The sequence below is a fragment of the Ruditapes philippinarum genome, unplaced genomic scaffold (assembly GCF_026571515.1).
Source record: "Ruditapes philippinarum isolate M1 unplaced genomic scaffold, ASM2657151v2 ctg1913_1_1_1_1, whole genome shotgun sequence".
In the NCBI taxonomy this organism is placed as follows: Eukaryota; Metazoa; Mollusca; class Bivalvia; order Venerida; family Veneridae; genus Ruditapes; species Ruditapes philippinarum.
The window spans coordinates 368-144546 of record NW_026860906.1 but is presented as its reverse complement, the minus strand read 5'-3'; the positions used below and the strand labels follow the sequence as shown (position 1 = coordinate 144546).

The following is a 144179-nucleotide window of genomic DNA, read 5'->3' as shown; positions in this document are numbered from 1 at the left end:
AAAACCATTAAGTATTTACAAAAACATACTGAAAACAAATGAAAAATGAAACGCCAATTCAAAATACAAACAAAAACACTACAGTCATTTCCTTTTGTCTTCACTAAACACTTTTTTTAATTATAATTACCAGAACATGTTTGACCGTCAGAATCGAGGGTGTAGCCTTGTCTGCAGGAGCATTTGAAGGATCCAACAGTATTTGAACATATTTGGTTACAATGTGAGTTGCCAACGACACATTCATCTACATCTAAACAACAGATAGATAGTATAATTTCAGCATTAGATTCCATATTATGATTTAACTGATCAAGGCATGTTTTAATAATATTCCAAGATGCCAGTACATTATATGTTTGATAAAAACACACTGGAAATTAATTCTTAAAACTCGTTCCGTAAAGAAAATCATATGTTATCGTTAATTGCCATTATTATTGTATTTGTGGTGTTTATTGTTTGTTGTTGTTTTTTGTTTCTGTTTATTCTATTCAACCTTGCATACAGTGCAATTACCCTTAGGATATATTGCATTCTTCTTATTTTTATATTTTTACGTCCGTCTATGATATGTAGGCTTCATTTACTCCAATCTTCTTCAAAATTTCATTCTTTTTAGTTTTGTCATTTGTTTTATTTTCAGCACACGTGTATTAATTTACTTGGGCAATATATGCAGCTTTTCGTAGACGAACGTTTTGCTTAAAATATGCCATGAATACATCTGCGGATGTTTCCAAATTTAACCTCAGTCTTTCAAGTTTAAGTGTTAAGTAGGTCGGTGATATACGACGCTGTCGGACAGTAGCTTGCACTTATTACTAATTACTACTAACAATGAGCAAGCTCAATCAAACCAAGCCGGCAATTTTTCTTTTAAATTTGACTTGTTGGGCGATTAAATATATTTTAAGAATTTATTTTTCCATTTTACAAATGTACTTTTGTTTGTCATCCTCATTTTTTATTTGCGCTTTGTTATCATTTAAATTGATAGAAATGGTCTTTTCATACAAAAAGAAAATAACATTACCAAAACATGAATATCCATTTGAAGAGAGCTTAAAGCCATCTTTGCATGCACATTTTGGTACACCCCTATCGACAACATAATTATGCTGGCATCTCTCTGCAAAGTCATAACATATGTAATATTATCATATAAAATGAAAGTTTTAATCTTAATTTAAATCATTTTAATATTTATTTTATTTATTTATTTTCTACCAGTTAGTGCTTATGTATCTAGAGGATCCCAATAGAATGTGTACTTACTACATCCATGTCCATAGCCTGCAGGTACGTAGTATCTCTCGCACTCTGTACATTTTATGTTGTCAGGACTTCCGCCACAGTCTTGTTTGCCATGTTTACATTGGGCAATGTTTATATGTCTGCAAGCTTCAAAAAATTATTTTGTAAAACTTTAATTGCTCTTTAAAATATTTAATTACATATAAAACTAAATTGTTTTTTATGGTCGCACATGTATTCATATTTACCGGAATGATATCAGGACATGCTGACAGTATAATTGTTATTGCAAAAAGATAAAACCATGAATGAACTCAATACAATCCTTCTTCAAATGATAATAGAGGAAACAATTTTTACATTTAAATTATCTGTATTAACAAAATGACATGAAGTGTTATGAGTTGCTAAACAGTTTCGGCGCCACTTTGAACGCATCGCGTTTGAGTAATATTACCTGAACACATTTAAATAAAGTAATTCGTTCATAGTCGTCTATTTTGCTATTATATAGGAGTAGAAAATATTTATGTTTTACTAAAAATGTTAAGAGTTAAAACTTTTTTATTCTTAAACCTATTCGTATCCAAAACGGAGGTGAAAACCTTCCTGTTAACTGCTCAGCTACAATTTTCCAAGCAAAGAGTAAGGTGCTGATAAATTATACTGCTTTGTTGTTGTTGCTTATTTATTTTTTAATATTATGAAAAAAAACCAAACTGTACAATTGAGAAGCACTTAATACATATTGTTGGAAATATTTTATTTACTTTGACAACATGATCCTGATCTCCAAGCACTGCAGTGACAATGACCCCCGTAAAAGGAGCCGCTATTGTAGCAAAATTCATTGCATGTCCTACTTTGCGTCTCGGAATGCCGTCCCCACCAAATACCACAATATCCGTAACGAGTTTGACTGCCGCCACCACATGAACGGCTGCATTGACTCCATGACTCCCAACTACAACAAACTACAAAGGAATACATTAAATCTTAGTTTGATCTATATATTTTGAATTAAGACATGAAATTATGGAATCTAATAGGGTTAAAATAGATTTATAATACCTTTGTATAATATGCCTTTGTTCAATACCAAAAAATGTGACACTGACAAGAAGTAATTTTAGACAGAATCTTTGAGCGTGTGAGATATAAAAATGCCTCCGATACGAAAGGTAATGTTTTTTACTGATATGAAAAGAATATAAATTTGAAACTAAACATATTATGAACATATTTTGAGTGGTCATAAACGATGGCAAGTAAAGGTAAATGTATGTCATTGACACACACACACGCACGCACCACCACACGCACCATCACACACACACACACACACACTCAGAAACGCTTTTAGCGGGTGGTTGTTATGAAGCAATCAAACACTTGTTGTCGCAAAAGATATAAACATTTTTACCAAAACACAGAGAAACAAAGGTTTGAGATGTTTCAAGTCAATATTGTTTTTTAGTTCTTTAGCAAATAATTACTGGTTAAAGAAGAAACGTTATGTTCCTCATCGGTGTAAATTTTATAAACCAATCCTGTTATATGCCGATGATGTTGACAAAAGTTTATTTGACCTTCAAAGTATGAGACATGATCTTCATTACTGTTAATCCACCTAACTCCAACATTCTACAATTTCTAGACCTACTCATAGATTATAAGTTAGAATACGTGATGTTACACAGTATAAATATCTTGGTATTGTATTGACCGAACATCTAGATTATTCTATTACTACTAAAATGTGGCTCAGACTGCCCAAGGAATATTAGTAATAGAAAAAGCATCGAAACACGAGACTATCTGATTTGCACGTGGGGGCGTATGGAGGGCGTTCGTTGCCAAAATTCCAGACATGTAAAGTGTTCCTTTTTAAAATGACTTTTGAAAATGCGAACTTGTATGCCTACCATTTTTATTGTACCCGTGCATAGCACATAATATGCCTCTAAATCTAATCTTTTAATTGAAAGTTCCCGCCTTTATATAACAAGTTTACATATATAAAACGACAACAAATTTACAAGTTCGTATCTTACATTGCATGCAATACATATGCATGTTTGCACACTTATAGATCTGAAATATACAAATAAAAAAAAATCTTAAATACAGAAAATAGAGTTTAAGAAAACCTGTTACCAGTTGTAGAACTACAAGAGTACGTTAACACAGTAACATGTTTAAAATGACAAAAGTAGATTCACAAAGTTAAACGATTTTAAGTCAAGCATAACGCCCCGCCCCTCTCGGAGTATTTACGAACTTCTATTTAAAACGGCGCCTCTCCCATATTTCTAAATAAAACTGAAGGACAACATACGGCATTTTTCATAACATATATTTGTTACATTTGTTACAACAGTTTTGTCACTAGCAACATCACTTGAAAATTGCTGATATTACCATTTATGATGAAGATAACTTATGCATTAACTTATTATTTAACATCGTGTTCTTATCAGTTACAAATTATTTATCATTTTAGTGATTAGCCTGTCCGTGCTCTGCCTAGTGCCCTGTCCTGTGCTTTGTTTGGGGTCCGCCTGGGCTCCTTGCCACTTGTTCTTGTTGCTGGGTCATGTGGGGTTGCGTTCATTGAAAGCCGCCTTTCCTTGTTGATCTTGTTCATCATATATTCCTGAGAAACATCGGCGATTTGGAATTTTTTTGGGGAAAATGACCAACTTCAAGGGAGTAATTTTATAATTTTTTTATTGATAATCTAAAAACCATCCAATATTTTAATTGGTATCATTGAAAAATGTATGGGCACAAATTTCATTTTCAACAAAAACTATGCAAGTATTTGCTAAAATAGGATTTTAAAGCGGCCACCGAGATTTCCTTTCCGAAATCAAGAAAATACTTATCCGTAGCATATATGTACAATCTTTAATAAGGTATTTTCAGTATGAATAAAAACTTTTTGCACTTGTTCATTATCCCTCATGTACAGAATCAATCAAACCGAGTCTGCAATTCTTATGTAATTTTGTTGTGATTAATGCTTCCGAGGGATCACTTTGTTTCAAGATTTTTTTACTTCACAGCAGCAGGTGTCAAGTGCCGTGTGGCAGCTGTAAAAAGTTGCCCCGTACTTCACTTCAGTGTTGTTATATTTTTCTGATCGATGCCAGCGCTATTAAGTGTTGAGAATTGAGTACCGTTCAATCCGGTGCTAGGGGGCGTGAGGGATGTAGCACTCGTTCATAATCCCTCATGTACAGACTCAATCAAACCGAGTCTGCAATTCTTATGTAATTTTGTTGTGATTAATGCTTCCGCCGAGGGATCACTTTGTTTCCAAATTTTTAATAAACTTGTTCAAAGCTTATGGTCTTAACTTTCATTCAATATTCATTTGCTTTTTTGAATAAAGTATCTAAAGGAAGCGACGTGATTTTTTCCCCGAATATATGAGTGTGGTTTTAAGAGAGAAAAAATTCACAACGATAAGTTTGAAACAAATTTTTTAATACTTCTACGTAATTAATTTTCATTTTTAAGGCATCAATAGAAAGTTCATAAAGAATTCTTTTACTTGAGTCTAAAATTATCAAAATTGACCAAGAAATAAAAAAGTAAGTAGGGCGCCATGTTTCTCTTACTGAATTTCAGAGTGTGTGTTGATTTTTTTACTTGGGGACCATATGCCGTTTTTCACGGTATGGCACTTACGTGTCACATTGAAGGTTCCATGATAATCGCCATATTAACACATCTGTGGATGTTTTAAAATTCAAAATTGTACCAGTTCATGTTGAATTTTACTTAAGCCGGTGCTAGGGGCGTGGACGTTAACTTGCTCTTTCCATTACCGTCCATGAACAGGCTCAATCAAACCGAGCCTGCAACATTCTCAATTTTGTCGTTTTGAGCGTTCTTTAGGGTTTATTAATTTCTCTATTTTACAGAAAGTAACAAGATGAACTTTTAAACGAAAAGTTAATTCATTTTGATTTAATTCATTTTTATTTTTAGGCATTATATAATCATATATATATCATAAAGCGTATGTAACACACTTTTATTTCAATCCAAAATTATCAAAATTGATTACGGAATAAAAAAAAGTTTGGAGGGAACGCCGTGTTTTTCTTACCAATTCGAGAGTGTTATTTTCAAGTGAAAAAATGATAAATTTTGAAACAAAAATTTCAATACATCTATTTAATTCATTTCTATTTCCGAGGCACTCATAGAAAGCTTATGGAGTAATCTTTCATTTGATACCAAAAATATTTGACTTTTTATAAAATGAAAAAAAAAGTTAGAATGGACGCCGTGTTTTCCTTCACTTTATTGAGAAATAGGAGAGTCGACGGGTATTATACCTGTCCGTGCATTTCCGTAATAGAAGATCGTAAATACTCAGAGAGGGGCGGGGCGTCATGCATGACTTAAAATCGTTTAACTTTGTGAATCTAGTTTTGTCATTTTAAACATGTTATGTGTAAACGTACTGTTGTAGTTCTACGACTGGAAATACGTTTTGTTAAATTATATTTTCTGTATTCGAGTTTTACATTTCATTTGTATTTTTCAGCTTCAGATAGATACCTACAAGTGTATAAACATGCTTATGTATTATATGCAATGTAAGATACGAACTTGTAAATATGTTGTTGTTCTCATTGTTAGGTCAGTTGTTAAGATTTACATGTAAACTTGTTATTTAAAAGCGGGTGCCTTCAATTAAAAGATTAGATTAAGAGGCATATCATTTGCTGTGCACGAATACAATAAAAAATGCTAGACATACATGTTCGCATTTTCAAAAGTAGTTTTCAAAAGGAACACATTACATGTCTGGAATTTTGGCAACGATCGCCCTCCATAGGGGCGTAGCCCCCGAGTATAAATCAGATTGCCGAGTGTTTTGATGTTCTTTCTCCTTTGTATCATAGTCAAACATACAAACACGTTCCCTGATACCACAATATGAAACCCCACAAAAAATAACCAATGAACGAACATCTGAATATGAAATTTCTGTCGCTTTCCCTTTCTCTTCCGTCACAATAAGTAAGCCCCAGCAAAAATGAACCAATCAACGGGCATGCTCTGGAGTGCGGGTAACTAATACCTGCACTCCAGTTAACGCACTGTGCATGTAAATGTATACGATTTAACTCTGACACATTTTCATCAGAAAGGTCCCCAAACTATGATACAAGTAATGTTTATTGATAAAACTAAAGCATATGGGTGTATCTTTCATTAAGTATATAGCGGATATTGAATGAGTGTAAGTTCAATACTGAATTTATTGCACGCGCCTCTGGCGAGCATAATATTATTCATTCAACGAGTGCAATAAATTTAGTAATGAACCTACACGAATTTAATATTCTATTTATCACATGCCCAAAATAAAGACCATTTAAAGTGAAATAAGAGTCATTTTTCATTGACGCGCCTATAGTATAACGCTAACATTTAGCGCGTCTGTATAACGCTAATGACGTCACGTCAAAATATATGCACGGCCGTGCAATACCATATTTACGGAGTCGCAAAATCGGCACGGGTGTGTGATAAATATAAACACGTATGAATCAACTATAATACCAGATATCACATGTGCACAATCTGACTTAAGTTGCCCACCGTATATGTTTCGCCTTCTTTGTAATTCGGATTACCCGATAAAGCTATTTTAGCCATGCAATCAAACCGGTTTCTACAGATAGGCATTAGAAGAAGTATCAAAATACTGTTATCAATGGAAGTTAAAAAAAATTGTTGACTTTTTGTTAGAAAATAAATGTTTTAAATATTTTTAACAAATTTACTTGAAATAATAAATTCAATTTTTATTGGGCAAAATTGCTTTGCTAGTTTACCTGTCGGCTATATGGACAACGTTATGTTTGTTCTAGAAATGGTGGAAATTACCAACTCAGTATTGGTATTTCAAGGGTTAAATTAGGGTTTCGCATCGCTACCAAAATTATGAATGTTCGCCAGTGATTGGTTGTTTGAAAGACCACGAGAAGGTGACTGCCTAGAGGTGGAAGTAAGATCCAAAAGCGCAGCGTTTTTTAGGCGCTGATTTTAATCAGATTGCACATAATAATAATAATTATATGCATTATCTGAATGTTGTTGTGATACATTGTCTTGTATTATCAATGCTGTGTAGAATAGAGATGCGCAATATATTTTTAATGTAAGGATATATACACCAAATGCTTGTTTATGGCGATATTGGTTGGATATATATTTTGCTGGATATCTTTGAAATTTAAAAATATTGTAAAATAGTATTAAAAAAGTCAGATAGGGGTATTTTGGCAACAGTCCGTATGACACGGTTACAGTTATCCGCAATGGTATGCCAGTTGAACAAAGATTGTGTGGCTATTATCAAACCGTGGTGGAAGATGAAAATCATGTTATTGTAAATATACTATTCAATACGTTACAACTGTATTGTCTAAACCTCCTCAGACATTGATAAAGTACGATATATTTGCACTATTGCAGATATTGTGTTTTAACTGCCAAATTAAGTTTAACATACAGAACAGAATATGATTACATTCACACAATACACATTTGTCTCAAATGACTATTTTGTGTTTAAGATATACAAATAGGAAAATGCATGTGCAAAAAAATTGAACCTGATTTGATGAAATGTGACTTGATTCTATGATTATTTTATTGAAATTTTAAGATCCCTTGATACCCTATGCTTTTAATTTACTTATAGATATTTATATAAGTAGATTCCTTTTAACAAGGGTTTGCATGTCAAGTTCCAATTAGCAAGGATATCTAAGATTTGATAGGTAACTAGAAGTTAAACTTTTTAGTCCCATATTAATCTTAAAAAATTGCAATGTACATTGACTGATTTATTTTATATGTATTTAACTGTGTACATTGGTGAGACTAATAAATTGATATATTTCATAATTTGTCAGGAACAGTCTGAATCAAACAAAATCTTCATTGCTCTCAGATTTCTATACTTCTATTTCTATTATTTTCAAATTACGAATTTAAAAACTTTTTCTATGTGGTTTAAGTGCTACATGTATCTCTTTATAAAATGAATAATCATAAAATACAACTTACATGCCGTGGTCACAATCAATGCTAGTCCGAGGAGCTGCAACATCCTTATGTGGTCCTCTCCTCGAGACCGGGCGGCTTTATAAAAGATATACGAAATTTGCGTTCATTTCATTTTTTTAATTCAAAAACCTTGACATAGTTTTATTTGGTCGCCTTAGAAGAATTTATCAATATTGACATCCGTGCTTGTGTACTTAGATAAAAATAATAGACTACTCTTTTTTATCAGCCATATTTTGAAAAATCTAAAATTTAATGCTTAAACATGCTAAAGTGTTGAATAGAAAAAATGTTTCTACGATAACAGATAGCATGCGATTGGTTAGACATTCTGAATAATTTCCCCACGTACAGATATATATATATTCTTTATCTGTATTAACGTATAATCTCTTGGACTGTGCCAGTTACCTGTCATGTGCTTGTAAACGCTGCGTTAAATAGATATTATATATAAACCTTTTAAACAGAAAAAGCCATTTATCTCAATCTTCTTATCTAACACTATTTGATAAATATTTTATTTACCATTTTGTTGACATATACAGGTTATTTAAAGACTTTTTATCTACTTTTAGAGCGTTTTCCAATATCATTATATTTTTAAAACAGGTTATCCCCTTATAATTTGCTACAAAGTCGTATATGCATTATGAGAGTTCATAAAAGTACGAAATATTTTGGGATACTAATTGCATATTAACTCATCATAACAAGAATTAGGGGAAAGGTGGCCTAGTGGTTAAGGTGTCTGCCTCTCAGCCCGCTGATCATGGGTTCAAGCTCTAATAGTGTTCCGACCATGTTTGACACCAGCACTGGTTGGTTCCAGAAGAAAACACAGGACACAATCAGGAAACTGGGCTTCGAAGTACTCGAGCAACCGGCCTTGAGCTCCGACCTCGTAACTTGCAATTTCTTTCTGTTCCCGACACTGAAGATCATTCTGCGGGAAGAGCATATCGATGACGTAAACGAGTTATTATTATTATAAAAAATCATTATAATGATTGTAAAAGGGAAATAGTTTGATCCAAATATGTTTACAAATAATGTGTTAAGGTAAATAACTTTAAATGCCAAGGTCATTCGAGTATATAGTAGTAAATTTAATTTCGTCCAATTATGCCTCAAAATACTATCATTCTTATTTCACAAAAGCTTTGTTTTTTGGTATCTTGTTACAGTTTTCAAAATATACATATTTATAACAATGATGTAACAAGTATGTTACAACCTTGTTATATCTGTGTTACAGTATCAATTCCAGTTTTTGCCCATTTTAAAGGGCTACGCTGTAACACTTGTAACAACCTGTAACATTTGTAACATTTTTGTGTGAAATTATCATTTTATTCTCAACTCTTGGAACATTTGTAACAATGCTGTAACAACTATGTAAAAACCTTGTAACATCTATGTAACCGTATCAATTCCGATTTCTGTCCATTTTAAAGGGCTACGCTGTAACGCTTATAACAACCTGTAACATTTTTGTGGGAATTTTTCCTATCATTTTCAACTCTCTTAACATTTGTAACAATGCTGTTACAACTATGTAACAATCTTGTAACATCTATGTAACCTTATTCATTCCGATATCTGTCCATAATTAAGGCTTATCCTGTAGCACTTAAACAACCTATAACACTTGAAAAAATTACGAGTGAAACTATCATTTCAATCTCATTTGTAACAAATGTATCAACTATGCAACAATCTTGTAACATCTATATAATCCTATAAATTCCGATTTCTGTCCATTTTGAAGGCAAATGCTGTAATGCTAATAGAATTAACTTCTGCTATAAAACTGAAATATTAATGCATTAAGAAGTCTTATAATTTCACGAAATACCACGATGAAGTGGACAAAATAATACAAAAACACAGGTAGTTTTTATTTGTTTGGGAAGTCAGACCAAACAAATAATGGTAGCGAAATTTCAGACTCTAATGCTGTTAATTGCAAATGCTGAAAGTAGTCCACTTTTTTGAAGCGGTTACTTCCCTTTATAACGTATGTACACTTACGCCGAACAAATCAGGTGAGATCATTGCGTAAAGATGGTCAAATGACAGGCGCATTAATTTTCAAGCAAAATAATTCCCGAATGGTCGATGATTTCTAATATTGTTTTATTCTTTATAGATATACATGCTTATAGTAAGCGCCATGATTATTTACACAAGTGTTAAACAACAGTTAGTGTCGTTACAAACCCTAATTTAGAATAATATGGGTTTCTTCAGGCTGTTAACATATAAATTCACCATGGCCGAGGGGTTTGCGCGCTCGCTTAGGAAGCGAAAGGTCTGGAGTTCAAATTCCAGATAAGGCAACTCATTTTTTTTTCAAATTGTTTAAGTCAAATTAACATTGGATTGAATATCAGTGTTGCAATAAGTCTTTTAGCCAATTAACTACAATTAAAACGCTGGAAAGCATTGGTGGCACAAAAATAAATTGGTTTATAATCTCACAACCTTCACCTTTCTGACATTTGGAGACCCAAACAAATTCAGCGCCTTCTGTGCTTTGATTAACATAGTGCCCAGTCAACGTTTCCATATTCAGCGGGTAATACATAATAAATCGAACAAGTGACGACAAAAGTTATTGGTTTTTGCAATTTAATGATGATTTTTAAACAATATGTTCTGTTTATATACGATATATCAATATACGAAAGCAACTTTTATCTCCAATACTATATAAGACTTAAATATCGTCAAATTTCGTGATCTAAAAATTTCATTCATAATAGCACTTACTTTACAATGGACGATTTTATCAAATTAATCGATAGATAAGATACTTGTTTCATGCTAAACAATGGTGAGTTCATGATGTTTATTAATGATCATTTCAATGAATAATTAAATCGTTCCGAAAATATCGATATCAAGAGGGTATCGCAACAGTAGGATAGGACAAAATTTAATAACAAATAGAAACGCATGACTTACAAACGTATGCCTGTAAATATCACAATGTTGCTTTATATATATATATATATATATATATATATATATATATATATATATATATATATATATATATATATATATATATATATATATATATATATATATATTTTTTTATTTTTTTTTCTTCTTAAACTAATTCTAAATGAATTAGGAAAACATATGCATTCTTCCTAATTATGATTTAAAGCTTGATGCAAAATTTCAAAGTAAAAAGAAATCGTATGCATATTTTCTGATCAAAATTTGAAGCTTTATTTAAAATTATTAGTGGTATAGCATGCTAAGCTAGTGATTTTCAAACTTTAAGGGGTTGTTAATTAATTAATTATTTCAATAATTCTATACATATACCATTATGTTTTCTATTTTATACGTATAAATGTTGCAAAAAGAAAAGTGGCGATGTTCATAATAAAACCTTTACTTGACAAATTCACCCAGGGTAGACACAAAATTGTATGTGCGTGCATAGAGAAAATTAATAAGTCATCACGTACAAATGAAACACGCGATACTGAGCATAACAGCTAGCGAAATACTGTGGGAGTGTGTAATTGAAAAACAAAGAATATTCTTAATATCTCATGAAAAATAGAAACATAGAAAATATTGTTTCCGTATTCTTTTCTTGAAATTGTCAAAAATAACAAAAGTTATACTATATATTGATGAGGAAAAAAATAGAGAAAAATGTAAATTACGTAACTCCACAGACGAGTGCAGATGTAGCTTTAATTTATCAATTTTCATTTATTATGCAGATCTAGAGAATTTTGTCTTGTTTTTTAAAGTAGAAATTATCTTAAAAAAGTAATGTGTGCATTACTTTCTTGTAGTAGATGTTTTCGAGTGTCCTTTTTTACATGACTGAACTAGAAATAATTTCGAGATTAATGTTTCATTTGATGTAGGTACTGACTACTTGTGTGCAAACCTTCATATTATTCGCTCTCAGTCTCAATTTTTTTCCAGAATAATTATTTGTATTGTGAAAAATATGATGACAAAAGATTGAAAAGCGTTACAACGCTTTCCACTCAAACTGGACTAAGAATAACACAAAGTACGATTTTAGATTTATATCTGAGTATATTTCTTAATTATCTTTTGCATATGTACCCTTTCTGCTCTATGTACGAAATTTACATTTTATGTTTTTAAGGCTTTCGGACATCAGATGATTGTTTAAAAATCGTTTAATTTCTAAATAACAATATTAGTTTTGAGCTTATATTCCGTTTAAATTAAGTTCCGTTTTTGTATTTTTTTTTCTTGAAAAATAGAACTTTGTATGTAAGATATATTGTATGATACTCAAACCCTATTAAACATGTATAATACATTTATTACGAAAGTTTTATCCGTTTTATCAGCATATAATACCATACAATCAGAATAGATAAACAAGAGACAAAATGTTCATTTTGATTTGGAAATTATCTTAGTACATTGGTTACTGTAATTTAAAAGTCTTTGAATTCCAGCCAAAGGTAGATACTGTGAGAACAATGAATATAAAAATTGTGCAATCAGTTTTGTTGTGTCAGCCTACGACTGATAAAGAAATGTGAAATATCTTAAACGACTGACAATGTATAATCATAAACACTACATTTTTATTTGAATTCATTTTAATGTATTACAACGCTAACATGAAGTACGATGCAACGTTTTACTTCTTTTTATAAAAAGAAATCATCATATAAATATGTGGGACTTTTTTCTTGCGAGTACCACGATGAACTACATCTTCGGTAATAGAAGTTGCTTTAATCTTTGATATATAATTTAATTCTTAAGGAAATACCGCGATTTATTTGAATTGTAACGTTAACTACACTGCAAGCCTACACAGCAGTTACTAAATCGAAACATTATCACTGTAAAGGTCACAATTACGGTGCTTTTAAATGTTCGTAATGAAAACTCAGCAATTTTTATTGTGCCTTTGACACTGGATAATCAAATCGATCATTCTGTGATTCCAAGTATTGTGGGAAGCTGCCCCAATACGTTTACACATATATCTCGGAAATGTTGAAAGAATTTAAAGTTATTACCAATTAATTAGTTAATTATTTATGACAATACGGTACTTTGGGGATATTATATTTCTGCCCACGGGTATCTAGGCTCGAATCAGAAAGTTTTATACATTTGAGGCCTTGACTCGGGTGAAGGTAATTGGGATGATTGGATTTTATATCCTATGCATAAGGTTCTCATTGCCATACAAATAATACACAACATTAAAACGTCTCTTTATTTTTGTATTTTAACTCGCTTTTACAAAACAAAAACAAACGTATAAGATATGCAACGTGAAATTATAGCTGTACGTAAAATATATATATGAAAAGTGGCTATTTAAACTGGCAATTTTATAATTACAATAAAACACTAGAATAAAGGTGTTTTTTTTATCAAGAACTTTATTGTAATGTTACTCTATTTTAAACGTTGGGTGTAGATAGATGTGCTTAGCTGTCCTATTTTGTCACTTCAATCTAATCGTTCATGATATATACTGACTATCAAGATGTGTTGTTTTTTTTTTTTTTAGTTTATAAAATTATACATGTATAATATGCACTAAATATCAAGAACTAAGACTTGCACAAAATCAAGTTTTTTAATTGCCATTTTGTCGTTCGTTCTTTTATTCGTCCGTTCATTCATTCATTCATTCATTCATTCATTCTTTCATTCATTCATTCATTCATTCATTCGTTTATTCATTCAATATATACAGTCATTTGTAATCAATTTAGTTACTATTTTCATGTATTTGTTTATTTATTTATTTATTTATTTATTTATTTATTTATTTATTTATTTATTTATTTATTTATTTATTTATTTATTATCGTTTTTTTTGTTGTTTACATTTATCATGTTTAACTTAACTATCATAACGCTTAAGTAATAGCTAAACTAGCTTATCCAAAATTTCTATTTTCCGAGTAGCAAATTATTTAATATAAATATTTATGGCTGGTTAAACCATGACCTATTAGCATAATACAATACCGCAATGCATTCATGAAGTTTATTAAAAACACCTGTATAAAGTAAAACAAATCAGCGTAGCAAATTCTAATCGAGAGCTTTGTTTCGCCTCAAGTTGTGGCATCAAATGCAATAATGTCTCTCCTCTGTGATAGAAATTAAATTGACATTATATATTTTTACAGTCATCACCTTTCGGCAAATTAACAGTAATTGATTCGCCTTATGGGGGCCTCTCTACAATATAAAGTTTCCAATGGTCAATAGATTGGCTTTAAATAGAAGACCTATATCAAGATATGGAGTTGAAAATTGCATTAGGTGCTATGATTTGGCTTAAGGATATGTACTTCCACATGGTAAATAACTATATACTTATCATATTGTGATTTCGTTGTATTCCTGTTTGTGTCTCTGTAAATATAATTATATAAATTCGGATCATAGTTTAATTATTTAACTACTTAAACTTTTAAGGTGAAGGTAAAAAGCAATGTTTGACTTTCAACTTGCGTAAGTTTTGATAGTTAAATGTTTTGAAAATATGATTTTTTTACCTTCAACACAATAAAATATAAATTTGAATTTATTGTCTTTTGTTAGTACTTGTCAAAAAAAACTCATTACAACTTACTTTTATCAAGATATTTGTTGTTTTAAACTCGTTTTGGATTTAAAAAATCTTAAATTTGTTACAAAAAAGTATTGTAAAGACTTACTATACAAATCAACTATACATGTATTTAAAATGATTGTTTTTGCATATTTTTTAACTTGTTTTGAAATTAAAAACACTTAATTTTGTTACAAAGATTATTTTCTATAATTTATACTTTTACAAATCCATCATTCGTCGAATTTTTGTTATACATTTGCATAGTTTCTTCCCGATGTGTAATTGTTTTAATTGTTTGATTCATGGAAGGTCAATACATACCTATTTTAACGAAACATTATTTTTCCAATTTTATAAGAACTATTTCTCTACATCATATTTTTCACTTATTATTGCGTTCTAGAAGATTAGTTAGATAGTTAAGCCAAAGGTTAAATTTTTAAAATACATTTAGAAAAGAATCGAATTTCTAAATAAATGATAAATGAGTATTTCCCTTACAATCTGGCGCAAATTCTTTTCCAGGGAAGTGTTACACTGTATGGAATGCTGGTTGTTTGGAATATGTCCCAGATGACTGTAGCTCAACTCCGACCTTCTTCTATTTATCAAACAAGATCCAGCTTGGATTGGCCACCGGTACAGACCGAAGATAATTTCTTTATACCAATTTCCGAACGCTTCACCTCCGTTAAACACGCTCAAGATAATGGATTATTACAAAGTTTAAAGAGGGTCGAGAAAAAAATGATAGCCCAAAAGAGTAAAAATTCCTTGGTCAGTAAAAGTAAAAAATTTGGGTTTGGGGGTTAGGGGGGTCAATCCGGGTTTTTAGGGGGGTTCTGTGAAAATAAAGTTTTTTGGTTTGGTATTTTGACTGTGTACCGCAACAATATGAAATAAATGTTCTAAAGCGAACTAATATTCTTGAGGACCCTTTGGCATTTTCTTCACAGGTGACTGATGATTATGCTTTTGTTCCAATTAATGTAACAGTGAATTGCAAATGTATGAGGTCCAGATAATGTGGATGACATTTTAAAAGCTGAATTAAATGCAGCAGTAATCAAGATCGCGCGCTTTGACCTCGAGATTAAATACAACTTAAATCGATAAACAAATAATTCAAGAAATTATTTTTTTTTCAATTTTTTTAATTTTTCAAATTAGTGTTTCCTGAAAGGTGAATTTGATATATTTGATATTAGACTATGAAATAAACTGCCGAATGAAAGACGTATCTTGTATATAGATGTAAAGATTTTCAAAGATGGGAGACGACGAATAAATTTCCATGGACAATATAAAAAGTGATCTCGACTAAAAATCATTAAAAATAACCACAGGTGGATATATAGATAAATATCTTACACACCGTGCATGGAATAAAATGCATTGGATAGAGCATTTTGTACCCACTGGCATTTCTTGGAACTTAGTGAAAACGTATTTATAAATTCGAGGGATCAGAAGAAAAACAATACTGTTAACAAAGTGTATGTAAAAGTTGTGTTTTATTTTGACAAATGCGTAGAAATACTTCCTCCTGAAAAACTTCAACATGAATTTCAATATCTTCTTTCTAAAAATAATTATATATGTGTTAACGATGCAGTGGTTTTGTAGTTACATTGTTCTAGTACGTAATTCTGAATTTCTGAAATTGAAATAAAGAATTGCTATAATTAGTTCTTATTTGCATTATATATTTTTATACAATTTCTATAACATATGAAAATATTTTTCAGACATATGAAAAATAATAGCGATGCCAAAATTTTTACGAAAAGAACTTAAATGTGCATTGATTCTTTCTTTAAAATATCTCCTATCCCCATGTATAGCCTAAGTTCATAGAGCATGGCGCAATTATGAACGATGTAGGCTAATTTTTATTTAGTCTGTTCATGGACGGCAGTGATAAAGGCAATTCGTTTCCGTCACACAAATCACCAGCTTAAACAGAATGCAAGACTTTTTCACGAACAACTATAAAAGCTGGAAAGTCTTCTGGGAATCAAAGATACATGTATATTTATTTATCAAGGTTGTTTCTAGTCAATTGAAATGATGATATACGTCTTAACTACTATGGCATCTTTTTTCTCCGTTTAACATGTTCATAAAATAAACATCTGTTTATATATGTAAAATAAAGTCAATTTGCTAACAAATCAGCGATGGATATCTAAAGATCAAAAGGTAATCAATATTAATTTTAAAGATATCTAGCTTGACGGCGAAGACAGAGTTTGAAGCTTATTGCATTATTGCAACCGCTCCATAGCTCGCTGTCTAGAACCTACAGTAGCGGTGTCTTGTCAAAAAACTTGTTGTTGCGTTCGGTTTAGCTATCAACACCATGTACTAATTGTCAATTCTTTTCCTTATCAATATTTAGTGTACATTTATTGAAAATGCTGTGGTGAATACTTTAACAATAAACTTATTAACTGTTAGTAAAATATCGTTCGTGTATGTACCTATTGTCTTTCTTAAAACGGCATGTTTTGGTGATGCATTTTCTTCGATTACATATGGATAAACTGTTTTTTTTCATTCGACAAATAAAGTTAACTGTGAAGGAAATTATACTCTCTGTTATCTATCATCTATAAAAGATTTATCAGGGAAAGGCATAGTTCTATTTAAGTCGTAAAACAATATTAATGTTTGTTTTTTTGTGTGTGTTTTTTGCTTTTTGTCTCTTTTACTATAAAATTGCTATTAAACAATAATGTCTTTTACTTTTCCATCAGCATTTGCAAAAGTTTTCGAATTCGCGGACGTATATTTAATATGTTGTTAACTAGTTATCCATTGTCACCACAATTATAGTAAGATACAATTCTTCAAACAGTTTTCAAATAATAATTTCGCGTAAAAGGTCTATACATTTCCTTAAGGAACAAGTTTGATTGTTAAAAAAAACGTAAAATTTCGGAAGGAACGCTATATTGTTAATGAAACACTAAATAATCAACATAACAGTGGTGCATCGACGTCATCGTGTATACCAAAACTAAAAGTCAAATCCTAAAACTGGTCTACGTTATCATTTCATATTTTCATTTAAAGAAAGGTTATTAATAAGATAATTTGAAATGAAATGTGCTTGATTTTTTTTATTCTTGATACACACGCAGTCTTTCATTTAATATTGTCTGATTATGAGGTATTATCTGGTAAAATTTATTCACCATTCATCACAGATTGTGCGTAATTAATCATTCTTTACTTTCCACATATTCTTTCTTTATAGTATAAGTGTTATCAAACTAACGTTTTCGAATAAACCATATGACGCTGTTCCTAGCGTGATAGTTTTACATGACGTGACGAAAATACAAGTTAGATTTGACTATGCGATTGCGTGTTTTTTATTATTTCTTGACGCCCACATCCCCATAAAACAAACCTTATTGATACTAATGAAACATTTGCATAAGCGCTGATGGCAAAATGCAACAATAAAAACATTTATAATGGACAAATAAAATAATATTCTGCCAGAAATTCCCACTACAATAAATAAATCTGAAATAGGTTTAGGATTACGAATAAGAAAACGATGAATGTAAACTTTATTTTACTATAAGCCAGCAAATGGCAACATAATTTTCTCATGCGACTAGTGCAGTCCAAGATATCAGCCATCCGGCATATCCGTCTCGTTTGATCATGATCTGGACTTTCTGCTATAACCGCCTCGTGGTCGAGGGGTTAGAGTCGATGACTTCTAATCCAGTTACCTATCTGGCGTGGGTTCAATCCCCGGAAGATGCGTTGGTCGTATAGCGCGGAAGAAGGTAGTCTAGTACTGGTTTAACTCTCCAGGAACGATGGTTAGGAAGCTACGCGCCTATATGACTGAACTACTGTTGGGAAATGGCATAAAATGAAACAAACAAACAAAACAAACAAAAAAAGAAACAAACAAATTCAGTATATAAATTGAAATTCCCCTTAAAAATGTAAGGATTGAAGGTAAGAAAATTCTATTAAGAATGATTTGCGTGGTACAATGTAAGGATAAATGCGTTTACCAAAGCGACAAGAAAATTATATGAAATATATCTTGACTTTATTTTGATACAATTGATAAAAGAACGCTCCCATTTGACTTTTATCTGTTCATTAAAGACAACAAAATAATCCCCGACAATCAGTCACTTTAAACAGATCGGACACATTTGTTATTTGTAACGGCATACTTTACCTTCGAGGTAAAACATTAAATGATAACGTACATGCTGTGTGTATAGAAATAATGAAACGTTGATAATGATTGTTTTGTTTGGGCACTAAAATATTAGCAATGATTAATGGTTTATTCTGCTTAATATTATTTATAGAAGGTTTGGGGAAACTTTCAAATCATTTTAAATCACTAACCCTTAGGGTGATAACAGTTATTGTCAAACAGATAATCCATTCTCTAAAGGTCAGTTTTTTCATTATCTAATTCACTTTGTTTGATGCTATAATGTGCATTGAACTAGATGAGCAAATACTGAAGCAAAAATAATATAAAAAACTATATTTTATATGTCCATTATCGAAATATAACTTTTTAAAGAAATTATTTTAATACAACATATGTAAAGCACAGCTTTATCAGCTTTATTCCCACAATGTACTATTATACATCTTGGCGGTGGTGGTAGTAGATTCTCTTTCTTCTTCTCTTTTTCAAGTATAAAAAAACACACAAAAGAAATGCTGAACTTTGTTTAGAAATTGTGCATTTGTCATACATAGAATTGACATGCGGCAAAACTAATTAATAAATAAAACAATTAACTTGGTTTCATTCCTATTTTAGTCCCACCTGATGATTGGAAATATTTTATTGAGCTACATCATCACGCAATGTACGAGTATTGCATGTATCATCTCAAGTAAAACTGTCTCTTGTACGTTCAGACCCAATTTTTATGTAACCAGAAAGCATACTAGTTACATTTATGCATTTGCCTATTACTAGTCTGCCAAGCTGAATGTTCTTACGTAAGATAACATTGAAGAATACATAAGAAATCATTATAAATGCTGTGGAACAGGTAGGTTTACAGTCCTTACTATCAAACTGTATCAAATTTTGCAAAAAGAAATGCATCTTATAATTTGAAAGCATTCAATATTTTCATGACTCAAGATTCTATTCTTGTTTGTTTTATTGTTTTGCCATTTTTCTATAAATATTTTTCATAACAATATGTTATAAAGCTGATCAATTGTAATATTAACAGTTATGTCTGTAGAATTAACTCTTAGGCTGTTATCTAACTATGCATGCTATCCATATGTCCAATAAGTTCTAAAGTAATCAATTATTCATTAAAATGTTTATATAAATAGGCATTGTGAGATCTTCTTATGCGTGCGATATATTTATATAGTAATCTATACAATCTGTTTAGCATATTCAGGAATTGTTAATTGATGATTTAATGATATTGTTATTTTATTCCTGGCTTATAAATGAATTCCTGTCTTGAAATAGCTAACTTTATAAAAATATAATGGTTCACATAACTTAGACGTTACAAAGTATAATGCATACGCTACTTCGAATAAATGCAAATTGTTTACGAGTAATATTTAGAAAGTACAATCAAACTATGACATATATTATTGCGGACCCGGCTATTTGTGGATTCATTGTGCATTACATTAACTTTGCTACATTTTACATGTATATATGTATATAGCAAACAAAATTTTATTCTTTTCAGTCTAGATAAATTATAGAATCACTTCTACATTATGATGGAATATCTAGTTTCATCGCCTACCCGTACATATATTTTAAGGTGACGTTAATTGTTTTGCATATATACTGTAAATGCAAGTTAATTGTAAATGTTACAGTAGAAGCGACAAAAACAAAATGTTTCTTCTACAGTAAACTGTGAATCAAACAATATCATACATTGTATATAAATATATATTTATTACAAAATTAATTTAATTAAAGACAGAGGCCGGATGCTAGCAAAATATAGTTTTATTTAACTCTTTCAATCAATCTAGTATAGTACATACACTCATGAAATATCCTTTTGTTAATTGTGTCTTCACGGCCTTTATCAAGGCTTTGAACCAAATAAAACGATGAGGTATATAAATAAAGTGTCGTTAAAAGAGTTTATTGATATGTTAGTCTCATTAGCCTTCCTTCCTAGGTATCTGCGCCTCTGCACCTCGTGTGATCCTAGTCTAGCAATTCTATTCGCTAAAGTCAATGTCATGTTCCATATCAAGATAGTCATAATATTGTACGGGATACGGGGAATATAAACATGTGATACGTGTATATATAGAGGATATTTGTTAAGTTCAGTGTAAGATCGGAATATATTTCACCGAGTGAGCACCAAAAGGTATATTCCACGAGTGGCGCAGCCACGAGTGAAATATGAACTTTTGGTGTTCACGAGGTGAAATATATTTCGATCTTACACTAAACTAAACATTTTTTTTTCTTTTTATTACATGCTAAGAAACGTTTAAAAAGACATTTTATCCTAGAACTAAATGAAAAGCGCGCCAAATTCTAATACAACGTGACGTCATTTACGACGTCACGTCATTAAGCTAGTTTCCAGTACTGTGCACGCTGGTATTTCTCTGAGACAACGTAACGGGCTTAAATTCAAAACAGTGAAATTATCAAATTGATAATTTCACTGTTTCAAACAGTGAAATTACCAGTTTATAAATCACTGATATATTTCTAACATCCATCGAAAAGCATGTAATAAATTCAAAGATTCAAATGATTAATATGAGTTGCAAGTCTTATGTTAAGCAAAGGTAGTTATATTAATTCTCAGTAGTATACAAAGAGCTTTTGGAACAATCACCTCATTATAAAAACAAAACTTTTAAAGAACACACTTCTACTGTTAGATCTTATCAATATATCAAAACAAAAAAAGGAATTAAACTCTTAACTTTTTTAAAAATAAGTGTTTCAAAAGCAAAATTTGAACTCTACCTATATTTTATGATGTTTATTCTGTGTACCAATAATTATAACAATTTAATGCCTTGCTAAAATAGTATAATCATCCGTTAAGCATTGTTATTTTTGTAAAGAACGATATGCAAAACATGACTTGATATTGATCATTCCGGTAAAGCTTGGGTGAAATTTCACAAGTAGTTTCTGAGGATTAGTCATGCATATGTGCCGGACGGACAGACAGACGACGGAGAAGTGATCCCTATATGCCACTGCTACTCAGTAAAAAAGTGATCATAAAAAAAAAATTGAACTTGACCAAAAGCAATTTTAAGTCTCCACATCAAGCCTAGGGGCACCAAAAGCAATACCAAGAATTATCTCTATATACACTTGTAGGTTAAAGGCAATGCCAATCAGGGTCTTCATATTGGCTTGCTATATACCAAGTTTGATAACAATATCGCATTGCTAACTTACGTTATCATATAAAAACCATTTTTCAACAGAGACATTGATCTGATACCAGGGGGTCTGGAGACTTTAATTAATTTTTAGTTTTATTACCCATTTTAATTTTTTATGAAACACAAATAAAACCAGAAAAATTTATATCAATAAAGGTCACTCATAAACTAAAAAATTAAATTGAATGTTAAAGTTTCGACTGTATCTGTATGTTAAGAAATATGATTTAATAGGTTCGGAAGAAAATCGCCATCAATCCCAATACACAATATCATAAATGAAGAAAAACAGATAAAAGATATTTCAAATTGATACTAGTTCTTTTTTATTAAAAGCATAACAATCTACAAAGAAACCATGACATAATTATGACACAGGATACAAAGTTAACGTTATATTTTATACCTGATATTAACATTGTATTAGAAAATAAGGTGTATAAATTTATATTGCTGCATTTTGATTGATCGAAGCTCACATTGGTTCGAATCCTGGGTGGATCGAATTCTTAAATGTTAGTAAGCTACACAGCAAGCTGGCAATTGTATGTTGATTTTCCTGAAATACCGAAAGAGGGGCATATTAGATCTTCTTCCACTTACCCAAAAGCTGCAAGACTAGTCTCTATTTGAACTTTTGTATTTTGTGTCATTAAACATGAACACTAACCAGTTAATTAAATGTTATAAAGCATGGTACGAAAATTTGCGTTCTCAGCCGCATAATTTGTAATGATATATCAGTTTAATCTGATTCGTTTACCTTGACCTTTACATGCAGTATTATTCCATGAATGCTTGAATGGGCAGTTCTTATTTAAGGCAGGCGATTCCTACCACTGACCAGTTCTAAGATTAAGCATCATAAGTTAACAATTTTGTTCTAAATTACTAGTATCTTATTTATTCACATTTGTAAATAACAGAACTCCGTATCATAAGTTCTATATTTTCATATATCCTACTGATTATTTTACGCTGTTTTCACGATCGAGTCACACATTAGTGAAAACCATCACTTTCAACTTCATCAACCCGTTTACTCATGCGCATGAAAACAGCGAAAAGCACACAAGAAAACGAATTTATCTGGTTGTCATGTTTTTTACATATTTATGAAGTAATTATTTAACCGCTTACGATTGGATTGTTTGTTTATAATAAACGTTTGCTTATAAAATTATGCAGGCGTCACACTGTCCCGAAATTGACACCAGATGGGCATACGAATATGGAATTTTTAATTTCGTGCGAAGATAGCCCCGAAATTGATCGACAGTCTCTCAACAGCCGAAACAAGTACGATTCCTACAGAAGGTCACGCGATCGCATCCAAGCTACACACGAAGTCACCTCAAAGATGCAATTTTGTACCAAATAGTTTACCAGCAGGAAACGCGAAGGTCACAGGATAGGTACACGACGTCGTATTTTGAGAACGATGCCTTCGTACGTGGTTACGAAGGCGTCAAGTGACCTTCACCTTCGGGTGGTATACAACCCGAGGCCAACCGCGGCAAATTTCAGTTGCAGATAGTATTGGGAGCTAATTAAACTACGTTATAACTTTATTTTGGCTCCTCATATTACTATCAAAAACAATTCTATTCTCACAGAAATCTATGATAAAAGTGACGACTTTGATTATGGTTTAGTAAACTATCCACATTTAGATGGAGACGCACCGCATGCAACATCTGACGGGGTATATGTATTTCAGTAAATTAGATTCGCTAGAGCTTTTAGCAACGTGAAGGATTTTAACAAGCAAAATATTTTCATTACTAGCAAGCTACTCAAACAGGGCTACCGCTATTATAAATTACGTAAATATTTCATAAAATTTTACAATCGTAACTTTGATTTAATCTCAAAATTCAGTAGTGATTCAAAAATGATTTTAATGGAGATGTTATTTACAAACTTCGCAAGATCTTTCATTGTAAATTTTCTGTTGCCTTTACTAAAATTATTAAACGTTTAACCAAAAGATGTTTTTATCCTACTTTTTTAGATATACCGCATGCTTAGTGTTCAACACTTTAACAGTTGTTCCTTTCCCCTCTTTTGATTACATCTGATAGACCAAGTGGGATACTCTATGGTGGACAGTTCTTTATGCCCTTTGGGACTGAATTGCCTTAATGTTCATCTTCTGCCGTGCTTCGTCTGGCCCTTGTAGGTGATTTTATTGTTATATTGTTACTCTGTCTTCCTTTAAAATATTGAGTACTTTTGTTATGGTCATATGGGTATTCCTCTATATGTATCTACATGATCATTTCGGTGTTTTACTTATTTTACCTTTTGGAACCATAACAACTGTTATAAATTTACTTGGCAGGGATTCTTTTTATTTACACCGTCTCGTGTAAAGGAACATGGTGGGGGTAAGAGTGTGGTTTGGTGCACCATTAACCGGTTTAAACTCCCCAGTAGTACTTATGCTGCTGACCGGTCCAAGGCGGCGCCCTTCTTTGTTCCTCAGATGTATATCTTTGTTATTTTATACTGTTTTGGTGACACTTTTGTCGGTGTCCCTTGTTGTTTTCTCGTTTCGGTAAGTATTTTCCATTTTACCCCTAGTTTTATTTATTTAATAAATCTATCATTTATTTGTTTTCTTTGATTTCCTTGTCGTTTACCATTATTTCGTCTTATGTATCATTTAAGTGATAAGCCTACCCGTGCTCTACCTTGCGCCCTGTCCGATACTCTGTGGGGTCCTCTTGTGTTACTTGGTTCTTGTTGCTGGGTAGTGTGGGAGTTGCGTTCACTGAACGCTGCCTTTCCTTGTTGATCTTGTTTATCATATTTGATAAAACTTTATCATGTCACCCAAGGTAGGCATGTGGGCCTCATCATGTTTTCTAAGGTGTCTTTAAAGTAGCAATGCTGCTGCCTTCTTTTTCTCGGTTGACACATCATCAAAGCATGTAATTCTGCAGGAAATAAACTGAAAATAATTGTAAATTAATCGCAAATGAGGGGTGCTTTGATGTCTCTGTAGAGATGTGCAAGAATGACAGATGAGGAAGATGGTCTAGCCGTTCATATGTCCACCATGATAAACATGCAACGCTTGAGGCACTAAAATTGCCTTCTTCGTCCTCATCGTGGTCCCATCTCGATGACCTCGTACCAAAATACGATTGTGACACGACGGTATTGCGGGGGCCTCACGTAGTCGTGTTCCCTTTTTAAAACTATCGGGAATCTTCGTGTTTAATTCGTATTGACTTCTTGAGGCTAAGAATGCCAGATTGCACCGATGATCACACGAAGAAAAGACGAAGACTACACGATTTGACAAGATGTCTTCACGACGGCCTTACGAAGGGCAAAATTGACATACGAATTCAACACGAAAATTAACCTTCGCAATGTCTTCGGGCATTTTTTTGGCATGCCAAACATTTTGGAACCGCTCACGAAGTTGCTGCCGGAACTTGTAATATTCAGCCGGGGATCATACGATGGCAAAAGATGCCCTTACGAATGGCACAATGTTATTACGATTAGATCCGAATTTGACCATTTTCTTATTCGTGTGTCCATCTGATGCCAAATTCGGGACAGTGTGACGCCTGCATAAGTATTTTAGATAAGAAGGCTCTCTTTCGGTTCTTTTTTCGGATTTTAGGTTTCATTCGTTATTTCCAAAGGTGTTGTAAATCTGTTGATTCGGGAATTTCGTATCAACAAAACGTTGTCATTTATAAACTTTCAATTAGAATTTCGAATGGAACGAACTTCGATAACTTAAATGTTTTTCTTTGAGCTGATACGACATTAACAATAATAGAAATAAAAGAATCACACGACAGTTATAAATGAACTGAGACGAAACAAATTGAGTACGAAATAAATTGTTTTGTCTGTAGTTCATATTTACTTCTTTACTTTTAAATGATTTACTTTACATAACATTTTGTTTCTATTAAAATACTTTGTATTTGCCAACATATGCATATGATTTTAATATTTCAAAACTTTAAACGTAAAATTCAATACTAGACTCACCATCATAATTCCATGATTCTTTTTCCATGTTTATAAGATACGATATGCAAATAAACCAGTCTTAGTTCGGCCGAGTTTCTTCATGAAAGATATTTCTTGTTTAATTTCCAGGCGGATTACAATCAAACCTCCATTGAAATTAAATGTGTTAAAATTCTCAAATTGTTTAAAATAAGTTTCAATCATTCCTTTAAGAGTTACAGACTCAATATTAAAGATTCAAAATGAAAGTAACCATATGAATGTTACATAATACAATAAACACATTCAAATATAAATACATATGACAAATACAAAGAAGACATGGATGGTTGAATTTTCTGAAATAACAATTTAATTTGTACATGATTAATACAACATAAAAATATGATAAAATTATGCCCTCAACTGTTTTATAATAAGCCATATAGTTAATATCGAAATATCCGTATAACAGATATTTGATAACAAATCAAATTGTCTTGCTTAACTGAATACAACTTAATATAACAATAATCATGACTAATTAAGCTCGGACTTGTATCACCTCAGTTATTCCCCTTTAACTAGAAGGTATTAAAAAATAACTATTTACTACTATACATGTATATACAGTAATGAGAAGTAAGCCTCGTTTTATCATAATTGTGGAATATAGATTTTATCAACTAATCATATACATATTAATTAACTTATTTAAGAATAAAGTTTTTGCATAATTGTTGGCGTTTTTTGGTCGTCTCAAATGTATAGCCCAGTTTATTATATGTGAAAGGTTCTAGCAAAAATATCGGACATAATATGTTATTCCCGATTCTTTGAAGACATTAATTTATCAAATTTTTGTACAGTTGGCGATGAGAGTTGGCCTAGATATTTTGATATCATGTCTCTGTATATTGGACAATACAAAACAAGTGATACAATGTATTCATTTTCAATTAAATTTTGACAACATATTTTAAAACTACTATCAATTCTATCAAATTTGTTAAGTCTATCAGTTTCTACTTCGAGAACATGAGAGCTTAGTCGTATTTTTGCCAGAACCTTTCACATATAATAAACTTCCATGCCGGTCCGCTGTATTATTCATATTGGGGACCACTTTTCAAGCCGAATCTTCCGGAGCCTATTCCTCGCTCGTTGGCAGTTGAAGGAGACGACAACACAATCCCGGGCATCAGCTTTCCGACGGCATCTCTAACAAAAAGACCCTTGCTAGCGACCGCCCTCCCCCTCCAGAGTTAGTCACGACAGGTCAACCAATCATCTCTGGTACTTGAGACTACTTGACATTGACCTGTCGTTTGCCTTCTCCGCGACATGCACGCCTCTGGAAGGAATTGGAGGACTGACCTTGTACATAATTTTATTTATGTTTGTATTTATATCACATTTATTGTCTTTGCCATAATGGCTTGTTTGTAAATGGCCAAAGGCAAACGGTTTTCGCTGAAAGCCAATAAGATTTGAACCTTAAGTTAAGATCGCTAGATGTGAATATCTTGCCTCTCACTCTGATCATTTATGTGTATCAGCCACGAAATAATGTCTGAATCGTTTCTCAACATGGCAAAATTAACATATGATATTTTCTTCATAACATAATTAGGGAACATAGCAGGAATGGGATATTCTTTATATTCTTTACATAAAAAAGAACCTCATATCATTCACATAAAAATAAATAAAATTGCTATGTTATGTATTTATTGTCCTATTATGTAGCTGATCTCTAATTGCGGAGTCCGTCATAAACGAGCATTTCCATGAATTTCAACAAAACAATGTTGTAAAATGTAAGTAACCTTTTGCTTGTTCGGTCAGTGTCATTCAGGTGTAAAAAGCCCATTAAAGTGGCTATTGAACTATTCTTTTTATGGATGACTATCAATTTGGTTAAAGAAACTTGAACAGAGGGACGAAACGAACCTGTCAGCATCCCAAAAACTTTAAATGAAATAAACACTTCAAGTTTTGGACATCCAGGAAGAATTTTGGTTTCGGATACTGAAAACAGAAGCAATTGCAAGAAAAATCTTGCAAGATGGGAAAGGTATGTCAATTGTTGTTTTGTTATTTTTTGTTTGTTTGCTGTTGTTTTGTGGGGAGGGGTATTTTTGTTGCTGTTGTTATTTTGGGGGAGGGTTGTTTGTTGTTGTTGTTGTTTTGTTGTTTTTTTGTTGTTTTTTTTTTTTGTTTTTTTTTTGGGGGGGGGTTTGGTGTTTTTATTTGTTTTATTTTTAGGGGTTAGATATACTTGTAACAATATTTTATTTTGAATAGTGTGATAATGTAATTGCAAAACTAAAGAAATAATGCTTGACAAATCCCGGGAAGTTGAACAACTCAAAGCGAAGTAATCGCTACAATCACATTAAATAGTAATGGGATGTTATGTGAGGAGAATTTCTAATCTAATTTACTTATATAATGATCATGTACCTATATGCTTAATAACAAAATACTAACATTCTTCTGAAGAATAAACCATTCGAATACGAGAACATTGTGATGGTAGGCTTTCCTAAGTATACAAAATGAGCACTCTTCTCTTTTAGACATTTAAGTCACCTAATATAGATATACTGATAATGCATGGGTATGTTTTTGTCTAAACATGTATCATGTTAGAGCAAACTACATGTATATTTGTATTTACAATTTCTGTACAATTTCAGACAGTCGGAATTCATTCAAAAATTATAAAAATGGTCATAAATCTGTTACCTATGTGAATAAGTACATTGTTCTTTATTTTGAATACGTTCGAGTCTTGAAAGAAAAATAAAACACATGTCAACATATAGCCTTAGGTTTTTGGTTAACCCTTATTTACCTACCAAATAAATATTCACATGAGCCGTGAAAAGATCAAAACGTAATTGTCCAAAAAGAGGATCATGTCAGTGTTAAAATTTATTATTATATCAAATATTATATCAAAGATTATGTATACATTAAAATATTGTAACGTAAAAAGAAAATGAGTAACCTACTCATAGTGTTTATCTTTGTATATATCTTACCAAACATTGGTGTAAAGTGATCTCCTTTTTTTATACAAATAACCTCCGGGATGATTATTCACATATATGATGACAAAAACATAAATTAAAAATTATCAATACTGAGCGTTCAATAAAAGCCTACATAACCGGTTTCGACAGACTTGTTCCGGTACGTAGATTAATTAATGTGTTTACGTCACACATTACGGATTAATCTTATATGTAACGTGAATACTGAACATTTCTCTTTAATGGCAATATTAAATTGCAAGTGTCATAACTTTATTGTTGTGAATGTTGAGATTTTATGGGATATTAAAATATAATGCTTTTTCATTCACGGCAATCAAAAGTAATAAAATATTACACTTGAATGAGATTGAGAGATGTAACAAGAATTTGTTTTAATAATTTGTTCACTTCATTTTGTAAAAGTCCTACTAAAGTGTATATCCTTATCAAAATAAAATGAATGTTTAAAAACAACTTTAAACACTCTCTTTTTGCTCTTCATATATGTATTACATGTATACACTAAATAATTTTATTAAAATCTTTATTCTATATCGTAATGGTGATGTTATTTAGCAAATTGCTTCACAAAAAATGCTTATTTGCTATCTTGTTATTATTTATGCTTCCGAGGGATCACCCTTTTCCAGATTTTGTATACTTCACAACAGCAGGTCTAAAGTTGTAAAATGTTGCCCTATACTTCACTTCAGTGTTGTTAATTTTTTTGGGTCCCTTGGGATCATTGATTCCAGCATTATAAGTGGTGAAAATTGAGTATCGCTCAAAATAGAATTGAATAAGTGACGCGAGCGATGTTGCACTTTTTCATTTTCCCTCACGTACAGACTCAATCAGACCAAGTCTGCAATGTTTATGTAACTTTTTATGCTTCCGAAGGATCTCCCCTTTTCCTGCTTTTATATAGCTTAGCTCATGACAATGGCAGGTTTCACAGCACCATACGCTCCAGAAAATATAGACCAACTTATAGAATGGCAAAACATTACTATTTCAGTTCCTTCTCTGGGCACTTACAGCAATATTGAACGGATTAACAGACATGTAATAGCATAAAATATAAAAATATCTTTCTCTAACAGTTATATGTCTCTGAATTTTACCTATCAATAAATGGATCTTGACGAACCTACATCCAGTTTGCTCACTTCATGTTTACTTACATACTCGTTATGAATCACTTTTGATAACATGACAATTATAACATAACATAACATAAATTATATATCAATATAAACATATATTAGCTCTGTTTATTAACATAGTCTTTAGGAAACAGGTTTGATACCGAGGCAATAGATGATATCCGGAAACTCGGCAAAGTCTGGCTTACCAAGTTAATCCCCACTCCGATACAACCAAACTTTTACCGTTATAGCTTCACGGTGCACTACCGGTCACAACAGATTAGCTTATTTTCAAAGCTGCAACTGTTAAAGTGTATTTGTACCTCCGCTTTAGCTTTGAAAAACCCAACATTTTCTTTATTCCGAAGTAAGTCTATCAAATATCAATATAAGAAAATAATAAATGCTTATATATTATCATTATGATACACAAGAAATTTCACAGCGACATGCTTAAGGCGTTTGTAAAACATGATACCACATTAACTTGACAAAAAATAAATTCCCATCCTGAATCGTTGTCTTTTTGCTAATTTTTATCAAATACCATTAAAGTGACATTATGCTCATCCAAGGGTATATGTGTGAGAGAACGTGTGAAAGTCAAAACGAATAAAAAAAATTGCCAGATTTAATTTACTTGGCATAATAGATAAATAACTCTCATGTCCTCAAGGAAATTTGATGTAAATATCCATTTACCTGGAGTGTTCTATTTATATATTTAAGGCAGATTTATATTTTATCTTTTCCAATGATTTTCTTGTTGCCAGTCACCATTATAACTGTCAATCTTTTTAGATATTTAGTGAATTCAGCTCAATTTAACAATGAAAAAATGAGCATACATGTAATATAATATTACCATAAATATATGTATACATTTTTGACTTCGTGGTGGATTTCATTCCTATAGTTTTACTTATTTCCATTTCACATTTCAAAATAATGAGAAAATATTGTATATAAGTGTTTTATTCTTCCTATCACGGTACACCGTTTGCAACATGTTTAAATTGGTTTGTATTTTCAATATTTCCTGCCCTTTTTCAAGATTCAAGATCATTATAACCTCGACAAATGACTGATGCATGAGCAACACACGTAAAGGAATTTGCGAAAACGAAGAAAGTCTACACAAAAACATAGAGTTTGAAATAAGGGTAGCGTTAGTTTAAATAACATCAATAAAAGCCAAAAGATTCATGTTGTGCAAAGAAGTAAAATGAGCATTTTTCATTCAGTTTGTTTGTTTCCATCCGATTTTCGTCATATGCTGTATCACGCTTTCCAACAAGTGCAAAAAGTTCGGCAGTTTTATATTATGTTTCACTAACTATAGAAATCCCAAGACAAAAATGAAGAATCTAATTATAGTATTGATGCCCTCGCAGTAACCTCGCAATTTTAGTGTCAATAAATGCGACATAAACACACCATTTAGATTGTCATCTCCGAGGTCTCACACAACTAATGATATCGGTTCCCAGTCATAGTGTCCTGTATATAAGACACCATTAAATACAAATAAATACACCTTTTAACTGTTCAAGCTGAGATACTAGCTAGAAGGTAATTGCTTTAAGTTCCATGTTCATTTGAACTTACATCCGTATCATGGGACTGTTGAAAGTGTCTCCGTAATCTCAAGGTTGTTACATTATCCTTCCCCATCAGTAACATAGATTCCAATACTGAATTTTGGATAGTTATTTTTGCGTCCAAGAGTACGCCTTCATTTGAAATTCTTTTAAAGGCACATTATGCCTCGGAAATAAATAATTTTAATTCTTAAGAAAGGGCAAATATTAATTTTATATTGTTAAACTATTGTTTTAGAGAATGTTAGATGCTGTTATTTGAAGAAAGAAGCGAAGAGTATGAAATAATGTGTCATTAAAGCAGCAAAATGTAAACAAAAGTAGTATTTTGACTTCCATACAAAATACTAATTTACTATAACTGTACTTATTGCCAAAAAGCAACAGATAAAAACGATGGTTCATGTAATTGACAATACTAAAGCAAATCAAAAAACTTTTGAGAAATGAAAATGAATATATTCCGGAGGCATTACGGGCTTTTAAGTCTATTGTGCATAAACAGTCCTTAAACCAGTCATTTACAGGGTCTTGGAAAAAGGCTATTAGTCTTTAAAGATCTGGTAATTTGCATCCAATGAGAATGCGTTAATTTGAAAATGTTCAGGCTTTTTCTCATAAACAGTCTTTAATAGTGTATTATCTAACAATTCATTTATGTGTCGAGCGTCTATCTTCCAAGATCTGGTTTAAACATTACGTGCGCCTTAGAAGAGAAGTAAGTTAGGCGTTAATAAGGGGAAATAATTAAATGTATACAGTCGCCCCTTAAAAGCTCTTTTCTTATAAGCGTCAATCACGCAATGATTTTGTAAATCCTGCATGAAAATGTGAATTCGTACAGTTGAAATCGTGAATTCATGAAGTTGAAATCGTGAATTCGTGAAAATGAAATCGTGAATTCGTGAAGTTTAAATCGTGAAGTCCTGAAGCTGAAATCATGAATTCGTGATTTTCGTATGTTCTAAACGTGAATTCACGAAGATGAAATCGGAAATTCATGAATTCAAATTGAATGTCACCACCGGTCTTTCGTACATGAGTCATATGTACTGATTTAACTGTATTGTATCTGATTAAGTAAACGACTGAAAAGGGAATGTTACACGCTAATTAGGGGGGGGGGGGGATGTAATGTATACAGTCTCTCCCACGTCGTTCCTTTTAATTGGAAAAAAAACGAAAAAACAAAACTTTAATGTTTTTCTTATTTCTTATAAGCTACAATTGCGTAATGCTTTTGTAAGTCTTCATTTACATGTATAAAACAAAATGTGTTACAGGTTGTAAAATGATGCGAAAGATAATTGTTAATGAACGTTTATTACATGAGTCAACTGTATAGTTCGTTCAAGGTTTGCCGTTTAAGGTAGTGAGTTACATCTTTTCAGTTGTTTTAATGTCACGTATTGAAAGATTGTAAAAATTGTAGCCAAGGAGTGTTAATATATAAAAGTTAGGGGAAGAAAAAGAAATAGTATACCCATTTGACAGTCACTGAAGATAAATTAGATTATATGAACGATTTTAACATTATTCAATAGCTTTTATACCTTTTCCTAATTATTTTTTTTTATTTTATTGTTTTATTTGTTCTTTTGTGTTGCTTTGTTTGTTTGTTTGTTTGTTTGTTTGTTTTATTGCTTTTTGTTTTTTTCTTCTTCTTTTTGGAAGGATGGGTAAACTTTTATTTTTGTTATTGTTACTGCTGTTGCTAATAATTCTTTTTGATTTTTTTTAGAAATCGAATTATCTGACATTCAACTTATTTAGTTATTATACATTTACATATTGAGTATTTCTCAAGGCAAGTTACAGATAAGATCTCATATACATTTAATATATGTTTAATTACAATGATATCAATCCGCTCAGAAAGACATTCATGGAAAAATCTATAAAATTGTATGTAGGTCAAAAAGTAACACCTTTTTTCAACGTAGATTGTCAATCGGGTGGTTTCGATCACACACGGTGATATGTCCGTGGGCGGTTCTTTTCATCTTACTGATTGAAGGGTAGTGATAATTTATTGCCTCAAAATAACAGGTTTTAAACTTGATTGTGTGGCCTTGAAAATAACACTTTGCACCATCAAATTATTACCATAGATCGTGTGAAATGTATACTTTGACGACATTGCAAAGGTGTTTTTTTGACCGCCGGTTAGAGGCACATGTGAAGGTCACCTAAATGAAAGGGTAGATTTGCCTGATGATAGATGTCGAATGTTTAGCCGACATTTTGATTAGAAAAGAAAATTAATTTGAAGATATGTACTGTAATACTGTATAATGTCATTGAAATTGTATATAGATTCGTGTAATCCAAACTGTTTGAAGTCCTCTAAACCGAAATAAAAAAGTAAATAGAAAACTGAAATAAGACCTCTTTTACCTAAACATAATGCGTGTTCTTGATATATAGATTTGCAAAATAATTGTTGTAACGATTAAGCTTATTTAAGGGGATGGGGTATAAATGTATATGATGGAAGAATAAAAGAAGAAACAAATAAATAATCTAAATGGAACATTTTTAATAAAACATGAAGTGGAAAGAGATATTGTCAATCTTAACACTATGAAATATACGAGTAATATTGCTAGAAAGCGTATATTATGATCGAACATTCTTGTAAGCATTTGTAACACAAGGGCGAATTCTATTCTATTCTATTCTATTCTATTCTATTCTATTCTATTCCATTCCATTCCATTCCATTCCATTCCATTCCATTCCATTCCATTCCATTCCATTCCATTCCATTCTATTCTATTCTATTTGAGATCTATTTTTGGACATAGAAGTTGAGTTTTAATTGTTATTATTTAAATAAATAAATGAGTCTTTTTGGGCATTGATAATTTATTACAATGGGAAAGAGATGAACGTTTACGTCTTCACAGATTACAGTGAATAAGTATAAAGGTCAAAAAGGGAATAAGCAAATATGAATTATTATACCTTATCTGCTAAGTTTGAGGATAGTTTTTACGGATATTTAGGGATTTAAAGGTTAAGGCCTATATGTAAGGCCTATATTTGTAAATAAGACGCAGTAGGGGTGCTATCATTGTTTTTGTGACGATGAAGTTTGTTATGATTGATACCCTATTATTATGGTTTATGTAAATATAATATAATCACGTGACTGCTGTCTAACATATCCCATGATTCTTCTCATTCTTTTTTTCTATTTTTTGAACGCTACACATTTAAATTAACTTTAAGATAAATAAATAAATGGTATATATGTGCAATAAGTATATTATACATACTTTCTACGTAAACATAACTCGTTTAATTTCACTTACAACATAACAGAACTGAAGTTTAATCTTTCTTGTACTATGAAAAAATAATGATTTAAATTAAGAATATTTTGCACAAAGTTTCTTAACATAACACAAGACAGTGTTTCTTATAACAAAAATATTGAATTTGTATTTTAACAAAAAGATGCATTAGTAAATATTGATGAAATAAAAGAGTTTCAAGTTATGCCTCAAATGTCAGCGACGCCATTAAAAATTGTTATACACAAATACGAATTATTTCAAAATAGGAAACAAAATCACCTATAATTACTTAAATGTAACGAATTTCAAATGACTAATTTGTTTTCGGTGTTCTTTCTCAAAGATGGACAAATATCACGCTTTAATTACAGTAGGTAAATAAGAACGTAACAGGAAGGCCAAAATATAAATCATTTTACCCTTTTGATATATATGAGGATAGTCCCTAAGGATATTTGGGGAATTAAAAGATAAAGGTATTTGTAAATAAGGCGCAGTATACATGATATAATTGTTTTTGTGGATACGAAGTTTTAACGAGGTTAATTCAATGATAAATGCCCTATCATTAAAGGGATATTCAGGCAAAATAATGACAAAAATATTAAAATGATCTAATGCACTCAAATCACATTAGAATGACATTTATTAATGTTTCAGCATGAATTTCTGTTTAAATTCTATATATGTTGGGTTTAAAGCGTAAATATATCTATATATTTTGAACAAAATTTAGACGTCAATAGTATCACCGAATAGTTTGACAATAAGTCAGGTGACTTGAACAAACCCTTGAAGTTACAATAACAGACTGTGTGAATATTGTATGATTGAAAAAGTCTTAGTCATTGATTTGACATGTTTTTAAACGTTTCCAGAGTTCACTGTGGTAACTTTTGTGAACTGCTAGCGCTTTAACCTGACCCACGCGGGTCAAGTTAGAAAACCACCATTTTATTTTTTATATGGAGAAAAGTTTTGTTCCTTTGACTGTCTAATATATTCATTTTGAGGGCATTCACAGAATAATGAATTAAATATTCAAAACTAAGAAATGAAAATTTTGCAAGTGTCTCCCTTTAAGGTTTATGTAAATATTATAAATAGTCGAGCCCTTTTGTTATTTTCTGAACGCTACTGATTTATATTAGCTTTAAATTATAAATATATACGGTATGTACGTGCAATAATATGTTCGTACTTTCTACGTAAACAAAACTCAATTGTTTCACAGAATTAAAATATTTGTAAACATAATAAGATACTACATGTACGAGTACAATGTTGGTGAAATCAAACATTCTATGCTTCGAGTGTTAGCGACTCTATTGATATTGTTATACAATTGAAGACTATTTCAAAATAGAATAAATGCAACTAAAATCATGATACAACGACAGCTGTATACTGTAGATATATTTATTGCGTGTGAAAATCTGTCGATGAATTTGTCTTGAAGTCCTTCACCTTACTAACGATACCGGCTGGTCGATAGCTTTAGCCTTCACAACTTTGTCTATAATAATTATAAAGCTAGTCAAATATTTTTTTTATTAAATGGCTACACTATATTTATCATTAAATGGTACAGTTTAAGTGCGATTGTATATTCGATCAACATAGTCACTCGATTTAACCATAATAGTATGAAAACAAGCCCAATGTTATTTAGTTGTTTTTTTTTTTTGTTTTTTTTTTTTGTTTTTTTTTGCATTATTTGGAAATATCTGAATTTAGTCTATTTCGCATAAACTGCCTTCAATGCGTTCATTATATTAAATGTCGCTTCTATTGTGATAAACATTATCCATTCCTACGAAAAGTATAGTCGCTCCTTTTAAACCATTTCTAACTATAACTTTTTTAATAATTTCCAATTAAAGTTTTTGCAAAAAAAGCTTACAGCGATGCATAGTTTCTGGTTCTTTCAATATTTACACTTCATATTAAAGTGACATCATGCTCATATTTTCATAGTCAAGTTAAGTTGAATTGACTTTTATGCCAAAAGATTGACTGTTTAAATGTTGTTTGACCAACAGTTTATTTTAGAAAATTTAAAGGATTAAATTTAAAATCTGCCTAAAATATAAAAATGCTGCCGCACTCTTTTTATAAACTAAACGTTTCAGGTAAGTTCTAATTAATATTTACAGTAATTCCGTTTCAATTCGGGGGTTATTTATTGTTTATGTGAAGTAAATTATTAAATTAAACGGAATCATAGCAATATAAAAACTTATTTTGACTTTCACCTGTCCACACACTTTATACCCTTGAATGGACAAACTGTCACTTGAAAGATAACGATATATATAGTGTATAAAATTAGTTCCTGGTGCAGTGTTTTATAGGTTGAACACCTTTCAGTACACGACACGAACCCGGACACAATTAAGAAAATAGTTAATCTTTTACCTAGCTTTATACTATGTCATAACGACAATATATTATTGTCCGTACTATTATTAACAGTTTAAATGTGGCCTAAAATCATCACATGTTACTCACATTTACATGCATAGCTAACCGAGTACAACATGGTATGAGCAAATGTCAAAGGTCATTTTCATGCATATTGTTATAAATAAAAATATAAAAACGATATTGAAGTTACGCAGACATATAATGCTATCCCTATTTTCAGTTTATTCTTGTTCTGTTTTTTTTTATTGTTGTTGTTGTTTTCTTTTTTAATTTGACTTAAATCCAACAACATCACCACTTCCTCGGGACACAGGAATTAAGTTACACAAGATATTTGTGACATATGTCGAACGTTGTTGTATGTAACAATACATAGACAGTATTGTATTGTTACATTCATGACACAGAAATTATACTCACACAGAACGTTTAGTTACACAGAATTACGGTTGCACAAAATTTATGAATATACTAAAAAATTGTTACACAAAATTTACGGGAAGTTACGACTATAAAGAAATAAAGGTTGAACTGAAATAATGGTTACATAGAGCTTTTGTTGCACAAAAATTATAGTAGCAAAGAAATCACTATGCTATAACAATAACGGTTTATCGTTACACAAAAACTGTTGTTATACAGAAGTTCATGGTTACACAAAAATTATCTTTACACTGAAGTCATGGTAACGCAGACATAAAGGTTACACAAAAGACATGGTAACAGGTAAATTATCATTACACTGAAATCATGGCAAAGACATTATCATTACAGTAAAATAAATTCATTTGTTACAAAGAATTATCGCGACAGAAAAGCCGTGGTTACAAAATTATCGTTACATAAAAATCATGTTTACACAGAAATCATCTTTACACAGAAATCATGGTTACACAAAAATAATCGGTATACAGAAGTCAAAGTATCACAGAAATTATCGTTACGCAGAAGTCATGGTAAAATAGAAATTACCGTAAAAAAGAAGTCATGTTGCAATAGAAACTATCGTTACATTGAAGTCAAGGTAATACATTATTGTTACACAAAAGACATGGTTATAAAGAAATTATCGTTACACAAAAGTCATTGTTACTCAGAAATTATCGTAAAACAAAAGGCGTGGTTACAAGGAAATTATCGGGACACAAATGTCATGGTTACACAGAAATTATCGTAAAACAAAAGGCGTGGTTACAAGGAAATTATCGGGACACAAATGTCATGGTTACAAAGAAATTATTGCTATGCTGAAGTCATGGTTGCGTAGAAATTATCGTTACACAAAAGTCATTGTTACATGAAAATCATCCTTACACTGAAGTCATGGTTACACAAAAATTATCGTAAAACAAAATTCATGGTTACATAGAAACCATCGTTACACAAAAGTTATGGTTACATAAAAGTCATGGTTACACAGAAATTATCGTTCCACAAAAGTCAAAGAAATTGTGTTCAAAGCGTAATTAAGGCTATCAAAAGTTATGGTATAAGAAAAAAGTATGTTCTCAGAGAAATGATGATAACTTTTATTCCACATAAACAATACCAAGCTCTGAAATTCATGAATAATTTGGTAAAAACAACTTACAAAAATATCTGCAAAACTACAGAAGAGTCAGGATTCATACAAAAATATTGTAACAAAATTGTTACACAACAATAAGTTTGGTATTTAGATTTACAGTGTAGTGATTTTATGCTATTCTGTTCTGTTCTGTTCTGCTATTGAATGTTGTCAAAATGACATTTTACAAATCGTGAAATGTTTATGAATCAGTAAAATAATTAAAAGGATTACTGGTACGTGTAATACATTTGGTAATAAATCGGTCTGTCTCTCTTAAGAAATGGTCATGTAAGAGTAGTTACAACATGAGATGAAGGGAAAGATAAAATACCAAATTTAGTCATTGTACATAAAGCAATCGATTTATTAAAAAAAACTACAAACAACGTGGGATTTAACTTAAGAACATCACTTAAGGACTGGTTTTTACTAGCTGTATGTAGTAAGGAGTGTATTAAACCATGTCCATTAATATATTTTAACTTTAAACGTACAGAATGAAACAAAACAAATGCGCAACATCCTGTATTTTTACCTGTATGACGTCATTCAACAGGTATCGTCAATCGCATTGGTCACTGAAGGGAATCCCCCATACGAAATAATTTGCATAAATAAATAATAGCCAAAATGGGGAGCTCCAGTACGAAACAATTTGTAGACGTTTAAGCGTGCATGAACAAAACTTTAAAAAAGAAGAAATCAATATCGGATAATTCGTTGATTTTCACTTGTACCGAATGTATTAAATCAGTGGCACTATATATTAGAAAAATAAGTGCAAATATAAGGAAAAAGAAATAATAAAACATAAAATGCCGGCGTCTTATAATTTTTGGGATAAAGACAAACCTACTGAAAAGGTAAGACATGAGATGTTGTTAAAGTTACTTATTCATATATAACTGTATAAACTGATACACACTTCTGAACCGCTGCTCTGATTTTATCATCATTGTTGTTGTTCTTTTTTTTTTTAATTTTTTTAATTTTATTATTGTTATTGTTTTTATTATTATTATTATTATTATTATCATCATTATTATTATTATTATTATTATTATTATTATTATTATTATTATTGTTGTTGTTGTTGTTATTTATTTATTTTTATTTCATTTATTTATTTATCTATTATATTGTTATTGTTATTGTTATTGTTATTGTTATTATTATTATTATTATTATTATTATTATTATTATTATTATTATTATTGTAATTGTTGTTGTTATTTATTTTTTATTTATTTGTTTATTTATTTATGTTTTTATTTATTTATTTATTTATTATTTTTTATTTAATTTATTTATTTATCATATTTTTTTCCTATTTGTATAAGATTTTTCATGTATTCAATGTTTAATTGCACAATACATTTATTCGACTAGTGTGCAAGTTTAATGTTTCATAACAAATTTGGACGCTCGTATATCATTTAAATATCCCAACAAAAGCGGTTTGTAAAATTTGAAAAGAAACCTAAGAAGTGCATGATTGTTAAGACGCGCGTATCGTGTATCATACCTTATGACATAAAGATATTTTTGTAAAAAGAAAATATGTTTATTTTTTTGTATTTGTGTGTGGACGGGGTTGTCTGTAAGGTTTTGAAAGAATGTTGTATAGCAATGAAAACGTGTATGTAACATAAAAGTGACTTTTATGTGTGCCCCCGGGGATTCATTTTTGTTTTATAATTGGACTGTTATACACACGATACAGCCACATTTAAACGTTGATGTTTACTGAAAGGAAAATTCATGTTTAACTTAGCTTAAATAACATTTTAGTAATCTTTAAAGAATTGAAGTATTGTCAAACGCATTCGTAAATGACGCATTACATTAGCATTATATTAACATTAATTTTACCTTTTCTTTTGATATATTGCTCTTTAAATTACATATACTGCAAAATGTGCATAGGGTGTTGCATATTATGCCATACTTTTATACATGTAATTTGGTTTCAAGACAGTTTTCCATTTTTGTGTATTTCTTTATGCAAACTCACAGAGCATTGAATTTAAATGTATTCTTAGCTGAACTGTATGATTCATGTTAGAATAAGCTAGTATTTCTCATATATATCAATCTTGAAAAATATATACTATCACAAAAGCTCGTCAAGTCTGTATCGAGATGATACATGTACTTAATATATTCATATAGGTAAAAACTGTCTTCATTTTTTCAGTACAAGGCTAAGTTATCTTTATGCCTCATACACATAAATTACCTGTCATTTCTCTTCATTTTTGAAACAATTAATGCACTGTCATAACTGTATCTTTATATATATAAGTATATACATACGAGTCGGATGTTTTAATGTAGAGGCATAACGTCATGCAATTAAAAATGACAATTTAGATATTCAACAGGTATTTTTTTACTAAACGCGGTAACCTTTCATGTTGACAATTAAACAAATATTTGATTTTATCATGAAATAATATTTAATCTGATAAAAAATCAATGCACTGATGAAGATATTTGATAGGAAAAGTAAGTGCTTTGTAAACATTTGACAATAATTTCAATTGGGGTATTGCGGGAATAGTAATAACATAATACACAAATATCACATGCGGAAGTCCTTAAGCATTCATGCAATTTAAAAAAATGTAATTTCAAATAGTCCTACTTAATACACTCTTGAATTTGTATTGTCAGTCAATGCAGTATACCTGATCTGATCAGAAAAAAAATGATAAAATTCAAGAGCCAGCTGAAAGAGAACTTGTCGATAATTCTCATTTAATCTCGTTTAATCTCGATAATTTCAAAGGGATGTCCTCGTCAAATGCTTTAATTAGATGATAGTCAATACATTCATTTGTGATTAAGTCACGTGACACAATAGCAAATAGAACTGTCATGTTAGAAGTTCCCCTGTAAACTGTAAAGGAAGTGTTATATATAAATAGAGGAACTGTACACATGCAAAAGAAAAGCTGCCTGTTAATGATTGCCAATTCCTCAAGCAGTCTGTCTTTGACAAAAACCTCCCTATACAAGTATACTTTTCGCTTGTGCTGTTGTTAATGATGATGACGATGATGATGACGATGACGATGATGATGATGATATCTTGGTTGTGTTGGTAGTGTTCCCGATATTTTTGGGACCTTTTTATGTTTCATGGGGTACCTTTATGCTGCATACTTAAACTTTTATCATAAGGTGGTCTTTATGTATAAGAGGAAGGAATATCATTGGTTGCATGCTTAAATTGAAGGTACTATGTATTTTGATTTGATGTCATATTTAAGGAAAAATGTTCTTAAAGCCACTTTGAAAGTAAAAAGTAACTTGGTGATAACTCTGAAGTTTCTGAACCTGAAAAATAAACTGTATCAAATTTTGCCGCTAATTCAAACAATTTGTTCCAGATATCCATTGGTTAGAATTTCATCAAAGTCTTTACTTTATGAGAGGAAGGTCGGTGGTTCTACATAAGTGTCCACCATTTCCTGAAATATTAAGGGACACACGAAATCTTTCTCTACCAGTTAAACTAAAAAATGGCTAATTTAAATTTGTCAGTGTCAACAAACCCGATGTCATCATTAAAGATTTGATGTATCAAAGATGGTGATGAGTTTTTTATTAACATGATATTCGTTGGGTTTTTTTGTTCTAATAATAATATATTTTTCTTTTGTTCAATCTTAAGATTTGTCCCATCCGAATAGATTTTGCATAATCCAAAACGACTACTTTCTGGAATTAGAACTCATATTAAGCCACATGGGAAAATGAATATTGCTTGTTTCAACTGAAATAATTGTGTTAATACTTTCTCGATTTCCTTTTTATTCACGAAGAAAAAAGCCCTTTGTAGTATATACCTCAGATATTTGACTGAATAAAATCTGTAACGGTTTGATATCCACCACGTAAATTTATGATAATGTCATCAAACCGCTTTGTACAAGAATTCTTTTGTCTTGTCGGTCTGTATTATATGATGTGAATGACTGAAGTTAAAAGGAAAGACATGGTTGTGCATACGATTAAATATATAACAGACACATCCTTCAATATCTTACTCATTGTCTAAGTAATGCTGTAAAACGCTCGTATAAACATTCATCCGTGGCAGTTTTGTAAAAAAATGTTCAACCACGCGCATGGTTTATTTATGAGCATTCCGCGATTTGTAACGGGCATGCCCTTTTGCGAAATAAAAAATGGGGACAAAATGATTAACCCAAAATTTTTAAAATAAAATACGAAAAAGAAAGGGGAAATCAAATAAAATTTCTTTGCGTTTTAAGTATTTGGTGTTAAAAGAAATTAAAAAGGTTTAAAAGTACAAGGGAAATTTTTAAAGGAATAAGGACCCCAAAACTTTTCTAAATTTGGCAGATCTAACTGCCAAATTAAAATTTTGATTTTTTAAAAAAAATCTTATTTGGGGAAGATACCCCAAAAAGAGGATTCTTTTTCGTTTTTAAATTTTACTTTTTTTATGTTCATCAAATTTTTAAACAAATTTAACAGTTTTTTCTTTCTGCCCTTTCTATTTTTAAAAATCAGCAAACATTTAAAAAAAATTAACAATTTAATTCTAAATAATCAAAAATGTAAAAATTAATAATACCCTTTAAAAATTAATGTAAATTTTATTTTTTTTTTAATTTTTTTTTAACCCCAATTTTGGGTTCTTTAAGTTTTAAACCAATTTTATAGCTTAAAAAAGGGGATAAAAATAAATGTATGTAAAATTTAAACTGTTTTGTAAAGGAAAAAATTTTAAAGGGTTTTTTTTCAAGGATTAAAAATTTTTAATTGGCAAAAAAACCCAAGCCCCATTTTTTTTAAAATTTCAAAAAATTTTCTTCTAAACATTATAATTTGGTTTTGAAAATTTTTAAAATTATTTTTTAAACCCAAAATATAACATCATTAGAATAAAGTGAATATTATTTTGTTTGATCAAACTCGTTTTACATGCTCCTACGCTATAAAACAATAATTTGCATGAACATGTAGGTATATTTTATTTATTCACTCTGTGTATTAATATTTCAAAGCCTAATAAAAGGGGAGAATAAAAGATTCCTTTATGATTATGTCGCACTTGAACATTCTTTGTATACAAATGAATTTTAATCAAGCGCTGCGATTTTAAATTTAAAGCGAATGGTATGATAATACTCAACTTAAAAGGTATCATCCATCGTTCAAAGGGAAAGAGTGGTTCAATATAATTGCATTTTCACATTAAGAGAAAAGATGTTAAAGAAATTAAATGAAAGATCGTATGAGAGAATATTGGTGTAAAGTATTATTTATCAAATGATATCTTATTTCGCATTTTCAAAATAAGAAAAAATAAACGTCATATGTAACCCATGTAAGACTTATAATACGTTGCCACTTTCCCCCCTTTTCCCCGCCCCTTTTAAAAAACAAAAAAAAAAAAAAAAAAAAAGGGGAAAAACAAAGAAAAATTTAAACAAAAAAAAAAACCCAATTTTAAAAGGACCCACAGCTTTTTTTTGGGCAGGAAAATTTCTTGGTTTATTCTTTTACCTAAATCAATGGTTCCTTTGCCTTTTTTTCTTTTTAATTTCAAAAAAATTTTTTTTTAAATGATTTTTTGAAAAAAATTTTTTTCGGGTTTAAATTAGCGGCAGGGTTTTTTTTGGGGGGGCCCCAAAAATTGTTTTTAAAACTTTTTTTCAAAAAGTTTATTTTGGGCCTTTTTTTCTTATTTTAAAAAAATTAAAAATTTTAAAAATTAAAAACCAAATATTTCTAAAAAAAATTTTTTTCTGGGGACAGGGTAAAGTACAATTATAGTGACTTGGTTACTTTTACAAATAATTTCACATGCAGCACTATATTTTCTTCAGGTGATCAGCTAACAAAATCTAAAACAATTATTTAAACGTTATAAACTCATATGGGCCTTTTCTAAACAATGAAAACTTTATCAATTTCTGAGGCACACCGTTCCTTTTATTAGTAAGCAAGAAAGGGAGTCTAAAATCGATTGTTGTATAATGAATTTAAAATCGATCGACACGTAAAATTGATTATTGCAATAGATTGTTGATAAATAAATCAAAATTGGTCGAGACATAACGATAAAAATCGATTGTTGCATGGAGTATAAAGAATGAATTGCTGCATACAAGTTAAAAATCGATTGTTACGTGGAGTATAAAGAATTAATTGTTGCATACAAGTTAAAAATCGATTGTTGCGTGGAGTATAAAGAATGAATTGTTGCATACAAGTTAAAAATCGATTGTTACGTGGAGTATAAAGAATGAATTGTTGCATACAAGTTAAAAATCGATTGTTACGTGGAGTATAAAGAATAAATTGTTGCATACAAGTTAAAAATCGATTGTTACGTGGAGTATAAAGAATGAATTGCTGCATACAAGTTAAAAATCGATTGTTGCGTGGAGGATTAAGAATGAATTGTTGCATTTGTCGGACAATGACTTGTATTGATGAGAACAATTACTATGCCTTTTATGCGGCTGCACGTGGAACTCCGTGCTGTCCTGTGTTACATAATAAATAAAAAATGGATCGTCTCTACATAGTTGTTGTACAAAACTTTTTGTTTTAAAAAGTTAAAAAAACAAAAAAGGGGACTTATTTCCCCAAAAGGGCGGGGAATACATGGCTTAAAATTTAACCCCATTCAATTTTAAAAAGTTAAAAATTGCTTTAATTCAAAGGAAAATAAATTAAATTTGTCTTTAAAACATCGTTTGGGTTTAACTTGAAAAATAGGGTTTGTATTCTACTTTTTCTTTAGAAAGGGGCATTTCTGAAGAAAAAAACTTTTTTTTTCTCAAGAAAGGGATGAAAAAAATTTTAAAAAGGTTTCCCGGGAAATTTAATAAAAATTATACTATATAGCTTTTTATATAAAACCCCAATTACCCCGCTATATTTTATTTTTTCTCCCTCTTCCCCAACATTTGGTATAAAATCATCATCAAATCACCCACCCCATCATCATCATCATATCATCATCATCAACAATTTTTTTGTTATCCCTTTTACCTTTTAAGTAAAATACTTTAAAGGCGACAAAATTGTCCCAAACAAAATTTTAAGGCTCAATTTCGTGGGCCCAAATTTTAAGGGCAAAAAATTCTCTTGTAACCCCAAATTCCATTTTGCCCTTTATTGCTTTTTATTTTATTTCTCGAAACCTTTTATATTTGGTTTTAATTTTTATTCTTTCCAAAAAGTTCCCAAATTATCTTCCCAAATTTTTTCTTTTTTTTTCCCTTTTTGGCAATTAATAAAAATTTATGGGTGATAAAGTTTTTTTTAGGGAAAGTCAAAATTTTACCTTTTTTAACATTTTCCCTTTTTTTTTGACGAATAATTTCAAAAAAAAATTTTGAAATTTTCCCTTCAAAAAACAACATTTTACATGCTTTAAAACCCTTTTAATTAAAAAAATTAAATAATACTCTTTTTCTGCCCTTTCTAAAGAAGTAAAAAAATATGTTTCTGAAGCATAACGTTCCTTTAAAAGAATGTGTTAATTTGTATAGTTCTTACAGCCAAGTGCAAGGGAAGAATTAATAGTGTTATATTGTATATTGAGAATACTTCGACCATAACAAAAGAGCAGAAGCTACTTTCCCTTTAAGCATTTACATTTACCACAATATTCGCAAATCTAACCTTTACTTGTTAAAGGTTCAGAAGAATTTTAGATGATTTAGATGTTTAAGGGCTCATTATGCCTCAGAAATGTTTTTTTTTCAAAAGCTTTTAATTTTGGTGTACTTTTATAGTATCTAAAAGGTAATTCATCGGCCACTTACCGTAACCATTTAATCCATCTGTTGCCTTTTGGCAACAGGTACAGTTAAAGTGATTAAGTATTTTGTATGGAAGTCAAAATACTTCTTTGTTTACATTTTTCTACTTTTATGACATTATTTCACATTTATCGCTACTTTCTTCAGGTAACAAGCATTTAACATTCTTTGAATGCATTATTTATACATTATAAAATTCATATTGGCCCTTTCCTAAGAATTAAACAATTATATATTTCTGAGGCATAATGTGCTTTTATCATTGCTGTCGTCATATTTTTACAGAAAGATGAAACAAATGGGGGTGTGGTTTCGGTCAACAGTAGCGCGGATGATTTGGATAAGCGCGATGCGGTTGCGGAGGAGCGTGGACAATGGGGGAGCAAATGGGAATTTATTCTTTCCTGTGTGGGGCTTTCAGTGGGGCTAGGAAACGTATGGAGATTTCCTTACTTGGCGTACCAGTATGGCGGGGGTAGGTGGAGTGTTATTTCTTTAAAGTAATTGAACAGGACACAAATATTGTTTCTAAACCTATTGTAAAACAATGAATATAAATCTAAAAGGTCAATGCATATATTAAGTAGTAACAACTTCATTGAAATTAATATGATTAAACAAAAACAATGCTTCCGTGTTTTTTATATGATTCATTACAAAATTATTTGCCCTATGTTGATATATACATACAACGTTGGGCATTCACAACATTTTTATATCTACATATTCATATTTATGATCAGAGTATTAACCTCCCATATATTATTTAGTTTCTTATATGTAATATGACATGGACACAAATCTTTTGCTTTCAAGTTACCAACCCTATTACAAGTAGAGAAACTGATAGCGAACAGCATGGATCCTGATCAGACTGCGCGGATGCGCAGGCTGGTCTGGATCCATGCTGGTCGCAAACCCATTATGTTGGTTTTGTCATGACACGGCTCATTTTATTTTTTACAGCTGCTTTCCTGATCGCGTACCTAATCCTGCAGATCCTAATCGGTAAACCTATGTACATGATGGAGCTGGTAATGGGACAGTATTCCGGGAGTGGACCAACCGCAGTTTGGGCTATGAACCCGAGCGCCAAAGGTAAACACACACTTATCTGACCCCATGTTATGTCCAACTCTGTGTTATTTTTTAATGTAAAGAAACAAGGGTAACAAAATTGGTAGTCCTCAGCAGTCTCCTAAAATTAGCATGCATTTTGAAATAACTAATGAATTATTAAACAAACACTATACGTTATAAGATCAAATTAATGAAAGGGTCCTATTTTAGGCTAACAGATTTGTACAACTTATTTTTGCTGGATTTCGATTTTTTTTAATCATTTAAAAGTTAATAAAAATTTAGTGGATTTGTGAAAAAGGTATGAAATAATATGATAAAAGAGCATTCACAAATGATGATGATGATGATGATGATGATGACGACGACGACGATGATGATGATGTTGTTGTTGTTGTTGTTGATGATGATGATGATAAGGATGAAGATTATACCGATGAATATTATGATGATGATGATGATTATGTCAATGACGATGAATATTATGAAGAACATAAATGATCATGATAAATATAGAAATCAAGATAATAGTAATGATGATGAGGAGGAGGGGGGAGGAGGAGGAGGATGGCATGCAAAGATGTTGATATGATCTGTTTCTATTTTCCAGGAATTGGTATATCTATGGCATTGATTTCACTGGTTGTAGCTATTTACTACAATGTCATAATGGCGTATACATTGTATTATTTCTTCTCATCCATGCAAAAAGTGTTGCCATGGACAACGTGTAAAGATGTAAGTACATATTAAAGCTAAAAATATATTGAGCTAATGATAAATAAAAACACTGTCTTTGTTGGTCTGTAAGAAGTTTACTAACTCGCGGTTGCACTTTATACAGAAATGCACTTCTTACAGAAAGAAAAATATTCATTTTTGAGACTTAGTTTGCCTTTAACCAGCCAGACATCACATTTTAAGACAAGAAAGCGTTCAATTGTTGCCACGTGTCAATTTATCATAGGGACCGTATGCATATTGCTTTGTTTTTAAGAAAACAAACATTGTTATATATTGCAGTGGCTGAACACGTGGTTAAACCAGTTGATAGAAACAAAATACATGTTTATGAAGATTGATTTAATATTCCATAAAACATAAATAAATTGAGACAATAAATCAACAGATGATTTATTTTTGTTCGATTCCTAAAACAAACTAGTAATAAGCAATATATTTAAATATTTGCCACGTACGGGGTTTGAACCAACACGGCCAGTAGTCCTTAGATTACTACTAGTCCGTCGCGTTAACAACTCTACCACGCCGTCACATGCAATTTTGATGTTCAAACAATTTTATATGACTTTGAAACCGAAAATAAATAAGCTTTTGATAATTTGTTATCCTCAATCATTAAATTAGATAGTTATTCAATACTGTAGAATAATGATCCAAGCCCGAAATACAGGTCCATGATTAAAACATTCTTTTTAAAAAATCTTTACCTTTTTATCTTGATTCCAGTTTTTTTTTAAAAATTATCATATCTCTTTTATCATATATCATACTTTTAATTACTTAATTAATTTTTAATTTTCCAGGAATGGGCGGTGCTAGGGTGTACGCAACAAACACAGAAGAAGCTAGCGGAATGCACTGGAAATGCCACTGTTGACATACTTTCAAAATGCTTGTGTACAACAAACTATACTGTAAATTATATGCTCGAGCAAAGTAATGTCTCGTGTACGAATACAACGAACGTGGCAGTGGCGGAGTTATATTTTGAGTAAGTAGGAGTAGTTACCCTTTGACATGTTATATATATGAACAGCTGTTTAATAATGCCGTATTTCAGACAGCATCGTTAACTATTTCCATCTTAAATAAGTGATAGAAACTTACAAAGAAATAATCTTTGTATAAAGCAATACATGTATATCAAATATCCATTCAGTTCAATATCAGTTACAGTTAATTCAGATTTAACTAACATTAACACAGTAACAATCATATATATGCATGCATCTATGTTTTGTACAATTATATTTAATTAATTACATGTGCAACTGCAAGATTTCTTTAACTACGGCCTTAATTACATGTAATAATTTCAGATATAGTTATATACATATACCCTCTTTAGACAATTAATGTTGCATGCCTCCAGATGAGCCAAAATATGTCTAGAAAATCAAACTTGAGAAAAATGTATTTAGATTTTAAGAAAATTAAAAAGATTCAAGGTCTAAGTAATACTTTACATGTTATTTTGCCATTAATGGCTGATTTTGCAGTACTGATCACCATACAACATAGCAGTTAGGGCTATTTTGCATATTTTGAAATCATTTTAGTAATTTACGTTGATTGTACGTGTCGTCACCTTGGCGCAAAAAGTACCGTAACTGACATTTTTGAAATTTTACAGGAGACACAAAAAACTGATTTGTTCATTTTGAGTAAACCCTTTTAATTCCAGACAATAATGTTAAAATATCATTAATAAGTATTATTAAATTGGTTTTAAACATTACAATTATTCATTTATGGATAAAAAGTAATTAGACATTCTTCTACACTTACATGACTTTTTGCACTGAGATTTTAAACGCAAAAAGTGATGTAAGTGCACTTACCATAGTTTTTGCACTAACTTTAATTTTAAGTATTGAAGTTACTGCATTGCATAGACATTGAAAGATGTTTATTACAAACAAATTAATTGTAAGGTTTGTTTAAAATATGTCATTGTGGATTATGAACCACATTTAATACATTAAACATATGAAAGGAAGTTGAAAAACTGAATATTTCAACATTAATTTTAAACAGTAACAGTAAATCCAAAGCAGTGTATTTTTTTTAATTTCAAAGTAAATGTAAGCATTCAGGGTGTCCATTTGACCCTTAAAATGACCATTTTGACCCTTCAAATTTCCAAAAGGTCTGATTTGACCCTTTGGATTTTTAACTGAAGGGTCAAATTTTGTTAAAATCATGGGGATTTTGCCTCGTCATTCCCACTATTTAGTCAATACTGGTGGAGATGACCCTCGGGATTCCGTGACTTGTGGAAACCCTGGCATTAATCACAACAAAATTACATGAAAACTGCAGACTCACTTGATTAAGTCTGTACAATTGAGCAATAATGAAAAGTGCAACATCCCTCACGCCCCCTAGCACTGACTTAAGCTTAGTCAATTTTCAACGCTTAAAAGTGCTTACAGAGGACCAGAAAAAACATAACAACAATGAAGTGAATTACGTGACAACTTATAAATCATGTTTTTTACTGTTGCCATTTTCTAATGGTACAGTTTATTTATGTATTTGTTATAAAAAGGGGGGCATTTGGAGATGTATATATCATAATACCTATGTCTCAATAATATTCAACCATCACAGGGACATAGACTTTGAGATTTTGGATAAAACCACTAGGAATCCTGAACTTTTCTGAACATTTTGGTTGGACGTAATCGAGATTTTGGATGAACCTGCTAAGAATCCTAAACTTTTCTTGTCCAACATATCCCAGTGAGATCCTTTTATATTATATCCCATGAACAGACTTCAATTTTTATAAATAATTGTGTTTTCATTGCTTCTTCTTTTTAAAATTTTGATATATTGAATTCAAATTGTCTTATTTCCTGCCACCAAACTTTAAACATTATACGCCATATCACTATCATGGTTTAATAGCTTTGATTTTATATAAAAATTCAGATTATTTTCTGTGACATAATGTGGTTTGGGTCTTTGAAAATTGTGATTTTCTGTTAATTAAAGTGTTTAACATGCACGACATAGAGAATGAACTGAGTCATTCCAATTTTTGATAATAGACACCATTCTATATGTATGAATGCATGGGAGTTGTAGATGCACCACATTAGACTTAACATACTAGCAATTATGGTTTTGACCAATATATTATTGAAACAGATTACATGCCTTTGTCTGCCATGTTTTTATAGAAATTAAAATAGAAAAGATACACCAATGTTAGCAACTGTTTCTTTCCAGGGCTATAAACAGTGAAATTGCAGTGACATTTTTATAATACAGTTGTCCTTATATAATGCAATAAGAATGTAAATCTTTTAAGCAACTTTTATCTTTATTTTTATAATAAATAATTGAGTAAACAATTGAAAAAAAAAATTACTTAGAGCTGTCATCAATAGAAATGATATTGATGTGTATCGTTGATAATTTTGTTGATCAGTACACAGTTTAGAAAATCGATAATTTTGATTTAATAATTGAATGTCTAGAAATTATGAAAATTCAACCAAAACATAATTATGCAGAAGCATATTTCATGGCAGTGATGACAAAAAATTGTTAGCAAAAATCATGCAATGGGCATTTGTTTGAAACAGGACACATTTATGAAAAGACCATGTTTTTACTGAAAGCATTTAAACATAATTATGGAAAAGAATTAAGAGACAAATAGTACGTAATTATCAATATATCTGTGTATCATCAAAATTTTTTCATCTTATATTTGTTTTTCACCGAATCAATGACAGCTCTTATATTACTTGAATCATTTAAAAATATCAACAAAATTTGAATACTGGAATATTACTAGCTATATTGTTTGTCGTTAAATCAAAATAACATTTTCTTTAAATGTTAGTTTCCTAAAGTAGATTTATATATAAAATTTGTATTTTAGAAATAATTTTGCTATTTAATATTAATGCAGTAGTGAAATATTTTAATGCAGTTACAATACTTTTTGCATCAAATTATTTTCAACTTATCTGTAAAAACATTGGCGCAAAAACTCATGTAAGTGTACTTACTGTAGTTTTTGCACCAACAAATTCTGAAGCTGCACTTACATTTTTTATTTTTATGCCAAAAAAGTCATTTTTCATCAAAATTCAGCTTCTAAACTTCAGAGACTGGTGAAAGTTTGTATTTCTAACCAAATAATGACAAAAAGTGATTTTCTCAAAAAATGTCAGTTACATTACTTTTTGCTCCAAGGTGACGGTGTGTATCACTTCACAATATCTAACTTGTAAACAAATTTTCATTTTATTTCATAAAAATAAGTTTGAATCTGGAAGTATGCTACTTTAATTCTTCCTACAAGTATATCATTTTATTAATTTTTACGTTTGAAATACCATTCTGATTAACGACCCTTTTATTAAAGTACTGTAACTTTATAATACTGAATCCGAAGTTTGTCTGTGCTAAACTTATCAAATACGAGGGATGTCCGGAAAGTTCATATACTTCTTCATTTTTTATTATATAACAATACATACATTGTACAAATTTTGTCAACAAAAATATACATATCAAGCGAACACATTTATCAAAAAATACTGAGTTGTGACTTACGTTTGTATTTTTACAGCATTTACATACAACATATATACATCGTTATGGAGCACTTTGACAACGTCAACGGCGTCAATTTAATTTCATGTTTATCCACTATTCAATTTCTTCCGATTTAAACAGCCATGGAACCTGTCTGGCGTATACTTTATACATGTTATGTTCCCTTGCTATTACTTTATAAACTGATTTTAATGATAGTATATGAATTTACAGAAAGACTGTGATACAGAAGGCTCCAGGAATGTATCCTGACCAAGTTGGAGCCCCAATCTGGCAGCTGGCTTTGTGCCTGTTGCTCTCCTGGATGGTTGTTGTAGCCTGCCTGATCAAGGGAGTCAAGTCATCCGGAAAAGTATGTTAACTTGTCATATATTAAAAAAATATTATCGTGTATTAACATAGCTTATCGCATAACCGTGCCGTTTATGCGGCTCCATAAACAACGGTATTTCACAGCCGTACATATATTTCGACGTGACGTACGTCATTTGCGTTATACAAACAGCGTAAAAGTTGCGCTAAATAATAGCGTTATACTATAGGCGCGTCAATAACAAAATAGGTTTATTTTCACTATAAATAGTTCGTATATGTTGGTTATGTGGTAAAACGAATATATTCATTACTGAATTTATTAAACTCGTTGAGTAGAATAATATTATGCTAGCCAGAGGCTCGCATAATATAATTTTATACATATCGTTCAATAAATTCAGTATTGAATCTACACTTATTTAATAATCTCTATTTAATATTTTATACATGTACTTATTTATAGAAGAACACATTAAAGAATATATGAACATTGCCTTACCTACCTTCATTGCAACCCTAACTAACAACGCCTCTTTGTTGAAAAGAGAAAACGATTACATTTAGAACTTTGAAGTTATACGTCCTGCTATCGATTGCATTATGTTATGTTATTTTACACATATTCTAACACATGATTCAAATTTATGAACATTCTTACACCTGTATTCAGTGACATTAATTCGAAATTAATAAAAATCGAATATTCGAATATATTCGAATATGGCAAACCGAATACTCGTATTCGAATATTGACTTCAGCAATCGTTTTCATCCCTAGAACTATTTAAAGCTATATTGTCATATAAGACACATAGATATGTTTCATAACATAATTTATGTTGTTTGTTATTTACACATGAACATTCCTTTTGTTGTTGTTTATTTTACTGTTGTTAAAAATTCACATTGTTTATTTCACTGTTGTTTATTTCAGGTTGTCTATTTCACAGCAACATTTCCCTATGTAATATTGCTGATATTATTAGTGAGAGGATGTCTATTAGACGGAGCCATTGACGGTATCAAATATTTCATTATACCGGACTGGAATCAACTGTTGAAGCTTGAGGTATGGAGTTTCAATCATATGATGCATTGTTGTTATTGTTGTTTCCTTCGTTACACTAAACATCTCTTTTCATGAGAGAACTTTCTAATATAATAATAGTATATGTGTGATCATAGCATAAACTTTCGTTCAGAAAATGTATCTTTCGGATACATATTTATATACTATAACATGTTTTAATACTACGGAGAAAAATCATTAAAGATTTTATAAAAGAATACCGACAGAGATAAGGAAATACGTCATGAGTGGGTTATTCACGAACATTATAAGATATATATTCAATTTTATATATTTCAGGTATGGGTGGCCGCTGCAGGTCAGATGTTTTTCTCTCTCAGTGTGTCTTTCGGTGGTATTCTCATGTTTGGCAGTTACAATAAGTTTAGCAACAATGTTTACGGGTAAGTACTCTTTTTAGTTAAGAAGACGACATTTTGGGAAGAAACGTATGCAAAGGGTTAAACAATAATCGTGGTGAAGAACTTTCATTTTGTTTCGTATCAACCAGGCACGATTTTTCATACATTTATAATCCGCTCACAATTTGAAAAATGACGTGTGACTAGTATACGGATAAAACAAAATCGCATACTTACAACTTATCTTTTGGTAATACATTTTCTTTGTATAATTGTAATCCATAGATTGGTTAACTTCCTGACAGATGAAATTGACTAGTTATATCTCTATTGCAGACAAAGAAATGACTAATTTCGTATCACAATATTAATCAAATTAGAATACAACTTCTACATATATCATAGTCAACAAAATATGTCATCTCATTCGAATGTTTCACCTCGTGCCTCCTTAGCAACCGTGGTAACATCCGGGATCGTTGTTTGTCAACGATTCATCATGATTTTTTTTATCAAATATTTCAGTGACGCTTTATTAATTAGTATCATGGACGTTGTTACGAGCATCATCGCGGGATTCGTCATCTTCACCACATTTGGAGGCATGGCTAAAGAGATTGGTGTCGATGTACAGGATGTGGCTAAGGGTGGCTATGGTCTGGCGTTCGTTGCCTATCCCGAGGCATTGTCAAATCTTCCTCCAGCCCAACTGTGGTCTGTCCTCTTCTTCTTCATGTTGTTTACTCTGGGATTGGACAGCGAGGTTGGTATCCAAAATAGTTGTTTGTTTTACATGTTTATGACAAAGTGTATGTACATATCTTTTATTGATGGGTGCATGTACCAATCTTCATTTAGATACCAATAACAAATTCTTGGGGTTCACACCTTCAGCCAACCTTTGCGTATGCTATTTTGAGAATAAACACAAAAACCTTATGTCAACACCTCCATTTGATCATTTGATCTATAAACCGTTAAGAATTATCTCTCTTTTTCGTAATTCACAAGTTTTGGTCTGACAACTTAGTAATTATTGCCTACATTCGATTTATAGCCTACATATTCTATGAATATTTCAAGCACCTTCTTTGCTTAAACCAGTGACAGAGGTTGTGAAAGGTCGCTTGCATTTACCAATACTGTCAATAAACTGGCTCAATCAAACCGAGCCTGCAAAATATTCAATTTTGCAGTTTTGGGGCGTTCTTATGGGAGACCGTTTCTCTCTACTTTATAGTGTAAATCATGAATTTTAAAAGCCATGCCACACATTTATATGAATACCAAGTTTAGCTTAATTATGACTTAATAGAACTTTAAGTATATTTGTACCACTTCCTGTTCCGTTTTTTTTAGAATAAACACATTATTAGCGTCATATATGAAAACATAGAAATCACTCCCAGAAAGGCTCGAACCTGTCAAACTGACGATAGGTTATGGCGTCGGACTGGATCGCTAGCTGGTTCACTTCAACCCAGTTATGGGCAAGCCGCTAGCCGTTGTTTCCTGGAACAAGAAACATTATACACTAATATCTCGGTACTGCTTAGTTTCAAGAAAAAATTAGAAAGAGTATCTATAAGCTTAAAGCTTCTTACATAATCGAACTTAAAAATATAGTTCGTATGAACTATAAACTAATATTATATTTATATTACATTTTCAGTTTGCTTTGTTAGAGACAGTTATGACATGTATACAGGATGAATATCCACATCTGAGAAAATACAAGAGTTATATGTGTGTAGGATTTGGTGTGGTCCTCTATTTCTGTGCCCTACCCTGTGTCACACCGGTATGTTATATAAACCTTTTTATTGATATTCATTGTCCTTATTATGCAATTTTTCTAAAGACGGCTTAAAGCAGCACGCCTCCAGATTCCTGCAAATTTTCATAAAAAATTTTGAACAATTATTAAAAAAAGTTAAATATTGTGAAGTGAACAAAGAAAATAATTTACACATTGCAGAGCAGCACTTACCACCAATATAAATTACCATAAAGAGGTCCGTCCAAATATGCAATATGAAAATGTACAATTGAATTAGATGATATTCTTGTGAGAACAATTAAAGCAGAATGATTCCAGCAAAGTGATTGGGCATTTCCCACAGGCCCGTTGTATTACTTTTATTTTCGGGTAACTTAAATGTTTATTTTTTTCTGTCTTATTTTGCAGGCTGGTGATTATATTGTATCATTAATGGACCATTACGGTGCAGATTTCTCCGTCCTGTTTGTAGCTACATGTGAATGTATTTCCGTTATGTGGGTATACGGTATGTAGACCCTTTTTCTTGGGTTTTGTTTATAATGCTCTCTCTTTAATAAATTTCTCCCTGCATATTATAGCAATGTCAATTTTCCAGGTCTTTCCAATGCGTAATCGGCGAGAATTTTGAACACTAATCTCGGCTAATATTTTCATACACGTTCTGATATATTCCAAGTGGAAATTCTATCATTTATTTAAAGAAATGTTATTCAACAATTAATACCTTCTAAATGAAGCATATCATCAATAAAAGTACCTGAAAACATACGAAAGACCTATTATTAAAACAAAATATTAAAATAAAGGATATGTTGAAGTTGAATAAATACCAGTAAATAAATAATTCAATAAATTAATGTGAAATAAACTATACATAGTGTTATCCGATCTATAAGTATTAAAATACAAGAAAAAAAACTATATATTTCTAAGACAAAAATTTACTTTTGTTAATAAATAATGTTTGTGAATTATTCCAGGAGTAAGGCGGTTTTTGAATGACTGTACGTATATGTTGGGACATCCACCTCGACCGATGATCTTCTGGGCCGTCTGCTGGACCTTCTGTTCGCCTATTCTCATTGGCGTAAGTGTTTTGCAGTAATTCAGAAAAATTCTTAATCAAACTAAAATATTGGATTACGTAGTATGCATACGTAAACATAAAATGGGAACTGCGGCCGACAACGTTAACGTATAAATAAATACACGTCGCTTCTCAGAATGTACATTTTTAAGTAATAGTTATAGAATATAAACCCAAGATAAACTTATTTGTTAATGACACGTTTTAACTGAAGAATAAGCATAAATATATTTGTTTTGTTTTGTCCAATCGGAGAGAAATTGTAAAGAATATACAAAGTTTCAACACACTATTTTCTTTTTATCTTTTCGCGATATGATTTGATACATACTTATAGATCTTATTTCTTTGTTTTTTTTTCAGGCATTATTCCTCTACAGAATGGCAGATTACAACCCACCAGAAATAAGAAAGGGCGAGCCATTCCCACAGTTTGCTCAGGCCATTGGCTGGGTTCTTACTATTATCGTGCTTCTCCCTATACCAGTCACATTCCTCTATAAACTGTTTAAAGCTAAAGGAAGTCTTTTAGAGCGCTTGCGCGAGATTACCACGCCCACTTCCGATTGGGGACCCAATGACGGGTCAGATAGAAAACCATTAGAAAACGCCTACCACATGGAGCGGAAATATGGTTTAGACAATCCAGGGGCAGTTAACTCTAATATCTAAAAATAAAACGGGTCTTACATTCCATTGACACTTACGTCATTATGTACATATCTGACCATATCTCATACTCATCAAACCAGTGTCAACATACTCATTAGTTTATTATATCAATTTTAGATTATATTATATACTTTTAAAATACGTGTGATGTCAAATCTATTTTATCAAGTACTGAACAAGTTACAATTTATATAGACACCGTGCAAAGGTACATTGACCGGAAGTAGTATGTGCTTGTAATCGCAAGACAGATTTGCGGAATATGGAACAGTGGTTTCGGTTATCTACCGTGGTACTGCAAACTGTTGAGAACAGTTTTTTATGTGCTTTCTTTATTTTTTAACAAGATGTAAATAAGTAAATAAGTTTTGCATTTAAAACATTTTTAATTATATTACTTACACTCTTTGGCATTCTACAAAAGAACTATCCACATTATTTCTATTTGTTTTGTGATTTTAATTATCACTTTTAGAAGGTTTATTCAGCAAACAGTTTACACAAGAGTTTTTATGGAATTTTATTATTATTACAATTTACAATGCTTTATAGTTACAAAAAATAAATATGCTTTTAATTCGATTCACGTGTTATTGTTTGCTTGTTTGTTTTTTAATTACGTCTTGGACAAAATATACTGGTCAAGTTGGACCAAAAATGATATCAAAGCTTCAATAGCTAAAAAATTATATTGTGGTTATTTCAAAATTTGAGATACTCATTTTCTATTGCGCTATGTAACACCGCAAAACGTCCGTACCGCAAAACGTTCGCGTGTGGACGTTTTGCGTCGCATATCGTACACATGTGGACCTTTTGCGGTGCATATCGTACTTGGTACGTTTTGCGGCGAGAGTGTGTATTTGCGCCGCATATCGTCCACAATTTCTGTAGTAAAATATATTCACGAATACTTCAAGGACATTTATTCATCTTGAATTATATAATTCTACTAGAGGTATTGCATTGAAATTGAATAAATGTAGATTACGACTTAATGTAAGACAGTGCTTCTAGTGCGACGTATTATCACCAGACGAAATTGTTGCAACAGCTTCAACATTTTTGGACAGACACTTGAATGAAGTTATGGGGTTTCCACGACTCGGTCGCTTTATCCTTAAGCCATACTAAGAAGACAGTTATGGTTTGGCAACAGATATAACAAGTAAAATATAATTACTAAACTGCGTCCGCTTTGCCGCTCTATATTTCTTTCTTTCTAATACATGAAAATCTTTTCCATCAAAGCCGTTTATCTTTTTTTGTCACGTGGTATGGTCTCCCTGGTTATGATAAATTACGATGAGGAAGGTTTTCGGCGTGGTAGAATCGTTTAAGGGTTAGATACCGTTATATACGGTTCTGTGGGTTGAGTCCCGTTATGGTTTCCTACAGAACCGTGTATCCCCGTATCGGGTCAGTAACTAACCCTGTAAACTTTTAAAATATTTTTCTCAAAGATGAGATTGTAATTTTTGAAACATCATCAATATGTGGAAAAAAATGACGATAGTGCTTATTTCTGCTTGACGCAGCTCAAATATTTTGAACTACAAATCTAGTAAATGCAAGTTTGAAATTGTCATAAAATATAACTTTGAAAAATGGTTTAATCTATAGGTTAGTCGGAAAGTCCGTCCCTTTACTAAAACCGTATTATTTTATCGCCTAAAGAACAAAACATTTCGCCTATAAGTTACATAGATAATATGTAAAAGAGTATATTATAACAAACATTCTTCCGCATAGGAAATGATGAAAAAGAAGTTCAATGTGTTCTATTGATAAAAAATAAAGCATATTTTAAAATATCGTAATGTAAGCGTTTTGTTTGAATGTCATAATGTAATTTTATAATTGAACAATGTAATTTTATAACTGAACAAAGCAAAAGGTCATGGTGGCCTTATATCGCCCACCTGCCTATAAAGGCTCCACATGACAAGGGTAGATAGCATTGAATATTACAAATAAAAAGCAAGTACATTTCATGTACTCAGAATCTACTGATATCAGTACTCAATTCTACGTCTGAAATGGTCATCAATATCCAAATATCTGTAAATGACAAAGATATGGTAATTTAAGCAAAATTCAATGGTGACCTTGAGGTCAAGCTCATTTCAAGGTCAATATTATAGTTGAACTATTCAAGATGTCCGTCCTGTCATAAATGTATGAATGAAATCTGATCATTGATAAGAAAGAAATGGCAGTTTTATCACAATTCAATAATTTGACTTTAAAATATGTCTTTATTTTTATTATTCAAAGGCAAATTACTCTTGAGATATTCAGTCGTCTTAGCTCATAAATGAACTTGATCGAGACCTTATTGTTATACATATTCTGTATAAAATACTTTAAGAATGGAGAAGAAACGAAAGCACTAACAAGGTGATATATAGTGCGTTTTTTGTTGTTGTTTTATGTTAGATTTAGCCTATATTCTAACTTTGTTGAGATTTTATGGTCATAGATATTCTGTTGAAAATTGTCATATTGTAATTCAAGGACAGATAACTCTTGACATATTGCTTAGGGTATGTGGATGCTAGAGTGGTAACAAGCTAAATTTGGACGGACAGACAGACAGACAGTCGCATACTTAGGTGAGCTGAAATTAACACACAAAAACACCTGGTAATAACTGGTCAAAATTAACGAAAATTATATAAACTTTAAAATATGGACGTTATGCGGCAGGACCATGCCTTTTTTGCCGCAAAATGTACTTTAGAAAAATGTGGACGATATGCGCCACAAAACGCGCTAATTAGCGCTCCCGATAATTAGCGTGTTTTCGCTCCCGCCCCCACCATTTTAACTCGTTAATTATAAAAGGGTCGAAAACATGCTAATTAGCAGGGGCGCGGGGGAAGTTTTATTTATCAAACTTCGCTCTGCGCCCCAGCTAATTAGCGTGTTTTCGTCCAGTAGCCTCGTCGTTTTATCTTTTAAATCTCGCTCCCGCCCTCGCGAGGCGAAATTGTATTTATTAGAATTTGCCCGCGCCTTTCTTTTAGCTCCGCACCACACCATTTTAACTTGTTTATTTATTACTTTTCGCCTTGCGGGGTAGCGGGCGAAAACACGAATAGCACAAATCAGCCACCATATCACTCCGTTATGTTTTTCATAGTGATTAGAGTAACTGTGAAAAATGACCCAAAATTGAAAAGCGTTGCAAAGCTTTTCATCATTTCAATTTCTCTAAAACATTGTAAAATACAAACATAGCACAAAAATACGATTTTCAATTTACTTAATCATATTTTTTTGCATAACTTTCTGCGTTTAGTGCCCACACAGATGTATGTGAGAAATTCAAATTTTATGTTTTTTAGATTTTTTTTCACCTGAGTGGAGTTCCTTTAATTTAAAATATAGTTTGAAGGATTTTCAATATTGACTCCGCGTGCCAGTATTCAGTACAGTATACCAGGCGGTATAGATTTCATTATGGTCTTTTGTTTGTCATATTTAAACGCTTTTTAAGCGCGAACAATGACTGGTTGTAAAATGATTTGAGATATAGAAGATCGATATCCAAAATCAGGTAATTAATTATATTTACTATTTTTTACTGTTAAAAACATTGATAATTTATCTTTGTATCGTACTTTTAATATTGAAGTACTTTATAGGTTTTTTTTCTTCTCTCGTCAAGATAACATCAACATAGCCCATATCTTATAAATGATACTGTTGAAATGTTGATGAATATTCATTTTATTTTTTTATGATAACATGTTATCATGTTAGCTGAAACTTAAAAGGCAAATCCGGGGTCTAAAATATGCCAGATTCCATGAACCATTTTGACGTATGTACTTCACAAGCTTACATGTAAAATAAACATTGTATAAAAATGAGAAATTTTACAGAATGTTTTATTTATAAATTTAACATATTGTGGTGTGATTTATCATTCAGAGATCGATTGACACTAAAGCATTGTTTACAAGCTTTTAAAAGAAATGGGTGTAGTGCGTAGGGATAATTTTTTCTCTCTCGAAGGCAAATTATCATCAAATAGATACATGTATTATATAGAGGTCCGGTAAACTAAACGGTGGCCACCGCTTCCGCCAGTTTTACCAACATTTTATCAAAGTTAAGAATCTTATATATGAAATGAAGAGTTCCATACAGTTTTAATTCAACAATGTATAGAGACATACCAAACTCGTTGTAAACTATGAATTATGTTCAGTGTCTATTTGCGGAGAAAACTTATACACGTATATCAAATTTCACTATTTGACAGCACAGCACAACAGGTTCTTTGACGAGGTAGTTTACAAACCATCCCCATATGGCTGAGTTTAGTGAAGAAGTTGGAGCAAAGTTTGTAAAACAAGCACCACCTATTAATCGCTTGGTTGGAGAATATCCGGTCAGCCATGCAGACGACACGCGTCCATTCTTACTTCGAGCTTCTATTGTATTGTACACAGGCGAGATGCTACTTCTAGACAGGGCAAATAAACATATAAAGTTGCTAGATACTAATTTCAAATGTTTGTCTGTCATGAAGTTTACAACTTACCCGTTTGACATTTGCGCTTCAAACCGGAAGCGGAACGAGTTTTATGTCACGGAACCGGAAGCTCAGACTGTGTTTTGCATTATGGCGGGAAATGGTCGTATGACTAAATACAAAAGTTGGCGAATAGATGAAGATTGCAGAGGAATAACGTGCTGGAAATCTGGAATCGCTCTTTCAGTCATGAGGGATGGGTTCAGAGGAACTCTAGGTTTTCTCAGTTACGAATGCAAAATAAAGAGGAAAGTATGGGAATCAGAATTGCACGCAGAACTATTTAAAGCACCCTGGTACCTCGCCTCTATTCGCGACGGGGACCAGGTGGTTGTCTCAGACCAAGGAAATCATTCTGTTATTTGTGTAGATGCCAAGACGACGAATGTTATTTTCATATACAAAAGCGACATTCTTATTGGACCACGGACTTTAACAGTGGACTCCGAAGACAATATTTACGTCATTGGAAGTAGTGAAACCTGTCACAATGTAGTAAAAATAACACCAGCTGGGAAACTAAAAGGTGTTTTACTTTCGAGAAGGGACAAGCTGAATTATCCCTCTGGTATTTCATACAGTATGAAGGACCGCGCTGTTGTTCTTCAAAGAAATCACGACAAACCAACTGTGTCTATTTTTAGAATATGAATTTGCATAAACTGAACAGATGGTACTTCAGGTTCCAAAAGCTTAAAAGTGATTGTTCGCATACTTGTATCAAGTGTCATTTTCATAATAGTTTGTTTCATTATTATTGAAAAAACGTACATTTACAAAGCTTTGAATGTCATATCTACACTCTTTAAACATGGACATGATATCGTATGTAAAATAAGCATACGTTTACAAGTTTTGTCATTTAAATTGTTAAGATATACATGTTTTTTTCTCATAAGATATGATATATGTTCAATATTACATGTATTAATTAAACGACACTCTTGTCTGATTTCTGGAACCAACAACTACTTGTGTCATAATGAGGAATCGTGACCCCTGACCTCAGTGAGGCTTTTACACATGATCTCTTATAGAGAGCCCGACATCTTTACCACAAGGCCAACCATTCTTCTAAACAAGTTCAAGTTGGTCTTAGTCGACACTGAGCGCATCAGGGTTGTTTTAATCGTAATCAGTAATCGATTGTAATCAAATAATTTTTTTCTCTCAAGTAATCTGTAATCCAAATCATTTTCGATTACATGTAATCGTAATTTAGGCAATTAGCACACTAAATTTTGGTGTTATCATTTCGATTACATGTAATCGTAATTTAACGATTAACACCTTAAACTTTGGTGTTATCATTTCGATTACATGTAATCGTAATTTAAGCAATTAACACACTAAAATTTGGTGTTATCATGGATTACATTTCGATGACAATGGCTGAATATTAGGAATTTAACTGGAAATAGAATGTTTTTGTTTTGTTTAATAATTTTATAAAACAAGCATTTATTTAATGCAACAAGAGCTGTCGGTAGGACAGCAACGCTCGACTATTCTTAGTGCCTGATAGTAAAAAAAATGCTTGATAGAGTTACCTCCTCCTGTTTACAGGTTGGGGTCATGATGGTGAACAAGTGTGCAAAGTTTCAAAGCCATATGTCAATGGACTTTGAAAATATTTGAACTATTACAAAAACTTTAACGTAAATTCTAAGTCGAAAAAGGGGCATAATTCTGTCAAAATGCTTGATAGAGTTACCTCCTCCTGTTTACTGGTTGGGGTCATGATGGTGAACAAGTGTGCAATGTTTCAAAGCCATATGTCAATGGACTTTGAAAATATTTGAACTATTACAAAAACTTTAACGTAAATTCTAAGTCGAAAAAGGGGCAATAATTCTGTCAAAATGCTTGATAGAGTTACCTCCACCTGTTTCCAGGTTGGGGTCATGATGGTGAACAAGTGTGCAAAGTTTCAAAGCCATATGTCAATGGACTTTGAAAATATTTGAACTATTACAAAAACTTTAACGTAAATTCTAAGTCGAAAAGGGGCATAATTCTGTCAAAATGCTTGATAGAGTAACCTCCTCCTGTTTACAGGTTGGGGTCATGATGGTGAACAAGTGTGCAAAGTTTCAAAGCCATATGTCAATGGACTTTGAAAATATTTGAACTATTACAAAAACTTTAACGTAAATTCTAAGTCGAAAAAGGGGCATAATTCTGTCAAAATGCTTGATAGAGTTACCTCCTCCTGTCTACGGGTTGGGGTCATGATGGTGAACAAGTGTGCAAAGTTTCAAAGCCATATGTCTATGGACTTTGAAAATATTTGAACTATTACAAAAACTTTAACATAAGTGGTTACGCCGACGCCGACGCTCGGTTGACTGCAATAGCTCTACTTATTCTTATCGAATAGTCGAGCTAAAAACAAATAATGAGCAGTTTCATTGTTGCCCTCGGCAGGCCAAGAGTTAAGAGGTCTTGACATATTCTAACGTTATAATTTCTAAATAGAGCAAAACTGTTATAAAAGACCTCAAGTATCTCTGTTCTATGCAGTCGACAATGTACAAGGGCTAACCTTTATTTTAACACCGCTTAACAACGAAAGACAGAAATGTAATTTATAAGTTTTATTCATGTTTCAAATATTCGTTTCAGCAAGGCCAAGTCATTTCATTCTCACGTTCTTAACGTCATAATAATAAATACACCAGTTTTTATGTTTGCTAATCAGCTATTACAAAATTTGCCCCACAATCGCATCGTCTGGGCTCTTTCCGCCAAACTTCGGTTAAGAATATAGCCGAGAAGTTCCGATCGCTAATTCCAATGTCAATATTTACTTTACCAATATATCATATAATTTCATATTTATCTATTGTCAATCGAATAAAATTCTTGTTAAAAAACATAGGACTTGTTGGATTTTATCATCTTTTTTTTTTTGCTTAAAACGCTCGTCTATCTCAGAGAGCCTTTGATCTATTTCTTCAGTGTACAGTTAATTTCAGAAACACAAGAATGAATTGATTTGGCCTGATGTTTTGGTTATACATGTATATAAATACAATCAGCATAAGCATTATATATATAAATTATATCAAATAATCAAATGTACGCATATATAAATGTATAAAATTCTTGCCCCCATTTTACATACTACAGTATAACCTCTACAAAGCTAACAACTTTTATGAGACAGAGTGTTTAATTGCTGTTGACAGAGAGACAGAGAGACCTTAAAATTGTTGGAAAGCCTTAAAGTGGCCTTCAGTTTTTATTTTCTGTTGGAAAAAAAAGAAAGTCTGTGTTGTTTCAAGGTACGTATTAATTTTCATAATTTAATCATGGAAAAGTGCATCATATCAATGTAAAAATCTGGAAACAAAGTGATCCCTCGGAAGCATTAATCACAACAAAATTTCATAAGAATTGTTGCAGACTCGGTTTGATTGAGTCTGTACATGAGGGATAATGAATGAGTGCAACATCCCTCACGCCCCCTAGCACCGGCTTGAGCGGTACTCAATTCTCAACACTTAATAGTGCTGGCATCAATGATCCCGAAGGACCAGAAAGCCTTCTTCAAAACAGCGTCCAATGAGCCATTTATAACGCGTCAGTGACGTTATTTCTAAAAACAGAAGATCTGCTTTACTAAATAAATTTAAATATAGAGCTCGGTGGTATGGAGGGGAATACAATCGTCAGCAAATTTCATTTTACACCTTAATTCTTTTGATTTGATAATTATATGAAACGGTTTATCTAACAAGAGCGATCAGTAATCACATGTGTCGCCTCATGATAGCCAATTTTATGTTGGGACAAGTTTTGTGACAGACAGACAGACAGACAGTGCACAACTAGACTTGGTACTGATCATTCCTGTAAAGTTTGGATGAAATTTCACCAGTAGTTTTTGAGGAGTAGTCCGGACAAGCTTTTGTGTATCTGGCAACACACAGAAAAAAACACCTTTTTATCAAAGGGCCATAACTCGGCCAAAAATCATTCAACCGGAAAACCCGTGCAATATGCGCAAGGACTTGAGCTACAGATCAATCCTGTAAAGTTTGATTGAAATTGCATTAGTGGTATAAGAGAAGTAGTCCGGACAAACTTTAAAAATAAAAATTATTAAAGGGCCATAACTCTGACAAAAATCATTGAACCGGAAAATGCTGACAATATGCACAACTAGACTTGGTACTGATCATTCCTGTAAAGTTTGGATGAAATTGCACCAGTAGTTTATGAGGAGTAGTCAGGACAAGTTTTGTGACGGACAGACAGACGACGGAGAAGTGATCCCTATATGTCGCCACAACTCCGTAGAGGCGACACAAAAATAAAATCTTAGACATTTAGAAAAGCTGAAGGCTGAAGTGTTTGGTCTATAGAGGATCGCTTTGCAGAGGTTACACTGTAATACAAATACAAAACAGCAGTAAATATATCCAGAAACGGTCCTGAAAACAATTTAACAAGCGAAGCAGTAACCATTGCTAAAACAAACAATACAAGATGGAATTTCATAAAGAAATATTTTAAATTTAAATAACCCATAACCTTTTCAAACTGTGCAAACTGTATAAAATTTATTATTTCAAGACAGCAAGAAATGAATAAAAAAAAATGTTACAGTGACATATCTTTCTTTTTGAATGGTAGAGAAAAACAAGAGGGCCATGATGGCCCTGAGGTCGCTCACCTGTATATAGGCCCCCCAACCCCCCCCCCCCAACGTTGCAGAGCCAATTTAACCCAAGGGCTTTTATTTGCACAAACTTGGTAGACACCCATAAGAAGATGTTTCATGCTAAACATTTAAGCTCTAGCTCATTGGGCTTTTTAAAAGAAGATTTTTTTAAAGTTTTTACTATACACATATAGTTAAAAACAATGACACCCCTGGGGCCGGGCAAGTTTTGACCCAGGGCTTTTTATTTTATTTCAACTCTAGCTATTTGGGTTTTTTCAAAGAAGATTTAAAGTTTTTGCTAAACACATATAAAGAAAATCAATGACCCCGGGGCTGGGCCAATTTTGACCCCTGGGCTTGTATTTGAACAAACTTGGTAGACACCTATTAGAACATGTTTGATGCTCAATATCTTGGCCATAGCTCTTTGAGTTTTTTAAAAAGAAGATTTTTTAAGTTTTTTACTATATGCATATAGGGAAAATCAATGACCCCCCGGGGCGGGGCCAATTTTCACCCAGGGCTTTTATTTGAACAAACTTGGTAGACACCCATTAGAACATGTTTCATGCTAAATATCTTAGCTCTAGCTCTTTGGGTTCTTTAAAAGAAGATTTTTAAGTTTTTACTATATGCATATAGGGAAAATCAATGACCCCTCAGGGGCGGGGCCAATTTTGACCCCAGGGCTTTTTATTTGAACAAACTTGGTAGACACACACTAGAAAGATGTTTCATGCCAAATATCTAAGCTCTAGCTCTTTGAGTTCTTTAAAGAAGATTTTTAAGTTTTTACTATATGCATATAGGGAAAATCAATGACCCCCGGGGCGGGGCCAATTTTCACCCTAGGGCTTTTATTTGAACAAACTTGGTAGACACCCATTAGAACATGTTTCATGCTAAATATCTTAGCTCTAGCTCTTTGGGTTCTTTAAAAGAAGATTTTTTAAGTTTTTACTATATGCATATAGGGAAAATCAATGACCCCCCGGGGCGGGGCCAATTTTGACCCCAGGGCTTTTATTTGAACAAACTTGGTAGACACTCACTAGAAGATGTTTCATGCCAAATATTTAAGCTCTAGCTCTTTGAGTTCTTTAAAAGAAGATTTTTTAAGTTTTTACTATATGCATATAGGGAAAATCAATGACCCCCGGGGCGGGGCCAATTTTCACCCCAGGGCTTTTTTTTTTAACAAACTTGGTAGACACCCATTAGAACATGTTTCATGCTAAATATCTTAGCTCTAGCTCTTTGGGTTCTTTAAAAGAAGATTTTATAAGTTTTTACTATATGCATATAGGGAAAATCAATGACCCCCCGGGGTCGGGGCCAATTTTGACCCCAGGGCTTTTATTTTAACAAACTTGGTAGACACTCACTAGAAGATGTTTCATGCCAAATATCTAAGCTCTAGCTCTTATGGTTTTTTAAAAGAAGATATTTAAAGTTTTTTCTTTCGGTTGCCATGGCAACCAGAGTTTTGCATGGAATTAAATTCTTTGAACAATTTTTAAAGGTGACCACCAAAGGAACATTCCTGTGAAGTTTGGATGAAATTGGCTCAGTGGTTTATGAGGAGATGTCATTTAAAGTAAAAGTTTACGGACGGACGGACGGACGACGGACGGACGGACGCCGGACGAAAAGCGATCACAAAAGCTCACCCTGTCACTTTGTGACAGGTGAGCTAAAAACAAAACAATAATAGTTATTCAGCGTCCATTACCATAAAAGTATAAATGAAATGTCAAAAATGTGCTCTTGTTCAGCTTATATATTAAATACCCAAAACACAATAAAATTTAAATTAATTTCATTTCAATCTTAAAACTAAGTCAAATATAAGTGTTTTTTTTTATTATTTCTAGTTTATATGCTATTTACCCTGTTCTTGGAACAGATAATAATTTACATTAAAATAGCCCTTAGATCATTAAAATTGAAATATATTTCAGATAATTATTTTAATCACTAACTACAAAAACAATTCTAAGGGGTGCTTGATTGTTTAAAATTAATAAGTGAATTTGTTACAACAAAAATTAGCCTAGAATATGTTCTGGTATTTTTTCTCCTGCATTCTGTTATGGATAGATCTCATAATTAATTTTTCATACATTATAATGACAGAGTAAACAATGGATAACAAAAATATGTAAAAATGTACCCTATAAAGCTATCAAAAAAGTAATATCAATAAAAAAATTAAAACAAAAAAAGAAAGAAAAAAAACAGCACACTAAAGTATGTATAATAAATGTAACAAAGCTGTGTGTAGAATGAACACATTTTTCTATACTATAACACTTCTATGGTTTTTGCCAAAATGGAGGCTAACAATATCAAATATAACATGAAACACAAAACAGACTTCCCTAGAAATGAGAAAAAAATATGAATTTCATAATAAATATGTGAAATATTTTCTAATTTATGAAAAGATAACTTAGGCTACAATGTGGACAGTTCAACATCAATGTACTATCAAAAATAAAGACTTTCTTCAGATCATTAAAATTTAAATTATTCTACATTTTATGGTATGCCATTTTGTTTCATATTTGTTAAAGGCCCACTTCGACATAAGTTTGTCCTTTTCAGGATTATAGAATTACGAAGGTAAATTATAACAACAAGAAGAAACAGACTGTCAAATCCCCCACCATACTGTAAAAAGGTCATTAGCAGACAAAACTGTCTAAACCCCAACCATACTGAAGAAAGGTCATTAGCAGACAGACTGTCAACCCCCCCCCCCCCCCCCCCAATTAAATTACACATATAACCACTAGATGTCTTTAATGATTATCTCAAAAGATGAAAAATATACAATCAATATAAGCATTAAATAATTAAATACACATTAAAGGCATGTTTTATTTACACTGGTAGACATGCATATAAAGTACATATTTCATATATAAAACATTATTTACAAACAATACAAACATATATTGCCTATTTTGACTAAAAGTTATCAATAAACAAACTGGGGAGGCTTAAGTTAATCACTGTCGTAATTCCTTTCATTTCAAACACCTATTTAAAATTTCATCAGCTTTGTCATAAAACCTCAGATGAGTTGAATTGACATTATGCCCATCCAAATTGAAAGTGAAAAGGTAAAACAAAAGAAAAAAAACTTGACATTTTGCCATTATTGTGATCAATTCCATACTTTATGAAAAAATAATCAATAATTTTTGTGACCAAAATAAATTCATAAAAATATCATTCAGAATGTATTGGTAAGAGTGGGGCAGTCTTTTCATAATATAGGTAGGTTTTATATTATATTAAAAACATTTTTCATTACCAATCATTGGTCAATCACCATAACGATAGTTAGCCTTTGAAATATGTTACTAATTCAACTCAACAGTGACAAAATGTGCATAATGTCACTTTAAGATAATGTGCGAGTAAAATGGCAAAGACCACACGTAAAATGTCATAATTTCATTTTAACATCACAAGTTCTTCACAATAACTAAAGCAATACTTTATAACCATGCATTTACAATACAGATGCTAAAGCTTAGTTAAGAAGCTTAAAATTGTCTCGTTTTGTTTAAAGGCCCAATATGCACCAAAATTGCTTTAATTTTAATTTTTCAAAAGCTTTTTATTTTTGATGTCCGATTATATTTTCCAAAATGTTACTCATTGGTCAATAATATCAGTCATCTTTTTCTTCTGTTGCTTTTTGGCAATAAATACAGTTATAGTGATTAAGTATTTTGTATGGAAGTCAAAATACAAGTTTGTTAACATTCTGCTATTTTTTTTTACAAATAATTTCACATTCTGCACAATTTTCTTCAAAATATGCATCTAACATTCTCTTAAACCATTACATCTACATAAAACAAGAACTGTCGGAGGACAGTAACGCTCGACTATTCGAAAATTTGTCACAAGGGTGTTTCATTGAGTATAATAATGCTTACCTATATGAATACATAAAATTGTCCGAAAAGGTACAAACTCTTCAAGTTTCAATACATTCCCTTCAGTAGTTATGGAGAGACAAGCTTACATGCAAAAACTTTACCAAGAATTCATGAGTCGAAAAAGGGGCATAATTATGCAAAAAAAGCAAATCAGAGTTATGGGACTTGTACCAATCATCTTAGATAATCACAGAGACCAAGTGTGTGAAGTTTCAATCCATTCCCTTCAGTAGTTATGGAGATACCAGCTTACATGCAAAAACTTAACCAAGAATTTCTAAGTCGAAAAAGGGGCATAATTATGTAAAAAAGCAAATCAGAGTTATGGGACTTGTGGCAATTATCTTAGATAATCACAGAGAACAAGTGTGTGAAGTTTCAATCCATTCCCTTCAGTAATTATGGAGATACCAGCTTACACGCAAAAACTTAACCAAGAATTTCTAAGTCGAAAAAGGGGCATAATTATGTAAAAAAGCAAATCAGAGTTTTGGGACTTGTGCCAATCATCTTAGATAATCACAGAGAACAAGTGTGTGAAGTTTCAATCAATTCCCTTCAGTAGTTATGGAGATAACAGCTTACATACAAAAACTTAACCAAGAATTTCTAAGTCGAAAAAGGGGCATAATTATAAAAAAAAGCAAATCAGAGTTATGGGACTTGTGCCAATCATCTTAGATAATCACAGAGAACAAGTGTGTGAAGTTTCAATCCATTCCCTTCAGTAGTTATGGAGATACCAGCTTACATACAAAAACTTAACCAAGAATTTCTTAGTCGAAAAAGGGGCATAATTATAAAAAAAAGCAAATCAGAGTTATGGGACTTGTGCCAATCATCTTAGATAATCACAGAGAACAAGTGTGTGAAGTTTCAATCCATTCCCTTCAGTAGTTATGGAGATACCAGCTTACATACAAAAACTTAACCACAGGGACGCCGACGCCGACGCCGACAAATGGGTGACTGCATTAGCTCGATTATTCTGCGAATAGTCGAGCTAAAAACTCATATTTACCCTTTTAACAGAAGGAAATATTTATTTGCTTCTGAGGCATAATGTGCCTTTAAGTTACAATTAAATGGACTTGTCAACCTTCGAATCTGCAGAAAACCATTTGTCATGTTGAAAAAGTTTTTATAAAAATATAAACTGACTGAGTAGTGAACAGTGTAGACTATGATCAGACAGCACAGATGTACCAGCTGATCTTGGTCTGCACTGGTCACATGGGTATAATAACAGAAATATCTGTACATTTAAAAACCACCACGGCATTCTATTCCAAACCACACTGAAACTTATCACAGCATTTACAATCTAGTTTCAAAGGTCTAATATCATATCAACTTGCATTAAAGAAATGGAAAAGAAAGTTTTTTTGTTTCAATACAACTTCTGCTGACATAAAATAACTTATGATACAAATATTACCATCTTAAACTTTAAGAGAAGGTCCATATTCCACAAATGGTGCATTACTTTTAGCATAGATAACCAAAATGATTCAGTAACTTCCTCAACCTTAAAAAAAACACCTTTTCTATAACAATATAGAATATAATACTTAAATATCATTATACTGTACACTGATATAAAAATTTTCAAATATATATATTAATATTTTCTGATATGCACTTAACATATTATAATTAACAACCAATACTTGATTTTTATACTAAAATACACCTTTATAAGGTTCATATTGTTTTAATGTAATACAGTTTATTAAAACACCGGTGTCTCGCATACTATATCTTACATACACATAAATGTTTCAGCAAAGTATAAAATCAACTTTTTGGCAAAGTTTGAAAAAATTTGTTTTAAAAAATCTAAGTCTTCAGTTTGAACACTGTTAATTCAAGCCCTGATGTGATAAAAGCTTCTAACTTGATATGAATTACTCTCAAATCAATGTCCTGTAATTAAACAGTACTAGTATCCTATTAGGAAACAAGGTTCTGACATTAGTAGGGCTTTTAATTGATCTGACTTATAGAAGTATATATTTTATATATGCCTTTTAGGATGTAACATTATATCTAATGAAACATTTTTATAAAATCTATAAGTTTAAATAAATGTAGCTTCCATCATCTTGTAATCTTATAGTCAATTCTTGAAAGAGCTGTAATGTTGAATGTCTCTGTTATTTCACACACAGAATAAAATGTTCCACAACAAGATATGCTGTTATTTTAAGAAGGGGTTTTAACTGTGAAGCAACGATTTAGTAAACAGTCGCAGTATGCTCTTATTTTTTTCATAAAAGTATTTCAGAAGTATTTCTTTTCAAAAGTTCAAACAATGATTTTGTAAAATACAGAACGCACATTAAATTAATTCACTTTAATTCAGTAAACAGACTTTTTTTGTATTTAAAATTAACTTCATACTTTGCTGAACAACTAAAATACATAAAATTATACAAATAACAAAATAAGCATTTAATGTGATATAAATATTGCAGATCTATCAATAAATTTGTTCAAGTCTAGATATATTTAAAGTTCTGTAGACAGTTTTGTAGTAAGGGCATTAATTCTCTTTGCATTGCACGCTTTGCATAAAATATGATCATCAAGGGGGTAGCAGCCACGCCCCTCAGCCTCTGATGACAACAAATCTCCACAGTCCTGAAACGAGGACAAAATATATATTACTAGATATAATATAAGGTCTAATAAAATTGTTTTATTCAATAATGATCAGTCAAATAGACATTTTAGCCTCTAGTATTTACAGCATAATGCTAAAAGGGGTTCTAAAAAAGAATAAAAACTTGTTTTTCTGCTTTTTATGCAGAATTAAGCACATTTTTTTCAGTAGGCAGAATAAAGCACTTTTTTTTGTACGCAGAATTGTCCACATTTTTGGTCACATGTTGACAATTCTAATACAGCTAATGAGTAACTACCACACACTTATTATCCAAAACATTTCCTAAATCAGTGGTGAGGGATAAATGACCATTAGACTCAATGCCTGTGATCAAATGTAACAGAGAAACTTTGCCTTTCCTGAGGATCATGATAATTTTCCCTAGATTACAAACCTGATTATCTTGCTATTCAGCAAAGAGGAGAACCAGGAAAAATTAAACAGTCACAAAAGACATAAATTGACAAAACTGTCTTTTTCATATTATGCGTATATACTTTCTTTTTTTACTGCACAATAGTTTGTTTTAAATACATTTTTAAAATGAGTATGAATATGAAGGCATGATTTCAATTTTAATTTGATTTTTTATCGTTTGTAAAACGTTCAAATTATATATTACCTAGTATTATTACCAAGATGATTTTTTGTAAAAATTTTACTAATCTGAACTTGTATGGCTAAATTAATTTTAATGAGGTTGATTAACAAATAAACAGAAAGAAGTGAAATATGTCGAGATTCATCAATATTGACTACTAGTATTACAACAGACATCACATACCTCACATCTGTAACAGTTGACATGGAAACTTCTATCCATGGCAACCACTCTAACAGTTTCTTCCTGACCTTTCTCTGGCATGATAGGCTTTAAACAGACACAGCACCGCGGCGCAAACTTCCTGTAATATATAAACAATCATTTAAACAGACACAGCACCGCAGGGGAAACTTCCTGTAATATATATACAATCACAAAATGTTAAAGGGACTCCACTGAGGTTTTTTGACATGATGGGACTGAAAATATTTTTTCCAGATAATTGTACCATTTGATGTAGGTTTAGACCACTAATCTTTGTGCAAAATTTCAGATCATTCGCGCACACCGTTTTTCCAGATTAATTTTTCAAATTGTAAAAAACTGACCCAAACTGAAAAGCGTTTAAACGCTTTTCACTCAAATTAGGCTAAGAAAAGCATCAAAATACGATTTTTAATTTATTTCAAAGTATATTTCTTAGCTATCTTTGCATATATTACTGTTTTAAGTGCCCCAGCTCATTTATGTAAGAAATTCAAATGTTATGTTTTTATACTTTTAAACCTCAGTGGAGTCCCTTTAATCACAAATATAACAATAACTCAACACATTGAAATCATGGCACTGCACTTTTTCATTATCCCTCATGTACAGACTCAGTCAAATTGAGTCTGCAGTTTTCAGAGCTCTAAACCCTTAGCCTGTTACTCATTATACAACAAGCGCAGACCCTGATCTATTCTTTAAAAGAGCAAAAAATCTAGACATGACCTGACCACTAGTCAGGAAACAAGTTTTGACTAATATCAGTATGGGGACTCAACTCTTAGTTTTTACAATGCCAAATCTCTTAAATGGACTTATTCATCTTTCAATTTGGATCTAAATAGCAAACAAGAGGGCCATGATGGCCTTGAAATCGCTCACCTGTATATAGGCCCCTTGGCCAAGGCCAATTGTAAACCAAGGGCCTTTATTTGAACAAACTTTGTTGACACCCATTAGAAGATGTTTCATGATAAATATCTAAGCTCTACCTCTTTGACGTTTTTATAAGATTTTTTAAGTTTTTACTATATATATACAGTAGAACTTCTATGAGTCGAACTTCGATTAGTCGATTTTCTCGATGTGTCGAAGTAAAATGAAAGTCCCGATTTTTCCCTTATATATTCCTTATAAAAACCTATTTATGAGTCGAAATTTTATGTGTTGAATTTTTCAATGTGTCGAAGTTTTTTCGTGGTCCGTATAGAATAAATCTAGTATAATTTACCATAAATAAGTCGAAGTCCTTCCATTATTTTGACAACTTCGATCTCGAGACATTTTTCACACCTTTTCTGGCCGCGAAGACGATTTCCGATCAACTTTAGTGACAGGTGTTAATTACACAGCCGAGTTTTGAACAAACAGCCTTTGTATGGGTTCAAATGTGTGAAAAAATGCTTTAATCGTTACTATTTTAATTGCCGTAGCGGTATTTGAAAGTACATGTAAACAGTAAGAACTATCATTTGAGTACTTCCTTGACCCGGTGTCGCGTGATAATCACACGCGAACTATTTACTATAAGCTGGTTTAGTTATTGCCCTTTCGTATTGTTACGCCGTTTGTAACTTCATTCTATACGTCAACAGGTAGTCCAAATCAATTTAGCCGTGAAAAGTAACTTAACCTGTCATATTTATCATTGTATAATGTAAAATATTAGATTAATGAATGAAGAAAAACATGAAATAGGTTACATTATAGATCTTATAATTAGGGCTAGTCACGGGTTGAAATATTGTCATGAAATTCAGACCGATTCATTAGTCCAAGTCCCAATGTGTCAAAGTTTTTACACAAGTCCCTCAAACTTTGACTTACCGAAGTTCTACTGTACATAAAGGGAAAAACAATGACCCCCTGGTGTGGGGCCAATTTTTACCCAGGGGCTTTTATTTGAACAAACTTGGTAGACACTCACTAGAAGATGTTTCATTCTTAATATCTAAGCTCTAGCTATTTTGGTTTTTTAAATAAATTTTTTTAAAGTTTTTATATACAAATAAGGAAAATCAATGACCCCCTGAGGTGGGGCCAATTTTGACCCCAGGGCTTTTATTTGAACAAACTTGGTAGACACCTACTAGAGGATGTTTCATGCTTAATATCTAAGCTCTAGCTATTTGGGTTTTTTAAAGAAGATCTTGTAAGTTTTTACTATATACAAATAAGGAAAATCAATGACCCCCACAGGATATTTAAGCCCTAGTTCTTTCAGTTTTTTAAATGAAGATATTTTGAGGTTTTTCTTTTGGTTGCCATAGCAACCAGAGTTCTGCTTGGAATTAAATTCTTTGAACAAAGTTTACTACCAAAGGAACATTCCTGTGAAGTTTGGATGAAATTGGCTAAGCGGTTTAAAGTTTACCGACGGACGACGCTGGACGGACGGACGCCGGTCGAAAAGCGATCACAAAAGCTCCTCATGCCACTTTCTATTAGGTGGGCTAAAAACAGAATTCCTAAAGAAAGTCAAACACAGCAAAATTGAAAATGTTGCAGGCTCTGTTTGACTTTGCCTGTTCATGGACTTTTGTTGTTATTGCAAGCTAAATTCATTAACCAATTTAAGAAAATTTTTCAAAAAATATAGTGATTGAGTAGCGAACAGTGTGCTAGCTGAGTTTCATCTCCACTGGTCACAAGGGTAAAATCTGTGGCCAATACCCGGCAAAATGTGAATAGGTCTCAGTCAAAGCTATAATTAACATTTTCACTCAAAAAGTACCAGATTTACTTAATAACTTGACTTACCTGTGGAAGTCTTCAATACAGTGTATTTGGTTGGTAGCATCTACTGTAAATGGTACACCATCCAGTGATTTACCACACACTACACATGTAAAACATGCTGGATGATACGGCTTTCCTGTTGCCCTTAATAACTGTAACAATATATACACCATAAATACAGAGATAATTAAATCAAAATCCTGTTCTTTTATAATAAGTATTTCAAGTAATAATGTAGAAATGAATGCTTGTTGGTTTTCAGTGCCTTCCTGAAGTCATTGAAATTCTTGTAGGATTGAGTTTTATATGACGTCAACACCAATAAGCTCTTAATGATTTGTAACCTTAGTGCAGTAATGGGTTAAATCCTATGAAATAGAAACAAGAGGGTCATCATGACCCTACATTGTTCGCTTTTAACTAAGTTGTTACTGACCAGGTAAATGAGATGGAAATCATAAAAAAAACTTTTCTGACAAATTTTCATATTTGGGCTGAAAAAGTTACCTCTAAAGAGTGTTAACAAGGTTTTTCCATATTTTGACTGAGTGACCTAGTTTTTAACCCAGATGACTTTTATTTCAAATTGACATCGCATCAAGACAGTTTAAATCATATGGCGACTTTCAAGCTTTACTGGTGCAGGAAGGAAAGAGACCTCAGGTTCCCCTTTGTACATTATTTCAATCACAATTAGGCACCTGAGTAGAACCACCAATGTTCTGTAAGCTATCGGATAGCGTTCTCACGTGAAAGAATTTGAAGATGCTGGCTCCGGTGGGAACAACAGAGACGAGAGGCAATTTGAAGCCAACGACCTTAAACACTTGGCCTCAGACGCCCCCATAGGTGAGCTAAAAAATAACAGGAGCAAACCCAAAGGTGCACAAGGGTGTCAATATGTCAACTTTCTAGCTTAACTGTTTAAGAAGCCTGTGGAGAACCATCACTCTTCAATCAAAAAACAGCTTGATATCCTCATATATAAGAATCTTATATAGATATTAAATCTTAATTAAGTATATAAGCTCACCCTGTCTGTAATAGGTTTTGAACAAATAGAACATCTCTCCAGTGTATTCTGAAAACAAGAAAAAAATAAAATATTTATCACTATCATCAAGATTTTCAAGACTGTAAGGAAAATAATGTTCCCTTTAACTCCAATTTAAGTCAGGTTTTTTTCTTCAACTTTTGCAAAAGTGTTATAATATTCCCTTAATTTAAGGAGAGGACATCATCCATCTACCTGTGAAAAAAAAGCCATGGTATCTAAAAGCTATCTCATGAATTACAGGAGTTGCTTTCTAGTCAATTTCATTGACAATATCGGGGTGTTTTTTTGGTGATCTTATATTTCCCTGATTTTCAGCAAATCTTAACAAACTTCCATCATCTTAATGAAATAGATCATGCTAAAAACTACTGACAAAAACATCTGAAATTAGAAAGATGTGCATGTAACAACTTACCATATAACATGGTTCACAATGTGGTTTTCTCTCCATTGCATAAAAAGATTTCCCTCTTAGTAATGTACCTGAAACAAGAAATATTTGGCATTAAAGGTTTTAGTTCCATGACCAATTGAAAATTGTCCTAAATTTAAAAATTACATGATGGAATTTAAATCAATTGTGCCATGAATAAGTTTCAATGCCGATAACAACTTAGGATTTAAGTTGTTTAATGATATACTGTGCTCCAACTTGAGTAAAATATTTAATGAAAAAATTTAATGAAATCTATAAAATTCTTACTGAATATGTCTAATTTGGATAAAAGAATTAGAAAACTATGTATTGGAAGCTGCCTTCCCTACTACAGATCAAGTAAAGTTATTTCGTTAAAAAACAAGCCATTTCTTTTCATAACACTTTGTATTCATATTGTGACCACCTATAGTTTGTAGAATTTTCAACATAACATATCTACTTTGTGAAAAGTCAAAACATGTTCATTTTACATTTACAAAGATATAGGGACGGTGTAGAAATTATCAATATTTTCTAATATAAAATATGAGCATAGAATATCTTTATATATAGTAAATGAACCAAGTTTTAAGTTTTTTAACAAAGTAGTTCTCAAAATAAACCTTTGTGACTATGACCTCACAGATATGCAGGCTTGCCTGGCTCGAAACTGGTGGGAAATATGATTTGATATAACAACTATAGTGAACTTACCACAGCTTACACAGACAAAACATGCTATGTGGAAGACCTGGTCCATTGCTGTACACCCGTTAGACTCTCCAACAACTTTCTTTCCACATTTGGCACATATCCCTGAATTATTAAATATCAACATGCTAAATCCATGTTTTATGCAAGTTTGAAACTGTCTACTACAATAAGTTTGTGGAATTTCAATTTTAATATATCAAACTTTGAAGAGGTCATATAGCATATTTATCATAGAATTTCATAGAATTTCAGTGTAGAGCTTTGTAACGTTTCATTTTTATTAAAAAGTATTCAAACCCACAGCAGTGTAGGCCTTTGGTTCAAAGTCATCAACCTCAACCTTTTGGTCATTGAGGTCTCCAAAATACTTTACTTTATTTAAATACCAAAATGTATACTTCAAATAGACAGATGTTCCAATTTTTAGAAAATTTATGATTTTCTGTGAAATTATGATTTTCTGTGAGACAATATATAACTTGAAATACCAAAGAAATCTGGATCTTTTGTCCCTTCTAGACCTTGCATTAACATCTGAGTAAGTGCATCTACTTCCTGTTCTTTAGAGTTACCTCCCCTTGAGTCGGCCCCTCTAGGAGACAATGATGACGGTGAATATCCGGACGATACTGGTTGCTGCCCTTGCAATGACCTTGAATACTGCGACTGACTTGGTGAAGGGTATGACTGCTGTTTTGAATCAGCAACCTTGATCTGAATGGGTGTTTGTGGTCCAGGTACCGGACGATCGGATCTCGGTGCGATCTGGGCGTATGTGACACCAGATTCAGATCTAGGGGCGATCTGGGCGTATGTAACACCAGATTCTTCTGCCTGTCTTGGAGAGTTGGGCGAGTACCTAGAAGGACTGTTGCTTCTAATGTTGCTCGATGAATACTGGCCGTATGATGGTGATGAGTTATACCCCTGCGAGCTGCCATAGTTTGACGTACTATATGTCTGCGGGGCAGAACTTGTGTTATATGTGTTTTGTAGGTTTGAGAAGTTGGCATACTGGCTTGTATAGGGTGATGAACGTGGAGATGACCTTCCACTGCCTGTAATGTACACATGTTTCAAGATATAAAACATTAAAAGTAATGGTCCTTCCGAAAAAATAAAGAACATTGCATAACTCAATGGAGACATGAACTAACTTACAACCTGCATAACAACAATGTCTTCCATCTGAAACTGGTTTATCAACAAATGTCACATCTTAAAAGGATAAACAATTTTACTAGTACAAGGCAAAGCATATTATAAACTTTACTTACTAATACAAGGCAAAGCATATTATAAACTTTACTTACTATCAGAGCTTTGAATACTGTATGTTGCTTGTTTCACTTCACGTTCATATCTCCCGGATGGTTGAACCAGTGTCTGTGACTCGTGCCTGCTCTCATATGACGTCATTGGGCTCCCGTACTGTGTGTAACCTATCAACATGTCACAAGCTAACATTATTCTTCTAGTCAAAGTTTAGTTAAACTGCTGATTTTTTTTATAACTGACCTGCCCTCCTTTGAATTTGTAACAGTCCATTTTGCATTGTTAACGATTATTTACAAAATACTAAAATTGATCTGTCAGCAGTATAGAGCCTAGTCAAAGACTGCATGGATGTACAGGCTGGACCTTATTCAAAAGACACAGATTCCCAAACATTACTTTGTTTTTTCTGTCTTTGGATTGAAAGCATGACAGCATGACTGTTGGGACTGGCAATGGCCACAAGGAAAAGGGCAAATATATATGCTCCCCTGCTCTCATCCCCAAAATTGGGGCATAAATTGGTAAAACATGCTTATTAATTTTAAGCCCATGATTATAATATATTCAACATGTTAATCATTAATTTACATTTACCATGGTTGATTCTTGTGGTTAGCAGATTTGAAATATAATTGGAATATATCATGCATTACACTAGTTTCCTTGGAAATGGTTAGCAGATTTGATTGGAATATAATTATCATGCATCACACTAGCTTTAAGTACATACAATATAAAATACTGTATACATGTATATTCCTTATTTCAATATAAATGATTATTAGACAAACTTCTTACCAGGCCTTGTATACATTGGCTCAGCTCCAGTAGGTGGAGGAGGAGGAAAATCTTCATCCCGTATCTCATGGTAGATATTCTCCTTGGATTCTGGTGGGGGAGGGGGGAAATTGTGCTCCATGAAAGGTTGTGAGGAAGGGGGAGGCGGGGGAGGGAAATCATCTTTGCCATCATGATATGCCCTGAATGGCGCGGGGCCTGTAAGAGAATAAATTTGTTAAGGAAATGTAAACATAAGCTTAAATGTGTACATCAACATGCTTGAGACAAACATAATATTCATTCAAACAATTATCATGAAACTGAAAGTTATCAACATAATATTCATTCAAACAATTATCATGAAACTGAAAGTTATCAACATAATATTCATTCAAACAATTATCATGAAACTGAAAGTTATCAACATAATATTCATTCAAACAATTATCATGAAACTGAAAGTTATCAACATAATATTCATTCAAACAATTATCATGAAACTGAAAGTTATCAACATAATATGCATTCAAACAATTATCATGAAACTGAAAGTTGTCAACATAATATGCATTCAAACAATTGTCTTGAAAGTTATCATGCAAAAGCGGCATCTACATTGAATCAAAGGGCTGCAGCTCTATGGTATTTTCTGATTTTTGCAATCTAAATCATACTGACTATCTGTATGTATTTTCCTGTACAAGTTTATTTTTATATACTATAATTCATCTTACGCAGCGACAGCGTTTTGATTTTCTTCTATAACGGTTTGAGATTGATACATATGGAATTTTGCATGAAAAAAAATAGAATTGCCTCGACTAGGATTTGAACCATAGGCCTCTCACACCCTCAACGAGACCGCTTACCTCTGCACCACGGCGAAGTTATACATATGTACCTTGAATAAAAACGAATACATTATGTAATTCTAAATTGAGAATTTCCATTTCGTGTTTGTAATCCTTATTAATTTCGAGGTATTTTGTTCACGATAAACCTGTTGTTTAGCACTGATGAAAATAATTTAGCGAAAATCTTCTCGCCAAAACAGTCCGACATGTATATATTCCACTACTCGACAGTCAGATTTATTTGTGTACTACGCTCTGGAGTACATGTATTCGGTAATCGACATAGCTAAAAATAGCATTTTCATTGATCATGATAATCCGAAGCTTTACGGAAATAGCCGAACATTTTTCATTGGGTAAAAAAGATATTCATCCGCGAAATTTGTGATTGTAACCTCATATTTCTGTTGACTAATCTAAACTTTTAATGCACTGTAATTCGTTAAATGCCTACATTAAAAAAATATTCTTTCTTTTAAATTGCTGGTTTTTAAGCAGTTTTGAGTGAGAACTACTTTGCGTTGTTAGGACTGTGAGGAAATTTTGTGTTAGACCGTGGATGTTAGCTATGTATTTACTGATCTTACGATCAGAAAATACAAAAAGAAATCAATTTTGTTTGACAACCATTTTATTGTATAGGCATCATAGTCATTCAATTTTCTATATACAATGTATATAAGGGAAAAAAACTGCTGAAAATTACAACTAACTTTAAGATACCAGAATTATGAATAGCACAAGAAATAATACAAGAAAAAATCTGTAGCTTAATATTAAAGGATAACAATGAAAGGAGGTGATCCTCAGGCAGTTATTTTCCTGCTTATATAACAGACTCCGATAAAGGGCCTCTTCCCAATTGAAGTTTTCCAAAAAACCTGAACATAAACCTGCTTTTTACTTCCCAAATCTGAAATTTTAGTGATAATTTTTCCCAAAAATCAAGAGGCTAAGACCTCTTCCCAACTTAGTGAGAAAACTCACTGTCAGGGTGGCAAAATCAATTTTCAGTCTTGCCCAGGTTGTTCCACATCCTGTTTGGACAAGTGGAAATTTTCAAAAATACAGACAAGTGATAAAACGTATAGTCAAAATTAAATTTTCATTAGCCCTAAAATTTAATTCCTGTTAAGATGTCTTTTCTCTAGAAAGAATTCTATACTTGGCATGTATAATGGATTTGAAAGTTGTCAAGTTTTTTAAAGGAAAATGCATTTTAGTTTGACTACCGATATATAGAAACATGCTAAAGAAGGGTATTTTATGTAGTACCTGTTCTATATGTGGGTGCCTGACCACCATGCTGTCTTGGTTCATGAATAGCTATACGTTGAAAATCTTGACTTAAACTGTGTTGGGCCATTCTGTTCAGATAAAAGATAAATTAAAATAATGTACAATATTAAATCATCTATAATCAATTTATAATTAGCATCTGAAAATAAAAAAAACCTTCATAAACATTTATTTTGAACCTAATTCTCAATTCCATTAATTAAAGGTCTCAATTACGAAACAGTTTCCGGTAATTATCTATATAAATGTGTCTCCATGAGTTAATTTGAATTAAATGTCCCCAGTCAAAACATTGCAAAATCAGCCACTAAGGTCCAACATTCACACATTTAACATTATATTCATTTCAATTTACATTTGTAAATGCTTACCATATTTCTAACCGTTTTATCAAAATGATAATGTTTACTTATTAGAATATCCCAATTATTACCTGTAATGAATTTTATCAATTCTAATAGTCTTATATAATAAATGCCCTGTAAAAACTAAGATTTTTCAAGGCTTTTGAAAAAATCGCAGCTTACAGTTTTTTGGGTTTTTTTTGATAGACTAAAAAACTTGATGGCACTGTGACTGTATGGGGCTTGAAGTTAATGGAAGATATATAGACAGACTATTTTTTTAGCTGACCGATTTATTTATCTTTCAAAATAGCGAGATTACAAAGCAGAAAATTTGTCCCCTAATTCTCCTGGTTTAGCCTGTTCATTATTTCTTAATTGTATATATATTAAAAATCTTATAACATACCCATGCCGCATTTGCAACACCATAACAAGAGCTGTCGGTAGGACAGCAACGCTCGACTATTCAGAGTTCCAGATAATTTTTTTACACTGGGGGTAATTACCCCCACTTTTCAGAATGTGGGGGTAAATTTAGATATATCATAAATCTAAAGGGTACAATTAAATGACTTACTTTTTTGTACAAAAATAATATGATCCTTTGAAAATAGAAATTTTTTTAATGAAAATACATTAAAGATATTTATTTTGTATTAATTTAGCAGATATTCAGCGTGAATTCACTTCAATTGAAAGGCCTTTACCATATTCTTATTTTATTTTATATTGTTTACAACAAAAATTGGTGACAATACATAAACAGTAACGTTACAAATAATCACCAATCAATAGCCGATTTCTGCATGTTTATTGCACTTTCATTAGCCCATACATTGTCAGCTTTAAATTTATGACAAGTCAGATATTTCATTCGTACTTCAGTACCACCACGGATAACATTTTTGCCAATTTTCAAGTGTTGTGTTGCGATTCACAATTATGTGCGCCCTTTTCATACACGATCTTAAATGTCTTCAACAATAGGATTCACAATTGTTTTAGTGGGTAACTGAGTTGCGTTAAAAAATTGTCAATTTTCCTCTGCTTTGGTTTGGAAGCAGCCATGATTTACGTCATTATTAACAAACGCTTGCAATTATAAAGGAAATCAAGCCACACGTTTTACCAAGCGTCTACGCGATAAAGACATAATTTGACTGGTTTACAGAATGAAAAGTAGGTAAAGTATTTTGGCGGGTATTGAACGGAAAAAGATACACAGCCAACTGTAATCAGCTGTTTCGAAAATGAAAGTACACACCAAATACGCTTCGATTTTTCATTCTTTGCGTATTTAATTTATAACGTGCGTAAATGAACGCAACAAATTTGAAATATGGTGCGTATTTAGCTGCTTTTGAAGCGTAAAATACGCCGATACGCACGTTATCTGGAACTCTGACTATTCTTAGTGCTTGATTGTAAAAAAAAATGCTTGATACAGTTACCTCCTCCTGTTTACAGGTTGGGGTAATGATGGTGAACAAGTGTGCAAAGTTTAAAAGCCATATGTCAATGGACTTTGAAAATATTTGAGGTATTACAAAAACTTTAACGTAAATTCTAAGTCAAAAAAGGGGCATAATTCTGTCAAAATGCTTGATACAGTTACCTCCTCCTGTTTACAGGTTGGGGTAATGATGGTGAACAAGTGTGCAAAGTTTCAAAGCCATATGTCAATGGACTTTGAAAATATTTGAACTATTACAAAAACTTTAACGTAAATTCTAAGTCGAAAAAGGGGCATAATTCTGTCAAAATGCTTGATACAGTTACCTCCTCCTATTTATAGGTTGGGGTAATGATGGTGAACAAGTGTGCAAAGTTTCAAAGCCATATGTCAATGGACTTTGAAAATATTTAAACTATTACAAAAACTTTAACATAAGTGGTTACGCCGACGCCGACGCTCGGGTGACTACAATAGCTCTACTTATTCTTATCGAATAGTCGAGCTAAAAATGCTATTGCACAGTAGTGCTAAATTTTGACATGACGTCAATTTCATAAACATAGGGTAAAGACGCTTCTAATGTTAAGTAATCATATTGGCAACTTGTTAGTAAAGCACCTAAAGGCTGTGGGAGAATATCAGCCACCACTGAAAGTTTGCTACCACTTCTACTGATACATTTTAAATAATGTCAATGACAGACAGTACTAGTGGTATTCTATCAAAACAAATGAATTAAAAGATTCAAAATCAAAGTTGGAACTGTATCGATAGCTTTTTTTTAGAATTTATTCTATGACCTAAAGAAAGTTTATGAAGAAATAAGTTATTCTCCGCAGTTAATATAATTCAATTTAATCATGTAATATGTAAAATGCCTTCTTTGTAGAACTGTCAAAACAGTTCCATATTGCATTTCCTCATTTGACAGTTAGGTGCTCGTACTCCACCCACTTTTTTCACACGGTCTCGAATTTTTGGACAACGAGATTTTTGTAGAAACACACACTGAGCAAGAATAAAAGAAATAGTAGATAGGACAGATACTTTATTTTGAACTTACGCGATATCCCACTGTCAATGTCGTCCAGCAAAATTTAGAAATAAATGATAAATCTAATAAATTAATTTTGGCCGTTGATCGACTCCATAAATGGTTGTGTGACGTCACTTCCGTTATAGTTAGACAGATATATTGACCTTTAACCTTTACTTTCCCAGACAGGTAAAATATTTTCTGAATGAGTTTTGACATAGCTAGTCGTAAAGTTGTTAAATTACGAAATCCTGTACATGTACAGTGAATTATTTAATCAGTCAAAACAATTTGAACGTGAAAGTATGTATTGATTAAAACAGTGCACTGCATTTTCAAATAATGTTAATTAGAATTTAAATTTATACTTTAGTAGATTTACATGCATAAACTCCTTCACATGTATATAATTAAGTTAACGAGAATAAAATAAATTTAATTCTATAAAGACGTATACTTTATAAAAGTTTCTTTTCTCCACATATTAATAAAATGAATTTAATTATTTGATTCGAAATTGTTCATTTGTAATTAATTTTTAAGAGTTGGCTACGTGGGCGTGTGAAAATTGATAAATTTGATAGAGCTTAACGAGATTTTCCGCATATTTTTTATTGAGGCTTTTAAAGTATGCACTAGTTAAGTGTACAATCAAGGCCACACCCCGGGAAACAGTGGCTGGGACTTTGAAGAGGCTGAGTGTCATCTTGAAAAGAAGGAAGTAATTAACATCTCACGATAGGATATAGTATAAAAATACTGATCTAATAAGGTTATTATATAAGTATAATATATATAGAATCTCATAAAGTAGACATACTTGAATACAGGAAATTAAACATCATATAATTATTATTGTTTATATTAAATTACATACAGTACGCTAGCATGCATGCATATGCCACTTCTAAAACACATCAACAATTTTAAAAATGTTCAAAACACTTTTTAGTTTTTTTGGCGCCAAAAACTCTATGAGTATCAAAACGCCATGGACAGTCAGTCGCATCTTATCGGCTATAAAACAAAGGAATTCCGATAGCAATAAAAGTCATACGCAATCGCCAGTCGAACAGCCGTCCGATTAGCTCAACAGCTATGTACAGCTTTGGACTGTGAATCGGGCGACCCGGGTTTGATTCCCGGAGGATACATGTCACTTTCGTTGTGATTGAGTATGAAATCCTTTCTACGGTCACTCGCACTGTACCTCTGCTCTGGCATGTACAGAAAATATCAGTTCCTTGCGAAAGAAAATTCAACAAGTACACGTAAACTGCTTGACAGTCTAACCAGGAACGATGTGGTGGTTGAACCGTGCTCTTGTAATTTTAATGTTATATTAACATTATCTTTCAAAGAATATCTCTGCAACTTTCTTTCTTGATAAGGACATACATGAGTAAAGCATCAGTTTTGTAACGTTTAATTAATAGTTAGATGCTATCACCCGGAGAAAGTGCTGAAAATGAAAATAATTGTATTTTAAGAAGTAAAATGTAAACAGAGTAGTATTTTTATTCCATACAGAATATTTAACAACTGTAGCTGTACGTATTGCAAGAATCAATTCAAGCAGGGTATTGTACGGGTAATCGACCAATGAGTAACTTTTTAAAAAAAATCCTGAACAGGACATCAAATATAGAAAGATTTTGAGAAATAAATATACCAAAAATACCTTTCTTGGGGTATAATGGGCTTTTAATTAAAATATGGCTGTATGCTAGACGTAAATAGACATGTTCAAGTATCGGTGTAACACGGATAAAAATTTAAGTCGAGGCAATAGGCTATATTTACATTCGCATTTTCTTCTTGACATGTTACCATTTTTAGGACATGAATTTGAGAGGATGTGGTGTACCTATTCTGTAACAGAATAGCAAATGTTCCATATGGCAAATAAACGGGTAAATTTGTACGTGTCCACATGACGTAGCATTCTGCATTATTTTCATATAGCCTGTAACATACTATCGACTTACGATCACTGACCTGACATTGAAATTATTGTTGTAAAAAAATGTTGAACTATATATATTAGCAAATAAAGAAGTCAATTTAATTGTTATTGAAATCGTCCATATAAAAACTATTTTTTTAACAAATAATTATATATAACATTTAATATAAATTTTATAACATTTAAAATCGAGGTTAATTATCATTCTGAAAAAAGTCGGAACGCGTGTTATATATTTTAAGTCACATATATATTTAAATAATTTTCTAAACTCTTGAGAAGTTAAGATGGGTGGTGGAATAACACACATTTTATCCGGTTCCTTGTAACACATGGAAATGCACGACACGTACACTATTTGTCACTTCACAAAATCAATAAACATTGATGAGATTGGTATAAATGAAAGTTACTTAAATTACGATTAATCATGTTCATAGTTTTAAGAAATTAACTATGTCATGTTACTAAAACGACCCGGTTGAATGATAAACTAGCTGGCAAATAACAACCGGTAACGTGTCAATCTTTTTGACACTAACCGCCTTGCCAATCCACTTTCAAAGGAATATCAATTGTGTAATATTATGTAATACATGGAAAAAAATGTGATCTTTAACACCCTGCTGTTTTAATTTAAATTACTGATGAAAAAGTCACCTAATGATACCTTGAACAGTGGACTTTAAGTTTTGGTCGTTGAATTGTAAGTCCCGCTAATTTTGTGTATCTGTTTTAAATATCAATTCACGTTTTAAGTACTTACCGCTTCAATTCATCCCAAAATTTCTTTTTTCTGGGTGAATCACGCTTTTTAAAGCCTTTAAGTACACTAAAATGTATTCTATCTTTATTGAGCTTTTGCTCTACGCAGAATGCGCATGCGCGAAATGCAACATACGTTGCTATGGAAAAATCGTACTGTAAAATGGTCTATATCTATCTATAGTTAGGTGCCGCTTTTCTCCCGCTTTATGATATCCATGAGTTTTTCGGGATCGACAGTAATTTCTCGATTTTCTTTACAGTTTTTGTTATGTATTCTACATGTTTTTAGTGACAAAGATAAAAGTGACCTTTACCTTTGACCTACTGACCTCAAAACTGAAACTGCCACTGCATGACTTGAACCCCTCTCCCCCATTCATGCTGCTTTGTCTGTTTTTTTATAATAAATATATGAGAACATAATTAAATGCTTCAAATGAGAAAATGTCAAAATCAATACAAATTTGACAGACATACTTAAGCATTTGAGAAAACAAGCTTATTGTAGTAAAAGCCCCTGTGACCTTGACCTTTCACACAGACACCTAAAATCAATAGGTGTCATCTACAAGTTTAACCTCAATACCAAACATGAAGACTGTGGGTCAAAAGATTATTAAGTTGTTGGACGGACAAACATTTTGAACTAAAGGACCCTGCAACCTTGACATTTGACCCAGTGACCTCAAAAGCAATAGGGTCATTTAAAAGTCATGACTAACCTCCATGACAAATATGACGACCGTGGGTCAAAGGATTCTTAAGTTATTGGGCGGACAAGCTTTTTGTAGTTTTTAAGGTCCTTCTGTCCTTGACCTAGTGACCTCAAAATCAATAGGATAAGCTACTAGACATAACCAACCTTTGACTCAGTGACCTCGAAAACAAAAGGGTCATCTAATAATCATGACCATACTCCATACCAAATATTAAGACTGTGGGTCAAAGGATACTCGAGTTATTGGGCAGACAAGCTTTTTTTAAGTCAAGGCCCCTGTGACCTTGACCTGGTTACCTCAAAATCAATAGGGGCCATCTACTAATCATGACCAATCTATATAACATATATGAAGACTGTGGTTCAAGGGAATCTTGAGTTATTTGGCGAACAAGAAAAACTGCTGGACGGATGTCCTCAAAGTTTGGTGTTTAAGTGGCTACTGTTTTGTTCTCTCTATTGTTCTTTTAGGCACGTAAGAGAAAAAGTAGCCACATAAGAGCTTACTGAATGAATAGCATCAAAGAAAATTTACTGTTACCTATTGTTCCCATAGCCACCCAAGTATCTACATGTTTGTACAGGGAGACGGCTTGACGGACAAGCTGATTCCAGTATATCCCAACCCCCTTACAACTTTTTTGTGCACGGGTAGAATTAGAAGTCATACATAAATCATTCAGCAGGTTCGTTTTGTCTTGTGATACCAAAGAAGTAATTATAAACAGTCCAATCATTGCAATGTTATGATACTTTATCCGGCAAATCTCAAAGGTCTGTCATCTTCAGGGACTACCTTGGACTGAAAATTTAGGGAGAAGTGACTTCTCTCTTCAGGAAAAATAGAGAGAAGTTTTGAAATTTAGGGAGAAGTGGTCATCAAATCGAGTTATATCATTGGATTTTTTTTCTAATTTCATTTCACAAAATATACATGTACACCTTTATATGTACATGCATATAAAATATACATGTACATGGCACGGAAAATAAACAAATGTGTATTTGGAAATCGCTATGATGATATTTAATGAAGTACTGGTTGCTCAATAAAGTTTATTTAGGCATTTGATTTACATCAACACAACATTACATCAACACAACATTTTTTAATTTTTTTTTATGTTCAACAGTTTCTGACTCTAACTTTTAAATGCAATTAATTAAGAAGAAAAGTTCTTTAATTCATAATAATTATCCAAATTCTATCAATTTACATCAGTTTTAATGATGAATATTACTATCATAAATGTAATGGTGATAACAAATGTATATGGGATATTGTAAATCAAACAGGACATATAGCACCGTAGGGAACGTGTTACAGTATCGCGTTTTTCAGTTACAGTATAGACTTTTAAAGATGGAGGATTATTTATGAGAAGAGATGTAGGTGAATTTTATTCAGGCCAGTTTAGTTTCTAAAAGATGTGTTTGTGCTTTGCTTGTAAGGAACAGAATCCGGTATCTAGTCATATATTTCTTCAGACCCTGCACACGCAGATTTATCTCTGTTTTGTCTCATAAATGTGCAGATTTGAAGGTTTAAAAATTGGATTCGAGAGACCAACGCATTTTTCCCCATTGCGACATTGTTTAAGCATGCCTAGATAAAGTAAATCTACAAAATGTTAGACCTTTGTGTTTAGAAACGTTTATAAAAGTAAATGACCAGTTGAACCCTTTTTCCTGTTGGTAAAATGCTTTTGAAAAATAAACACTGTTACAGTATAGAGCGATGTGAATTTTGCAGGGTTACAGTATAGACCGAGCGACTTTGATACAATTTTGTTCCAGTATATACCCAGATTTCGGTTACAGTTTAGATACTTGCCAAATTTCAAACAAAGTTCGTGTATCCATTATTTTTATGAAATAACTCATACCTTTCTATTTTATACATTCTTGAAAGGTTGTATTACTTTTTTTCTTCAGCAGAATAGTTATAGTTTGCTATTTTTCTTACTTTAAGTTTCAGATTGAGACTTTTTGCAGTATAAGTAATGTCCTAAGTAAGGACTGTTTTCGCGACAACAACAGTAACTTTTATCGAATTGTATTGAGAGAAGAAAGATTATTGCTTGATTTCATTACACATTATAATAATGCCTATTAGTAATAAAATAGAGAAAAAAGAATCCTTAACAGAAGTCCAACACGGAAAATATGAAAATGTTGCAGGCTCAGTTTGATTAAACCTGTTGATGGGACGGTAGTGGTAACTGCAAGCTACCGTCCACGCCTCCTAGCACCGGCTTCAGCAGAATTCACATTAAACATGAACTGGTACACTTTAGATTTTTTAACATCTGTGGATGTGTTCATATGGCGGTTATCATGAAACCTTCAATGTGGCACGTTATTGCCATTCTATGAAAAGCGACATATTACACCCAGGTTAAAAACTTCGTGTGCTTTAAAAACTAAATAAAATGAAATTTTGAGAGGGGATCGGAGGTTATGAAGCTTACATACCATAGATAAGCTGTCAAAAGACACAATTAACAAGCAGGCAATACCCTAAGAATGATTAAACAGTATTTAAGTGAGCAATATTTCAACCTTAAATTTTATTTCAAGTTGGAATTTCCATCTACAATAATGTATTTTGTATGTATTTAAAAGGGTTTGTTACGTTTGGCTTTCTTAGGGATTAAATTTCAACGACACTGAGGTCATGTGAAAACATTCCTGCTTTAGTGTAAAGAAAGACACATAATCCCTTTGTGGAACATTTCAGACACGAGGGGGCACCTGACTATACCACCGACCTTCCGTAAATTACCTTGATAGATTCCTCACATACAAAGAATCCAAAGTCATGATTGGATTTCAACTACAGCAGTAAATGAAAGATAATTTGAAGTCGACGGCCTTATCCGGACTCAGCCACTTTTATGTACCTCCATCAGACTCACTAGAGAAGATATTGTAATTGTCTGACCTTAATTTATACTCTATAACTTTCAATATTATTTTCTTTTTCAGAAACATGAAAACTGCTATACAGAATGTCTGAAATAAGAAAAAACGACTTTTAATTTAATAATGACAAAATAATCGTAAATTCAACTTAGAAGCATTCGAAATGACGCCATGATCATGATTTGATTTGAATGCTTTTGGTTCGAGACGAGAAGGGTCTTTAAACATTGCCTTTTTCAAAATCTATAATTTGGGTTTTCGTATCCCCGATTGCAAGCGAAACCATATATTTGAACAACTAATTGTTAGAAAGTCATGTAAATGTCATCACATTTAGCCAAGTAGTTACTGAGCGGATGAGATTGAACACACAGACGAACGAATAGCCACCGGGCCAATAAGCTCACAGAGATTTAAAAGTCTATGTAACATTCATACATTTTACCTAGTATATATAGAAAATATCGAAGTCTAAACTGTAACAGAAATCTGAGTATAAACTGTAACAAAATCGGATAAAAATCGCTAGGTCTATGCTGTAACCTTGCACAAATCACCTCGCTCTATACTGTAACATTGTTTATTTTTTAAAACGCATTTAACGAACAGGAAAATAAGTTCAACTGGTCATTAACTTTTATAAACGTTTCCTAACATAAAGGACTAACGTTTTGCAGATTTACTTTTTCTAGGCATGCATAAATATTGTCGAAATTGGAGAAAATGCGTTGGTCTCTCGATTCAAATTTTCAAACAGTCAAATCTGCATATTTCTGAGACAATATAACGATAAATCTGCGGTGCAGAGTCTGAAGAAATATATGACTAGATACCGGATTCTGTTCCTTACAAGCAAAGCACAAAACATCTTTTAGACACTAAACTACTTGTAGTATGGACCGGAATAAAAATTACCTACCTGTCCTCTCAACAAATAATCCTCCATCTTTAAAATTCTATACTGTAACCGAAAAACGCGATACTGTAACACGTTCCCTACGGTGTATAGGGGATAATTATTGTAAATCAAACAGGACATATAGGAGATAATTATTGTAAATCAAACAGGACATATAGGGGAAATTGTAAATCAAACTAAACGTTTAGGGAATATTGTAAATCAAACAGGACATATAGGGGAAATTGTAAATCAAACATAACGTTTAGGGAATATTGTAAATCAAACAAAACGTACAGGGAATATTGTAAATCAAACAAAACATACAGGGGATATTGTAAATAAGACACAAATATACGTTTGAGGTAACTTAATTATCAATTAGCTAGCTTTTTATCATCTGCTGCATTCAAATCAGGGTCTTTCACAGCTTTAATTTACCGTGTAATCAATGCGCTATTTTTAGCGATGTGGATTTTCAAGTGTAAATTCCAAATGTCGCTATGGCCACGCTTTAGCGCGTGTGCTAAATACGTCAGATTACACAACAAGAAAAGCATTGATGCAAAGCATCAAAGGGCGACGCCAAAAGAATTTGACCTAAATACATGTACAAGGATACCTGAGTCATCATCATATAATCACATGCACGAGTATCGAACCTGGGAAGAAAATCTAATCATATTTTTTCTTCCCAGGTCTGATACTTGTACCTGTGCATATAATAAAGCTAATTGCTTATAAGGGTTGCAGACATGTCATTGACATATATTAGACATAAAAGAGGACCTAAAATGAACATCAGGGGGACACCATAGGTACTCAGAGCAGAAGTAGAAGGAGTACCAGCCACATCAACCAGCTGCTATCAGAGATAAAACTTGAACCATGTAAGAATGTCATTACATATGGCAGATGCTTGAAGTTCCATTAAGAAGAAGAAAAAGAACTTCTTCATGTGCAGTATAGTGTGATCAACTGTATCAAATGCTTTTGTAGATCTAACAGTATCATGCAATACTGCCTTTGTCCATTTCAAATTAAATGCACTTTATTAAATGAATAAAACATGTGCCAGTCGCAAAACCACTTCTAAACCCTGACTCAAAACTGCCTGACCATGACTCGAACACATGACTTTCAGAAGACCAACTGAGCTATCCGGCCGGCTACACATTTTCTCTTAAATAATGAAACAGTTCTAAACCACAACATATTTCTCCACTATATTGATTAATGTCCTTGAATTTCTGATGTTTACAGAGCATAGTGAATTAAACTCATGGTTATTATGCAGTCACAGGATGAGAAAAACTTTCAGCTTCACCATAACTCAAACCTGTGACCCACAGAATAATGTACCGCGGCTGTAGCGATTGAGCTATCTGGCCACTTACACATTTTCTCCCCTAAATAGTGAACAGTTCTAAACCATGACAGATATTTAGATTTTTAAATTAACAGATAAATAATTCTTAATTAATAAATAAGAAAAAAAACCCTTACATACTCATATAGTCTTAATTAAGATAACAATTTATATACCATTGTATAATTATTTTTACTAAAAAGGGCTTAGACAGTTATTGGTTGTGCCATTATTTGTAACAGGTCAATTTGAAAGTGAACATAACTGTGCTAATTCATGTACAATATCTATTTTTTGTACAGATAAAAAAATAACCTTTTTTCTATGATAAGAAATTTTATGAAGACTGATTTGTATTTTGCATCAAGGGCACCGGGCGAAAACATGAAAATTATGCAACCAACGAACCACTTCGTGGTTGATTGTATTTTCATGTTTTCATCTGGCGCCTGGTTACTTTTTGTACTTTGTTGGTTTTCATGTGGCACATTAAATCACCCACTATAAAATTTAGTGTAAAAATTTATTCAAGGGCAAGTAACAATCTACTCTATGAAAAGTATGTTGTTGGGTTGACTCAGGAGACCTGGAGATTGAGACCGGTGTCCCTCCATTACAAATAGATAAGGCAGAAGCTGTCCATTTCAAACTATGCACATGTTAGAAAAAAAATAGAATGTAACTATTCAGAATATGATTTGTTTGGAGACTTTATCAATTATATTGCTGGATCCAAGATTCAGGACATTTTCAATCAATACATGTATTATCATTTTATAACTTTAAATGAAAGTCTCATCCCTTTAATAATAATGACATAACTGTATTAACTCTTTAAATTTGGAAATATTATAAATCTCATCATATCAATATACTAAGATATACATGTATGCACATAACATTAATAATTCCCAGTTTCTATTAAATAAATATGAAATCCTAACATTAACATTGGTACTAATGGATGGAATTCAAAATCTAGTAGAAAGAAAACTATAATATATAAACTCTGTTATAGATACTATTATTAGCCAGCTAACACTGGGTATAAACATCTTTAACCTGTAGACTGATCATGTATTATCATTTATAAATTTAAATGCAAGTCTCATCCATCATAACTGTAAGTCTTTAAATACAGAAATACACATTATATCCATATACTATGATACACTTGTATGAACATTACATAAATAATTCTCAGGTTCCATTAAAAATAAATATAACATCCTATTAACATTGGTGTTTGGGTGGAATTCATAATCTTGTAGAAAGAAAACTATAATGTACATGATATTGTATAGTATAAAAGTAAAAAAAAAATCTCAATAAAAATTATATAATAAAGATTAAGTTGTGTGAGTTTCTAAACATTAAATGCATATCTCTTACAGTAACAAATACTGTCCCTCATTAGACTTTACTATAAAACTAACTGTATATATATAAAGTGTTTAAAATGAGCACCCATATGTATAGCTTAAATATTCTACCTTTTCATTTTTACCAAAGGTTATTTTATGAGCAATTTACATACAAACACATAGAAAATAATAATTTCACATATTGATTAGAATATTCCTCTAGCAGAATACCTAACTGAACAAACTAGAAAAATCTGGTCTAATTAAGGTATATAAAGCCAGTAAAAAAATATATATCAATATTCACTCATCATGGCCTCTATGCTTTTGATTAATACCTTACAACTGGTAAATTTTATTAAACAAAAATAGTAAGTAATACCTAACTTCAACCTAAGATAGACAGAAAAGAACAGATAATTTAGTAAACATGAGTTACTTCCCCTTAAAATAGAGAAAACCTGAAACCCAAAAGAACACCCCAAACATCAAAATTAAGAAATGTTGCAGGCTTAGTTTTATTAAGCCATGCAAATTCATGGTAAAGTATTTATAAAAAATAGATGGCCATGTTACAGCAGTTTTTGCAGAAAATCGGATAGCTTTCAACATCCGGATACTGGTACACCTTGTAAAACCAACCATTCTGTGCAACAGATAAATGTAATATAGAAAATTAATAGGATAATCGTTTATAACAGTCCATTACCTATCCTTATACTAATTGGCAGGTGAACTTTCTTCTTGTAGGAAAATTTTGAAAATATATAAATGAATGAACGAATGGATATGGCATCAATGTAGACCACAACGATATTCGAAATCCGGGTTTTAGTATTCAAACTTCTCAAGTGTGTCGAAAGGATTTGCGAAATTGTGTAAATATATCACGCTTATATTTCGCGTGTTGATAAAAATACTGTAATGTATATGATTTGAAAGGAAATGTTTCTATGTAACTTTTCACGGAAATGGGCTGTACAATGATTGCGTAAAAAGCCAATAAAATGTCGGCTGTAGAAATCGAAAGGAATTTTGTCACGTGACTTTTGCCCATGCTACCGAAAACTACCCATCACAATATCACGGCGTTGAGACGCCGTGAAATTAAATCTGCCTCCAGACAGTATTATCGAGTTATACATGTCTGACGTTTCATAGAGATTTACGGGCGACTAGAATTTCGCTTTTCAGATCATATAGGGCGAAGAGAAAATATTTACGGCGAAGTTTTCTTAAGTGCAAGGTCATACTTACTAGCAAATTATTGAACAAGTTCGTTTTGTCTTAGTTTCAATGTCCACATAGTAATCAAATCAGTGCAATAATAATAAGGTTATGACTATTAAATCGGCATATTTCCGTTCCATTATTCATAAAGGCCAGTCATGTTAAGCTCAAGGTCATACTTGAATGGTGGCAAATTGACACCTGGTTAAACGAGTTGTGGCCAGTTCAATCCTTAAAAGTCAAGGTCATATAAGGGTCATGGTCAAGTTCTGTTTTTAATATTCTGAAAATATTATGATTCCAAAAAGTTAGTATGTTTACAATACATCCATTCATAACACTATATGCGAATTTTAGCAAAATAAATATAAGTAAAGAATATCCTCCAGTATTTATTACGTCACAAAATCATTCCAGCAAACAATTCCTATTATATAAAAAACATATGTTCAATTGAAATTGGCAACACATTTTTCTTTACAATAATTTATAAAATGTGTCAACAAATTATGCTTCCTAGCATACATAATTCCTGTAAATTGAGCCGCGTCACGACAAAACCAACGTAATGCATTTGCGACCGCGCAGTCTGATCTGGATCAATGCTGTTCGCTTACAGACCCTATATCAAGTAAAGAAACTGATAGCGAACAGCATGGATCCTGATCAGATCAGACTGCGCGGATGTGCAGGCTGGTTTGCATCCATGCTGGTCGCAAACCCATTATGTTGGTTTTGTGGTGACGCAGCTCAATTATCTTCTTTTAAAGTGTATAAAGCTATATAGATGTATCTACTGAAAAAAAAAATTCAATTAAAAAAAAGAATACTTCCGAAATGCTTGTATGAAAATTCAAATAAATAAGATAGTGAACTAGCTTAAAAGGAAATGGGGCATGAACAAAAAATTACAGAACTGATAAAACTCTACTTAAAATTTTGTTCTAGAACACAAAAATACTTAAAACAGCAGTATAATATTTTGTTTCGGTACATTTTATTCTGTTTACGAACACTGTTAAGTAACAGAGACATTCTATGTTACAAATCTTTTGAGAATCACCTTTAACATAATGGATTCAATGTAATTTTACAGTAACTGTTGATTAATTTTATGATTTTTATATTTAATAATTAATTTTCAAATTTTTCATGAAAATCGGTATCTGGAGGCATGCTGATTTAAGCAACTTTATCCGTTCCTTGATAATATACTCTCCTATTTAAATCACTCTTAATCTTCATATAATTCACACACATATAAAGGTTTTCTTCACAATAGTCTTTCAAATATCCCTTGATTTATCCGTCTCATCAACTTGGTATTGTAAAATTAAACCGGAATGAATTGTCACTTTTCAAAACTGCACCACCTAGACTATTTACATTTTCAACTGTGTTGTCTGTGTTTATACTTTCAGTATCACTTACTATTGGAACACTGTCATCAATTTTAAAGTTAAATTGAAACTTAGAGTTTAAATCGGCACCTGTGTCAGCATGGCTATTATTATTATTACAATTTTCAGACTGGTTCTCTATATGTGTATCACTGTACGTTTTAACTGGGGTGGCATTGTCAGATTTTCTAGTAGTGCTTTTCTTGAAGAATGTAGATTTTTGCATGTTCTTTGTTTCAGCTGATGTTATTTTGCCTTTCCTAGCAGCTGAAATATAATATGTATTCTCATCTTAACAAGAGTGTGAACATATTTTGTACCAATTAAACAATGATTTATTTTTTTGCTGAATAAAGAAAATTTAGAAAACTGTTGAACCTTACAGATTGAAACTTTCACAAACAGTTTGGAATCTTCCAGATAAAGTTTTTAGTTATATGGCTTAAAAAAAAACAAACACACACAAAATTTGTAAATTTCACCTGACTTTTTTTATGGAGTTTTGAGAATTAAATCTAAATTTAATGGTTGCTGAGTAAAAGTGCAGACAGTGCTCACTTTGAGGGCATAGTAATACAACTGAAACACCGTCTGAATTTTTATTTTTTGATTGATTTTATATTGCACCAACAAAATTGAGGTCATATGGAAACTTTATAGCTTTATAAGCGGAGGAAGACCTTGGGGTGCCCCTGGTTGCATTGCTTCAAGAAAAATAAACGGTCAAACCCCCAAAACTGATGATTTCCCCTTAAACAAACTGGACACGTCTTTTTTAAAGAAAAAAATCCCCAAACAGGGGTATGAACCCCAGTGGGGGGGGGAAAGGGGGGGGAAGTGGGTTGAAGGGCAAAAAAACCTTAACCATTTTGCCCACACACCCAAGGGGTTTCCCAATTAAACCCAAACACATAAATAAACTGTCTCCCCTTTTGAATTTTCAACAAAAAGCGATCAGTAATCAATGTGTGCCCCATTTATGGCCAATTTTATGTTTGGGAAAAAATTTTGAAAAGACGGACAGTGGGGACAACTAAAACTTGGTACTGATCATTCCTGTTAAAAATTTTGGTTTTAAAAATTTCACCAATGTTTTTTGGGGGAAATAGTCCGGGCCCAAACTTTTTCGTATCTGGGCAACACCCCAGAAAAAAAACCTTTTTATCAAAGAACCATAACTTGGCCAAAAATCATTCAACCAGAAAACCCATGCAATATGCGCAAGGACTTGAGCTACAGATCAATCCTGTAAAGTTTCATTGAAATTGCATAAGTGGTATAAGAGAAGTAGTCCGGACAATCTTTGAAATTAACAAGAGCTGTCGGTAGGACAGCACGCTCGACTATTCTATGTGCTTGATAGTATGACCCTCCAATTATGACCCTAAGTGCATGTGTAAAGTTTCAAGTAAATATCTTTGAAGACCTTTAACCTTTAACCAAAATTTCTAAGTTTCAAAGGGGCAAATAATTCTGCAAATATTGCAGGCAGAGTTGTGCAATTTTGCAAACTGATGTACATTGTTACTATAAAAAAGTATTTTAAATTTCAACTGAATATCTCAAGCAATAATTGAGATATTTGAATTTACAAAAAAACTTTAACCAAAATTTTTTTAAGTTCCAAAGGGGCATAATTCTGTCAATATTGTAGGCAGAGTTATCCAACTTGTCAGTCTGATGTACCTTGTTACTATAAATAAGTATTGTAAGTTTCAATTGAATATCTCAAGCAATAATTGACATATTTGACTTTACAAAAACTTTAACCAAAAGTTCTAAGTTAAAAAGGGGCATAATTCTGTAAATATTGCAGGCAGAGTTATCAAACTTGTCAATCTGATGAACCTTGTTACTATAAACATGTATTGTAAGTTTCAATTGAATATCTAAAGCAATAATTGAGATATTTGACTTTACAAAAAACTTTAACCAAAATTTCTAAGTTAAAAAGGGGCATAATTCTGTCAATATTGTAGGCAGAGTTATCCAACTTGTCAATCTGATGTACTTTGTTACTATAAATAAGTATTGTAAGTTTCAATTGAATATCTCAAGTAATAATTGAGATATTTGACTTTACAAAAAACTTTAACCAACGCAGACGCCGACGCGGACGCTGACGCCGACGCCAGGGCGACTACAATAGCTCTCATATTCTTCGAATAGTCGAGCTAAAAATTATTAAAGGGCCATAACTCTGACAAAAATCATTGAACCGGAAAATGCTGACAATATGCACAACTAGACTTGGTACTGATCATTCCTGTAAAGTTTGGATGAAATTGCACCAGTAGTTTATGAGGAGTAGTCCGGACAAGTTTTGTGATGGACGGACGGACAGACGGACAGACAGACGACGGAGAAGTGATCCCTATATGTCGCCACTACTCCGTAGAGGCGACACAAAAATCCAGGGGCACAACTCCTTCAAAAATACATAAAAGAAAATTACCTATAGTACTTTTGTGTTCCATTTCTGCCATCTTCTTCCTGTAGTCACCAAATGTATTCCTCATAACTTGTCTCTTCTTTATCATTGGAGCTTTAGAACTTAAAAGAATCTTCAAAGCCTTAGTACCTTCTATGGCTACAAGATGAAAATATCAATCATAAGGTATTATTATATGAATAACAATTCCCCTGTGTTTGTATTGACAGTGAGTGGAACTTAACATTGACTTGGTGATACTGATCAAAACAAACTTTTCATAACTTAATAAAGAATGGCGCTTTTAAAATTAAAATGTCTACTACATTTGTATATGAAAGCAATCATAAACCACTTTACAGTATATAGAATTCTAGCTAACCAATCAAAAGCAATATTATGTTAAACAACCATCATGTGTAATTTACTGATTCATATCATTCCATCTGCTTATTTAGAACTTGTTTGTATGAAAAATGAAATTTGAAAACTTTGAAAATTTAACAACTGAGACAATTATTTTGTGGAGATTTCCCTGTTATTTCGGCTAAGGTGAATATCACATTAGCAAGGTCACATTAGATACTCACCTCAATATTATACAATAATTGTATATAATAAAATATTCTATCAGCTTACTTGTTTGCATGAAACAGGCAATTGGACAACTTTGAAAAATTACCAACTGAAGAATTTTAAAGACAGTCATATAATAAAACATTTATTGCATGTAGATTTCCCTGTATTTTCAGCCAAGGTGAATATCACATTAGCAAGTTCCATGTACTTAGATATTAACATCATCATTGTAAAGATGGTAAATAGGGAGATGATAATTGATTTGTGGCCTAAGAACACTAAGAGCAAAGACAACAATTTATGTAGTTGTCAAACTAAATATAATGATTTTGTTTTTGTCAAGCAGTACCTTGTTTAGAATTTGGATTACTTGTGTCTAAACCAAGTTGAAGCTGCTCTATGCACCAGATAAGCTCTTGTTCAAATTTTGCTTTCATTTCCTGAAAAAGGAAAAAAATAATTTAGGGCTAGTAAAAATTAATAAGTTTTAAAAGGTATTTTCTAAATAATAAATGTGTACATTAATTTGATGTGTTGAAAGGCTGAAGAGTTTAATCTGATATTGATGAGATTCAGCATTTATAATGACTGTCAATCTTATTTTTCTAAAAGTTTTCCTAGATGTAATGTATTATTTTGCCAAAGTAATTGTAATGTAATGTGTTACTTTATAAAACCCCTTCCAATTGTAATATAATGTACAGATTTTGGCAATGTAAATGTCATGAAATGCATTACAAAAAGTAATTTACATTAACATTTTACAAGGGTGCAAGTTAAAAATTAAGAAAACCTGAAAACTCTGAAATTATTATTAATTCACTTGGTTTTACATGTATGTAGAAAAAGTGAGCTTTCAGGAATATTAAAAAAAACCTGTTAAACTTCAGGCTGAAAACTTGTATTCATAGTGATTATTTAAGTGTAATTAACCTCCAGCAAGCTTACAAGTCAATGGTTCTTCTCTGGTGCTTGCTTGTGGCTGAAATAATGACTTGAAGGGCAATATCAGTGTTAGTGTATGTGACCTGATGCAATAAACAAAACATACCTCACAGTTATCTGGTAAATCAGATTCTGAAGTATTGTCAGCTGAGCTGTCAGGTTTCACTGGTTTAGGTTTCTGTAAATGATAACATTTTGTTAAAGTATTCAAACTTTAAGCTGCATGGCTGTAGACAAATGACATATATTTTCATATAAAAATAAGAAAGTTATCAAGTATACTGTAGATAGTTGGGAGTTGAACTTACAGTTCGTTTTAAAGTAAAGTTTATATATCATTTACAGTACAAGTCATCCTGGCCTCAAATCAACCAGGCCTCTAGTCAATCCAGCCCTAAATTAGTCAATCAGGCCCCAAGTCAATCTGGCGTCTGGTCAACCCGGCCCAATTTTTATCATTAGTTATTTGGCACTACTTTTTATTCAAGAAATAATGTGAATAATTATTATTGCAAGATTCATTATATCTAGAAGCACACTAGACGTTTTTATTAAAACTAGTTAACTAATGTGCTTTATTAGGAGGGATGTTGCACTTTACATTATCCCTCTTGTACAGACTCAATCAAACCGAGTTTGCAGTTGTCTTGTAATTTTGTTATGATAAATGTTTCCGAGGGATCAATTTGTTTCCAGATTTTTATTGTTTAATAAACAACTTGTTTAAAGTAAAGGTGATGAATTATATAAAAACAAATCTTTGAAGACATTCTCTTGTGCTTTTTATCTTGATGATTATTCACATAATTTCCTGAATAGAAAAAAAAGATAATAAGAAAAAGTGAAAAAGTAGAGCTATATTAATAATATTTAAAAGTTTCTCTCTTCTCCCAATTACGGATCTATACCAGAAGACACAGTATTCAGAAGGGCTGACTGTTTCAGACAGCTCTTTTAAGCGGTACATGTGAAAGAAGCAAACACATAGAGTAAGTCATAAAATATTTTTAAATGAAATAGATCAGACAACAAAGTTAAAAGTTTTTTTCACAATTAATATTTCTTTGTTTATTGATTGCTCTTAACTGTTTGAATAAATGCATACATTCACACATAATTAAATTATTTATTGATGTTTAAATAATCATTCATTATCACTATTATCATTTATGTATTAAAGCCTTAATTGGTGCAATTAAATTTACTGACAAATTTAAAGCCAATTGATGTTTTAATTAGTTTTATTCTATGGTTCATATTCTTCAGTAAGTCAAGATGTATATATATTTTGAAAATCCTTTATTTTTTTTAAATGTGTGTATAACAGTAATAAATATATCATTTATAGACAAAAGAGAAAAGGAAAGAAGCTGAATACCATCTAAAACAATAGGAAGTGGCTAGCCGTACGGGCCCGTACGGCTAGCCAAAAGTTCTAGCCGTACGTGAGTCACGTACGACTAGCCAGGACACACTGTATTGGCTAGCCGTACGGCACTTTTCAAAAATATATGGGTGGCGAAAGTGCATGTTAATTATGACTTTAAGCGAGGATTTTAGTCAAGAATGTTTACTTTTTAGAGATTAATCGACGTGTTGGCTACAGTAAAGAATGTACGTACTTTGTCATCTCAAGACGTCGAGAAAAATAGCGTTTGGTTGCAGTTAAATAACATCAATTGAAATGGTTTACACAATTTTGAAAATAATCTTTTTTTGTTTCATTAATATTAATTTTTAAATTGAAAACAAAAACAAACAAAAAACACTGAAAATAATTGTTGTCGGGCTCTATAATTGCGTCAATTACCGACGGTATAGAAGTTTGTCCATCGTCCATCATTAAGGAAAGTTTGCATTATTAAATTATTTTTCCTTTTCACCGTTTTTTTTAATTCTCTATTTTTTTATTTATTTATTCCCTCCGATCATTATTTATTCGATCCATGTGCTTAATTAACAGATTTAACAATTCATCCTTCATACAAATCATAAGCATGAAAATTAAGGACGTTATAACATGCAACTTTGACACTTAATGTTATTAAGATAGATTATACAACGCTTACTCGTATTCATTTTTTGTGTGTGAAAAATTGCGGAGCATCTTTATTAAAGTGAAGACACTAGGACAAATGCGGAGATTTGATTAAAATCGTCGTTTAAAGACACAAAATAACATATGCATTTTCGACTTCCATATAATTTTGAAAAGTGCCGTACGGCTAGCCAATACAGTGTGTCCAGGCTAGTCGTACGTGACTCACGTACGGCTAGAACTTTTGGCTAGCCACTTCCAAAACAATAATTCAATTTTATAAAAAATTACCAATTTTGGGGCCGGATTGACCAACATTGGGGCCTGATTATCCAATTTTGGGTCCCCATTGACCAAATAGATATAATGTGGGCCGGATTGACCAATTTTGGGGCCGGATTGACGTGAGGCCCTGTTAACTTGGGGCCGGGTTGACTGTAATTCTATCATTTACCAGCATCCAAGGTCCAGTTAAAATAATTAAGCTGTACTGTAAGTAAAACCTTAATTAACTTTCTATTTAGTAACAAATGCTACTTTTAAGGTAGAACACAACAACTTTATAGTGTCTTGAAAAGGGTATAAAAGGTGTGATCTGGAATAGCTCTTTTACGTTGTGTCGCGAAAATATGTGATAATTATTATTTTCACGCTATTTCATGAGATATGTAATGTGTATTGTTCAGGTATAAAGCTATATATGAGTTAAAAATACATGTATTTTTTTCACCTTCACTTTCGAACTCATTATGATATATTAACGTTTCAACTTTTCATAAAATTCTGTTCGTGTTTTGGTGCGCTTGATTTCTGAAATTAACATTTATTAGAAATCTGCGAAATATAATCGAACAAGAAGCATTTCTGGTCAGACTTTCACATTTTGACGAATCATTATTATACATGTATACTGGTCCCTACAGTACACTTACAATATCTCAATATTGTGTTTTCATGCTACTGATGCGTTTTTTATACGTGAATGGCATGACTGAAAGATTAAAGTCGCAATGTTACATAAAGAAGGCATTGGTTGCTGATACCGGGAACGTGTAAATTAGCCCCTTTTGATTAGAATATACTGCTTTTCACGGGGCTGTCATATATCTATATGTTTTTTTTATTTTAAATACCGAAGTGAAAAAATAGCCTAGTGACTAATGAAATATTTAATTTTAATATATATAGAAACGTGTCAGTTTCTAAAAAAAATAAATTTCATACCAGTTGAAATACATCATTTCAATTTCATCCATTTATATGCCCATTCTTAATAAGGTTAATTGTCAAGCGCACACATTAAGTTCTCTTTCCATTCATGAACCAAAGTAGAAAAGATAGGGTACCATATTTACAGTGTAATTGCAAAGTTGCGACAGTCTCTGCGTTTTCAGCTCAAGAGATGTTCGGGGAGAGCGAAGACAAAACGTTTAATTAAAGGTCCATTATGATACAGAAATGCTTTCATTTCTATTTCTCAAAAACTTTCTATTTTTTGGTATATCATTTTACAGTTTTTAAATTTGCAAAATAAATAAACTATGTTTAACTTCCTTTGCTCTGTTGACAATGTATATTTCTATACAAAATACTCATTCACTAAGAGTATCTTAGTGAATGAGTATTTTGTATAGAAGTCAATATATACTGCTTTGTTTACATTTTAATTGCTACTTTTTCGACACATACTTCACATTCAGCGCAATTTTCTTCAATTGTTAAGCATCTAATATGCTCTAAATCCATTATTTAAACATTATTTAACACATATATTTCATATTTCTATAGAATTAAGTAAAAGGATTTCTGAGACATAATGTGCCTTTAAAAAGGAAAGAGAACAAAACAAAAGAATTAAGCGGAAATGAAAGCATGCATGAAAGCTGAAAGAGAAATTGAATAGAACACCTTCAAGATCAAATCAGTAAAAGAACTTGAACGTAACAAATGCGATTTATATATAGTTCTTCATATGTGACAGATGATAAAAAAACTATTCATGCTAAATATCTTAGCTCTAGCTCTTTGGGTTCTTTAAAAGAAGGTTTTTTTAAGTTTTTACTATATACATATAGGGAAATCAATGACCCCCTGGGGCGGGACCAATTTTGACCCCAGGGATTTTATTTGAACAAACTTGGTAGACACTCACTAGAAGATGTGTCATGCCAAATATCTAAGCTCTAGCTCTTTGGGTTTTTTTTTAGAAGAAGATATCTAAAGTTTTTTCTTTTGGTTGCCATGGCAACCAGAGTTCTGCATGGAATGGAATGGAATTAGATGATAGTTTTGACGAAAATGAAATTTGTCCGGGTTTCAATTAAAAAATTACGTTAAGCGTGTCCTGAAAATGGAATATGCATGAAGACGTGGAGTTGATTCAAGAACATATTCATCGTTGGCATGCAGGTACATGTACACTCAGTGTTTTTTTTTCAGTCTCGCGCTATATCGAAGAACCACCAGTGTGTCACTGAGTCGATTTTGACGTATGGGTGACATTTTATCAATAATTGAAACATATAAGCAAATAATTAAAAAATAACGGCAAATGTACGGGTCCGTCTATACTATAAATAAACTGAAGTATAGAGTGGTACATTTGCCGTTATTTTTTAATTATTTGCTTATATTTAAGAAATAACATCGGCCTGAGAGGTGTATATTTGCTATTTAACACCGGTTTGGAGTTTTGATGCGTAGGAATTGACCACGAAGGCCGTAGGCCTGAGTGGTTAATTTTCTCGCATCAAAACGACCAAACCGGTGTTAAATAGCCGATATACACCTCTCAGGAAAATAAGGAAAATCTCTAATGTTATTTTTCAAGCGGAAATAACTTCCGGTGCCGATTTTCGTATAACGCTGTTCGATTTTCGCACCCTACTGTGGCAAAGATATAGAAATTATTAAACAAAAGAAATAATAAGAAAAAACGTTATTTTATCAAGTTTTCAACAATAAAAAACTTACGTCGTATTGTGTTTACATCAGCGCCCCATTTTACATTCTTGTATTATGAAATAACGTCAGCTTGTTTAATGTTTATGAATGAGTTGTTTACTTAGAATAGATAAATACAGAATCCCTAAAGAAAGCCCAACACGACAAAATTGAAAATGTTGCAGGCTCGGTTTGATTGAGCCTGTTCATGGACGGTACTGGAAAGTGCAAGTTACCGTCCACGCCCCCTAGCACCGGCTTAAGCAGAATTCAACGTAGTAAAACTTTGAATTTAGAAACATCCGCAGATGTGTTCATACGGCGGTTATCATGGAACCTTCAATGTGACACTTCCGTGCTATTCCATGAAAAGCGGCGTATGGTCCCCAAGTAATAAAAAGCGTGTGCCCTAAACGAGAAAACAATGGGCAGAACTAATTAAAATGGAATTTTGAAAGGGGATCAGAGGTTATGAAGCCTGCATATCACAGATAAGACGTCAAAAGACAAATTTAAAAAGCAGGCAACATATCCTAAGGGTGATTCAACATTATTCAAGTAGGAATATTTGAACCACCCAACTAGAAAATGCCGAAAAGTTGAAACTAAAAATACCACAAGCACAACAATAATGTCGTGCTGAACGATCTTCAAGGATCAAAAATATAAAATCATTGATTAAATGTACGGGGAAACTTTTTACAGCCGCCACACGGCACAAATAACACGGATGTGATCATAAAATAGACGTCATTAGGATGACGTCATTACACTGCTTACGGATTGGCGCCGTTTTGTCAAAATATTTATTAACTGATATGGATCTAATATGTGGCGTTAGTGTATGTGAGATATTATTTCGGTATTGTATGAAAAGAAAACATTTTACGAATTGAAAATATAAATAAAAATGCTATTTATTTTTGCTTTAAAATGCTTTGTAAACTATACAATCGAGGGTGAAAACAAAACAGCGCATATACAAGTAGTCCCTAACCGGTGTTATATTGGCAGTTTAACACCAGTTTTTTTCCTTCTTTGTCTACAGTGACAAAATCACGTGAGTGTTAGAATATTCAATTATTGATAGAATGTCAATCTCCTTTGTGGTAACTTATATAAGCCGGTAAAGAAAGCTCTTTTTGTCTAATGAGATCGGTTGTAGCAGTCTAGAACTCGTCCCAAGAACACACGTACTGTCTTAAAATGTATGTATACACTGTTGCAGTCTCGGCCTCCTAAAATGTTACCCTTTTTGTATTTTTTCACCGAGTCACTGAGCTGAGCCCGAGACAAGGGTGATTTATACATCAGCCTAAAGAGAAGGGGTTCACTTATCCAACGAGACTCGTCGCTACACAGTGACCGTCGGAAGCAATACGTCCGAATACATGTGCTGATAGTGATTTTTTTGGTTTCGCGCTATTGATCGAAGATCGACCCTTCTTGTTCTTTTTGACCTTTTCACTGAGCCAGGTCAGAGTTGTTGGTGACTTATGTATACCAGCTTAAACAGAATGCTTATATAGAACATAATCAAAGCTTGTAGGTTAAAAAATGTAAATCTGTTCAATGAAACGGTTTTGATAGAAACCTCTCTATGATTTTTCATTATCATACATGTATTGAACAAAAACGTGAGAAATTGTGTTTTGCTCGTCTGACATTTTCTTTCCTACTGACTGAACTAACGTAAATGTCCTCAAGTCTTTTTGTCTTTGAATGAAAACAGACGGATTAAACCGCTTACGATCTCATATTGTTTTGATAACTGTGACCTATGGACTATGGCGGGGATAATAATTTACTTCCGTAACAAACTGCCACTAACTAAGAATAATAATAATAACAACAACAACAACAACAAAAGAATATACGATGCATAATATGAAATGCCTTACTACTGGGTCCATTTCTTTTCCATACAGATAAACGACTTATTAACCTTTTTATTTCTTACAGAGACCCTGATGGTCTTTTCTTCTACTTTCGTTAAAATTCGTTACATATATATAAATGCCTTGCACAGTCTGAAAAGGGCTTTACAAGACTGTACGTAGCCTCGTCCAATCATTGTTTCAAAACTGTTCTAAGGTTTATCAAAGGACCCTTTTACATATTGAAAAAAATGGTTCAATTGTTACTCTGCTAAAATCATCTTTAAGAAAATACCAAAATGATCAATACGTTTTTAGGTTTCAGAGCGTCAACTAATATAATCATGCAGTTATTTCCCTTTGTATGACATTTGACATTATCTTGTCGACGTAACTCCATTTATCAGAGCTCACACGGGCTGTACATAGATAAGCAAGGTACTAAAACAAATACAACCTAGCTAGCATGACAACGCTGGTATAGTTAATACTGTGGGAATAGATTACGTGTAATATTCATGTTATAGTGCATTGACAACATGACAAAAATCGTTCTATTCTTAAACGTTATTTTTAGCATTTTGTGGCCCGAGGGATGGGCGGAGGTTGTGTTGGGCACGGAAACGGATGAGTTTGACTTTGACGGGCTACCAGGAGCCCAGCATGAGTTTAAAATAGAAGTAGGAGCCGGTAAAGAAGAATGCTTTTATCAAAAAATAGTGGCCGGTGGTAAACTTCATATATCATTCGAGGTTTGTAGATTTTTTGTTTATATTACTTATACCTTTTGTAAGTTTATTTACTAATGTTTCCTTTTTTTACCTTAATGTAAACATTACATGTACGTTAACGTATCGTAAAACGTAAAACGTATACGTTAAGGCCTCAACAGACGGTAGGATTTTGAAGTACAACACCAATTAAAACTAAGATGTACAGACAAATCTTAATGTGTGAAGGCTACTATTTCTTAATTTCGGAAACCTTATGTCGAGATGTAAGGGATAGGACATGTTCTATTTTGAAAATCTTGTCGTACCGATTTTTACAGACCTCCCACAATGACAAGTAACAGATAAGCAAATTATCTCCTGATAATGGATGTAATGAATGAAATTCCAGAACAATTAGGGCTAAAAGGTAAACATAGTAGTAAGATTGGGTAAAAATGATGTTGAAAAACTCTTCAGGAGACCCAAAGTTGTGTTGTGTTTGAATCCCAAATTATTCCGAAAATGATTATGTCACGGTATTGAGTTGTTCTCTAATAACATGAATTTAGGGAGGGGAGGTTAAGTTTGAAGGCGGCCACATAGCTTAGTCAGTAGAGCCGCAGTACGGTATTCCGAGGGTCCCAGGTTTGAGTCTCGGTCAGGCTTCACATTAAAAAATTTATATATATATTTTTTTTAATGGAGGTGTTTCAATCATTACTCATGGCGAAAAAAAGTATTAAGTGAGTAAAGTATGTAAAGGATCAATGTAAAGGGATCCTTTTTAGGGGAAACCTCAGAAGATTCTTACAGTATAGAATTACCGTCTGAATGCAAGTGTTGTATAGCTTTGAAAATTGTACATCTTATCTCTAATTAGTGCTGTACAGCTAAATCCTACCGTCTGTTGAGGCCTTTACTTATATACGCTTTTTATAATGAAATGCGCTCTAGGTGTTAATTAATTACTTTATTTTTACTGTATCCTGTTTGAATAATGATGATAAATACGCTGCGTGCTATTTTTTCTGATAGTATAACACCTTAATTGAATATTTTTAACGAGACGCAATTTGCATAGACTGAACAAGCGCATGATTACATGTAAAAGGTCATATATGTTTAATCTCTTACAAACACATACATGTATATATTATACTTGTTCGCTTATTTGCTACTGTGTAAGTTCTATCGTACACAGTTGAAAGTAGACTTTGTTTTAAGGCTGTAACTATTAGTAGAAAACTTTATTAAAAATTTAATGACTATGTGTAAATAACCATGTAAGTACGGGACGTGTAATGTCACTATGTGACAAATTATATTGTGGCACACGGAGCACCTCAAATACGCAGGGTTCTCATTTACAGGTTTTATCATTTTAAACGCATCGATTGATACATTTATTTCAACCCTAAGTTCCCTAGGTATAGAGTCAGATCAGTCTGCACATTTAGATAGTCTGACCACGTTCTATACTGTTGGTAGCTCATTTTTTGGTATATTAATATTGTAATCCCTTAATCATTAAATGGCCTGTTCCATATTCACAGCAGGGCAAATCCATTTCACAGTTGTCAGGTTGTTATGAGTTAAAGTAAAACATATATTATGACACGACATGTTAACATATATTGTCCCCTCAAGCACAAAATCAACTGGCGGAGACGGACAGCTGGCGAGAAACCAGTCTGTCTCACGCGCGCTTTTATTACTTGTCTAAATACAGGACTTTATTGTAGTAATATTTTAATGAAAACTTTGTTATCAAGGTCAAACAGATACGAGTTACATATTTGAAGATTTAAACAGTACTTAATACTTGTTCAGTCTGTTACCATAGTTTTAAAATTTTGATTAAAAATGTGAGCGGAAACAAGACTAATAGTAAACGTGTATAATTAAATTTTCAGTTAAATTAGATAGCGAAAATAAATAAGGAAACACGTTTTTCTCTTCATACGTGAAATCATATGTTGTTAACCTTGTTAAACATGGACAAATAGCGAAATAACATACGTGCCTTGAGCTATGAAATTTAGGTGGTGCATACCAGTTTTTAAGTTTGTGTTTGAAAAATGACATTCATAATTTGAAGCTGGTTTTTACAATGCATTTTAAATGCGTTATGCGTACCTTTAATAAATATATTTCACAAATAGTTATAACCCTCACCTTAAGTTATCAGACCTTATATTAAAATTACATTATAAAATTATGACATCACTGGATTGAAATGTGCTGCATGACAGCAGTTAAAAGTGGAGCGATGGCGTAATGGTTAAGGTGTGTGACACTCAACCGAGGCACAGTGGGTTAAAAAATCTGGAAACAAAGTGATCCCTCGGAAACATTAATCACAACAAAATTACATGTATAAGAATTGCAGACTCGGTTTGATTGAGTCTGTACATGAGGGATAATGAATGAGTGCAACATCCCTCACGCCCTCTAGCACCGGCTTGAGCGGTACTCAATTCTCAACACTTAATAGTGCTGGCATCAATGATCCCGAAGGACCAGAAAATATAACAACGCTGAAGTGAAGTACGGGGCAACTTTCTACAGCTGCCACACAGCACTTGACACCTGCTGTTGTGAAGTATAAAAATCTAATCTGGTCACGACCATGTTTCCCCGTTTTACACCAGTACTGCTTATAGTTTCTTGAGGCGGGCTCGAAAGTGATTAATATTATTTTGTTATCAACAACTGAGGTCAAAATATGCAAAAATAGCCCACACGCAGTATAAATAATTATGGCGATGAATACTACACAATCAGTCATTAATCGCACATAAAGTGTTATTTATTACTTGAATCTCTGATATTTTTTACTTATCTTAAAAGTTTGGTTCTTTTTTTAAGTTTAATTTTCTTGAAATATCTTAATTGACTCATCTGGAGGCATGCAACTTTCATGTTTATTCAAAAAAGATTTATATACTAGTAATAATTCTAATTTCACCCCTAAACTGCTGAATTTCTTAAATGTATATTATGCATTTTTCATTTCTGAAAATATCTATGAAATTTATTTTTGAGATAGAAGCTTGTCAGCCGACATTGTATAGACCCTGGTCTGGTCAGAGTACATGCAACACGGATGTGGCATAGTCTAATTACTCTAATTAATAAATAAAGGGAGGAAACTCTGACAGGGAATCAATATTGTTGCGTGAGCTGAACAAATCCACATGAAATAAGGTCATATTTATCATGCAAAAGAGTAATTCACGCAATATACATATATATTTACACATATTCTGTATTACTAGTAAAACAAATTTATTTGCAAATCTTATGAATAATTCATAGTATATTATTATAATATATTTTCTGTACGTATTACACGACTCGTTAGTTTTAAGCAATTCGTATGCGGATAGAAAATAACTTCCTTAATTTCGATTTAATGACCACAAGGGCCTTTCCGTTACGACGCCCATTTGTTGTATAATCAGCTCTGGTCCGATTACTGACTCTTATTAGTTAGTATGTTCCCAACTTAATTAAGCTCAACCTTGTACGGTCACACATTCAAGGGTATTACTTGATCAAACTTTTTCAGCATTTCATTCACCATTTTCTTGAACTGTTCTATACAAGAACGAAACCATTGGTTTGTCGATCTCTCCGCATACGTTATTAATCTGACTTAGCGGCTGAGATGACAATTTGACTTTCTCTCACTTTGTCTTCAGGTTTTATTAGACATAACGCAACATTCATTTGTAACTCCGGGCACCCAATCCCACATGGTTGCGGGGAGATAGGGGAAATTGACAAGTATTTCTAACCGGTCAATTTGGTGGGTTTTATTTATTATTAAACGCGACAAAAAATAGTTGTATATTTAGTTTTCGATGACTCATATCTGATTTGTTTTACCGAGGTCTCCCTGGTCCTGATATCAAAATACCCGCTACTTTCATGGGTAGGGGCCTGGATGATAAATGACACGAATATAACATATGTATCAAATAAGCTTCATATTTCATTCGTCAGGTAATATATGGAGGGGATACGAGAATAAATGCATATTTAAGAAATCCAGTAAATCCAGGATACATTGACAGTGTTGAGTATCAAGGGGTCGGTACTCTGATGCATCATGCTCAATTCACCGGTAAATAAGTCAGTCAGTAGTACAGAGTTGTCGTTCTTTAAACTGGCATTTCACAAATGAATTTATAGCTTAGCATATGAAGCGAATGGTCACTGTTAAGCAGCTTTAGTCAGATTTTATTAACGATTTTTACGTTTTATTTCTTTTTGAATTTTCTATTTCAAATAATTTATATTCTGTGGTAATTCTATGGAATATTGATACTTCACTTGCTGAATTCCTTGTCACTTCCGGTTAACAAATACTTCAATTCAGTTGTTTTCAGTAAAAGAACGATAACTCTGAAAGAAAAGAATGCATGACTTTACATACACTATTTATGTATAGAAATTAATAAAAATACTAAATAAAAATACTAACATTGGTACAAGAGCTTATTTCTAATCAAGGGATATAACTCTTACATATTGTAATGAAGCATGCGTTGCACGAGTACACTTTTATTTTCAGTGCTTCATTTTTCACTGTAACAAATATTCTACAGACTTCTGATATTTAAAGAAATTTTGATGTTGATAAGTGCATCTAGTTTTTTATTTATGACGCCTGCGTCACAGATGTGAAAGCTATACTTCCGGTACGAGATGATAAGAATTCACGTGAATCATTACATATGATATCATTGGCCAACCTTATCACCCGGATGACACAATGACATTGTTCGTTAGTTACAACTTTAATATAGTTTCGCCATCTTGCACATCAGTATAGGCTGACTTTAATCTTCACTGTTGGCAGATAAATTTGAAAATTTTATATTTAAATAATTCTTAATGCAATTTTTAGTAACACCATTTTACATACATTACGGTAATTCAGTGCAAAGTAACGCCATTTTACATACATTACGGTAATTCAGAGCAGAGTAACACCATTTTGAATACATTACGGTAATTCAGTGCAGAGTAACGCCATGTTACATACATTACGGTAATTCAGTGCAGAATAACACCATTTTACATACATTACGGTAATTCAGTGCAGAGTAACACCATTTTACATACATTACGGTAATTCAGTGCAGAGAAACACCATTTTATATACATTACGGTAATTCAGTGCAGAGAAACACCATTTTACATACATTACGGTAATTCAGTGCAGAGAAACACCATTTTATATACATTACGGTAATACAGTGCAGAGTAACGCCATTTTATATACATTACGGTAATACAGTGCAGAGTAACGCCATTTTATATACATTACGATTATTCAGTGCAAAGAAACACCATTTGACATACATTACGGTACTGGGTTAAGTGCTGTAATGTAACATTTGCTTGTAGAGAGCTAGTACATGGTGCTGAAAAGGTTAGAAAACTATTCACGTTTTCTGAATTTTATTATTAAATTTGTAATTTTAAATTTAAATTGGGAACAAACATCTTTAATTTATAAGGTCACCAGTGTATCTTCAACGATGACATTGTAGGTATTGCGGGGCGGCGATGGCCTAGCTGCACTTTATTTACTCAAACCAGAGGGCTCAACATTGAAATTTCTCCAAAAAAGTGAAATTGGGACAGGGGGTGGATTCGAATATAGAGATTTTACTGAGACTGGTAAATAAAGCATTATTTAACCCCTATATGTTAATACTGGATATTGTCTGAAACCCAGGGAAGTTTCCAATTTCACCTTTCAGATCGGGCGGAGTTTAAGCAACAAACTGGGCGAAGTTTAAGCAATAAACTGAAAAAATTAATGCACATAATTTCGTATCTTTTACTTGAAGGGACTTCACTAAGGTTTTTGACATAACGGGACTGGAAATAATTTTTTTGCTATATTTGTGTTCCAATTCATGAAGGTCTGGACTAATGACTTCCCTCATCCGATGTTATTCTCGAATAATCATTTTTATCGTCCAAAAAATTGGACTAAACATTTCACAAGAAATCGATATTCAATTCAGTTCTGAGTATATTTCTTTATTATTCTTTGCAGAACTGTTCGTACTTCACTTGATCTATGTAAGAATGTCAAACTTTTCTTAGGCTTTTTGACCTCAGTGAAGCTTCTTTTAAGTGTACTACAATCCATCACATCTAACTGCGTCCAGGATTTATCTTTTGATTAATCTTACACCGCCATTTGTTAGCATTATAAAAGAAAGCTTGCTATTAATTTCTAATGGCACAGAATAAACTTCAGGTCCTTCGGGGAGGAGATGGTAACGCAGCCCTATTCTTACTTAAGGAAGAAGGTACTGAGTTCGATATCCTCCAAAAGACCGATCATATTGCACGTGGGGGATTTCAATATGGACCATTTGAACAGACCGGTAAAAACAAGTTCACTCCGCCCCATCATTAACCCCGCCTTTCCGTCTGTCGTCTTGTGCCTTTCAGGGTATTTTCTGGTATTTCATCCCGCCTTTTTCTAATTGTAGAAGTATTCTCATGGGTTACAGTTCATAACACAGCCCCACCTTTTTCCTGGTCAGCGTCTTTTCTTTTCGGTGTTTTCCTACAATTTATAATTATACACGTTTGTAACATTGATTTTGATTGGATAATCGTGACATTTATATAAACTATATATATTAAATAAATTCGTTATAAGTATTCTTGACAGGTTATATGGCCGCATATAAATGGTTGTTTGCAATATAACTCGAACGCTATATAACTTGTCAAAACTCTTAATAACTAATAATATACAGGTGTTTCACAGTTTCAGGGTAAATGCCCAGCAATTAAGGACATTCATACACAATACTTCCACTCTCCTTTTATGCCTTTAACAATATTGATTTTACACTAAATTTTTATATAAGATAAATTCAAATTTGCATAAGTAAGTACATAGTCACCTCATTATTTATTAATACATATATATTCTACTATAAGGAAATGTGATAACACTAAATGAGCTTTCATGTTTACTGATTTGAAGTCAATGTCACAAAGAACAGTTATGCTTAAAATTTGTGAATCTAGTAGCATATAATACTTATTTAAGAGTACGTCAAGCAGCAAGTCATTTTGCATTTACCAGTAAATGTATTACAATAATTTATTGAGTTATGTTTTAAAGAAAGCACTGTTTATTTACATGTATTATTTATATATGTGTGTGTTTCTATGGTAATGGAGCATGATAATTGGTACATGGTTTGATGTTGGCTTTTTAGGTGTTAAGGGGTGGTGATCAGTACCTTGACTTTACTATCAAAGGTGTTTCCGGTCAGGTTTTACAGGAAGCTCGCACCCGACCCCGCTGGATTACCGAGTTGGACACGAACCTCTATGCCGAGGGAAGGCCTATGACGGAACAGGAAATCGATGGCGTTTGGCAGCCCCCAGTTTATAGAGGTGGTTAAGAAGATGATGCATGATAGTCTGATTGATTCATTTATAACAATGTCTTGTTTTCCTTCAAGCCTGTACAGTTAGGGATATTAAACATGCAATTTATTTAACAAAGATATAAAGTATGCAGTGATTTACAAAGAGCTTTTATATCATTCAACCTTATTCATTTATATTTCTTTTGTTTTTTTATCACCAATTCAACCTCGTTTTGTTATTTCGTACCAGGCAAAAGCGCTATAGTATAATGACTGTTCAGTAGCAAAACCTTGTTTCACTATAAAATTAGTTTTGTTCTTTTTAACTTAATTCTAGAATGTAAATATCGACGTATTTTAAGGCTTATGTTAAATTGTAATAATCTTAATCTTAATCTTATGTCACCCTTTGTCGTATTGTTCTTATATAATTTAATAAGTAAACATATAATTGAATAACTAAATTTGCCTATATTAGATAAATTAAATGTAATGATTCAATTGTTTAAAAAAATCACACTAATGACCGCTTTGTCAATTTCGTTGTTTTCAGAATAGATACTTTTTTTTAGATGTAACAAACAATTAATTATAAATTTTAGTATTTTTCCTACACAAAATACCTATATACATAAGGTATTCAGCATCAATATTATTTGTTTGTCCGCATGTTTTACAGGTCCTTATGCAATATGTTTAGACAATACAATGTCTCGAATGGCGTCCAAGCTGGTGTATGTCTTTCTCGTAACCTATGTGGAGGAAGAATGGTCTAAATATAGACAGGAAATAGAAGAAGTCGAACTAACTGTCTCAAATTTTACGGTACGTTTGATATATTTAACATTTCCGTAAGCGTTGCGAACGTTTTATTTATGTAGGGGAAACAGGGGATGCGTTGTTCCAAAGACATCTTAGTTTATAAAGAATACGGACCAAGTACAGCGACCCGGAAGCGGCGCATTTTGACACAAACGAGCACAGAGTCAGCGACTGCTAAGCAAATTTTAATAAGCGTTTTTTTATTAGCTTATTAGAACCGAAGGGTGATACTCCGGCGCCCGGCGTCCGTCATCATGCGTCAACAATCGTCTTCTCCTCTGAAATTACTGGGCAGATTTACCTCAAATTTGGTCTGTAGCATCCTTGTGACAGTCAAATTAAATTTGGTCATGCGATTTCAATTGGCCCCTTTTAGGGGTCAACAGAGCTAAAAATAGAAAACACCTTTAAACATCTTCTACTACTAAATTAAATGATGGATAATCATCAAAATTTGTTTGTTGCATTCTTAGGTAGTCTTGTATCAAATTTGCTAGCTCATTTTTAAGTTGATTGGCCCCTTTTAGGGGTATCTAGAGCTAAAAATAGAAAAACCTTTAGACATTTTCTTCTACAGAGCCAATTGATGGATGATCACCAAAATTTGTCTGTAACATTCTTAGGGAGTCTTTTTATCAATTTTGCTCATATTAATTTGATTGGCCTCTTTTAGGGGCCGCTAAAGCTAAAAATAGAAATACCTTTAAACGTCTTCTTCTACTTTCACATTATCCAATTTATTTTGATGTCCGATGTGGTTTATGTGGTTTTTATGGTTTATTTAAATGAACACATTTTGTTTCTTACAAATAATACAATGTCAAGGTGCGATAGATTTAATTTTGCCCGATTAGTAATTAAGTAATGGCATGCATGAAAAAAGACTCTACAAATTAACAAAGTGCGATTTTGTTTTGTCATATGTGTAATTTTAAACATGTCTGTTTTCCCCCGTTGTTTCAAATGCCCTTACAATAAAGTGGCTTTTCTCTGGCTTTGTTTTTGTCGCAGTTTACATACGTATACTACAGTTACATAAAGGGAAGATAACTCTTAAACGAGATCAGTGACCCTACTTTAAATTTTTCTGTTGCCATATTTTAAAAGAATGCACAGTTTAAGTAGATTCTATTGTACAGTAACTGTTGTGTTCGCCTTTATAACTATTTAAGGACTTTGACAAAACGTCGCGATAAAAACAAGTGAATTTTGTTAAGAGTCGTCTGATCGCTAGCAAACAGCCGGCAACATTAAACATATAGAAATCAGTCATACAGAGTAAAAACACCCTGAACCTTCAGCCAAGTGTCTTGCAAATTCTATAATACATAAAGTGCTGCACAAATCAGTAATCTAAAACGTTAAATCTTTGTATTTTTTTTCGTTTCAGGTGTCCATACAAAATGTACATGAGTCCGTCAAGGACGCCTTGGTTCACCAAGCACAGAGCAGAATGCATGTTATAAAAGACTGGTATTTAATTACTGGCAATAATTCGTATATACAAACGTGGTCTATTTGTCAATGCGTCGTCGTCATAATGTGTTCAGGAATACAAGTGTTTTTTGTACGGAGACTTTTTAGGGGCACCAACGTAACTCCTACAGCAAAACCTAGAGCTTAGTATTGTATGTTTCTTAGAAAATAAAAGTATCAAAATAAAAATAATTATACTTTTTGCCTTTCTGTGTGTTTGAAAGATTTTAATATACGGTTTCAGCATCTTATAAGTTTGTTCGGTTAGTCGGTCTGAACTTTCACCAAGTATTATTTGCTTACAGATCAATGGCCAACATATTCACATTATTAATATTTGATCATGTAGAACAACCTTAAGTAAGTTAAGCGTAAACTTATCGTTAAGTATAGCCCTCACAATGTCAGGAATCACACAGATGTAAGAGTTGCTAACTGTCCGATCTTCTGACGTTTCTCATGTAACCAACTCTGATTTACCTTTCAGCAGATATGGACTTTCAGTTAAAACTTTGTCAACCAGGTATAACCAGCATGTTTTGAAAAAATTGTCATCCCCCAAAAACATAAGCAAATGATTTTACGTAAGAAATCGTGAAAACAATGTACACGTTTTTGAACTGATTCGGTTACTTGCAATTTAGCTATTGATTGGTTGTCTCGAGTTCAAGACGACGAGAATGTCACTTATTGGTTTCTGTCAGTAGCTAATCGTATTACATAATTATTCCTTGAATGAGAAGAGTGGTGTTTTAAATTTACGAACTAGTAAGTAGTGGTTACATAGTATAATAATTTCATTACGCAATATTCCGTATCGTAAGCCACGGTATCAATCACAAATGTACTAGTAACCATTTACAGCAACAAGAGTTTTTTTAGCTCACCTCACACAAAGTGACATGGTGAGCTTTTGTGATCGCTTTTCGTCCGTCGTCCGTCCGTAAGCTTTAACTTTAAATGACATCTCCTCATAAACCGCTAAGCCAATTTCATCCAAACTTCACAGAAATATCCCTTTGGTAGTCAAATTTATAAATTGTTTAAAGAACTTTATTCCAAGCAGAACTTGGCCATGGCAACAGAAAGAAAAACTTAAAATACCTTCTTTTAGAAAACCGAAAGAGATAGAGCTTAAATTTTTGGCATGAAACATCATCTAGGCAGTTTCTACCAAGTTGGTTCAAATAAATGACTTGGTATAAAAATTGGTCCCGCCCCCCCCGGGGGGGACGGGGGTCATTTATTTTGTATATAGTAAAAAAACTTAAAAAAATCTTCTTTTAAGAGAACCCAAATAGCTAGAGCTTAGATATTAGGCATGAAACATCCTCTAGTGGGTGTCTACAAAGTTTGCATAAATAACCGCCCTCGGTAAAAATTGGCCAGCCCCTTGAAAAATTTTCTTTTAAAAACCCCCAAAGAGCTAGAGCTAAGATATTTAGCATGAAACATCTTCTAATGGGTGTCTACCAAGTTTGTTCAAATAAGGGCCCGTGGGTAAAAATTGGCCCCGCCCCTGGGGTCATTCATTTTCCTTATATGTGTATAGTAAAAACTTAAAAAATCTTCTTATAAAAAACCCAAAGAGCTAGAGTTTAGATACTCAGCATGAAATATCTTCTAGTGAGTGTCTACCAAGTTTGTTTAAATAAAAGCCCTGGGGTCAAAATTGGCCCTCCGAGGGGGTCATTGTTTTTCCCTTTATGTATATAGTAAAAACTTAAAAAAATCTTCTTATAAAACCCCCAAAAAACTGCTAGAGCTTAGATATATATCATGAAACATCTTCTAATGAGTGTCTACCAAGCGTTTTCAAATAAAAGCCCTGGGGTCAAATTTGGCCCCTCCGAGGGGGGTCATTGTTTTTCCCTTTATGTATATAGAAAAAAGACTGAAAAAAATTCTTATAAAAACCCCCAAAAGCTTGAGCTTAGATATATATCATGAAACATCTTCTAATGGGTGTCTACCAAGTTTTTTCAAATAAAAGCCCCCGGTTTAAAATTGGCCTTGGCCTTGGGGCCTATTGACAGATGAGCGATTTCAGGGCCATGATGGCCCTCTTGTTTTAAATTTATACAAACTCTAGAAATAAAGTCATACAACTTCACCGCCAAACATATGATTTGTTTTGACCTTTTAGTTTATAAATGTCCATTTATTATTTACAATGTACTTAGATCCGAATATCAAAATGACACACAATGAAAAAATGGAAAAAGGAAGAAGGAAAAAAATGCACATAAGCAGGTGAATTAATATTCAGACTGTCAATGCTCTACTGTATACCATAGAACAGGCCTGGTTTTAATAATTTGACGGCGTTCTAATACATTAATTACAAAATATATAATACTCCACAGTAATACATAGTATTTTCGTGATCTGATGTTACTAGTATACATTAAGTTATTGAATAAAAAAGGAATGTAAAAGTGAACTGTGGGCCATATTAGGCAATGTAAGGTCTGCATGTATATAATGTACATGTAAATTTTGACATGAACGTAAATTACAATATTTTTTTTGTATTTTTATGGTTAAAATTTTTATGACTGTTCAAATGGGTCCAGTGCAAAAACTACAGTCAAAATATGTTATATTTAGATACATGTATGTAAAAAAGAACAAATATAAAACCTTCGCTGACAAACGGACAAGTAATGAGTATGGTGGCTGATTTGTGCCATGTAGCTTTTTTCCGCGGGGCGCACACACGAACATACTTAAGTATGAAAGAAATGTAAGAAATGTAATGTATGAAAGAAGAAATGTAAGTATGCGAAAACACATAAATACGACAAAGTAACTATTTCGTCCTCCTTTCGTTTTACGTTCATTTACGTTAAAAAATTCGTGTTTTTGCCTGGCGCCCCGCGGAGCTAAAATACGGCATTGCATAAAACAGCAGTATAATAAAATGATAACGCTGGTCGGTTTTTAATATAATGTTAATAATTAAGTGTTTACATAATGACCTTGTTATTGGCTTCGGCCTCAGTGAACAAAACATAACGAATGTGAAATTCCGTTGTTGTGAGGTATTGCAAATGAGCTTCATGTTTTAAAAATGTCTCGAAAACCCTCCTTTGCAGCAATTCGAAATCGCGACTTTTTTACAATGAAACCCCCCCAAAAAACAACAACAACAAAACAGATTCATAATGGCCGAGATGAGGAGCCAATCAAAATTCGCAAATCTCATAATAGCCGAGTTTTCTCATCAAGGCCGTACTTTTTGCATAATGGTCATAATGCCGTGCTGAACATCATATTAGCCTTACATTTGAAGTGAAAACGTGCTTAATATTGAAAAGATAATTAATAATACTTCTTATAATATTGCACGTGTGTGGCGGACACACGCTTATCATATCTCAATATATTATAGATTTATTAGGTCACCACGTGAAATAATATTTGTAGGCGTTATAACATTTAACTATCTAAAAATACGCGGTAACATTTATTCAGCCATGTATTTTTGTTGTTGTATTTGGCACTTGTATAATACTGTTTAAACAAAATATAATTTTTGGTATGTTCTCGTCTGTTTTGTAAATGAGTATACAAAATGGTTCAACTGAAGTAACTGAGCCCAGACCGCTCAGTTAATTACGAGTCAAGTTCAAGAAGGTCATTCAACTCAACTTACAATTTACTATATAATACAGACAAGACAACACCATCAAATCGCCTTTTAGTGTAAAATCTGTTTTATAGTCCGTCACTTAATTATGCAACAAATATTTGTATCCTTCCCAACATAATAAAATCTGACATTTTTTATGAATAAACTTAAAACAAAACAATGGCCATTCATTATTTACGCGACCAAAACGTCAAGAAGTTCATATACTTTGAATTTGTCATTAAATTTGACCAACACATTCATGAACGTTTTATTAAAAGGACAAGAGACAAGACAAAGTTTTTATAAGAAAACACTGTACTATTTTATGCTATGGCGATGGATTCTTGCTCTTATAAACACACTGCCAAACATGTGCTAATGGCATTTGGATTATTTGCACTCGGGATCATGCTGGGACATTTTACAAGCAGGACCAACGTTGATACAATCAAAGAAACAGCTTCTCTATCTAGACAAAGGCGAAGCACTCACGCTCCCTGCAAGTTTACTACAGTACAAACACAGGCTGGGAGAAATTTCGACGCGCGCTATTCAAAGAACGTTCTTTCTAAAAAGCACGCGTGTGTAAACTCCCGCAAGGAATGTTTGGGATTTGGTCTTCCTAGAAATTATAATGCTTATCATCTTGACATGAAGTCAATATTAATTGACGGGAAAGTTGATGACGATGCATGGACAGAGGTATATAATTGTTATGTTAATACTTTAAATTAATTTTTGTAAGCAACCTTTTTTATCATTTGTTGAAACTGCAAATAGAATTAAAACTTTATGATTAATTATGTTGGCGCGAAATAATACATACAATGTACAATAATACAATAAAAATAGAAGTTAAGCACTTTCCAGAAATTCAATGGCATTGGTTTTTATGCGGGTTGTGGTGTATAAACAGAGAAATAAATTTTTAATTACTTTTCATAACTGACTGCTTTTGACACACTTTGCGCAAGTCTTTAATGAAATACCAAAATATACGGATTTTGTTACAATTATGAAAAACATTGCATATTCTGACGCAATAAATTTTTAAATGATTTAAATTAATTACTAAAAAATGAAAGAAAATTTCAATTTTCACGTAGCTGCGAAGTACTACCGACCAAATAATTTACTGGACATTTTATTTCTAGGTACCTTGGAGCGAGTTGTTTGTCGATATTCGCAGTGAAGTATACCCAAAACCTATCTATGATACTAAATTCAAATTGAGATGGGATGACAATAATCTGTATTTTGCCGCTGTCCTACAGGACAATCATTTATGGGCAACTAAAACATCAAACGACTCCGAGCTATGGAGCGAAAATAGCTTCAGTTTACTTATAGCTGCAGATGACAGTCTTTTCAACTACAAGCAAATAGATGTTAATGTTTTAGGCACAGTAACGGACTTATTGATGAAGAAATCATATTACGATGCTCCAGGGCAATTAGTGCACAACCTGAAGTGGGATTCTAATGCTACAGTTGGCGTGTACACACCAGGAACAATTAACACACCTGGTGACAGGGATCAATACTGGTCTGTTGAAATTTCAGTCCCGTTCGAAACTTTGGCTATTATGACGAATCGTGTGGAACAAGCTCCAAATAACAACGAAGTTTGGTTCTTGCAGTTGGCAAGAACACAGCATGTACTTCGTTTGACTAAGGACGGACAATATGAGATAGTACCAAATATCTCAGGCAAATGGTGGGCGTGGCAACCAAGTGGTGCAATTAATCTACACTTACAAGACCGTTGGGGTTTAGTGCAATTTAAGAGAACCAATACAGATAGAAAATTCGAGTTCCAAAATTGGCACATCTATAAAGCTTTGTTCGATGTCCTTGAGGCTATGAAGGTATTCAAAGCAAAAAATGGCGTGTACGCAAGTACTCTGGAGGAACTAGACATTCCACCGTATCTGCTTTCTCACACATGCGTAGATGTACCGGAAATAAGTATGAGAGAGAATAGAAGTCAAGCTGATTTCGATATAAATGTTCGATCTATGGTATTTGATTTCCCTCCTGCGTACATACGATCCGATAAATTTGTTACGATGTGGTAATTTAGGAAGGAATTCCCTTTTAATATATTTAGAATATGTCTTAGACAAGTTACCTACAAACGCTAAAACGAGAAGACATAGCGTATATTAAATCCTTCATTTTGATTCAATGAAATCATTGACTTACAAATAATCTTAAGGCACTCTATCATGTACTTTATGCAAGCGGATAATAATGTTTTTACAATTGAATTTTTTACTATTTTTTGGAAAAAAAAACTGATATTTTTTTAAGGAAAACAATATTTCAATTTACTTAGTTTTTTTCAAAATAATTAATATACCTTTATCCCGTAGCCAGAATTTAAATGCATTTAGTTGTTCCTCGATACTGGAGAGATATTACATGTCATTCTGATTTAACAACTTTATTACCCGCTCTATTTCTATAATGAACTTGTCAAAATTTGAATTTGCAAGAGTCAGTTCGAAGTCTAAAGGATTTTAATATCAATATACCAGAAAATTAAGTTGCCAGCAGAAAGAGCTTCGGAAGCGAAGACTAACTATATATTGGTAGAAAAGAATAATAATTTATGGTCTCAGGAAGGTTAGAATGAAGCATAAAACCTTATCAAAAGGTATTTCGTGTTAGTTCAGGACGTAGTTTTTTTTCACACTAACCTATCGTATTTGGTATTCATAGGCACTCAGAATTCGCATTATACAAATCCGTCATTTAAACAAAATGAAGTAGAGATCTGGTTAATGTTGCAACAGTATAAGGTAGGTAGTTAATTTTCTTAACAAAATAATGCAAATGATCAGCTTTCCACATTCAAGGCACATTAATCCTCATAAATGAATAAATTGGTGTCCTTATGCAAATAGAGCAAACATGTGTTTAACGATGTTGCAATTAGGACTTAAGAGCATGTGAAATGCTTATCACCTGAACAAAAAAGCGTTGAATGTGAAATAGTTTTTGATGAAGTTAACCCACTGTAAACAAAGTGGTTTTTTCGCTTCTACAAAATACTGAAACACTTTAAACTTAAAAAAATAAATAAAATAAAATAAAATAAATAAAAAAATTAAAAAAAAAACGCAAAGGGAGCATAAGATGGCTTAGATGTATTTTTGGAAAGAAACGATATCAGGACACCAACAATAAAATTCTTCTTAAAATATAAAAATGATAGCATTGTTAAGGCTAGATGGCTCTTTAATTTCTTGTCATAAAGTTTACTGCCACGATGAACTTTGATATAACTGATTAACTTAGAACGTTTTATTTGTAATGGAAAACAAAGTTTATGTTTCTATATATAATTTTACAATGATATGGAATATAATACTCATTCAAGTAACGAACAAGAGAATATATACTCGGAAAATATATTTCAAAATGTTCATTAAAAACAACTGATCTAGCTGGGTATCATTGAAATGAAATTTAGGAGAAATATTGTTTTAAAATGTGATTTATCAACGTGACTGAAACTTAATATTAGTAAAATAAAGTGTCTTTGTGAGGTCAGCATGATATTATTATTAGTATGTAACTGATTATTTGCCAAATGGCATGGCAACCGCACACTAGCTGACGATGTTGCCTGGCAAATTTGTCATCAATGTGTCAATTTACAATGTCATACAATTAAGAAGGAAGTCTCATAGAGGAAAATAATTTCAATTTATCACGAAATGAAGTACTACATGAAATATTATCTTCATCTTTTATTGAATTGGTCATTATTAAACAAAGTCCCTTCATCATTTTGCTCAGTTAAGGAGCAGACCAAGGCATGTCGTAATTCAGTTATTTTCTTAATTTAAAAATCAACAAAAAGTCGGAATAATGCTTTGCTGCAAATTGCTTCAAAATGAGGCAAAAACTTGGAAAGGCTGTGTCATTTTCACAATAATTGTATTCGTGGCATTTTCAATTGGCTTAACGACAGGTTACATGGTTATTAAGTTTAATACCATATTTGATGGCATTGAGTCTCCGAATAATGTTATTGAAGCAATGCGGACTTCATGCAGTGCAACATCTGTTGAAACTGATACCGGGAAAGTGTATCTAGAACGTTTCCTTGAACGGCAGGATAAGATGTTTTCTTGCATACATAGTTCAGAAGAGTGTTGGAATTATGGACTTCCAAGAACATATCTTGTAAATCATCTGAATGATAAAAAAATCGAAATAGATGGGAAACTAGACGACGAAGCTTGGAATGAAGTATGTAACTGTACTTAATTATCTAGTATAATTCTATTCTTACAAATTTAATTCAAAATACTGAGTTCTATACAAAATAGGTTAAATAACAATACAATTAACTACTTTATTTTGCAAAGCAATAAGGGGCTTTTATGTTAAGAATTTAAATATTATGCACTTTCACATAATTCACATTTATCGCCCCCTGTGGCTAAGGGTTTCAATTGTTGAGGCATAACAAAAGCCACCGTTTAACCGCACGTGATCGTAAGAGGCGCCTAAATGGATACTATGCATGTCTTAGCTCCAGCTGATGAGGTGGTTCAGACCTCTTTTGTTGCTTTGAAGTTTGTAACACCCGTTGTTAGACAAACTCATCTTTCCTGTTTCACCGCCATATGCTTCGTGAAACCAATTAAACAAAAAAGGTTTATTATCTCTGCTTAATTAAGTAAAACAAGGCGACACTTCTTCATAAAACTCACGACTCATTCATTTAATAAGTAAACTGCTACTATTTCTGTGTATCTTTGTACTCTATAACGGATAAATAACTGATAATGCTGCTGTAAAACGTTTGATGTTAACATATTCATTTCTCATTTGGAAAGGATCGATTTATTTTACACTGAATACAAGCTTTAGCTGCTTAAAAGTCTGTCAAACAATTTTATGTTTCAAGAACACAAAATATTTGTAAAGCAATAGGTTCATAACAATTTAGTTAAAGAAATTTAAATGACATATCATTTGCACAGGTCCCATGGAGTGAACCATTTGCAGACATAAGAAGTACCATATACGGAAAACCAATCTATGATACAAAGTTTAAAATGAGATGGGACAACGATAATTTATATATTGGTGTATACCTGCAAGAAAATAATCTGTGGGCAACAAATGACGTACACGATTCAGCAATATACAGTGAAAACAGTTTAGAAATTCTTCTTGGTATTGATGGGTTTTCTTTTAACTATAAGCAAATCGATATCAATGTTTTAGGAACAATACTAGACCTTCTTATGTTTAAATCGCCATATGAGACTAGCTTTGAGAGTGCGTCGGACCTGTCATGGAATTCAACGTCCAATTATTCTGTACATTTCGAAGGAACACTAAACACGCCTGGTGATATTGATAAATTCTGGTCAGTTGAAATGGCCTTACCCTTTCAGAGACTCTCGGAAGGTTCACAACGCGTGCATGATGCACCAATAGAAGATGAAGTATGGCCTACTATGCTAGGGAGGTCCCAACCAAATATAACTGTGAGAAATGGAAAATATGAAAAAGGGCCATCGTTTTACTGGAAGTGGTGGTCTTGGCAGCCATGCGATGCCTTCAACATGCATTTACAACATCGTTGGGGACTCATTCAGTTTAAACACAACATCCATGACAATGAATTTAAGTTTCCACAGTGGCATATTTATAAGGCTCTGTTTGAAGTGCATGATGCTTTAGAGAAATACAAGGCAGTTTCGGAATTTTATACGTATACGATAGAAGCGCTTGACGTCCCGCCATATCTACTCTCACGCGCATGCGTGGATATTCCGGATATTTTGATTCGAGGTTCAGATTTTAACATTACAGTTAATTCAATGCTTATATCTGGTATGAGTGCGCATATCCGTTCAGACAGATACGTGACATTTCATTAAATTAAAAGTAAACTCATTTCAAGTTTTAAATGATACAGTGGAGTTGAGAAAACCTGATGGCTTTCTGACCGAGGGTAAATTTACTTTCGGTATTTAGAGAGTTCCGATATTCTCATGGTCCGCTTTTCTTAACTTTCACTATACTTTGATAAAAGCTATTTCTTCGGTATATTTGCTTAAACCTTCAAACTTGCACCTATCTTATATATATCGCCTAGATGTATTTATGTTTCTAATGTTTACTGTTTCAAACTAGAAATAAACAAGAACAAGAAGATTGAAAAAAATGTTTAAAATTTAAAATGATTAAAATCTAGGAGTAAACTTTTAAATATTGATGATTTCGTCACTGGACCAAAGTTTCTGATTTCAGCTACAGGACATTCATTGGTGTTTTTCTATTGACTTATTCATACAATCCTGGAGAATCTATTGATGCTTTGATTCATTTCAATATCAATACACGTTTCATCCATGTTTATGTTTGTCGTTCTACTTAATGTAAACCATATATATTTAGCTCTGAGCTCTCGTTGTATTTGCAAAAATGTGTATTTGTATTCAGGTTAAAACACACATATACATGTTCGCAGTAAGGAAGGCTATGAGGTAAAATGAAAAAGAACTTTGTAATACGACATCATAAGAATCTTACTCGTGCTGTCGGTACAGACCAGAATATCAAGCACGAAGATAACTGTTTACGTTGGTAACGAGGTTCTGCTGAGTTTCCTCTAAACAGTTACCCGAGAGCTAGATATTCTGGTATGTAACGGCAGCAGATGTTTGATTCTTTTCTCTTACATATTACAAATTATTGATTTTACAAAAAAGAAATTACGAAACTAATTCACATCTTCATTCATAACGGCACAATATGTTAATCCTAAGAAACGCAATTCATTCATAAAAGGCGCATTGGAATGACGTTATCTAAAACAGTCGACATGTCTTACATGGGGATTGTAAGACAGGTTTTCTAGCATCAGTGTAAACGGTAGATAATCATATCTGATATGCAAGAAATAATGCTCTAACTATATAGGGTGTAACTGAAATTGCCTGATTTAGAGATAGTATGGTATGAACTAATTAAATAGTGTTTACCTCGAAAGTAGTTATTGTTTTATTAAGATCACTGTAACTCGACAGATGATACCTTATAATGTAATGATTGTAACAACTATCGTGGGATGTACTACCAGCATAATGGCATTTAAAATAAATATACCTGTCAATCTTCGTGTAAAATGTAATGAAACGTATGTCGATAAAATAATATATAAAAAGAATGACTAAAGACTAAAAATTAAATTTAAATCTTATTATTTTTAGTATCTCGATGTAAAATTTCAGCCCCAACAGTTATTTTTACACCATTATCCTTTGTTTATCTCGACTAATAGTTTTCTTCCTCTGTTCCCTTCAGACGTGTGAAAGACACAAACTAGACGATAATTGCTCAATAGCGCGTGTCATAATGATGATTATGTTTGTAACAAGTTGAGCTGTTTTTTTTTATACAAGTTAATCTATTTAGCGTGTTGATTGACTTATGTCTAAAATGAGTGAATTTTATGTTCTTTATAAATATTCGAACGCTGTATCAATTCATTATGACTTTAAATGTAAATGAAATAGTGAAAGTATAGAAACGTTGCCATCGTTGCAATATTGTTTCACAACATCACCACCAAATCAATCAGCGGTCGAACAATCTCGAGAAAGACCCGAGAGGATATCCGGATCAACCACCCTGAAAACAATGTTTTCACTATATTGATGTATTACTGAGTAAACCTTACTATGTGTTTTTATCACAGACACCCGTATTCCCGCTGGTAAACATCCGCTAATGTTACTTTGTTAAAAATGACTAGGCCTATGAGATCAAGACATGGGGATATCATAGTTTAATTTACATAAGGTATGCACATGTCTCAAACCCTAATATGTTTATCTCGACATTTCGTTATCTCGATATTTTTCGACGGTCCCGATGACTTCGAGATAACGAGAGTCGACTGTACTGGTATATCCATCTTTTGTTTTACTTTTAGTATTTCATGACAGGTTTTGCGAACTCCTGGTCAATTTCTTTGTTGGAGAGGACATATATGAATATTACCTTGTTGAAATGTTTGAAATTACTAAATTTCCATCTATTTCTATCACTTTTGTGGATAATTTAAGCCTAAAAATGTGTTTATACAGAACATTGAAGAAGTACGTGAATCTCATATTCGGTTATCAATTTACATTTTGAACATTATCGTGAATACTCTGGAATATTTTCTTTCCTTCCATTTTCTAGCCTTATTGGAGCAAGCCACATCGAAATTCGCCAAGGCAAGATCTATAACTTTTTGATAAAAACACAAAACATCTTAACATTTCTTCAGTTTCATAACTTGTTTCATACAGTCTATAGGTTCTCAACTTGTTTCTATCACGCACCGAATGACCAACTTCACTGTTAATATTTGTACGCCAATATGCTATAATTGTCATCTCAATATTTTTCACCAAGGTTTTTAAGAGAGTTAAAATTGTATGTTTCTAATAATTCTAAAATGTTCAAAATTCAAATGTGTCTTTGAACACCAATTACATTTCTACACCAAATACTGCCTTAAAATTTATTCACAAAAATCTTAATAGTTAACTTTTTTTGACATTTATTGAATTCAGTCTATACCATTGGTAAGCATTTGACTTCCACTGTTTTACATGAGGAGGCTGTCAGACCCGTTGATTTTAAAGTCGAGTGTTGAGTGTGTTAATACATTTCATAAATATTCATAATTTCAATTTTTGAGATAGGCAATTAACATCCAGCTTAACATTTAATATTCCTCAGTTTTTAATAGAATTACAAAACGAATGTTTGAGCTAGATAAAGCTCAGCATGTACATCCGGTATTAGTAAGCATTCAATATTATTGCAATGCGAAGTTTCACCTACAACAATCACTGCGGTATATCGTACCCCGGATATTGCTCCATATTATGAGGACTTTCATCCCATTTCGCGACTTTGAACGGGGATCTAAGGTAAGTTCAGCGACGATATTTTCCAAACTAATGGCTATTTCATTTATCTAAACGGGTTTTATATATCTAGAGGTATATTTGTAGCTCTAAAAGACATAAAAGTATAACAGGTATTTGTAAAATTGATTAAACTACCCCTAAACGATCCGCTGTTCACTAGAAAATACTGACCGCGATACTGTAGAATCGTTAGAAATTATTATGTTACCAATATAAAAAAGAATGAATCGAGCAATTTTTTTATTCACAATCCAAGTATGCTTTGTCCAAATTTCAGGCAAAAAGTGTGAAAGGACAAAAAGATACAGGCCAAAAAAGATACAAGAAAGTGTACCGAGTATTGATTTTAAGTGTACAGAGTATTGCAAAATAGCCCAACTTAAGTGTACAGTGTATTGCAAAACAGAATGAGCACATTAGTATTGAAAATCGATATTTTTGTCTATTTTTACGTCTGTTTATCGATCCCATTTTATTTTGATGATAATATATTGTTTATATGATATTTATTCAAATATTTCAGATTTAACAATGCATTTTCAGTGTTATTACTGTTCTTTTTCTACGGGCAAATACAGAGATTATATTTCCCATTTGATTGAAAATCACACTATGGATGAAATAAAGTGTGTACAGGGTCGGAAGCAGGGTCGGGAGCAGGGTAGAACCATCAAAATTGACGATAAAAATCTTTAAATACATGCTCAAGAAACTGTGATCAAGGAGACCCATCTCTGAAAAGAAGTAGAATAAAAAACATATTTAGATGACATTAATAATAGGTTTTTACAGGGCAAGTTTGCCTTAAGAAACATATCGACACACTTAGTAAAATATTGGCCCGCGGGCTTATGCCGTCCAAGCATGTCGGTATCGTCTTAACATTTTACTGCGAAAGCATATTGCAAAGCAAAAAATGGCTGTTTTCATTGAATTAAGACTCCTGTTACAAGTTCAAACTGCTATGAAACTATAAAAATATTCCAATACTGATCAAACTGGGCACAGATGTTGGCTGGACCATAGCCTGTGGAACAGCATGCCAGTTACCATGGCAACGGGGGGACGTCTCAAAATTGCCAAAATCTCTATTTTGCGTTGTTTTTTTTTTCCATAAAAAAACTGATTTCAAGGTGCAGCAACTTCTCAATTGATTGAGATAAAGTATAAGGCTTTTCGGCGTTGATAACATGGTACCTTTAAATCGACCTGAGGCCATTTTAGCCCCCCACAAGTCCCAAATTCTCTCTCTACTGCCCCACTTCAAACCCTCAAACAGAAGGGGACACATCCCCCTTTGGCAAATTCTTGATGTACCTCTTTAAAGGGGGGGGGGCAGGGGGCGCCGAAAAAGTGATCACTCTTTTGAACAACATTTTTCAAACGAAAAAACCAGTGTTTTGGGCCTAAATAGCGCATGTTTTACACTATTTGAGGCCTCAAAAGGAGTGGGGGTAAAGCCTTCAAAACACGCCTTTATGACATGAAAGGTTATAAGGAACAAAACCTTTTTATTGCATCTGCTGCCCTTTATCATAATCTTATTAAAATCCATTATTCGGGTTTTTTAAGCCGTACCCGCTCGGCAGCCATACGGTAACTGATTGCTAATGACGTAACAAATTTCACGTGCAGACGGTCTGCCGTTGCTAGAGTGCAGGTGCAAAATGACAGAAAGTTACCTTTATATGGATTTTTGGCATAGTAGGAAGTCGGTTGATATTAGATATTAGCACATGTCACGGTTCAGAACTGTTCACTATTTCGGGGTGATAATGTGTAAGCGGCCGGATAGCTCAGTCGATAGAGCTGCGATACGGTATTCCAAGGGTCCGGGGAATTAGTGAACAGTTCTGAACCGTGACAAACGCTTGCTCAATACCGTCTACTATTGACAATCTTGAGGCAGCATTAATGCACCTTGGATGCATTTTTTACTACTTAAAGTAAGATATGCAATAATCATTAACAAATTCTGGACAGATTGATCCTTCGATAGCAACGAGAACTTTGTAAACACAGAAAATTGCTGAGTTTGTTCGACTGAGGTTTTTCATGAGCAGGAATGAAAATCTGGATTATTCGCAGACCAGTAAAGTACCCCGAACTCTGCCTATTCTGGACATATACTCGTGACACCGGCGGGTATATCCAACGCAATACTCGGTACACTGACATGTGTATTTATTCTCAAAATGCACTGTCATCTGAGGTTCTATTGTTGATTGAACATTTACAACATAAATATTATCATCATTATCACATTTCACTCGATTCAATTGTTTCTTTTAAGGAGGTATATGCACAAAAACATCAAATTTGACTGATCCGAGCTCATTTATCACGTGAGCAAAGAGACGAATTTTACCTCCTAATTACCTTTCAAAGCTATTTTTCAATATGTTTGGGTTTTCAGTAACTAGGAAAAATATCGAAGTATTTGTTTTTCTAAAAAATTTATATCAAACCAATTCAAAATTACTAAATATCGTCACTGAACTTACCTTCTTTCCTCGTTAAAAGTCGCGAAATGGAATGAAAGTCCTCATTATATCGAGCAATATCCGGGGTACGGTATACCGCAGTGACAATTAGTTATATATATCCAGTTTTAATATTGAAAGCTAAACAACATCAACTCAACATCAAAGGTATCCAAAAAAGGCTGTCAACATTGCTAGACATTTAATATTTCCCATGTTGAGCATAAAAATTGACATTCAGCTCAACATTCAACATTTGATATACTAATCTAGACAAACAACATCAAAGTAATTTCTAGCGTAACACCTATAAGTGTGCACACATTAAATATCACCATATTCACTCCATTCTATAATCCTTTACAAATAACTGCATATTTGTAGTTCATTTATATCATGCAAGTAGGAATAGTTTATTTATCCACTTAAGAAGAACACTCCTGCCAAATACTGCTACGAGGATACATGTTTAGTATAAGGGGATGCCAGTCCCGTATAGCAAAAGAATTATCGAACGTTTTGATGTTGATATGTATTAGCCAAAAACACGGTAGCATATCTGCGGGCGCAGAAACATAAATATAAAACATTATATCTCGGATTACGTCTTTTGTTTTCTTTAATAGTTTTTTTAAGTTTGAAGGATGTGGGAACATTTTTTCTTAACTTATCAAAACGAAACACTTTTCGTATTCCATGACATATTTACCTTCATCTTTGGCGCCAAAAACAAAATAGGCCTTTTTCAAGTTGAAAGCTATAATTGTTCATTAGTTATTGATTCATGGGTCGCCATTATATAGAAACTCAACTATCCTCCCCAAAAACGAAAGAGGTATTTATGTAAATAAGAGTAATGATCCTAGGCAACAAAACTAAAATAAAATAAAAATTTAAAAAAAATAAATGGGGATGACCATTCTATACATTAATTTGACAACACGACAGGTAACACAGTATGAATTATAGTCTCATTTAAAACCTGGCAGATATTTCAAGAAAAAAATTGAACTTGTCAAATAATAAAGAAGAATTGCAGATTCAAAACATAGCTTTATATTCTTTTATTCAAATACAACAATTGCAATAAGGATTTCCAAGATTTTAATACATTTCTGTAATAGGAAAATACTCGTACATGCTTTATATTTAATTTCAAGTTTGTTCTTGTTTTCAACTCAAACCAAGTTTTTACAAAATAAGTGGTACCCTTTAAGACCTATTGGTGCCATCGAAATTGAACACAAACCTTTTATTTTTTTAAAATAATCCGTCACTATTGTCACTATTTATGTAATAAATTGTTTCTACACGCTTTTTTATTTCAACTTAGCTGTTTTAAACTCAAACCCGTACATTCGAGACTTCGTGGTGCCATCATGGTTGATAAGAAATTTGTCCGAAAGTTTGACAAATCTTCTGAATCTTTGAAATTCTCTTTCTGTTTTTATATAACAACCATCTATCCTTATTGTTACAGATTGTGGTAGTCTGTTTATAACTTTAAGCAGATCATATAACACTGAACAAGACATTGTAAAACCATCTAAAAACACTAGTTTTAAATTGCGCATTTCAGGTGACAGTGTTATTGATCTTTTATCAAGATTTATTCCTGCCAACCAGACATCTTTCACATAAAGTAACAAGGGCAATTTGAGTAACATTGTATCAATGTGACTTGAAGATTTCAAAGAGAAACACCTAAATACTTGTAGTTTATTTGCTGCTGGGAGTTTGCTGAGATAAGATGACACAACGCCAGGTTCATATAAGTTACCTACAGTACATTTCTCTAACAACGATACATTCATTTTAAACTGTGACACGGGGATACTGTCCAATCCTAAACCTTTCAGATGTAAATGTTGTGACAGGTCAATGTTAAAGCCCCTGCATGAAGTATTCTCGTGATCACTACAGTACAGCTGACTTAATTCAATATGTGTCATTGATTTTTTACTAGTGAGGAAATTTAACAATGTCTCCATTACCTCGTGGGTCATAGTAAAACAGTATAGATTTAAACACTCCAGGTGCGGTAATTTTACCAGTCGTCTATATAGCTCCCCAGATAGAGGGCAAAGATTGTGTTTAAATGTATCATATTTCCATTTACTAGATAATACAGATATACATTTTAAAGGGTGCAAAATCAAGCTTATCATTTCCTCTTCTAGAATGTCTCCCCTATACCATAATTTCTCTACATTTTGAAGATAAGAGAGTTCGAACAAACTGCAAATTTCTTGTACACTGCAAATACCTTTGTTGTGAATCATAACTGATTTTATTTTTCCTTTATTTTGTTGACACAGATGTTGCAACTGAATGAAGTAGTTTACTTGTAGACATTTTCCATCAATAAAGAAATCTTGTAGACACAATTTGAGGTCTTCGTTTCCTTGACATTCTTTAGCACATGAAATATACATGTCTTGTATGTCTTGTAATGGATCAGAATACACGTAATGATATTCTGTCATAGTTCTGTAAATGTTTGTTTTCTCATCATCATTTATCACAGACATCAACTCGCTTGATATTGCAGACATTAATTTAGGGTTCATATTACTGATAAAGACAAATACTTTCGACATGTCTAGAATATTTTGTAAACAATGGCATTCTTTCAAGATCATTTCCTGACCTTCACTTGTGTTTTGAAAACATACATAAATAGCTAAAAAATATTCTTGTACCGTTTTATGTGCAAATGAGATTCTAAAATTCTCATTAACCAACGTTTTTACTTTATTTACTGATAAAATTCCCGATAAACTGCTTAATTTCAAATCTTCTTGGTTCAGATATTTTTCAGCAACATCATTATCAAAAACCAGAGAGTTCTCCTTTTTGTTACTTAATAATGTGTGAAAAGCTAGTTTTCCTAAACTCACCAGAAACATGTAGTAGCCAGAGCAATGTTTATAGTTTTTGAAGCAATCAGGGACGTTACTTGAAAACGTTAAACAGGAAGAATGAAACTGGCCATGTATTTTTTCTGTTCTAGAAAGAAGAAGCTGAATGATGCCTGTATACAGCCCAACTGTGGAATTTCCAATTGGAACGTTTCCGAGCCATAAACATATAAGATAGAGTAAAAGAAGAGGAGTAGATTCCATCTCTTTAAGGTCATTGTCTCTGATATGCTCTTCAAATCTGCTTACCTTATTTCTAAGTTTATCCTCTTTAATGTTGCCTATCAACATTTTTATAGCGTTTATCTTAAACTGCCTCGAATAGTATTTGTTGAATTCAACTAACTCTATTGTTTTATCTATTTGACTTGTCTTCAAGTTGGAGACTCCAAGCTTCCATGGCCTGGTTGTTGTTAAGATTACACATTTTTCTCGTGCATATCGATGAGGAATGCTTTTCGGTATTCTTGTACAATCATTGTCAGGATGAGTCCATTCATCTAGTCCATCCAATATAACAAGGCATTTTTCATCACGTAAAAGGTCCTTTAAAAGACCTTTTGGCATTTTGTTTGAACAAGGAAGATTTTGTATGACTTGTTGTTCGATCATGTCATCGACATCACAAACCTCAGTTGAATCTCTCAAGAACACCAGAAATAAAAAGCTAAAGTCAGATAAAGCATTTACTACTTCTTCTTCAAAATAAACATAGTTTTCATTATTTTGATGGGCTTGGCACCACGCTATGGTAAGGTATTTAGAAAATGCCGTTTTTCCAAATCCAGCTACTGCTGATAAATATATTTCCCGGGGAACATTGACATCGGATATAAACAGGTCATGTAACGACGCGACTCTAGTTGTTTCTTTCCTGCCGCCTGGGAGATGTGTGTGTACGTCAATTTCTGGCAAAATGTAGAACCCAGCTACAGGAGTATCGCAATCATCTGTGAGTGGTGAAAGAGGAACTGTACTGTGATTTGTGTTGTACCATCTAATTAGTTCATCTTTAAGTTCTTTAAAAAAGACATTTCACATATTTTTTATATATATCTGTAATTATGGGATTTTCAAAAAACAGACAAAAATACATTATTATATGATTTTTTTAAACCATAAAAATGAAAACAGAATAAAATAATGGAAATAGAAATTAAAGATCTTGCAAATATAAAGTAAAATCTTACTAAGATAGAAAAAGATAAGAATATGCAGGAAACAATTAAAAGTTATTGTGGAAAAAAGGTGATCCTCGGAAGCACAGAAAACAAAATAATATAACAATTGCAGACTCAGTTTTTTTTAAAGTCATGAAAACGTGAATCTACTCTCACGCCCCCAGCATCGGCCTAAGCATAAACGTGCTTGAATCTATGATCCCTAAGGGGCAGAAAAATACAACAACACTGAAGTAAAGCAGCCATATTCGTCGACTATGTTTTAACTTAAGAAACAGAAGAACACATCTTTAAAATAATCACTTAAGATAAACTTTCCTTAAGGTTAAAAATAGCCGACAAGTATGGCTTCTTATATTTTCTGGTCTTTCGGGATCATTGATTCTATCACTTTTAGCATTGAAAATTGAGTACCGCTCAAGCCGGTGTTAGGGGGCGTGACGGATGCTCCGCTTTTTCAATAGCCCTCATGTACCGACTCAATCAAACCGAGTCTGCAATTATCATGTAGCTATACAGTTTTTATGCATCCGAGGAATCACACTTTCTCCAGCCTTTTAACTTAAACTATGATAAAAGAATTTCATTACCTGAAACTCTGAATGATGATCCTCTGGATCGCTTCGGTACTACCTGCGAAAATTTAAGACATAATAATAATAAAAAAATTATTAACTTATTTTATGCAAAATAGAAAAATTAAATGAATATAAATGGAATAGCTGACACACGAGTATCATTGAGAAAATATTAATTCAGTGATAATTTGGATTAATAATCAATATTAGTTATTATGGCTCACCAAAAGAAATTTCATGATAGACATAAACACACAAATATCAGAAAGACATATGACCACATTGAATAAAATAAATATAATTAATAGCAAAAATTTATCTCATTTCAAAAGGGATTTGCCACTCTATTTGTAAAGCAGACGAAGACAAACAAAATCCATTTTTCTACGACTATACATAACTTCTGTTTGCAATGAATATTATTATGGTGAGCGCAAAAACTGTTTAAGTAAAGTTGAAATATGTGGGTATCGAGTGTTCACGAAATATTTTATTTGCTGTAGTGATGAACGAGTTTATCTTCAAACTGTGACAGACGTGTGACTTTTAATGTATTTCTGACGTTTCTTGACTATTTGCCGTTCGTGTTTGGTTATATCATCACATCACTGTTATTAATTTATCATTAATAAATCATTACTTAAATGTAGAATAATGTACTATAATATTTCTGAAATGACATTTCATTTTAGCTACATATACATTTCAACATGTACAACGATATTTTCCCGTTTTTAGTTAGAAATCAACTCAATGCTTCTAATAGACAATACACTTAATTGTGTTTAATTATTACTTGAGATAATGTGCATTAAAAATAAATCTAACACAATGGATATTTTCTTTAACTTCAGAACAAAGCGGTTTTAATGATTTATACAAAAACAAACCTTTAAGTGCGGCTTTGATTTTGAAGAACTGAACACATTTCTAACACGCCGAAAACCTCTTTGGAAAAGGGATTCCTTTAAAATAACGCCCTCGCTTTTATCAAACCTGGCATCATTGGTGCGACCTAAATGATTGCCTTGTGTGTCTGTTTCTGCCTTGCTGAAGGCAGTTAAAACGTCTTGTTTCACCCGTGCCCCAGCGATGCGAATATCAGACATGACTTCACATTTTTGCATGTCAATATCCTGTTTTACTTCAGACATAGTGTCAGTGGCTTGTCTAGCAATATGTTGAATTGCCTCTGTCTCTGCATTGCTTACTTTATTTAATCCATCATTGGTCTTTCCAGCAATGTATTCTTTTGATTGTTCCCGGACTGTGTTTATGTCGGATATACCATTGATAACTTTTAAAGACACATCTTGTTTGGCCTGTTCCCGGGCCATTTTTATGTCAGATAAACCATCAGTAGCACTCAAAACAATGTCTTGTTTTGCCTGTTCCCGGGCTCTGTTGAGCTCACACACACTACCAGTACCTTTTTCATAAATGTCTTGGTTTGCCTGTTCCCTAGCTCTGTTTATGTCAGACAAAACATCAGAACCCTTGAAGGAAATGTCTTGTTTTGCTAGTTCTCGAGCTGTGTTGATATCACAAACACCACCAGTAGCTTTCTCATAGATCTCCTGTGTTGCTTGTTCCTTAGCTGTATTTATGTCAGATATACCATCATTAGCTTTCTCCGAAATGTCTTGTTTTGCCTGTTTCCGAGTTGTGTTAGCTTTCTGTGAAATATCTTGTTTTGCCTGTTCAGTGGCTTTGTTTATGTCAGATACACCTGCAGTGGCATTATCGGAGATGTTTTGCTTTGCTTGTTCCCTTGCTCTGATAATGTCAAATATTGCATCATGTTTCTCTACATAAATATTTTGCTTTGTCGATGTCCCAGCGTTTTCAACATCAGTTAAAGCGGCACGTTTCAAGTCGTCAACATCTTGCTCTAGTTTATGTAGTACATCAAATGCTTTCTCGTCGAGTTTGCGCAAGGATTCGGCTGTTCTGTCATCAAGTTCCGCTAAAGCGTGCTTTCTTTTCGCAATCAGTGGCTTTATATCTTCCTGGCTTATGTGTATTGTGTTGTTTTTCAACTGCAATAGAAATTGTATATAATGCTAACTGTAATATATCAACTCTTTATTAACACCATATTGTGTTTGTTTAGTAAAGTTTTACAAATGAAACATACTAAATTTTAAGCTACAATGTTGGTAAGCGTGATTAATTAGAATTAAAGTACACTTTAACTATGATTTTAACATCAGAATCAATCATCTTAAGCATTAGTAGATTGATAGTTACTTAGTTTGGTGCCATTATATATCGCAGTATAAATGCTTAACACTAATAGTTGCAAACGCCGTAAAAATCAAAATTTTCTGTACATAAAAATTAATATCGCCCTGATATTTGATTGTAAAAACACTTCAGTTAAATTCCACACATTGTCAATGTTAAACAAGTGGCTAGTGGTATTATATTAATTGTTATGTAATGCTAGTATTATTCTAGTAATGTTCAATACATTACATTGGAACAATAGATCTCCTACTATAAACTGACATGTTGCTCTTCCTTTTTATGTAATTGAGGTCAGCTATTCATTAAGAATTGGCCCTATTCAACACATCCGCGTTCTTTCTTAATACATAAAAATGGATTTCGTTTAGAAAACGACAAAAACGGTAAAAAGCTACAAATCCGGCAGTAAGAAATCAAAATCACTAGAAAATAAAACTATCTACCTATCTAGCGCACAATAATAACACTAGAAATTGAAACAATTGTGCTTACGATGTGAGTTGTGAAGGCGAGATTCTGTCATTCTTCACTCAGTATATGATGATAAGAGAACACGAAGCAGACTTGCTGACTGATGAATTAAAAATCGGACATGCCTTTTTCTGGGCTATGTGATTTCCAAATCTGTATTAATCTTAATTCG

General features: G+C 32.5%; 9 protein-coding genes across 15 annotated transcripts in view; 5 read left to right on the top strand and 4 right to left on the bottom strand.

Moving 5' to 3' along the window:
• The window catches only part of LOC132713882 (fibulin-1-like), a 10094-nt gene extending 772 nt beyond the window's left edge, over positions 1-9322 (bottom strand). The window contains exons 1-5 of the mRNA XM_060696587.1: positions 9163-9322; positions 2028-2231; positions 1279-1404; positions 1037-1132; positions 131-253 (exon numbers count right to left, since the gene is read on the bottom strand). Coding sequence (XP_060552570.1) covers positions 131-253; positions 1037-1132; positions 1279-1404; positions 2028-2231; positions 9163-9322 — 709 coding nt within the window. The remainder of the gene's footprint in view (positions 1-130; positions 254-1036; positions 1133-1278; positions 1405-2027; positions 2232-9162) is intronic.
• A 30787-nt stretch (positions 9323-40109) lies between these two features.
• Positions 40110-59582, top strand: LOC132713877 (sodium- and chloride-dependent neutral and basic amino acid transporter B(0+)-like). The gene is made up of 13 exons (XM_060696582.1): positions 40110-40353; positions 47593-47782; positions 48274-48405; positions 48998-49125; positions 49935-50122; positions 53926-54064; positions 54962-55096; positions 55397-55500; positions 55984-56221; positions 57131-57259; positions 57647-57746; positions 58222-58328; positions 58692-59582. Exons 1-13 carry the CDS (start codon positions 40306-40308, stop codon positions 58998-59000), a joined length of 1947 nt encoding a protein of 648 aa, XP_060552565.1. The 5' UTR covers positions 40110-40305; the 3' UTR covers positions 59001-59582.
• Positions 59583-62340: 2758 nt separating this feature from the next.
• On the top strand, positions 62341-65017 carry LOC132713876 (uncharacterized). Its single transcript, XM_060696580.1, has 2 exons — positions 62341-62562; positions 63274-65017. The coding sequence occupies exon 2, from the start codon at positions 63322-63324 to the stop codon at positions 64195-64197; it is 876 nt and encodes a 291-aa protein (XP_060552563.1). The 5' UTR covers positions 62341-62562; positions 63274-63321; the 3' UTR covers positions 64198-65017.
• A 9310-nt stretch (positions 65018-74327) lies between these two features.
• On the bottom strand, positions 74328-87812 carry LOC132713875 (lipoma-preferred partner-like). The gene is made up of 11 exons (XM_060696579.1): positions 87662-87812; positions 84772-84863; positions 82661-82858; positions 81898-82026; positions 81073-81642; positions 80585-80686; positions 79868-79935; positions 79429-79476; positions 78417-78547; positions 75630-75750; positions 74328-74820 (listed from the first exon to the last, which is right to left on the bottom strand). Exons 2-11 carry the CDS (start codon positions 84860-84862, stop codon positions 74689-74691), a joined length of 1590 nt encoding a protein of 529 aa, XP_060552562.1. The 5' UTR covers position 84863; positions 87662-87812; the 3' UTR covers positions 74328-74688.
• Positions 87813-99251: 11439 nt separating this feature from the next.
• LOC132713874 (UPF0488 protein CG14286-like) lies at positions 99252-107104 on the bottom strand. Of its 2 annotated transcripts, none has more exons than XM_060696577.1 (5): positions 106996-107104; positions 104334-104405; positions 103632-103722; positions 102728-102862; positions 99252-100539 (listed from the first exon to the last, which is right to left on the bottom strand). In XM_060696577.1, the coding sequence occupies exons 1-5, from the start codon at positions 107011-107013 to the stop codon at positions 100187-100189; spliced, it is 669 nt and encodes a 222-aa protein (XP_060552560.1). In that variant the 5' UTR covers positions 107014-107104; the 3' UTR covers positions 99252-100186. The 2 variants fall into 2 exon arrangements, with proteins under 2 accessions (XP_060552560.1, XP_060552561.1); XM_060696578.1 differs by lacking the exon at positions 106996-107104 and adding an exon at positions 106720-106857.
• A 4370-nt stretch (positions 107105-111474) lies between these two features.
• LOC132713872 (transmembrane emp24 domain-containing protein 5-like) lies at positions 111475-121718 on the top strand. Of its 6 annotated transcripts, XM_060696576.1 has the most exons (5): positions 111698-111837; positions 115807-115927; positions 119067-119247; positions 119902-120047; positions 121435-121718. In XM_060696576.1, exons 2-5 carry the CDS (start codon positions 115913-115915, stop codon positions 121666-121668), a joined length of 576 nt encoding a protein of 191 aa, XP_060552559.1. In that variant the 5' UTR covers positions 111698-111837; positions 115807-115912; the 3' UTR covers positions 121669-121718. The 6 variants fall into 6 exon arrangements, with proteins under 6 accessions (XP_060552556.1, XP_060552555.1, XP_060552557.1 ...); XM_060696573.1 differs by lacking the exons at positions 115807-115927; positions 119067-119247 and adding an exon at positions 117363-117492 and having other exon boundaries at positions 111475-111837; XM_060696572.1 differs by lacking the exons at positions 115807-115927; positions 119067-119247 and adding an exon at positions 118085-118214 and having other exon boundaries at positions 111477-111837.
• A 3769-nt stretch (positions 121719-125487) lies between these two features.
• Positions 125488-127398, top strand: LOC132713881 (uncharacterized). The gene is made up of 2 exons (XM_060696586.1): positions 125488-125859; positions 126312-127398. Exons 1-2 carry the CDS (start codon positions 125488-125490, stop codon positions 127233-127235), a joined length of 1296 nt encoding a protein of 431 aa, XP_060552569.1. The 3' UTR covers positions 127236-127398.
• Positions 127399-128980: 1582 nt separating this feature from the next.
• On the top strand, positions 128981-132101 carry LOC132713887 (uncharacterized). Its single transcript, XM_060696593.1, has 2 exons — positions 128981-129420; positions 130161-132101. Exons 1-2 carry the CDS (start codon positions 129037-129039, stop codon positions 131067-131069), a joined length of 1293 nt encoding a protein of 430 aa, XP_060552576.1. The 5' UTR covers positions 128981-129036; the 3' UTR covers positions 131070-132101.
• A 5554-nt stretch (positions 132102-137655) lies between these two features.
• Positions 137656-143349, bottom strand: LOC132713880 (uncharacterized; the record flags this gene model as incomplete). Its single annotated transcript, XM_060696585.1, has 3 exons — positions 137656-140546; positions 141299-141341; positions 142177-143349. Coding segments are annotated over 3 exons (3837 nt in total), but the record flags the coding sequence as incomplete, so codon positions are not given.
• Positions 143350-144179: the final 830 nt, after the last annotated feature.

Bases quoted from the DNA above. Each gene is read 5' to 3' on its own strand.
- LOC132713877 (XM_060696582.1), top strand. From the start codon at position 40,306: ATGCCGGCGTCTTATAATTTTTGGGATAAAGACAAACCTACTGAAAAG. The intron at 48,406-48,997 runs GTAAACACACAC...TCTATTTTCCAG, and splicing joins TATGAACCCGAGCGCCAAAG to GAATTGGTATATCTATGGCA. The intron at 55,501-55,983 runs GTAAGTACTCTT...CAAATATTTCAG, and splicing joins TTTAGCAACAATGTTTACGG to TGACGCTTTATTAATTAGTA.
- LOC132713876 (XM_060696580.1), top strand. From the start codon at position 63,322: ATGGCTGAGTTTAGTGAAGAAGTTGGAGCAAAGTTTGTAAAACAAGCA.
- LOC132713875 (XM_060696579.1), bottom strand. From the start codon at position 84,862: ATGGCCCAACACAGTTTAAGTCAAGATTTTCAACGTATAGCTATTCAT. The intron at 82,859-84,771 runs GTACTACATAAA...ATTCTCTTACAG, and splicing joins GGCACCCACATATAGAACAG to GCCCCGCGCCATTCAGGGCA. The intron at 82,027-82,660 runs GTAAGAAGTTTG...ACATGTTGATAG, and splicing joins GCCAATGTATACAAGGCCTG to GTTACACACAGTACGGGAGC.
- LOC132713874 (XM_060696577.1), bottom strand. The intron at 103,723-104,333 runs GTATGTTTTGTT...TTCCTTTTTCAG, and splicing joins ATTTACCAGATAACTGTGAG to GAAATGAAAGCAAAATTTGA. The intron at 100,540-102,727 runs GTAATTTTCTTT...ATTATATTTCAG, and splicing joins GGAACACAAAAGTACTATAG to CTGCTAGGAAAGGCAAAATA.
- LOC132713872 (XM_060696571.1), top strand. From the start codon at position 111,625: ATGACAAAAATCGTTCTATTCTTAAACGTTATTTTTAGCATTTTGTGG. The intron at 119,248-119,901 runs GTGGTTAAGAAG...CATGTTTTACAG, and splicing joins GCAGCCCCCAGTTTATAGAG to GTCCTTATGCAATATGTTTA. The intron at 120,048-121,434 runs GTACGTTTGATA...TTTTCGTTTCAG, and splicing joins TAACTGTCTCAAATTTTACG to GTGTCCATACAAAATGTACA.
- LOC132713881 (XM_060696586.1), top strand. From the start codon at position 125,488: ATGGCGATGGATTCTTGCTCTTATAAACACACTGCCAAACATGTGCTA. The intron at 125,860-126,311 runs GTATATAATTGT...TTTTATTTCTAG, and splicing joins ATGACGATGCATGGACAGAG to GTACCTTGGAGCGAGTTGTT.
- LOC132713887 (XM_060696593.1), top strand. From the start codon at position 129,037: ATGCTTTGCTGCAAATTGCTTCAAAATGAGGCAAAAACTTGGAAAGGC. The intron at 129,421-130,160 runs GTATGTAACTGT...TCATTTGCACAG, and splicing joins ACGACGAAGCTTGGAATGAA to GTCCCATGGAGTGAACCATT.